The 121,896-nt window shown below is 42.1% G+C and overlaps 1 protein-coding gene across 6 annotated transcripts; it reads left to right on the plus strand.

Moving 5' to 3' along the window:
* Window positions 1–58,717: 58,717 nt before the first annotated feature.
* LOC144499724 (putative ribonuclease ZC3H12C) lies at window positions 58,718–121,491 on the plus strand. Of its 6 annotated transcripts, none has more exons than XM_078222066.1 (7): window positions 58,725–59,079; window positions 60,691–60,788; window positions 88,968–89,722; window positions 100,181–100,320; window positions 105,163–105,397; window positions 105,559–105,665; window positions 108,903–121,491. In XM_078222066.1, the coding sequence occupies exons 2-7, from the start codon at window positions 60,762–60,764 to the stop codon at window positions 110,279–110,281; spliced, it is 2,643 nt and encodes an 880-aa protein (XP_078078192.1). In that variant the 5' UTR covers window positions 58,725–59,079; window positions 60,691–60,761; the 3' UTR covers window positions 110,282–121,491. The 6 variants fall into 6 exon arrangements, with proteins under 6 accessions (XP_078078195.1, XP_078078192.1, XP_078078194.1 ...); XM_078222067.1 differs by having other exon boundaries at window positions 58,843–58,975; XM_078222069.1 differs by lacking the exon at window positions 60,691–60,788 and having other exon boundaries at window positions 58,718–59,079.
* Window positions 121,492–121,896: the final 405 nt, after the last annotated feature.

The following is a 121,896-nucleotide window of genomic DNA, read 5'->3' on the forward strand; positions in this document are numbered from 1 at the left end:
TCAACCATACTGTGATCGCTTCTTCCAAGAGGATCCCTAGCTGTAAGATCATTAATTATTCCTGTCTCATTACCCAGTCCAACGCCGGCATCTCCACGTCATTACACAGGACCAGATCTTGGATAGCTTGCTCCCTCGTATGTTCCATTACATACTGTTCAAGGAAGCTATCGCGGATACATACATTCTATGAACTCCTCCTCAAGGCTGCCTTGATCAACCTGGTTTGACCAATTGATATGTAGATTAAAATCCCCCATGATAATTGCTGTACCATTTTTACATGCATCAGTTATTTCTTTGTTTATTTCTCGCCCCACCGTGATGTTATTATTTGGTGGCCTATAGACTACGCCTATCAGTGACTTTTTCTCCTTACTATTTCTAATTTCCACCCAAATGGATTCAACCTTTTTTTTCCATAGAACCTATATCATCTCTTACTACTGCCTTGATGTCATCCTTAAATATCAGAGCTACACCACCTCCCTTACCTTCCTGTCGGTTCCTCCGAACAGTCTGATACCCCTGGATATTTAACTCCCAGTCGTGGCCATTCTGCAACCATGTCTCTGTAATGGCCACCAAATCATAATCTTCACAATGATTTGTGCCGTCAACTCATTTACCATGTTTCGAATGCTATGAGCATTCAGATAAAGTGCCCTTATGCTAGTTTTTGTACCTTCTTTTTGAATTCTAACACTTCCATTAATAACATCTCCTGAGTTCGCCTTCCTTTTAACTTTTTTCCTGATTTTTGATGTAGTTGGAAACTTCTCTCCACATTTTGCCCTTGCTCCCTCCTTCTCGGACTCCTTACATAGGTTCCCATTCCCCTGGCATATGAGTTTAAACCCTCCCCAACTGGTCTAGCAAACACTCCCCCTTGGACATCAGTCCCAGTCCTTCCCAGGTTAACCCATCCAACTTGTACAGGTCTCACCTCCCTCAGAACCGGTCCCAATGCCCCAGAAATCTGAAACCCTCCCCCTGACACCATCTCTTCAGCCACGTATTTATCCGATATATTCTGTCATTTCTACTCTGACTAGCACATGGCACAGATAGTAATCCTGTGATCACTACCTTAGAGGTCTGATTTCTTAACTTTCCTCCTACTTTCCTCCCTGTATTCTGCTTTTAGGACCTCATCCCTTTTTTTACCTATGTCATTTGTACCAACGTGTACTACGACCACTGGCTGTTCGTCCTCCCCCTTCAGAATGTCCTGCAGCTGCTCCGAGACATCCTTGACCATAGCACCAGAGAGGCAACATACCATCCTGGAATCTCATTTGTGGCCACAGAAATGCCTGTCTATTCCCCTTACAATTGAATCCCCTATAACTATTGCACTGGCACACTTTTTACCCCTGCCCTCTGGGCAGAGCCAACCATGGTGCAACGAGTTTGGCTGCTGCTGCTTTCCCTAGAGAGGTCATTCCCCTCAACAGTATCCAAAGCCAGACATCTGTTTTGCAGGGGAATGGCCACAGGAGATTCCTGCACTACCTGCCTGTCTCTCTTGCTCTATCTGGTGGTCACCCATTCCCTTCCTGCCTGCGGAGTCTGAGCCTGTGGTATGACCACCTCTCTATACGTGCTATCCACGATACTCTCTGACTCGCGGATGCTCCACAATGTCTCCAGCCGCCGCTCCAGCTCTGAAATGCGAGCTTCCAGGAGCTGTAGCTGGAGACACTTCCTGCATACATGCTGACCCAGGGGACTGGAACTGTCCCCAGCCTGCCACATGGAGCAAGAGGAGCAAACCACGGCTTGGAACTCTCCTGTCATGTCTTACTCCTTTAAATTAAACTTTTGAAAGATGTTTTGTTTCAGATTATATCCAATTTTCTTGGGCCCTTCTTTCCTGCTCCTTGTTACTACCGAATATAACCTTTTCAAACTATAAACCACAGAAATTACACAGAAACATTGTTGTAGTGTACAACAACTACAACTACAATGCCAAGAGCAAAAAGAAAAAGAAACACTTACTGACCAATCAGCACTTTCTCTTGTAGCCTCTGCTGCCTGTTTCACCCAACTCTAAAAGCACTCCTCTCAGTCAGGCAGCACTCACCATGCAGTCAGAGCAGCACTCTGAGGCCTCTGTTTTTATAGGCACAACTTACAAAGCCCTGAAATTGGTTTTAACTAGTTGTACAAACAACCAGTCAAGTTCAGTTGAGAGTTGACTCAGCTGATTCCTGTTGCAGGAATGCACTGAAGTGCAACTTTTAACTTCCTAAATAAGAACTAATTTAGCTCACCCTGAAAGCAAGTTTAATGACTACTTACTTCCTTATAACTTACCACTCCCTGTTTTCACCCAACTCCAAAAGCACTCCTCTCAGTCAGGCAGCACTCACCATGCGGACTGCGGACTTTGCAGAGCTTTTTAATGGGTCATATGTTTCTAGTCATTTGGATGTGCATCCTATGTGGTTAGAAGTATACATCATGAGCAACATTACTGCCCTCATTACGATAGAGAAGTTACGCCAAGTTTTTGCTACTCATGGTTTACTGGCTGCTCTTGCTTCTGATAATGTTACAACATTTACAAGTGATTTGTTTCAAGAGTTTATGCAAAGGAATGGAATATGTCATGTGTGGACTGTGTCTTTTCATCCAGCATGAAATAGTTTAGCAGAGTGAGCAGTTCAGATACTGAAAGAAGGATGGAGGAGAATGGCAGGTGATATTTTAGGAACCAAGCTCTCACGGTTTTTGTTCCAGTATTGTATCATGCCACAAACAACAACAGGGCTCTCAGCAGCTGGATTACTGATGGGTAGGATGCCAAAGTCTCACCTGGATCTGCTACATCCAAATGTCAAAGTGAGAGTGGGAAGGAGACAGGCAGTGGCTCCTGTTGTACAAGGATTTTCAGTGGACTCTACTCCAGGAGAGGATGAGAGACATTCATTCACAAATGCTCAGCCTACTCCTGCGCTTACAGGTCCAGCTCAACTGAAACAAGCTTCACCAGTATCTCCTGAGTCACCAGTGATACTGCACAGGTCACAGCATAGTTGCAAAGCTCCTGAAATACTACGTATAGTTGAGACATGAGTTTCATTATGTTTCTTTCCTTCAGGGAGATTGAAATTAAGTGTTATAGAGAGTTATAGTAAGCATCTTCCTATTTGAATGTATGTGCTGATGTCTTTAGTGGGTATGAGCATGCGTGAATGAAGTCATCAGTAGCGCGGGCTTTCACAGATTTAGTCTTACCACGAGAGACTTATGTAACTAGCTGTCTCCAGTTCTGAGACCTTACTGTTCTGTATTTCAATATCCTTATAAGTAAAGAACATTGAATATCACAACGCAGCCGACTACCTTTTGGTGGCCAATTTACCACGTCCAAATTATATGGAACAAGATTAGGCAATATCTGAGTGAAGGAGTTGAAGAATGATTCCCCAGTTGCAATCTTGGAAATTGTGGAAGAGTTATATATGTCATCTAACAACGGATTGATAATGTCGCCTCTTGAGTCTGTGCTGACAGAACTCAATTAATGGAATCCACAGACCTTAATCAGCTGAAAGTATATTGTATGAGATGTTATGCTTTTGTATGAGGACTGTATCTTTAGACAGTGAAGAATGGATAGGGCCTGGAAACTGTTTACAGAGTCTGGTGATCCTTCCATCCATGCAACTGTCTTCTTAATGCTTTTTTCTTTTCCAAACCTCACACCTGCTTGTTCTTCCTCCACATCATCACAAAGTTCCTCAAGTTTCCAAAGACTTTCATCAAGTTGCTTCTTGATACACCCCTATTACCTTGAGGTAACTGCCATTACCTGTCATCTCAGGAAAGCCATGGTCTCAGAGGGACCAGTATCCTGCAGCCTTTCTTTTGCAATGGCAAACTGTGCTGTGGCGATGTCTAGAGATCCCTCATTTGAAGGCGCTGGAGAAGGCCTTAAAGTAGCAAGGCTACTGCTACTCGCCAGAGAAACATCTGTGCACATTTCTTGAAGCAATCTATTACAGGACAGATGCTTAGAGCTCCCACTAATTCATCACAGACCGAGTAATCCCAGTGACACTTTCCTGTTGAAGGAATTCATGGCACAGTAAAGGCTGTAATTGCAGAAGCCACCAATATTCTTAAAAGCTTTCCCCAACTGCTTGATGTTGCAGCAATCCTCCAGGCTATCACAGTCTCTGGGCTGTTCTGTTCTCCCTGCAATACCTCTGTATGTGTTGCAGATATGGGTTTTCATGTATAGTACAGTAAATAATTAATCCCATAATTACCACCAAATGTCCATAGTGCTGTTAAGGAAGGAGTTCCAGGATTTTCATCTAGCAACAGTGAAGGAACAATGATATAGTTCCTAGTTAGGGTGCTGTGTGGCTTGGAGGGGAACTTGCAAGAGGTGGGTTCCCATTCACCTGCTCCCCTTAGCCTTCTAGCTGGTAGAGGTTGCAGGTTTGGAAGATGCTGTCAAAGGAAGTTTGGTGAGTTGCTGCAGTGTATCTACTAGCTGCCACTCACCTGTGATGGAGGAAGGAAATGTTTAAGATAGTGGATGGGGTGTTGATCAAATGCATTTCTTTGCCCTGAATAGTGATGAGCTTCTTGGGTGTTGTTGGAGCTGCACTCATTCAGGAAAACAGAGCGTATTCCCTCACACTCCTGACCTGTGCCTTGTAGATGGTGGACAGGCTTTGGAGAGTCAGGAGGTGAATTACTGTCTGCAGGATTCCCAGCCTCTGACTTGCTCTTTTAGGTCACAGTTTTTTATGGCTAGTCCAGTTCAGTTTCAGGTCAATGGTGTTAATTTCAATGCTGGTAGATGATGGAAGAATAATACAGCAGCTTGTCTTTCACCTTCAGCAAGTTTATTCTACACACAGCTCAGTAGAGATACAAACTCCTTATGATTATCCCACACCAACTGTTCCAGTGTGTCCATTTATACTCTTGAAAGTTGAGCCAATAATCATCACCTGTCTTTAATAAGGCAATTAATCTTAACAATATGATTGCAAAAGCATGCACTTACTGATACATTGACAAATGGTAATCCCCCAGGATGTTGAATATGGGGTATTTAGCGATGGTAAGGCTATTAAATGTCATGAAATATTCCTTCGCTGTTGCTGGGTCAAAATCCTGGAACTCCCTCCCTAACAGCACTGTGGGTGTACCTACACTGCATGCCTTGCAGTGGTTCAAGAAGGCAGCTCACCACTAGCCTTTCAGGGACAATTAGGGATGGGCAATAAATGCTGGCCTAGTCAGTGATGCCTACATCCCAAGAATGAATAACAAAAAAATATTGTGGGCAGCATCACATATAACCAAACTGATGTGCACAGGCAGACCACAGCATTCCAGAGAGCAAATGACAGCAGGAAAGTACTCCAAAACTAAGTTTAAATGTTACAATACAATTGGTATTGCTATCTTGCTTCGTCATAAGAAGCCAGATAAGAATGCTAATGCAGTAATATGTCATTCAAGTAATAAATTAATAATATATGAGTAATTTATAATCTTTTCCAGTGATCTATTATTCAGGATATATTATTAAACTTTTAGTTGTTCAGTATTATTATATTGTTCTTTGATGCCACCATTAAATTCTTACATCATTTTAATCATGGGGAAATAGACTATAACTGACAAAACATTGAAAAAATGTGGCAATTGTCTTTAGTTCTTATCAAGACTGAAGAAGACATTTGGAAATATTACTTTGTTTTATACATTCATGAATTCAGGCAAAAAAATAAATTAATTTGATTTGAGTGACTGCTGAAAGTTGACTGACAGCATTCCCTTCCTGCTCCCAACAAAAAAAAATGAATCTTTTCAACTAAAGACTAAATCTCAATCATTATTGCCCTGGAGGCCATCAATACTTCCTATTAATATTAACTCCAGGAAGTCACTGTACTCAGCAAAAAAATCTATTAATATTATCTTCAAAAAGTTACTGCAGCCAGCAAAATTCCATATCTCAGTTAAATGAGAGCCTCATTTATAATGTCATACATTTTATATTCAGAATAAAAGGTCTCGGATGGCTGGACCAACAATGGGGTTCATCACAATCAGTATCCAAACAGGAACAAATTCATTGTTATTTAGTAATGTGGCATGGTTCAGCACTCTCAGCTTTCAGACTGAACTTAAGCACTAAAATTGTGGCTCAGGCTCCAGTGCACGACTGAGGGAGTGCTGCATTATCAGAGGTGCTATCTTTCGAATGAGATATTAAATTGAGCTCCTATCGGTCCATGCAGGTGAACGAACGCGATACCATGGCACCATTTTCAAGAAGAGCCTGGGAGTTATCCCCAGTGCTCTGGCTATTATTACTATCTGCCCAGTCCAGTTCATGGGAACTTGCTCTGTGTAAATTGGCTGCAATGTTTCCTGGATTATAACATTGACTATATGTCAAAAATGCTTCACTGGCTGTAAAGTGGTTCCTGACATCATGAAAGGTGATATATGTGCTAATCTTTCTTTTTAATAGAAATGACAATGAAGAAAATATGTTATTCAGTAGTATTACTGTTTCAAAGTGTTTAGTACTGTTTTACACTTAGTGGTCTCAAAACAACTCCCAAAAATAGCTCTTGTCCTTTAGGGTCTGGAAGCTTTTACTTGTTCCATAATTTATTAACACAGGGATGAGTACCTAAAAGGCTAACAATTATCTGACTTGCAGTAATCTTACTAGACTGCATATAGTCTTTTCAAAATGGAGATTGCCAAGAATTCAAATGTTTCTGCCTAAATGAATTAATATATTTACAATTAAGCATGAAAATGAACCTCAAAACAATCAGACTAAAGGCATAGGTTTTCTCTAATGTTACATTATTAGACAATCTGTAATGGGTCAATTAACCCTCAGAGAAATACCTTTGGATTAAATTTAACAGGTTTCCATCTATGTAGATTTCCCAGGGCATTGCTCCAGTCTGGTATCTTAAACATAGCTATAAAATGTAGCCTGTAAGGTGACACTTTGTCGCAGATTCTCTGTAAAGCAGAGAGGCTGGCAAAGCTTTCTCGAACACAACATTCTTCAATTTCTCTTGGAAGTAATCTCTCATGATTTTCTGGGATTGGCCCTAGTTAGATAGTCACGGCACAAGCCTGATGCTGTGAGCTCAGAAGCAGGTTGGGATGAAGAATTTCATGCATCACCAGTCTTCATAAAGCTGCACAGCCAATTGAAAAGATACAATCATCTAAAATTAAATTGCTGACATGGAGACAAAAAAATGCTTTTAAAATTATATAAATTATTTCACTATGTATGTCAACCTTTCCAAAAACCCCTCAGAAAACAAAAGTGCTTGGAAAATGCAGGGACTGGCGCATCCATTGAAGAAACAGCATTTAGTTGAGCCCCTTCCACAGAATGCTGAGGGAGGAGGGGTTGGCGAGCAATTGACAATCTTTCTGGATGTTAGGGATGGGTGAGTGCACAAGAACACACCAGGATGGCATTACTGGGCCTGTGCAAGTGAGATGCTGCCTGGTCACCCTACAAACTCTGACAGGTTCAGGGCCCAAAGTTCATCGGGGTCAAAGGTTTTTCAGGGCCAATATTTTTAACGGGGAGAGCTTTTTTGAAACAACCAATGCATCATTGTGTCATTCGGTGTAGAAAGGCTGCCCTCTAGCAACACATTGGTGAATGCTTATATTGAACCAACGACGGATTGTAATTATAGGAAAATGTTCTGGTTAATTAATCATAGCTAATACGTGAAAAATCGATTTCAGCTCTCAGGATTATCAGAAATTCTGGTTTAAATTACTTTAAAGACCCTTTATTGACCTACATAAGTCTGTGAGGAAACAGGCTTACTACAGGGAAGGTTGAGGGAATGGCCTGAGAGAAGTTAGATTATGAGAGTGTTTGATAGGATAGACATAAAGAAAATGTTTCCATTTGCAGGGGAGACCAGAAGCAGAGGACACAAATATAAGATGGTCACTAATAAATCCAATAGAGAATTCAGAAAAAATATGATTACCTAGAGAACGGTTCAAATGCAGAACTATTTATGAAAAGTACTTCAGACAAATAGCATGTAAGAGGAATTTAGACAAACAACGAGGGAGAAAAAGAATGTAAAGTTATCTTGATAGGGTTAAATGAAGAGGGATGGGAGGATGTTTATGTGGTACATGAACACCATCCTGGAGCTATTGGGCTGAATGGCCTGTTTCTGGCCGTAAATGACATGTAATGATATGTAAAAGGTTAGAAAAGACACATTACAGGCAGAGATTTGAGAGTTATTAAGGGGTAATAAGTAAATGGCCGAGAAACGAAACAAATACTTTGGGCGTGATCTTACTGCCCGTTCACGCCACACTCCCGCTGTAGTGAGGATGAAGAATTTGGCAGCTAGCCAGATCTCTGTTCACTGTGGCAGGATGGGAAAATCCCGTCGGCATGAAGAGTGGTAAGATTCTGGCCTTTGTATCTGCCTTCATGGAGGGAGATACAAGAAAATTTGGGGAGCCAAATTGAAGATCTGAAAGAAAATGGACAAAAAAGTAGTGCTGGAGAAATTAATGGGACTGAAAATTTATAAATCCCCTGGACCTGATGATCTATATCCCAAAGTGTTGAAAGAAGTGGTTCTAAAGGCAATAGATGCACAGTATGCATAGATGCACGGTAGCACAGTGGTTAGCACTGCTGCTTCACAGCTCCAGGGACCTGGGTTCGATTCCTGGCTTGGGTCACTGTCTGTGTGGAGTTTGCACATTCTCCTCGTGTCTGCGTGGGTTTCCTCCGGATGCTCCGGTTTCCTCCCACAGTCCAAAGATGTGCAGGTTAGGTTGATTGGCCATGCTAAAATTGCCCCATAGTGTCCTGAGATGTGTAGGTTAGAGGGATTAGCAGGTAAATGTGTAGGGATATGGGGGTAGGGCCTGGGTGGGATTGTGGTCGGTGCAGACTCGATGGGCCGAATGGCCTGTTTCTGCACTGTAGGGTTTCTATGATTTCTATGATTTCTATGAGATGCATTGGCGATAATCTTTCAAAATTCCCTAGGAGTGAATTTTACTGGGGGGTGGGGGGGTGGATTACCCACTCCTCCTCTGACCTAAAAGTCCATTAGCACTGTGCCAACCAGAAACATGGCTGTCTTGCAGTGATAATATGCTGGGGGCAGCCCTAATTAGAACAGAATGAGCTTCCACCTCCATCTCGGAGGAAGTACTGCCCAAGACAACTGCCAACCAATCAGATTGGTTGGCAGCTCTGTAGTCCCAGCAGCGCCAGAATCTAATAGTGGCCATTGCTGGGGCATTGCTACAGGCAGACCACAGAGATGAAGCAGTGACGGATCCAGGACATCAGGTAAGTTAGGGCTTTTAGTTTGGACTGCCAGCAAGGCAGAGACAGGAATGGTGGGATTGGGTTTTAGAAGCCAGAGGGTGAGAGAAAAAGGGAGCGAGGACATCTGATCTGCGAGAGGGATTGCCTCCATGGACAAAGGTGACCCCCTCCCTAGAGGAGATACCTTCTCTTTCTGCACAACAGCAGCTTGCACTGTGAAAGCTGCCAGGCTGATTGCCTTACCACTGCCTTCCCCAGCCACATGTAAAAATGCAGCGGAGTTGGAATGAGGCCTTACATGGCCATTAATTTGCCCAAGAGCAAGCAGGCTGCCTGACGGGTTATCTGACAGGAATGCATTAGGCAGGTCATCCATTTTATGAGCCACCTCACCTCAAATAAGCCAGTAGCAGATCATAAAATTCACTGTTACTGTATGTGAATAATTATGTTTTTGTTTAAACCTGATCATTAGACATTGTTCACCTATTGATAGGTACAACATAGCTGTACAAATCCAGAGGTTCTTTGATAACTAAGTAAGATGGTGGCATAGTGGTAATGTCACTGGGCTAGTAATCCAGAGGCCCAGGCTAATGCTGTGAGGGCATGGGTTCAAATCATACCGTGGTTGCTGGTGGAATTTCAATTCAATTAATAAGAGTCCGAAATGTAAAACTACTCTTAGTAATGGCAACCATGAAGCTGTCATCAATTCACTAATGTTTTCTAATGAGTTAAATCTGCTATCCTTATCTGGTCTTGTTAACTCTTAACTGCCCTCTAAAATAGCCAAGCAAAGGTACTGAAAGATGATCAACAAATGCTGGCCTTGCCTGTGGCGCCCACATCCCATGAAGGAATAAAAAAATACCCACGGCAGAATTTGTTAACAGGCCTTAAGGGCAATTCATATTGGACATTTGGCTATAGATTCATCATAATGCAAAGAAAAATTCCATTGCTATGTAACTTTTAAACAATACAGATATACCAATTAAAAAGAGCATTTTAGAAAAGACAATCATATTACTGATGCTGGCAGTCAGGTGAATGGAAGTTTTGACAATGTGGTCCAAGTGCAGTGGTGCCAGAACTGCTGTGTACATCTGCACTATCATGAACTGACTTAATGCCATGTGAAGACATTTACAGAGTATCTCATCAGTTCAGGCACATAACACATGGCCCACTGGTGAGCATAAGGGTGGAGAGGTGAAAGAATCCAGCAGGCTCATAAGGAGCTGCTACATAGCTGAGGCTATGCGTAGATCTTTCAATGAAGCAATTAAATCTGTTGCTGCAGAGGCTCTAGAAAGAGGAACAGGAACCCTTTCCAGAGAACTTTCTCCTATTTCTGCACGTTGGGGACATTTGCTGTTGCTATTCTCAACCTACCAGCACCTTCATTGGACAATCCTATGGAGTAGTAGTAATAGGAATGGATGAAAAAGAAATGGGTTTGGCTCAGTGTCCCAGCCAGCATTTACGTGTGGCAGGTGTGGAAGGACAGGCCAGTGGTGGTCCCAGCAGGGAAGCAGAGAAACAAATAGAGGGTGAGGTAGGGAGATAGGAGTGGGCACAATTGCTCTATTTTTCCACCATCTCCATCGCTGTACTGTCTGATTTTGGGTGGCACTTGCAGAAGAAAATTTAGCCTATAGTCACAATAATGTCCTAAAACAGAGATTATAAAAACTGTGAACACACCAACTATGCATTGCTAGTGTGAATGAGATTTGAGATAACTGGGATTCTATTAGGACTTCTTTATTTGTTTCATTTAGGATGCAGTAGAAGTTGACAGTTAGGAAAGAATGCACTGACAAGTCCTGATATAGGCTGCAAAAAATAGTATTGGTATCCCTCTAGACAATGAATGATGCACACTTTTGGATGTCTGTTGTGAATTCCATGTTTCAAGCATTTAAGTGAATATGTTATTTATGCACCTTAAGAATCTTGGTTACCTGCATGGTTGCACAGATATGTCTGGATGTGGGTTAGAATGATTTTCTATCAGTGGAACCTGCTGCCTAAATTGGTGACCTTCCTATGGCACATACAGATCGGTACATGAATAGTTCACCAAAGTCTTATTGATTTCATAAGATCCAGATTTACATGGCCTAACAAAGCTTCCAAACAGCTCGCACTTGACATTTGAGACACATTTCAAGATCCCAAACGTGGCAGTTCATGAGAATAGGGTGATAAGAGCATCAATGTTATTTTAATTGCACTACTGTCCTGTTGGCACCGTAAGAAGTCTCACAACACCAGGTTAAAGTCCAACAGGTTTATTTGGTAGCAAATACCATAAGCTTTCAGAGCGCTGCTCCTTCGTCAGATGGAGTGGAAATGTGCTCTCAAACAGTGCACGGAGACACAAAATCAAGTTAGAGAATACTGATTAGAATGCGAATCCCTACAGCCAGCCAGGTCTTAAAGGTACAGACAATGTGGGTGGAGGGAGCATTAAACACAGGTTAAAGAGATGTGTATTGTCTCCAGACAGAACAGCTAGTGAGATTCTGCAAGTCCAGGAGGCAAGCTGTGGGGGTTACTGATAATGTAACATAAATCCAACATCCCGATTTAGGCCGTCCTCATGTGTGCGGAACTTGGCTATCAGTTTCTGCTCAGCGACTCTGCGCTGTCGTGTGTCATGAAGGCCGCCTTGGAGAACGCTTACCTGAAGATCCAAGGCTGAATGCCCATGACTGCTGAAGTGCTCCCCCACAGGAAGAGAACAGTCTTGCCTGGTGATTGTCGAGCGGTGTTCATTCATCCGTTGTCGTACTGACAGAGTAGGTGAAAGTGAGAGGAGGACTGATCCATTTCAGAATTCTGCATTTACATGAAGCATTGCAGCTGATCCAAAGCAAGGAGAGATCTGGAAGTAGATTGTGAACTAAAAGAATCAATTCATTAAATAGAATCATAGGATCCCTACAGTGCAGAAGGAGGCCATTCAGCCCATCAAGCCTGCACCCACAACAATCCCACCCAAGCCTTATCCCTGTAATCCCACATATTTACCCTGCTAGTCCCCCTGACACTAAGGGGCAATTTAGCATGGCTAATTAACCTAACCCGCATATTTATGACTGTAGGATGAATCCAGAGCATCTGGAGGAAACCCACACAGACACAGGGAGAATATGCAAGCTCTACATAGACAGAGGCTGGAATTGAACCCAGTACCCTGGCACTGTGAGGCAGCAGTTGGTTGATTCATACTTTTAATTGGCAACACGTAAACATTTATTGATAATTTGTTGCAGGTAGGATGAAAAATCCCTATCACGGATGTTAGTTGTTTTTGTGTTGCTGTTTCTCTCCCAACTCCTCTTTTACTTTTCACACTGCCTGAAATTCCACTGTGGTTCTTCGGGTTTCTTGATGAAATTATGATGGCTGATTGGTAGAACCACTACAATTGATGTGCCTCCCTGCACCCCCCATGGGAATTACATTTGCCAGGGGCACATAAAATTCAGCCCTATCTTCATTAATGTCCTGAGCTCAGATAAAGGGTCATCCAGACTCAAAACATTGACTCTATTCTGCCTCCACAGATGCTGTCAGAACTGCTGAGATTTTCCAGCATTTTCTGTTTTTGTTTCAGATTCCAGCGTCTGTGGTAATTTGCTTTTATATTATTGGAGAGATGAAATCTGAACATTTACTGTGCAAATATTTTTTTCCAAAATGCATCAGCATCATTTATTCAGCTGAACGGAGATGGATTTTGTGTCCTTTCTTCTCTCTCTCTCTCCCTCTCTCTCTCACACACAAAGATGCACATTCTCTTTTTTGATTAAATGTGCTATGGACTTCATCTGAATAAAGACTTTATTTGCCCTCTAGCTTTTTAAAGCAACTAAAAAGAAGTTGAAGAAAAAGATCCCAATTCAGCTGACTAATGGTTTCAATGAATTCTGGAAAAATTGGGTTTACTGCACATATTCAGCTTGCACAATGAAAATTCAGTTCAGAGTCACAGTCAGAGCACAGTGTGGGCTCAAGCCTTTGGAAGAGGCTGAAGTTTCTGGCCAGAATTTTACCAACATGCCCATCCCAATTCCGGAGGCAGGCATGACTCAGAGGATGGCACTCTCTGTTGGCCTCAGGCAGGATCGTATGAACCTCGGACAGACATGCCGGTAAAATTCCATCCTTCAGTAAAAACTTCAGTGAAGGCATTAAAAGACATCAATACATATGATCCTACTATTGGGAAAAATAACATTTTTATATTTTTAAACATTATTTTGAACTTTTAGACACCCCCCAAAAATTTGAGTCCCTTGATGAAAAATGGTGGACAAGATATTTTTCTGTGAGTGTTTTGAGTGATTTATGGCATGAAAGATAATACAACTCAATTTAGTAGTAATATTGGGTAACTAGAAGTGATAGAGGCATCCATAGCCACCAGCTGGAATGGTCTGGTTGGGCTTGGCTTGGCTATATCAGCTGTGTCTCGGGGCTGGTAGGCACAGTGGTCATCACCCAACCCAACCCAACCCCAGCTCCAGCCTCCAGTTAGAACCGTCTACGTCGGACCACCTATCATGTTGCCAAGGATGCTGGCAACATGATAGTGCTGGCCTGGGTGCCAAGAGACACTGTAAAGAAGCTACTGCTGTTCGCCCAAGAGCAAGCTGGAGCCAGCACTAGCAGCCAGTCTCCTTGGCTGCACTTCCAGAAGCTTAACCTCTTCAGGATTTCCTCATCCAAGAAACACAAAGAAAGAAGCGTATCAGAATTATAGCTTATCAAACATTTGTTTGTCCAATCCTGGAGTTTGCAAGTTGTGTGGGGGATCCTTAAATGGTGAATGACATAAATAAGATTGAAGAGATCCAAAGACATGCTTCACTATTCTGCATAAATCAATGAGAAATAAACCAGTGTCACATCCTTGATCTAAAGATTTGGAATGGGAATCACTACAACAAAGGATGGAGAAAAGTAGACTGACCATGTTCTATAAGATATGGACAGTAAGAAGTCTCACAGCACCAGGCTAAAGTCCAACAGGTTTATTTGGTAGCAAAAGCCACTAGCTTTTGGAGCGCTGCTCCTTCGTCAGGTAAGTGGGAGTTCTGTTCACAAACAGGGCATATAAAGACACAAACTCAATTTACAAAATAATGGTTGGAATGCGAGTCTTTACAGGTAATCAAGTCTTAAAGGTACAGACAATGTGAGTGGAGAGAGCGTTAAGCACAGGTTAAAGAGATGTGTATTGTCTCCCACGACTTGTAACCCCCACGACTTGCCTGGGCTTGCAAAATCTCACTAACTGTCCTGTATGTCCCGAGGCATGGTACATTGGGGAGACCATGCAGATGCTACGACAACGGATGAATGAACACCGCTCGACAATCACCAGGCAAGTGTTTTCTCTTCCTGTTGGGGAGCACTTCAGCGGTCACGGGCATTCGGCCTCTGATCTGCGGGTAAGCATTCTCCAAGGCGGCCTTCACGACACACGACAATGCAGAGTCGCTGAGCAGAGACTGATAGCCAAGTTCTGCACACATGAGGACGGCCTCAACCGGGATCTTGGGTTCATGTCACACTATCTGTAACCCCCACGACTTGCCTGGGCTTGCAAAATCTCACTAAGTGTCCTATCTGGAGACAATACACATCTCTTTAACCTGTGCTTAACACTCTCTCCACTCACATTGTCTGTACCTTTAAGACTTGATTACCTGTAAAGACTCGTAATCCAACCATTATTTTGTAAATTGAGTTTGTGTCTTTATATGCCCTGTTTGGGAACAGAACTCCCACTTACCTGACGAAGGAGCAGTGCTCCGAAAGCTAGTGGCTTTTGCTACCAAATAAACCTGTTGGACTTTAACCTGGTGTTGTGAGACTTCTTACTGTGTTTACCCCAGTTCAACGCCGTTATCTCCACATCATGACTATAAGATATGGGCCAGGATTCTTCCAAAGAAATTCTAAGTGCTGAATTCACGTAAAAACTGGAGTAACTCCCGCTGGTATTTTTAGCGGGATTTTCAAAATGAATCTCCCACACTCTGTGCACTGCAGAGTGCCTCAGAGAGATTCACACTGAAAATCTGGGGGCAGGGCCAATTCCCGCTGGAGGGGCCAGCAGCATAGCACTGAGTGGGCCACTGCGCATGCGCCGATCTGTCATAACGGAGATCAGTGCATGCATAGTGGCCCCGCACTGCCGGCCTCCCGATCACTGGCCCACAGCAACCCCGCATCATTGCCACACAGACCCCTCCATCCCCCGAACACTGGCCTCCTGGACGTTTTTGGGCCAGCCTCGAAACCCCCATCCCCCATCGGCCCGCTGTCTCTATCTCCCCGCCCCCCTCCTGCAGTCCCATCCCTCCCTCCACCCCCCGCAATCCCGATGGGACCCCTCCCCACTGATTTCACTCCCATAGGCCCCGCCCAATGGGTTCTGCCCCCATCTGGCCCCGCCCAATGCCTGGTGGGCAGTGCCAAGGTGCCCCTTGGGAATTGCCACTTTGCCCTTTGGGCAGTGCCAGGAGGCCAGGCTGGCACTGTCAGGTTGGCAATGCCCAGAAGGCAATCCCCCCCATACCACCAACCTCTCGGAGGGTACTCCATGGCCCCCTTCACTCCAGCGGAGTCGGGCCACCAGCTCCCCCTTAGTGGGGAGCTGTTATGAACCCCGCTGGAGTGAACCACTCCTGACGGCTGGGGAGAGGTTAGCGGACCCAGAGACTTCAGTCCTGGGCCCACTAATGATAGGAAAGTTTAAATTTTAATATTTAAATCAGCTCCGCACCAATTTCCGGCACAGAGCTGACGACGCTGGAAATCCAGGCTCCAGAGACGCATGGAGGCCGTGGTGCCCAGTGGCGAACCCACTCAACACCCTCTGCTGGTGTCTCCCGGTTCGCTGCGCTAATCGCCCACCCCCCATGGAATTGAGAGAAACAAGTGCTTGCTTCGCTCTGGCAATGACAAAAAGGAGGTAGCCATCCACACAAACTACAAAGACCACCTGTTTCCTAAACAATGTATTAACAATCTTTCTGCCCAAGAACAATCCCACAATGCAATCAGCTGCCAAAGGAAATAGTCACAGCCTCCATCACTTGAAATCTTCAAGATCCATCTTTAGATTGCTGTCAAACTCTTCCAGGGGATGGTCGGCCCCTCTCCAGTTAGCAACCACCCTCCACCCCCACATCCACCAACCCGGAAAATAAACCATCCTAGGCACTTTTTCCCCCCGAGTCAGGTTTACATAGTCGGGAATTTCCCTGACTCTACACTTCTGACTTGGGAGCAAATATTCAGCTGGAATTTTACCACTGTTCACTGCTGTGGCATTGTCCCATCCCACCCCATGAATGGAGATTTGGCTGGCCATCAAATTCTCTGACCTTGCTGCAGCAGAAATGTGGCATGAACGGCAGGTAAGATAATTTCCTTTGTGTTTCTCTTTTTGGTTGCAAGCTGTCGTGGCGTTATGGTGAGACATGATTTTACATTGCTGGTGTATTTTTTATTTTTCATTGTTGGTTATTTGTTCGTATGTGATTTTTAATGAACAAGAAATATCCCCTCGGCAAATTTCCAAATGGTAAATAAAATTTTAATAGAATTGGATTTAACTAAATTACTACAGATAAGTGCAAACAATTCCCAGCGGAGCATCACCTAGTGGCATGACTGACAATGATCACAGGTAACTAACAGTTCAGTGGGGACATTTTAACACCTGTAATTTCCATGGGAATTATTCACATCTTGTGCTTCAATGAAACTGACTGTAAATAACTTAATTGTCATAGATGTGATCAGTGCTGGCACGTACTTAACAGGGGTCGGTCATCGAAGTGTGCACTTCTGTATGGCGCCTTGCCCACTGATAGTGCATATCAAAAACTTTGGCATGAAGTATCTACAATTTTCCATCTGTTAAAGTGAATGGGGGTAAAATGTATGGCAGCAATATGCCCAATGCTATACCATCAGCCAAAACTGCACCGGCAGAACAAAATTGTAAAATTACTTTCCAGAGAGTGTTCTGAATTACTTTAAATGTAAGTGCCATCTATGTAAAGATGATAAATTGCCTTATGGCTTAGGAATCTAAATTAAGAGGGTGTTATTTATCATTTTCATCTGCTGCTATTCTACCTGTGGTATAATGGATTAAACAATAAGTCATACAATATGAAACCTGAAGTGTATTTCCTGACTACACTACAAAAGAACCAATTAAAAAATCCATTAATTTTATTTTACAGGAGAATTGTATTATTTAGTTAATGTATAATTTATGGTACAGTGATTTTAAAAAATGCACAATTGAAATCCTTTACAAATATTTACAGCTCTGACTCTGGAAATGCCAGCATAACCACATATTTTGTGCTTTTGAAGTATAATTTTTTATATAAATATATTTCTTGTTCCTAGCCAACCAATTAACGTAAGGATGATGTCATGACATGTTATAGTCATGGAGTCATAGAGATTTACAGCATGGAAACAGGCCCTTTGGCCCAACTTGTCCATGCCGTCCCTTTTTTAACCCCTAAGCTAGTCCCATTTACCTGCATTTGGCCCATATCCCTCTATAACCATCTTACCCATGTAGCTGACTAAATGCTTTTTAAAAGATAAAATTATAGAGACAAATATAACCTTTTTACAAGTTTTATTTCAATCAATGTCAACTCGTGAATTGTGCTGAAACCTGTTTACTGTGACAATACAATTTTATGATCTTCAGATCTGAACTTTTATAGCAATTTTAATGATACTTTCATAATGCAAGATTAAATTCTTCTCTTTTCCTCCAGTTTCTAATCCTACTGAGGTGCATCTGAAAAAACATTGGAAGCTTCCCAGAACCATGTCCACGTGACCATTTTTACACGTGAACCTACAGCACGAGTCTCAACTGCTGTTGAACTACAGTCAGGTCTGAGACTGCTCTCATCCAATGCCCATAAACACAACCTCCCAACAGAGTCAATGGACAGCTATCGGGAATTCTGGCTCATATTTTGTTCTCCCTCTTGCCCATGGTACAGACATTTGTTTGTATGGCTACAGCTCCCTAACCACACTAACAAAATATTCACTACTAATTGAAGTATGAATGGAACTAGGAATTAAAGCTGTAGCTCTCCATGTATTTGTAAATCAGTAGCATAGTGGATCATATATCCAAATCATTAAGAAAGTCTTCCCTCTGACCCAAACCTATTCAAGTTAGATGTTTACCAAATGCAAAAGAGGGACATAATTTTGAGACTTGTATTGACAATCTAAAATGTTCAGCTGTTGATACTCAATAACATCATAAAATCTCAAAAAGGTGCCATTTTTATTCAATAATTACAGGATAATGTTTCTGTTAATGGCAGTGTGGCGACATTATTATATATTGTTACTATAGTGATGTTGCACTCCTAGTAGTAATGGAGCCAAACACTGTCAAAAATTTAAAAGTGTAGGTTTAGCTCCTAAAATAAACTTCCTTTAGGAGATATTTGATTATTTTTTTGTCTTGATTCTTTTCCGATCTCAGGCTGAAGAATTCAGTGCACATGAAGGAAAGAAGAATGCTCCTGGTTCTGGGTCCTGGGAAGCATATTAATGGAGATCATGCAAAGAAACCTTACAATTTTTGGCTGTGTGGGTCACTCTCCTCAAAAGCCATCTATGAATGCTGTAATGGCAGAGATTGCAGATTACATCAGTGTCTTCCATTTGCAGATCTACCTCCCAGATAAGGGAGCGTTCCACATCTTAAAGAAGCTTGCCAAGCTTATTGCCTGTTGTTATTGGCCCTGAAAATGTCCATGCATTCAATCCAGACAAGTCTATCGGTATCATGCCTACCAGTGCCCTCTATTGTTGACCTTGCTAGAGTATGTGGGAAGGGGGCATTGAGCCACAATATCAGGTACCACCCACCCTACTATAGGCTTTGGGAAGCTGGCCAATCCTCCTGAAATGACAATTTTGTGCCTCCATTTGCCCTTCTTATAAAGGAAACAATACTATTTTTTAAAATTTCATCTTTTGCAGGAATCCAGGGTGTTTTCGTGACCTCCCTTTGAGGCCCAGTTGTTCACCTCAGAATTCAGGTCGCTTCATCTCCCTAGGTGTACCAGCCTTCAAAAGTACATTGGGCATCTTTGAAACCAAGAAAGCAGGAACACCCAATATACGAGGTCCTCTCCATCAGCAACCTTTCTGCATCTGTAGCCTTGTTTCAGGAAGCTGGAAACTCTGGCTCCAAATATGACCGCTGGAAATCCTCTTGGTCTGGGGTCTGCCGTATATCGTCCCCACCATAGTTTGCAGCTAGACTCCCACTGCAATTAAAGCAAGAATCCACTGGGGGGCAGACAAGTAATTTCAGGACTGTTGGCTCTTTGTGGTGTTCTAGTACACTGAGGACTAACATACACATTTAGCTATGTACTCAGAGGTAATGTTTCTTCATCTTTAGGAGCCCCTTTATCTCTGTAGTGATATTACAAGACAGCCCATTTTCAGGTATGCCACATGGACAGGGTCAGCCTCGTGTGGATTATAAATACTGGCATGGTCCTATTTGGTCAAATAGCGGGTTTCTGTGCTGTAAATAATATGTGATCATTCATATTGTCAGGAACCTTCTCATTGGTTGTATGCAATGACATTAATAACCCCCAACTCCATCCACTTACCTGGTGGATTCGTTTACACCTGTTTCAATGCCACAATAACCAATTACATGACAGCGGACCGGCTCACAAAACTATCATCACTTCTCCCGTCTCCATTTCCAGGAAAAGGAGGTGGAAAATTAAAGTTTAAGGCTGGCACTGGAGCAATCACATCCAATTTCAAGTCCCTATAAAGTCTAGAAGTGCTACGGCCTTTTGGCTAAGGTCAAGTGTAGTATGGAGAGGATGCTGCACTTGGTTGAGGTCATTAGGTTACATTGAAGCTTCATATGTTTCATATGAAGCAATTTTTAAAAGCGGCATCTCGGCCTTTTGGCTAAGATGCAAATGAGCCCAAGTCTTGGAGGAGGAACCTCCCCCTTCTCCAATCAGCTTGGCTCATGTAGATCGGGCCCAGGACAGGGTGGTTTGGTCGTTTGCCCTGTCTTGTCAGCCTGGATCGGAAATGTCTCAACTTGTTGAGACTCTGAATTGGATTTGATTTGATTGAATTGGAAAAGTATAAAAAAAATAATAATAATTACTAGATATAATGAGACATCAGCACATTGGAGAGAGGCATGCAGATTGCCAATGTACATCTGCAGGCTAGTACCCATTTTTTCATAGCCCCTTTTTAGGTATATGTCTACTTTGCACTTTAACCTGGTGACTTTAACCTGAGACTTTAGCCTGGTGTTGTGAGACTTCTTACTGTACTTTGCACATTTGCAGCCATTTTTTTTTTTAAAATCCCATTGCTGATCTATAGTCCTGAGTGCTAAATGTCCTCTTCACTTCACCCCAAAGATAGCTAACTCCTGCTCTTTCTAAAATTTTTCCTATCACAATTTAATGCCCTTGTTTCTGCACTTCTTCATCTCTAGTTGGACTTAAAACTTTATCACGTTACATCAAATTATAAAGAATATATTTGTTTAAATTTTATTCCGGCACGGGCGGCACGGTAGCACAGTGGTTAGCACTGCTGCTTCACAGCTCCAGGGTCCCGGGTTCGATTCCCGGCTCGGGTCACTGTCTGTGTGGAGTTTGCACATTCTCCTCGTGTCTGCGTGGGTTTCCTCCGGGTGCTCCGGTTTCCTCCCACAGTCCAAAGATGTGCGGGTTAGGTTGATTGGCCAGGTTAAAAATTGTCCCTTAGAGTCCTGGGATGCGTAGGTTAGAGGGATTAGCGGGTAAAATATGTGGGGGTAGGGCCTGGGTGGGATTGTGGTCGGTGCAGACTCGATGGGCCGAATGGCCTCCTTCTGCACTGTAGGGTTTCTATGTTTCTATGTTTCCTTTCTCAGAGTTACAAAGCCAGTGTGCAGAGTGGACTGGGCAAGCCCTTAATCCATCTCCTTGCTTGCTTCAAAAACCAATTCAAATTCAAATTGAATCCAATTCATGGTTCCCACAAGAGCGATATCTAAGATCCAAGCTGGCAAGAAAAGGCATTACACCTAATCTCAGGTTTGATCCTATGCTTGATCATAAAGAATATGTCTTTATACTATTCACCTCAACTACTCTCTGTGGTAGCAAGTTTCACTTTCTCACTACTCTCTAGCTAAAGACATTTCTTCTGAAATTCCTACTTGAGAGCAAAGAATGATAACCATTAACCAATCAGAATGCAGAGGAAAATTGACGTCAGTGTTTTCCTATTCGTCCTAAATAAACGCTTCATAATTCTAAAATTCTGTACTAAATCTCCTCTCAGCCTTCTCTGCCTCACTGGGAGTAGTTCTAGTATTTCAGGTCTTACCTCACAAGTATAAGTTCTCAACCTTGGCAGCAAAGTCTTAAGGCTATGGTGTAGGCTTTCAATGGCCTTTCTTCAATGGGATATCTGAAACAACAAATAATGCTCTAACTGTGATCTAACTTAATTCCTTCTCGCTTCTCGGCCTTTTGGCTAAGATCAAGTGTATGATCAAAGCCAAGGGCTCGGATTTCGCAAGGAGCTATCGAGTTTCGATGGGGATTGTGGATTGAAGAAGCAGGCGTCGGACGACCGGTAGACGACCGTCTACAACACTTGAGCTCTGCTGCTACTGGTGGATCTTTATGCTGGTTTCAAGCCTCTGGCTCGGACCTAACGCCGGTACAGTAAGACTCAGTGTTTTCGAGCTATGGCTGCAGCTGCTCCGAAAGCTACAGGCCAAAGGCTGCCCAACACCATCCGGGTGAAGCCTTCGGGAGGAGGCTCACCTGTGGGCCGCGACTACCTCGTGAAGAAGGTATTGTTCGAGTGCTGCGGATTCCAAGCAGCAGACGTCTACGATGTGGCTGAGTACAGCAAGCCGCCGCACGTGGATGTCAGCCTCAGAAGCCTGTCAGGATGCGTCAAGCTCCTGACAGCGGTGAAGGAGAAAGGCAAAGAGGGGCCCCTCTCTATCCTGACGGCGGAGCCCCTGTTCACCATGCCGTCCCAGCGGAACCAGGTTATCACATTCCAAATGTATAACCACTACGTCCATGCGGCTGACGTGCCTCTCCAGGTACGTGGAGGTGAAGGGAGAGAGCGTGGACGTCATGGACCAGTACGGAATATGGACCTGTAAAAGGCAGGTGAGAGTCACCCTGAAGACTGACCCCAAGGGAGGCCTTCTGCACCCACCCTCCAATTTTGCCATTGGAGGGAATCGAGGCTTCCTGTACTACACGGGCCAGCCACGACTGTGCCGCAACTGCGGCAAAACCGGCCATTTTGCCACAAGCTGCAGTGTCACCGTATGCAGAAACTGCCTGAAGGAGGGGCACTTGACCGATGAGTGCAAAGACAGCAAATGTTGCAACCTGTGTGGGGAGACTGGCCATGTTTACAGAGTCTGCCCCAAGCGGAAGGTCACTTACGCCCAGATCACCGGAGGCGGAGCGAGGAAGGCGAGTGCTCCTGCCGCCTCAGGGAACAAGAAGCCCACCGCAAAAGAAGCTGTCACGGAGAAAGCTTCTGAAGCAAAGGTGGCCCCCCCAGTGCAGCAGGATGATGACACATCCACACCACCACCAGCAGAGGGCGCAGAGGACATGGAGCAGGAGAACGGAGATCCCGAGGGCCCCTGGCAGGTGGTAAAGTCAAAGTCAAAGAAAAGCACCCAGAAAAGGAAATCCTGCGCAGCTAGAGTCTCCAGGGGCGACGTCTCCTCAGACGAGGAAAAGAAAGCGGGCAGCCGACAAAGCATCAAACGGCTCAATAGAAAAGCGGCACGGGAACCACAACGGACTCGGACCAACGACCACAAAGCAGCCGGGGACCATCCAGCCGACGGATGCAGCAGTGCGGCCGAGGCCCCCCAAACCCCGGACAACAGGAACGAGGACACCGACGACGCCCAAGGCGGAGATCGGCCTGCAAGCCCGGCACCAACCGAGGGCTACACGACACCGACCATGTCACCCAGTCGTGGTCAGGGACCTGAGGCAGGGTCGGACTGCTACCTCAGCCCTGCAGCCCTGCAGAATTTCGTCAGCGCCACAGGAATGCAGCACCTGGAGGAGGCTGACTGAAGCACACGTAAGAACTGACAAACCTTTTAAACATTAAAATGTCTTTAAAGTTTGCATCTTTAAATGTTCGCAGCGTTAAAGATAGTCTGAGATGTGCGGCCAGCTTGTCCTACCTGGCCAAGGTCAAGGCCGACCTGCTGTTCCTGCAGGAGTGTGGAATACCCCACCTCAGCAACTACAGGCGCTGGTCGAGTGTGTGGTCCCACGGACCGTCCATCTGGTTGGGTGGGAACGACTGCCGTTCATCCGGCCTAGGCATTCTGCTGCGTGGAGGCAACTTCACCGTCTCCGAAGTTAAGGAGGTGGTAGGAGGACACCTCCTCGTAGCAGACATCACGTACAAAAACTGCCCTCTCAGGCTGATTAATGTGTATGCCCCTGCCGTCAAGACCGAGCGGCTGGCACTTTTTGAACAGCTGCCACTGCTACTCACCACCTCCAGGCCTATCATACTGGGTGGGGATTTTAACTGTATCGACGTCTTCAGCAACCAAGCAGACGGAGGGCAGTCTAGATACATGTGGTCGCGGCCAGACGGGTCTGTCCGCTCCAGGATCGACTTCATGTTTGCATCCCGCGTGCTCACGGTCAGGTCCACCGACGTCAAGCCGGTGTTCTTCTCTGACCACTGCCTCCTGCTGGCAGACTGTCAGCTGGAGGAAAACCAGAAAGTGGGCAGGGGGTCCTGGAAGCTTAATGTAGAACTATTGACCCCAGAGAACCTCGAGGAACTCAAAAGGGTTTACCATGGGTGGAGAACCGTGAAACCCTTCTTTGAGTCTCCATCGCTCTGGTGGGAAACCATCAAGGGCAACATCAAGAGATTCCTTATCCGAAAAGGGGTTCAGAAGGCCAGGGAGAGACGGGGGGAAATGTCCCGACTCCAGAAAAGCATGCAGGAGCTACTCCAACTGCAGTCGGTGGGGGTTGATGTCAAGGAGGACCTCCAGGAGGTGAAGAGCCAGCAAGCCTCGCTCTTTGCCTCGGAGGCCTCCAAGGTTATCTTCCGGTCCAGGGTCCGCTCCGTGGAGCAGGACGAAACGTGCTCGCGCTTCTTCTTCCAGAAGGTGCACAGAGAAACCTCTGTGATCACAAGCCTGAAGGAAGAAGAAGGCTCTGTAAGGTCATTGCAGTCTGACATTCTGAGGATTTGCAAATCCTTCTATGCCGGACTGTATGACCTAAAGCCAACAGACAGCACGGCCTCCTAGTCTTTCCTGTCGTCTATCACAGAGGTCTTAGACGACGGCGAGCGGGAGAGCCTGGACAGGCCGGTAGCTCTGGATGAGCTGACAAAGGCCGTCGAGTCCCTTCAGAAGGGTAAAACTCCCGGAAGCGACGGCTTACCGGCTGAGTTTTACTCGGCGTTGTGGGACTTGACGGGCCCGGACCTCCTGGAAGTATACGAGAGTATGCTTCTGGAAGGCAGCATGTCAGAGTCCATGAGGAAAGGCATCATCACCCTCATCTACAAGCAGAAGGGGGAAAGGGAAGAAATTAGAAATTGGAGACCCATTTCACTATTGAATGTGGATTATAAAATTCTGGCCAAGGTCATCGCCAATCGGGTCAAGTCTGCTCTGGGGTCAGTGATCCATCCTGATCAAACCTGTGCTGTACCCGGCAGGAAGATCTCTGATAGCCTCGCGCTACTCAGGGATACGATCGCCTACGTGCAGGACAGGCAGGTGGACACCTGCCTCATCAGTCTAGACCAGGAGAAGGCGTTTGACAGAATATCGCACAGCTACATGATGGATGTGCTCTCCAAAATGGGCTTTGGGAAGGGAATCCACAATTGGATCCAACTGCTCTACACAGACATCAGTAGCGCAGTTTCGATCAAAGGGTGGGAATCAGATATGTTTCAAATTAGGTCTGGAGTCAGGCAGGGCTGCCCTCTCTCCTCCGTCCTTTTTGTGTGTTGCATTGAACCCTTTGCCGAGGCCCTCAGAAGCGACCCAGGCATCAAAGGGGTTGCAATCCCAGGCAGCGGAGGGACCCAAGTCAAAGCCTCCCTCTACATGGATGACGTGGCTGTCTTCTGCTCGGACCCCTCGTCTGTTCGCAGGCTCCTTCGAGTCTGTGAGCAGTTCGAGCTGACATCGGGGGCCAAAGTCAACCAGGGTAAGAGCGAGGCCATGTTCTTTGGGAACTGGCCTGACACATCCTTTGTCTCCTTCGCCGTTAGGGTAGACTACCTCAAGGTGCTGGGGATATGGTTCGGAGCGGCAGGGGCATGCGCCAAAAACTGGGAGGAGCGCATCGCCAAAGCCAGACAAAAATTGGGATTGTGGGAGCAACGCTCCCTCTCCATCACTGGGAAGAACCTTGTGATCCGATGCGAGGTCCTGTCCGTGTTGTTGTACGTGGCGCAGGTGTGGCCTCTCCCCAAGTCCTGCGCAGCAGCAGTGACCCGGGCCATCTTCAAGTTTATCTGGAGATCAAAGATGGATCGTGTCCGGAGGGAGGCGATGCACAAATCTCCAGAGAACGGAGGGAAAAACGTTCCCAACGCCGCCCTCATCCTGATGGCCACCTTTGTGTGCGGCTGCATCAAGCTGCGTGTAGATCCTCGGTACACTAACAACAAGTGCCACTATTTTTTGAGGTTCTACCTGTCCCAAGTGTTGCGGAGGATGGGTCTGGCCACATTGCCGCGGAACGCTCCAAGTAGTTGGACCGCACCGCAGCACCTGTCCTTCGTGGAGAAATTCTTCCGGAAACACACCTTTGACCACATGGCTATCAAGCAGTGGTCAGCACGTAATGTCCTTGAGGCCCTGAGAGAAAAGGAGATGGCGGATCCTGTCGGATGGTTCCCTGAGCAGACTGTCAATGTCATTTGGCAGAATGCCTCATCACCAGAACTCACAAACAAGCACCAAGACCTGGCTTGGCTGGTGGTGAGAAGGGCACTCCCCGTCAGATCCTTTATGCACGCCCGAGGGCTCAACCTCACCGCACGCTGCCCTCGAAGCAGCTGCGGGGCTGATGAGACGGTCGCACATCTCCTTGTGGAATGTGCCTTTGCAAAGAAGGTCTGGAGTGAGATGCAGTGGTATTTGTCGCGGTTCGTCCCGAGCAGCTTGGTGACGCAGGACTCTGTGCTCTACGGGCTGTTTCCAGAGACGCACACCGAGACAAACATCAACTGCTGCTGGAGGGTCATCAACTCGGTGAAGGACGCGCTTTGGTCTGCCCGAAACTTGCTGATCTTCCAGCTGAAAGAATTGTCCTCGACCGAGTGTTGCAGACTGGCACATTCCAAGGTCCAGGACTACGTGCTCAGGGACGCGCTCAAGCTTGGGGCAGCCGCCGCCAAGGCACAATGGGGAAAGGCCACCGTGTAAAGCGTCTCAACCGAGGCAGACCGAGGGCCGGGTAACTGCAGAATACCCTCGGCCTGCGTAACTGTGTGCCAACCTGAAAAATAACGGCACACAGTAAACTCTGACACATGTATATAGTTTTAAGAAATGAAATGTAACGAAATGTAATGTTTTGTAAATAAGCACTGTATTGTACTGTAAAAATGATGCTTTTTTGCACTGTTTATGACTTTTGGATCTGTCATTTTGCAATGTTTTATTGGAGAGTTTTTTTTGTGAATAAAGTATATTTTTGAAATATTAAAAAAAAATTCCTTCTCGCTTCTCGGCCTTTGCATTTGCATGCATTTGCATGCATTTAAATTGCCTGAGTGGGCTGCACACCCAACCTTACCGGCACTTCCCCCTTTACCACTGCGTTCACCCATCCAGAATCGGTGCGAAACAGGCATGCTCCACAAAAGTCCGATTCGGGCGCTCCAGCTAGTGAGGAGGTAAGTGCCAAGCGTCCAATGGCTCTCTGCTTGAGATCGGTGTGGGGGGAGGGGGGGGGGTGTTGCAGAAGGTGGGTCCGACTGCTCTCTGCTTTCTTTTTATTCATTTGTGGGACATGGGCGTCGCTGGCAGGCCAGCATTTATTGCCCACCCCTAGTTGCCCTTGAGAAGGTGATGGTGAGCTGCCTTCTTGCATCGCTGCAGTCCATATTCTGTGGGTTGACCCACAATGCCGTTAGGGAGGGAATTCCAAACTTTTGACCCAGCGATTGTGAAGGAATAGCGATATATTTCCAAGTCAGAATAGTGAGTGGCTTGGAGGGGAACTTGCAGGTGATGGTGTTCCCATTTATCTGCTGCCCTTGTCCTTCTAGATGGGTTTGGAAAGTGCTGAATTGCTGCAGTACATCTTGTAGATAGTACACACTGCTACTACTGAATGTCAGTAGTGGAGGGATTGAATGTTTGTAGATGTGGTGCCAATCAAGCGGGCTGCTTTGTCCTGGATGGTGTCAAGCTTTTTGAGTGTTGTTGGAGCTGCACCCATCCAGGCAAGTGGGGAGTATTCCATCACACTCCTGACTTGTGCCTTGTAGATGGTGGATAGGATTTAGGGAGTCAGGAGATGAGTTACTCGCCACAGTATTTCTAGCCTCTGACTTGCTCTTGCAGCCACAAGGACTGAGATTGGTGGGGGGGGGGGGAGCGCTGCCACTCTGCCTGTGGAAGGGGGGAGTCTGCTGCCACTCTGCCTGTGATCAGTGAGGGGGAAGGGAGAAGTCTGCTGCCACTCTGCCCGTGATCAGTGAGCGGGAAGGGGGGAGTCTGCTGCCACTCTGCCTGTGATCAGTGAGGGGGAAGGGGGGAGTCTGCTGCCACTCTGCCTGTGATCAGTGAGGGGGAAGGGGGGAGTCTGCTGCCACTCTGCCCGTGATCAGTGAGGGGGAAGGGAGAAGACTGCTGCCACTCTGCCCGTGATCAGTGAGCGGGAAGGGGGGGGTCCGCTGCCACTCTGCCTGAAATCAGTGAGAGGGAAAGGGGGGAGTCTGCTGCCACTCTGCCTGTGATCAGTGAGGGGGAAGGGGGGAGTCTGCTGCCACTCTGCCTGTGATCAGTGAGGGGGAAGGGGGGGTCTGCTGTCACTCTGCTTGAAATCAGTGAGAGGGGAAGGGGGTGTCCGCTGCCACTCTGCCCATGATCGGTGGGGGGAAGGGGGGAAGGGGGCCACGATGGCGGGCGGATGGGGGGATAAGGGGGTCAATAATGTTGTGAGGGTGAGGCAATGTCTGTGAGAGCCAAGGGGAGGCATTATCAGGCCCGGGAGCGATGTGGCAGGGGAGCCGCATTCCATCATTTTTTTCTGCGCATGTGCAGTTGGAGGTGCCGATCAGAGTTGCAGGATTTTGGGCGCGTTAAGCCCCGCCCACAGGCTTGTGCAGCACAATTTGGATCGCTGATTCTTTTCTGGCAGAGTGCGTATGGGGCGCCTGAGAACGGGTCTAAAAGTCGGATCTGAAACACTCCCAGTTTCAAGTCTGCCCAGCACTTAGAATCAAAATGGTAAAATAGGGCCCAATGTGTCTCAATAGAGTAAAAGGAAAGACTTGCATTTATATAGTGCCTTTTGTTGTAATGTTGGAAAAGGAGCAACCAATTTGCACTCAGCAAACTCCCACAAGGTAATCAGCACCAGACAATTTATTTTTACGACTTTGAGTGAGGGATAAATATTCTCCAAGACACAAGTCTTCAAAATCATGCAATATTTTACATCCAACTGAGAGAGCAGGCAGGACCTTAGTTTAGCATCTCATCTGAAATGCCAGCACAGCACTCAGTGCTATAGTGATGTGTCAGACTTTTGGCTCCAGACATCTGGATTGGGACTTGAACCACAAACCTCTGACTGAAGAGCATGAATACTACAAATTGCACCACAGCCAACACAACAAAAGGTGACTCATCACAACACAAGGGTTACCTTATATAACTTATTGAAGGCTTTTGACACTCTTCAATACGTACTCAAGATGGGTGATCCACAAATCGCAATGATGGAATTAGGTCAGGTCACTAGATGATATTATACATTAAGTCATCCAGATCAATCATTTCTCATTTGGCAAATAAACTTAGTGTACTACATTCTATTGAAAGGCTTCACACAGATTCACCTGTGATTTTGCTCTGGGTTTATGAATCTGACTATTACTGACAGAGAGAAATAAGAAGGGGTGTTACCCCAACCACTTCTCACTACAGACGGGGAGGGGCGTCACATACAAAGAATATTAATGTAGGACTAATTTTAATAGTGAAAGGTATATGCTGCAATCTCTATCACCTAGAAGGACAAAGACAGCGAATGCATGGGAATATCATCACCTACAAGTTTCCCTCCAAGCCATACACCATTCTTACGAGGAATTATCTCAACGTCCCTTCGCTGTTGTGGGTCAAAATCCTGGAACTCCCTTCCTAAGAGCCCTGTGGGAGTACCAACACCATGTGGACTGTCGCAGTTCAGGAGCACCCTCCGTGCTCTCATCCCACATACTCCCAGCGTTGGAGATCTCTACTGCCTCATGAAGATACACAAGGCAAACACACCCAGCCGTCCCATCGTATCAGGCAATGGGACCCTGTGCGAGAAGCTCTCCGGCTATGTCGAGGGCATCCTGAAACCCATTGTACAAAGAACCCCCAGCTTTTGTCGCGACACTACGGACTTCCTACAGAAACTCGGCACACATGGAGCAGTTGAACCAGGAGCACTCCTCGTCACAATGGATGTCTCGGCACTCTACACCAGCATCCCCCATGATGATGGCATTGCTGCAATGGCCTCAGTGCTCAGCGCCAACAACTGCCAGTTTCCAGATGCAATTTCACAACTCATCCGCTTCATCCTGGACCACAATGTCTTCACCTTCAACAACCAGTTCTTCATCCAGACACACGGAACAGCCATGGGGACCAAATTCGCACCTCAATATGCCAACATCTTCATGCACAAGTTCGAACAAGACTTCTTCACCGCACAGGACCTTCAACCAATGCTATTCACTAGATACATCGATGACATTTTCTTCCTTTGGACTCATGGTGAACAATCACTGAAACAACTATATGATGGCATCAACAAGTTCCATCCCACCATCAGACTCACCATGGACTACTCTCCGGAATCGGTTGCATTCTTGGACACACGCATCTCCATTAAGGACGGTCACCTCAGCACCTCACTATACTGCAAGCCCACGGATAACCTCACGATGCTCCACTTCTCCAGCTTCCACCCTAAACACGTTAAAGAAGCCATTCCCTACAGACAAGCCCTCCGTATACACAGGATCTGCTCGGATGAGGAGGATCGCAACAGACACCTCCAGACGCTGAAAGATGCCCTCATAAGAACAGGATATGGCGCTCAACTCATTGATCGACAGTTCCGATGCGCCACAGCGAAAAACCGCACTGACCTCCTCAGAAGACAAACACAGGACACGGTGGACAGAGTACCCTTCGTCGTCCAGTACTTCCCCGGAGCAGAGAAGCTACGGCATCTCCTCCGGAGCCTTCAACATGTCATTGATGAGGATGAACATCTCGCCAAGGCCATCCCCACACCCCCACTTCTTGCATTCAAACAACCGCACAACCTCAAACAGACCATTGTCCGCAGCAAACTACCCAGCCTTCAGGAGTACAGTGACCACGACACCACACAACCCTGCCACAGCAACCTCTGCAAGACGTGTCGGATCATCGACACGGATGCCATCATCTCACGTGAGAACACCATCCACCAGGTACACGGTACATACGCTTGCAACCCGGCCAACGTTGTCAACCTGATACGCTGCAGGAAAGGATGTCCCGAGGCATGGTACATTGGGGAAACCATGCAGACGCTACGACAACGGATGAATGAACACCGCTCGACAATCACCAGGCAAGACTGTTCTCTTCCTGTTGGGGAGCACTTCAACGGTCACGGGCATTCGGCCTCTGATCTTCGCGTAAGCGTTCTCCAAGGCGGCCTTCACGACACATGACAGCGCAGAGTCGCTGAGCAGAAACTGATAGCCAAGTTCCGCACACATGAGGACGGCCTCAACCGGGATCTTGGGTTCATGTCACACTATGTGTAACCCCCCCAGCTTGTCTGGATTTGCAGAATCTCACTGGCTGTCCTGTCTGGAGACAATACACATCTCTTTAATCTGTGCTTAATGCTCCCTCCATTCACATTGTTTGTACCTTTAAGACTTGATTATCTGTAAAGACTGCATTCCAATCATTATTCTGTAAATTGAGTTTGTGTCTCTGTATGCCCTGTTTGTGAGCATTTCTCTACTCCACCTGACGAAGGGCCAGCCTGTTCCGAAAGCTAGTGGCATTTGCTACCAAATAAACCTGTTGGACTTTAACCTGGTGTTGTTAAACTTCTTACCGCAGTTCAGGAAAGCAGCTCATTACCATCTTTCCAATGGCAATTAGCGAGGAGCAACAACTGCCGTCCTTGACAGTGACATTCACATCGCATCGAGGATCAAAAAAAAGAGGGAATAAAATGTCTTTAAAAATCAGAATGCCATTCACACATACACCAACAAGTACATGAAAATAATAAAGTAACTAGGTAGAGGGCTGAATCAAACTGGTGTAGTTCTCCCTTTTTACCAATAGATGCTACTATTGTTCTTTGATTTACAATTTGCAAGCAGATTTCATTATAATTTTCTGTGTCACAAAATTGTATGTTTGTTATTTTGTGCAGTGATGCTAGTTTCAAATAATGCATCAGATTCTCCATTTTCCCTTCAACAATACAGCTTGATACATATTAAAACACCTTAGAAATCACAACTTAAATTTTCAAAGAGGACAAACCAGCCTTTACCCCAAAACAAACAATATTGCACCTTATGACAAGTCAAAATGTGAAGCAAAATCAGCTATCCCTTAAACAACAGCATCAAGATAGCTGTGTGTGGAGGAAAAATCATACGTGGAGTGGCTAATTGGGAAGAGCAGATTAAGCAAGAACAACAAAAGCAATTAATTATTGTGTGCTCCTTGCACATTTTGCACTTGAGCACAGGGAATAGTATGACTGAGATTAGGCAAGAATGAATAGAACAGCAGCTCCTAAAAGGCTACTTTTAATATTTTAGGTGAGCTATTGCTATCTGAGATCCCTCTACATGTAACGTGCACATGCCGAGGGATCTTATTTTGGGCCATTTGCCTTGCCAGTAGCAGCTGGTGGTCAATTGCTGGATGGAAGGAGAGTAGGAGGAGGAAGAGATTGTGAACTAGCAACTCACTTACCATTTTGGTGCAGCCATTCACTAGGCTAAATCCATGCCAGCAAAACAAGCCTAACACCTCCACCACTCAGAACAGCCCAGTTTCCCAGTGGGATCCTTAAACCTATGTCCTTCATTAATATATGCAACATGCCTAACTCCTATTTCAGGCAGCGACACTGGATCCCTGAAAAACGGCTTGGCTCAATATTGGGTCAGAGCAGGTATTCTTAGGTCCAGGACATTATTCCCTGAAAATAGTTCTCATTGAGCCTGTTTTACATTTGTTCCATTTCTACCACCCCCCCCCCTCCCCCCACCCTACCCCACCCCCCTCCACCAATTATATACAAGGAGATTCAAGACCTCTCAAGAAGCTAACACTATCATCTCAGAGGAAGTTGAGGTGACAATGCTAAATCAGAAAGTCAAAGTCATAAAAGTTCCTGGAATCATTGCTAAAGCTGTGAGTAATAAGATGAGCTTGTTAAACTTTAATAGATTCCATAGATGCTGTCAAATGCTGTCAACATATCAGCTATATGAGGAGTCTAAACATCAACTTCTCTTACCAATTTATGTGTCTCAAGCATTGACTTTTTTTATTCTTTCACAGGATGTGGGCATTGTTGGTTAGACAAGCATTTATTGCCCATCCGTAGTTGCCCTTGAGAAGTTGGTGGTGAGTTGTCTTCTTGAATTATTGCAGTCCATGTGGTGTAGGTACACCCAAAGTGCTGTTAGGAAATGATGTCCAGCAGTTTGACCTAGCGACAGTGAAGGAATGGCGACATAGTTCCAAGTCATGATGATCTGTGGCTTGGAAGGGTACCTGCAGTTGGTGGTAGTGTTCCAATGCATCTGCTGCCCTTGTCCTTCTAGGTGGTGGTGGTCATGGGTTTGGAATGTGCTGTTGAAGGAACTTTAGTGAGTTGATGCAGTGCATCTTGTAGATGTTGCACGCTGCTGCCAATCTGTGCCGATGATAGAGGGAATGAATGTTTAAGGTGGTGGATGGGGTACTGTGGGAGTTTTTCAAAGACCTATGTATTTTGCTGGCCTCATGCAGGAGATTTCTCTTTGTTAATATAGCTCAGCAAATACAAGGAACTAATTGGATACAGTAATTCTGGTTTGAAGACGTAGTTTATTGCCCAGGCCTGGTTTCAACCATGGAGGGAGAGCAATTCTAGACACCTAGAATTACTCTAATTACATTATTAAAATGTTCTGTAATTATACTTTTTCGAAAATCATCTGCCCACCTACTCTGTCTACCTCAATAGGGTGGACCAATCATGTTCATATGGATTATTTACTTTGGCCAATTACATCCTACTCTCTGGCAGCATGAGAATTCATTGGTCTGTAGAATCTGGAAGCTCCCATCTACTTGTCTCTTAGCAACTTCAGTTACTTAGGCAATAGAGTTCAAAGGTACCTTTCCCACTGTCTCTTAATTACGTAGGTCACAGAGTTCAAAAGTTCCCTTCCCACTGACTGCTAAGCATTTTTTTATCAGTAGAAATTGAATTGCCTCATTCATGTTAGTGTCTGGGAAGTATACTGATAAAATCTATGCTCTGTATTGGTCTTAAAGAATGTGGTTCATCTCGCTTAGCTTTCTTCCAATATTATGCCTTGGGGCAGTCTGTATTTGGCCAAGGTGTAAAGAATATTTTCAAAAATACATATTTAAAATCTCTAACAGTGGCTATATGTGTTTCTATGCACCTGTACCTTTGTAATTCCAGGTATGTCATACTTCTGTACTATTAAATTAGTCTATCCTGATTTTATTAGTCTTTTAGTACCATACTATCCTTATTTCCTCTAACAAATCCCCCCTCTTGGCCCTTGGCCAGCCCACGATTAGGCCACTAAATGGATGTTTTTCAATAAATATTCTCAAGTCTCGAAGAGTTATTTGGCATTTGGGATGCTCTTTTATTCACATGGACTGCCATTACTACTGCTGCTCCCTGTGTAGACTTGGCTACTTGTGCGCAGCAGCATTTGAGCAGGTACACAATTACAACAAATGCTAAGATCACAATAAAAAAAGAACACAATCCCTTGCAAGATTGATGTTCCCAGGGAGCCGAGCCAGCCTGAAGCCCAATCCCTGAGAGCAAAGGGTTGGACCTGCTTGAGTTTCTCCACGTCTTTTTTAGTCTGAACAGCTAGATCAGTTATGGATTCTGAATTATCTGTATGTATGTGCAACACTCTGTCCAATTACAGCACATGTTCCACCTCTGGCTGCCAAGCTAAAGTCCAATGCCAATTGATGCTGAAGTATCACGGTGCGCATAGCAATCATCTCATCATTGATTTCAGTAAGGGCATTGGCTGTATCATTGGCAATTTGTTTCAAAATTGAGATTATATTATTGTTTTCTTGCGCCAACCTCCTGATTCCATACCAGGGGAGCATCATGCCATAATAGCATTCTATTAGCATGATAGAACATCGATGTCTCATCAAAGAAGGAAGATGAGGCAAATGATAAATGTATGGGACTACATATCCAAGGTAACGTGACCCCTTCCATCTGATAGTGAACCAAGGGTATGCCCTATCCCCACAAATCCAATATATGCCGTTGAGAGTTGGGTAAGTATTGCTACCCTTGAAGCAATAAGAGACATTACAAGATTGATAATTACTATGTGGACTCATTCATAGTCGGCTGGTCCAGTTTACAGTGTTGTAACCTTCACTTGTGCCTAAGTTACTTCCAGGACTTTCCTTATTCTCAATACAATGTATCCCCTTTGGTTTCAGTATCATTTGTTTCAGGACGAAGCTAGGAGCTGGGTTTGATATGTTAAAGACAGGTATATATATACCTCTTCATGTGACCTAGCCTACCTGCACATGATTTACTGCTATAAAATTTTTCCCTGTCATAAATACTAGAAAATCCTGGTATTTTAAGTGAAAAATATCAGAGCAGGTAGACGGTAGGCATTTTATGTTGAACCATGTGGTATTTTGAATCACTAGTCTTTAGCATAGCTAGAATTTCATTATACAACAGGCTAATTATTTAATTTAATCAGAAAACTTGAACTTACCACTGACTGAGGATAGCATAAAGCGAGAACACTGCTTTTCTTGATTTATATTAAAAACCATGACCTGGGTGAAAAGGACACAATTTCAAAATTTGCAGATGATGCAAGACAGAGAGGATATGGTGGTATAGTGATATTGTCACTGGAATAGTAACCTAGAGATCCAGGATAGCATTCTGGGGACCCAGGTTCGAATCTCATCACAGCATGTGATCGAATTTTAATTCAAATAAAAAAAAGAAAATCTGGAATTAAAATCACCTAATGATGACCATGAAAGCACTGTTGACTGTCATTAAAAACCCAATGGATTCATTAATGCCCTTTGGGGAAGGAAATCTTGCCTGGATGTATCAAATCGCTTTTTAAAAATCTCAAAGGAATGGACAGACCAACCGGCATCGAGCTAGGCACTGGAAATGACAATGGTAAAGTCCTCTTTATTAATATTTGTCCCATACTGTCCTGTACTCACAGCACAATGTCCCAGGCACCACCATCATTCATCCGTGGGAATGTCCTGTCCCAGCGGCAGGACAGCCCAGCCGAGTTGGCGTTACAATTCTATACAGGCAGGAGGGAGTTTCCCTGGACTTCTCATTGACTCTTGATCCCATGAACTCTCATGGCACCAGGTCAAACATGGGCAAGGATATCACGTATGACCCCTCCCCCATATTGAACACCACGTGGAGGAAGCGGCAAGGATGCAGAATGTACACTCGGTGGGGGACTTCAATGTCCATCACCAAGAGCGGTTCAGTAGTACCACCACAGACCGAGCTAGTCGAATTCCAAAGGACATAGCTGCTAGGCTGGGTCTGTGGCAGATGGTGAAGGAATGGACAAGATGGGAAAACATACTTGATCTCATTCTCAACCTACTTGCCACAGATGCATCTGTCCATTACAGTATCAGTAATAGTGACCAGTGTACAGTCCTAGTGGAGACAAAATCCTGTCTTCACATTTCAGATACCGTCCATTGTGTTGTGTGGCACTACCATCATGCGAAGTGAGATAAATTTTAAACAGATCTAGCAACTCAAGACTGGGCAACTATGAGGTGCTGTGGACGATCAGCAACAGCAGAACTGTACTCAACCACAATCTGTAACCTCATGGCTTGGCATATTCCCCACTCCATCATTACCACCAAGCCAGGAGATCCGCCCTGATTCAATGAAGAATGCAGGGGAGCATGCCAAGAGCAACACCAGGCATACCTAAAAGTGAGGTGTCAACCTGATGAAGCTACAACAAGGGACTAATTCCATGTCAAACAGCATAAGCAGCAAGTGATAGACAGAGCTAAGCAATTCCAACAGGTCAGATCTAAGCTCTGCAGTCCTGCCGCATTCACCCATGAATGGTGGTGGACAATTAAACAGCTCACTGGAAGAGGACATTCCACAAAAATCCCCATCCTCAATGATGGAGAAGCCCATAGCATCAGTACAAAAGAAAATGCTGAAGCATTTGATACAATCTTCAGCTGGAAGAGCCAGATGATCCATCTCGGCCTCCTCCAGAGGTCACCAGCATCATAAATGCCAGTCTTTAACCAATTAAATTTACTCCACATCATATCAAGAAATGGCTGAAGACACTGGATATGGGTACTGACAAGATTCTGGAAATAGTACTGAAGACTTCTGCTCCAAAACTTGCCACAGCCCTAGACAAGAAGTTCCAGTATGGATACAACACTGGCATCTAGCTGGCAATATGGCAAATTACCCAGGTATATCCTGTACACAAAAAGCAAAACAAATCCAAGCCAGCCAATTACTGCCCCATCAATATAGTCTCAATCATCAGGAAAGTGTTAGAAAGGATTGTCAACAGTGCTATAAAGCGGCACTTGCTTGGCAATAACTGCTCACTGCTACTCAGTTTGGGTTCTGCCAGGGTCACTCCTCTCCTGAGCTCATTACAGCCTTGGTTCAAACACAGAGTTGAAATTGACTGCCTTTGACATCAAGGCAGCATTTGACCAAGTGTGGCATCAAGGAGCCCTAGCAAAAATGGACTCAATGGAATCAATGGAAAAATGGAATCAGGGAAATCTCTGCTTGTTGGAGCCATACTTATCAAAAAGGAAGATGGTTGTGGTTGTTGGAGGCCAACCATCTCAGTTCCAGAACATCACTGCAGGCAGTCCTCAGGGGAACATGCTAGGCGCAACCCCTTCTGCTGCTTCATCAATGACCTTCCTTCCATCATAAGGTCAGAAGTGGGATTGTTCACTGATGATTGCACAATGTTTATCACCATTCTTGACCCTTCAAGTGCTGAACAAGTCCATGTCCAAATGCAGCAAGACCAGGACAATCTCTAGGCTTGGGCTGACAAGAGGCAAGTAACATTTATGTCACACATGTGCCAGGCAATGATCATCTCCAACAAGAAAGAATCTATCCATCACTCCTTAACATTCAATCGCATTACCATCACTGAATCCCCCACTATCAACATCCTGGGGGTTACCATTGACCACAAACTGTACTAGATTAGCCATAGAAATACTGTGGCTACAAGAGCAGGTCAAAGGTTAGGAATCCTGCAGCGAGTAACTCAGCTCCTGACTTCCCAAAGCACGTCCACCATCTGCAAGGCACAAGTCAGGAGTGTGATGGAATACTCCTCACTTGCCTGAATGAGCGCAGCTCCAACAACACTCAAGAAGCTCAACATCATTACATAACCTCTTGTGTCAGAACATGAAGTGGAAGTGGTTGTCAGATCAAAGCAATAATGCCTTTACACAAGTCAAAGAAACGTTACTTAAGTCTGAAGCTCTCACTCACATTGATTCTACTTTACTCGTACAGTTAGCTTGTGATGCATCCCCTTATGGTATAGGAACAGTGGTCTCCCACATCATGACATCAGGTGAAGAAATACCCATTACCTTTGCATCGCGAACCTTAGACAAAATTGAAAGTAATGATGCCCAAATTGAAACGGGAGCATTAAGCATCATATTTGGAGTAAAATTCCATCAGTTTCTGTACAGGAGAGAATTTACATTGTTGACAGATCATCATCCATTAACAACCATTTTTGGGCCACATACAGGAATTCCATCATTTGCAGCGAGTAGAATGCAAAGATGGGCATTGCTTTTGTCTGCACATACTTACACCATTAAGTACCAACAGTCAAGTCTACATTGTAATGCGGATGGACTTTCAAGATTGCCACTACCAATATGGCAAATTACCGAGTTATATCCTGTACACAAAAAGCAAAACAAATCCAAGCCAGCCAATTATTACCCCATCAGTCTCGTCTCGATCATCAGTAAAGTGTTAAAAGGATTGTCAACAGCGCTATCAAGCGGCACTTGCTCACCTCTCCTCCACCCATTCACCCCCCCCCCCCCGCCCCCCACCACATCTTCATCGTCTCGGCAAGTGGGGGGTGGGGGGGAGGGAAGAAAAATAAAGACAATAAAGAAATAAAAGGTAGCGAACAGTCAAAAATTAAATGAAATGAAAACAAAGGGATTGAGGTGGGGTAGAGCTCATCATCTGAAGTTGTTGAATTTGATGTTGAGACCGGAAGGCTATAATATGCCTAGTCGGAAGATGAGATGCTGTTCCTCCAGTTTGTGTTGAGCTTCATTGGAGCATTGCAGCAGGCCAAGGACAGACATGTGGGGATGGGAGTAGGATGGTGTGTTAAAATGGCAAGCAACCGGAAGGTCAGTGTCCTGATTGCACACAGACCAAAAGTGCTCAGCAAAGCGATCACCCAGTCTACGTTTTGGTCTCTCCGATATAGAGGATACCACATTGGGAGCAGCGAATGCGGTAGACCAAATTGAGAGAGGTGTAAGTGAAATGCTGCTTAATCTGGAATGAGTGTTTTGGATCTTGGATGTAAGCAAGGAAAAAGGTAAAGGGACAGGTGTTACACCTTCTGCAATTGCATGGGAAGGTGCCATGAGTGATGGGAGAGGTGTTGGGTATAGTGGAGGAGGGACTAGGTTATCCTGGAGGGAACGGTCTCTGAGAAATGCTGACAGAGGGAGTGAAAGGAAGATGTGTTTGGTGGTGTCATCATGCGGGAGTTAGTGAAAATGGCGGAAGCTGTTCTCTACCTTTTATTTCTTTATTGTCCTTCTTTATTTTTCTTTCCCCCACTCTTTCCCCCTATTTTATCCCCCCTTTCATTACCTTTTCTCCCCCTTTGCTTCCCTTTTTCTCAATTTTACCTCTCTCCCACCCATCCCCCCCTCTCCCCACATCTTCTTCTGTCACAGTTTACCCTCTGATTTCAGCTTCTTTGCCGTTCGGCCATTCACACCTTTTATTTTCTCTATGGACTGCCATTAGCAGCCTTTCCCCTTGTTTTTGTGGCTATGACTCATCTTTCATTCTCTCGCCCTACAGTATAAATATCTCTCACTTTCTGTGCCTTTTAGCTTTGACAAAGGGTCATCTGGACTCGAAACATCAGCTCTTTTCTCTCCTTACAGATGCTGCCAGACCTGCTGAGATTTTCCAGCATTTTCCCTTTTGAAGAAGCTATTCAGTCAGTTTGGATACCATGAACAGCTGGTAAGCAATAACCAACCTCAATTTGTCTCACAGGAATTTGAAAGTGTTTTGCAAAAGAATGGTATTCAACCAATTACGTCTGCACCATATCATCCTGCTACTCATGGACTACCATGAAACATACCTTGAGAGCAACCAGGTTGGCTGATAAAATATCTTAACATATTCCTACTGGTGTATAGGAATACCGCACATTCCACAACCAACACTTCTCCTGCAATGCAATGATGTGGAGTCAACTACAATCGGCTTTCAATCTGTTGAAACCTCTGTAAACGAAAGAGATCATACGACAGCAACAACAAGGACAACTGGAAGGAAAGGAAAGCAAGGCAAAGCATAAAGTTTTCCACTAAGGACAAGGCGCTTTGGCTACAAATTACTCCACGGGAGAGAAATGGGTTCCTGCCATGATCCTTGCACGGACTGGACCTGTCTCTTATGCTGTCCAGGCCAGAGATTATGTTATCTGGAGACATGCAAACCAGCTGCTGGCTGGGAGAACAGATCTGCCGGAATCTGAACCTGCTAAGAATCTAGATTCAAACATACAAAGTCCTGACTTGAACCTTCCTACAACTCTAACACTGATGGAGACTGTTGAGGAAAGCAAAACCTCATCTACAGATCAGGCACCAAGACAACCGCTAGTGCCTAGGTCAACATGAGAGGTTACCACCAGTATAAAGAAAAGAATGCCAGAGGTTCACCATTAACTGTTCCAAGAGCGACAACCTCCAGGCCGCGTGACTTCTTAACAGTGACTGACTTACTGTTTATTGTTTTGAACTTTTTGAAGATGTTCAATTTAAGTGGGGGAGAAATGTTATGTACTTGTATTAATCCTTATCAGTTAAACTGAAGCTCTGTTGTGTTAATGTATTCATGTATTCACCGGAAGTAACGTCACAAGTTCCTAGCGCAGGAAACAGGCAGAGAAGAAGCAGCCATGCAAGAGAACACACACCTGTAAATAAAGCTCTGTTGATTTCAACCCTGCGTGTTACTTAGTCCAATATACAACAACAAGGAGGAAGCAGTAGTTTTACAGCATTTTTCAAAGAGAAGGCTGTTGAATGTCTGACAGGTTTAGCAGGCCACATTGAGTTGGACAAGCCTGCTTTAAATAGAAGGTAAGAAGTCTCACAACACCAGGTTAAAGTCCAACAGGTTTATTTGGTAGCAAATACCATAAGCTTTCGGAGGTGAAATAGAAGGTGCCAGAGCAGCGTTCAATCCAGCAGCACTATACCCCTGATTTATGCAGATAACATTGATGCATTTAGGGGAAGGCATGTTTAAAGTTACATCATTCAGCATCATTCCATTTTAACGTCACAAATATAATGCACACTTAGTGCCCTATTTTACCATTTTGATTCTAAGTGCTGGGCGGACTTGAAACTGGGAGTGTTTCAGATTCGACTTTTAGACCCATTCTCAGGCGCCCCCCTACACACTCTGCCTGAAAAAATATCAGCAATTCCAAATCGCGCAAGCCTGTGGGCGGTCTTAACGCGCCCGAAATCCTGCTGCTCCTATTGGCATCTCCAACTGCACATGCGCAGAAAAAAAAAAGATTGAATGCTGCTTCCATGCCACATCCCTCTCGGGCCGGATAATGCCTCCCCCTGGCCCCCACAGACATTGCCCCACCCCCACAACATTACTGACCTCCTTATCCCCGCCACCCCCTCCGCCACCCAGACTGATCGCAGGCCCCTCCCCCCTCACTGATCTCAGGCAGAGTGGCAGCGGACCCCCCTTCCTCCTCACTGATCACAGGCAGAGTGGCAGTGGACCCACCTTCCCCCCCACTGATCACAGGCAGAGTGGCAACGGACCCTCTTCCCCCGACTGATCACAGGCAGAGTGGCAACGGACCCCACCCCCCCCCCGCACCACCGATCTCAAACAGAGAGCTGTCGGATGCTCGGCACTTACCTCCTCACTAACTGGAATGCCTGAATCGGACTTCTGTGGAGCATGCCTGTTTTGTGCCGATTCTGGATGGGCGAACGCGGTGGTAAAAGGGGAAGTGCCAGTAAGGTTGGGTGTGTAGCCAATTAAGTCAATTTAAATGCATGCATGTCTAGTTATGTTCTGTTTCGGGCGCAGTCTTGATCGCATCCATTTTCGGGCCTTGGTAAAAGGGGAACCGGCATGGAGGCGGGTACGGATCGCGCTACCCACCTCACGCCCGACTTTACCAAGTTTTCGCACCTGAAACCTGATGATAAAATTGGGCCCTTAGTCTCAGGACTCTCTCTTTAGCCTACATAGCATCACATATGATGAGAAGATACAGTGACTTTTTTCTTAAATCTCTGCAGTAGTTTTATGTGAAGAAAATCTAACTCAGCAATATTCACAATGCGGCCCTCACTTGTCTTTCCTGCAGTCCCCTCGCCACCTCTCCCCTGCTTGCTGCCTCTCCTGATTGTCATTTCTCTCCTGTTTGATAACCTTCTGGTTCGCTGATCCTCCCACTTGCCAAACCTCCTGCTCACCAATCCTCAGAGGGTCGGGGAGAGGGAGGGAAGCAGCAAGTGGGAAGGCCAGAGAGCAGGAGGTTCAGGGAGGGGAGCAGCGACTAGGAAGGTTAGGCAGTGGGAGGGCCAGGGAGGTAAGAGGGAGTGTCTGGGAATGGGAAGATAGGGGAGGGAAATGGCACACAGCAGGGTGGCAAACGGGGCAGGGAACAAGCAGGAGGTAAGAAGAAAGAGTTTGCATATTTTCTTTATATTTTTATTTTTTTTAAGTTATTTCATTTTGGAATTTAAGAATGTACAATATTTCAATTTACAAAGCTTTAATGCTTTTCTTTTAATGAGAAGAGTCCTGCAGAACTTAACTATGACTTTACATTGTTTAAAGTTTATTTATTAGTGTCACAAGTAGACTTACATTAACACTGCAATGAAGTTACTGTGAAAATCCCCAAGTTGCCACACTCCAGCGTCTGTTTGGGTACACTGAGGGAGAATTTTAGCATGGCCAATGTACCTAACCAGCACGTCTTTCAGACTATGGGAGGAAACGGGAGCACCCAGAGGAAACCCATGCAGTCATGGGGAAAACATGCAGACTCCGCACAGACAGTGACCCAAGCCAGGAATCGAACCCGCCACTCTGCCACCCCAAGGGAGTTATCATGTGAAAATCTTATTCGCTTAAAGTTGTTTCACTTAAAGTTGAACTTTTCAGGAACATAACTGGACATAATGCATTATTGCAGAGTGTTATGAAAGTAGGTTGGATATAAGTAATTGCACTGGAAGGAGACTTGCGTGTAGTATACACAGTTGCACAGACCAGTTGGGTCAAATTACCTGTTTCTGTGTTGTATATTCTATGTAATTATCTGCAAATCATAAAAAGCTTATGATCCTCTCCACAGATAAAAGCAAAATACTGCAGATGTTGGAATCTGAAACAAAAATGGAAAATGCTGGAAAATCTCAGCAGGTTTGACAACATCTGTGGAGAGAGAATAGAGCCAACATCTTGGGTCTAAATGACATTTCGTCAGGGAATCCACAACCTTCTAATGTCAGAAGTTGGCAGCATGGCACCAGGACTTCGCCGCATTGACCCATTCACCATTGATGAAAATATTGCGGATGCTTGGGAAAAGTTTCAGAAGGAGTGGCACATTTACTGTGGTGCTGCCTTATCTGATAAGTCAATAAAGGTACCGTCCTATACCCTAGTAAACATCGTGGGCCCTGAGGCGATCGCAAAATTTGAGTCATTTGTTTTCCAGAGGAGGAACAGCTCTACACTCGAAACGTTGGCTCTATTCTCTCTCCACAGATGCTATCAGACCTGTTGAGATTTTCCAGCTTATTCTGTTTGTGTATGATCCTCTCCATCTGTTTTTCTTTTGTGTGCAGCATCAAAACATCCTTTATGCCCTGTGTTCTAAAAAAGTATTATATTTTTTGCCCTGATTTCCCCAAATTTTAGAATCTGCTGTAGCTGCAAATATTATGGACCTCAATTCTTTCCAAAACATAACCAATTTCCAGATTAAAACGTTGACAAAATAATATTGTGCTTCCAATCCTCTTTTACATATTCAAGCACCTTATTTGAGTCACTTGATCCAGCAGCAGTCAGGAAGTCTCAGAGGTGTTGAAATCTTGTTATCCGATTTGTGAAGTTAATTGTCAACTTTCTTTCTGTCTCATTCCAATAGTGTGTCAAGAATTAAAACTCTTCCTTTGAGAAATTGGAGCTGCATATCCACAACCTGTTAGACAACATTTCAAAGGATGGTTATTGTGCAGACTTTATGAATGCAATTATCATTATAGAATTGAATGGCACAGTGTGTTCAGAATACATATCTGCTCTCTAATATTGAAACTATATTTATGTGAATGAAGGAATTTTTAACCTCCCCAAAATGGGTGGGCTTGGATCTGGTGAGTAGTTAAAATGTAAAAAATCTCAAAATCAAGCCAAACCTGACTCAAACCTGCCCATTTTCAATTTTAACAAAAGTGTAATGATGACAGGGAAACCTTTCCCAGTTGGGTTCCATAGATATATTCGCTGTTCCAGCTTTAACACGGCCTGGCTGGGTTTCCTGGCAACTAAAGGGAGAAGAGTGTAAAAGTTCAGTGCATTTACAGCGCTGCTTGTGGGCCAGGAGGAGCAAGGATGCTCCTCCCAGCCCACTAAGAAACCCATTAAACTCCCTGGCAATTTGAAAACTTACACTGCAATCCAATGCCCATCCAATATTCTTAAAGACTACAGCCCCCTCCCTCCCACCCCTGACCACTGATCTAATCCTGGCTTTCATCCCACATCCTCCACAAGCCTTGGTGATCTTTGCCCCTCAACCCCAATCACTCCATTTCCTCCCATTGATCTCCCCTCAAGCCCCCAATCTCTCCAGGCCTTTCATCGATGTCCTTCCTGATACCTGATCTCTCCAAGCCCCCCATCAATGCTCCCTGAGCCCCAATTTTTTCCACCCTCTTCCCCACTCGCCTGCTGCAGTATGGTGACACATGCCAATCCACTTAACTACCAGCCACTCTCTCCATCTAACTGGCTGTAGCCGAGAAAGAGTCCAAAAATGATACTAAGGCTTTGCCATTAAATTCAGCGGGGCTTGAGGAAAATCAATTTTTCTGGATTTCCCTACCCCAAAACAGCCTCTCTGCTCCCTCCCTGCCCTCTTTGTTCATGTCAAAGCAGGTTCCCTGTGCCTGGATACCTGGGTTTCACCACATGCTCCAGAGTTTTAAGTACACTGATTATGATTCCTTTTTCTCGCAAGTTCCTTTCCAAAAGCCAGCCTAATTGACAGGTAAAGAGAATGCTGTGAGGAGGTTGCAAAGCGAGGAACAGGTAGGAGGCCTGCAGCTGTGGGAAGGTGTGTCGACTGAGTGGTGACGTGAGAAGATGATGACGTGGCTACAAAAGAGTTCATATGGTGAGAGTGCAGGGGTTTTCCCTGGGAGTGGGGGCAAAGCATAAGTGTTGTATGTAGCTGTTGAGCTCAGGAATAAACTACCTTTGTTGGAAGTCTTTGTTGTTGATGGTTCAGGGAATCCACAATCTTCTAGTGTCAGAAGTTGGCAGGACTTTGCCGCATTGACCTATTCATCATTGATGAAAATATTGTGGATGTTTGGGAAAAGTTCTGAAGGAATGGCATTATTACTGCAGTGCTGCCTTGTCTGATAAGTCAATAAAGCTACAGGCTTATACCCTATTAAACATCATGGGCCCTGAGGCCATCGAAAAATTTGAGTCATCTGTTTTCCAGAGGAGGAAAAAGAAGTCCCTGAGATAATCCTGGAACAGTTTGAGGACATTTTTCTCCCATTAAAAAATATAATCCTTGATAAACATGTGCTCAGTTCAATGAACCAAAGAACGGATGAGTCAGTACAATCTTACATGGCCACCCTAAAAATATTGGCAAAGAAATGTGCGTTCCGAATTATCATGGAAGACCTAATCAAGGACTGAGTAGTTTGTGGAATATATATTGTTTTAGTCCGCAAGCAGTTGCTATGAGGAAAAGATTTGACCTTTACAAGTAACCATCAATATCTGTAAGTTAAATGAGCAATCAGAGAAATGAAGCAGAGACTTTAGGTGGGAAACTGAGGTATTTGCAGAGGGCACCCTGCTGAAACCGCAGTGGCCAGTGCCAGAACAGCTTGTTTTCCATACGGTAAAAGATGCAACAAATATGGGAAATGAGACCACTTTGCCAAATGTTGCAGATCCAAACCACTACCTGCTCTAAGCTCTACCTGTGCTTAATGCTTCCTCCACTCACATTGTCTGTATCTTTAAGACCTGGTTGGCTGTTGGGATTCGCATTCTAATCAGTATTCCGTAACTTGATTTTGTGTCTCTGTGCCCTGTTTGAGAGTAGATATCCACTCCATCTGACGAAGGAGCAGCGCTCCGAAAGCTAATGGTATTTGCTTTCAAATAAACCTGTTGGACTTTAACCTGGTGTTGTTAAAACTCTTACTGTGTTTACCCCAGTCCAATGCCGGCATCTCCACATCATAGCTGTTCAATCCTCCAGGGATATCAGCATCAGTAAGGTGCATGAATTCAAGTTCAACCAAAACAATGAAGCCGCAGTCACCAACACCCTATAGCGACAGTGTTGACAATATCAGTGGAAAAGGTGAGAACTTCACCACCCTCAATATAATTAACAGTAACACTAGACTTAAAGTCCAGATTGACACTTTAGTGAAGGATAATGTACTGTCCAGTCAAAGGTTACTGGAAATAGACCCATATGCGGCACCAGGTCCCAGCATCCAGACACATCGCAGGGCTTATGGTGAACAAACTATCCACATCAAAGATCCACTACACACAGGGAAATTTTAAGTTCGATATAGTTGACCACTATTTACCACAGGGTTCAATCCTTTCTTGCCCCTCTCCCCAACTCTGTAACTGAGACAAAGCAAATATGGGTAGCCCTTTAAAATGTTGTCCTCTCACTGAATGCACAATAGAAAAACTTGACCCACCTTCGTATATATTAACTTTCAAAAAATAATAAAAACATTCTGAAAGCTTTGACAATTTAGACTGTACATTTATTTTAGGCATAGGATGAAATTTGCACAGAACTCTGTCACCAAAATAATTCTGAAAAAAATCTGTCTGACCATGTTGGTCAAATCCACTTAAATCTCCTCATTTGCATGTTGCAAACCTTTAGGCAGTGACTTACTTTGAATACAAGTTCAGAACATTGCTATTTGAATAAACAACAGAAGGAACTGTGTCACCTTAGTATTTTTTTCAAGCTGCCACATGAAACAAAACATTGCAATAATCAAGAACTCTCTTACAAGCTTCACTTGACATAGTATAATGCAATGGGAATGCTAAATGATAAGTAAAGCATGTATCCACGGAAACATACCTCTTCATTACATTTATTATATTAACTTAAAAGCCAGTGCACAATCTGCTCCCTAGTGTTTCTTTCAGAACTAGAGTACGATATATCATGTTGTGGGGTGGGCCCGCTGCCACTCTACATAGGGATCGCGGGTAGAGAGAGGGAAGGGGAGATTGGGACTGGCCATCGGGGTGGGAGGATTGGGGGGGCCAGGGGGACATCGGTGCTGGCCCAGAGAGGTCCAGGAGGCCAGTGATCAGGGGGGGAGAAGGGGGGGTAGGAAGGGCAGTGATGGGGAGTCGCGGGGCTGGCCAGCACTCAGGCTGGCCAGTGATTGGGAGGCCAGCAGTGCGGGGCCACTGCGCATGAACCGATTTCCATTCTGATAGATTGGCACATGCGCAGTGGCCCACTCAGTGCTATGCTGCCAGCCTCGCCAGTGGGAATAGGCCCCGCCCCCTGATTTTCAATGTGAATCTCGCTAGGGCTCTCTGCAGTGCTCAGAATGTGCTCAGATTCATTTTGAAAATCCCACTAAAAAACCAGTGGGAGTTACTCCAATTTTTATGCCAATTTGGCACTTAGAATTTTTTTGGGATAATTGCCCTCAGTATGTCTAACATCTGCACTTCAAAAAGTACATTCACAGTGACAAACCTGCTACAAACACAACAGTAACCTCCGAACAGGATGAGGATGAATTGCATGTAGCTGTGAGAGTAACCACAGCAATGCACCAAGAAACTTCACCAAAGGCATCAGAGGCATTGGAAGCAACCAGATACAGTGCCAAGGAATCACTGTGCTGGCCCTCCATGCACACCAGCATGGAAATGGAAGTTTCCAAATGTGCACCATGCAATGCAATCAAGCCGCATTAAACTATTGAGAGAGGCAAGGGAGGAAATTGCTGAGGCCTTGAGAGAAATCTTTGTATCCTCACTGGCTACAGGGGAGGTCATGATGTGGAGATGCCGGCGTTGGACTGGGGTGAACACAGTAAGAAGTCTCACAACACCAGATTAAAGTCCAACAGGTTTATTTGGTAGCAAATACCATAAGCTTTCAGAGCGCTGCTCCTTCGTCAGATGGAGTGGAAATGTGCTCTCAAACAGTGCACAGAGACACAAAATCAAGTTACAGAACACTGATTAGAATGCGAATCCCTACAACCAGCCAGGTCTTAAAGGTACAGACAATGTGGGTGGAGGGAGCATTAAACACAGGTTAAAGAGATGTGTATTGTCTCCAGACAGAACAGCTAGGCATGGTACATTGGGGAAACCATGCAGACGCTACGACAACGGATGAATGAACACCGCTCGACAATCACCAGGCAAGACTGTTCTCTTCCTGTGGGGGAGCACTTCAGCAGTCACGGGCATTCAGCCTTGGATCTTCAGGTAAGCGTTCTCCAAGGCGGCCTTCACGACACACGACAGCGCAGAGTCGCTGAGCAGAAACTGATAGCCAAGTTCTGCACACATGAGGACGGCCTAAACCAGGATGTTGGATTTATGTCACATTATCAGTAACCCCCACAGCTTGCCTCCTGGACCTGCAGAATCTCACTAGCTGTTCTGTCTGGAGACAAATTTCCATCTGTCTGAGGCGGCACGGTAGCACAGTGGTTAGCACTGCTGCTTCACAGCTCCAGGGTCCTGGGTTCGATTCCCGGCTCGGGTCACTGTCTGTGTGGAGTTTGCACATTCTCCTCGTGGCTGCGTGAGTTTCCTCCGGGTGCTCTGGTTTCCTCCCACAGTCCAAAGATGTGCGGGTTAGGTTGATTGGCCAGGTTAAAAATTGCCCCTTAGAGTCCTGAGATGCGTAGGTTAGAGGGATTAGTGGGTAAATAAGTGGGGGTAGGGCCTGGGTGGGATTGTGGTTGGTGCAGACTCGATGGGCCGAATGGCCTCCTTCTGCACTGTAGGGTTTCTATGATTTCTATGAATACACATCTCTTTAACCTGTGTTTAATGCTCCCTCCACCCATATTGTCTGTACCTTTAAGACCTGGCTGGCTGTAGGGATTCGCATTCTAATCAGTATTCTGTAACTTGATTTTGTGTCTCTGTGCACTGTTTGAGAGCACATTTCCACTCCATCTGACGAAGGAGCAGCGCTCCGAAAGCTTATGGTATTTGCTACCAAATAAACCTGTTGGACTTTAACCTGGTGTTGTGAGACTTCTTACAGGGGAGGTCTCAGAGGATTGGAGAATAGCCAATGTTGTTCCTTTGTTTAAGAAGGGTAGCAAGAATAATCCAGGTAATTACGTCAGTGGTCGGGAAATTATTGGAGAGGATTATTCGAGGCAGGATTTACTCCCACTTGGAAATAAGTGGACATATTAGCGAGAGGCAACATGGTTTTGTGAAGGGGAGGTCATGGCTCACTAACTTGATCGAGTTTTTTGAGGAAGTGACTAAGATGATTGATGAGTGTAGGGCAGTGGGTGTTGTCTACATGGACTTCAGTGAGGCCTTTGACAGGGTCCCTCATGGCAGACTGGTGCAGAAGGTGAAGTCTCATGGGATCAGAGGTGAGCTGGCAAGGTGGATACAGAATTGGCTCTGTCATAGAAGACAGAGGGTAGCAGTGGAAGAGTGTGTTTCTGAATGGAGGGTTGTGACAAGTGGTGTTCCTCAGGGATCAGTGCTGGGACCTTTGCTGTTTGTAATATATATATAAATGATTTGGAGGAAAATGTAACTGGTTTGATCAGTAAGTTTGCGGATGACACAAAGGTTGGTGGATTTGGAAATAGCGATGAGGACCATCAGAGGATACAGCAAGATATAGATCAGTTGGAGGCTTGGGCGGAGAGATGGCAGATGGAGTTTAATCCGGAAAAATGTGAAGTAATGCATTTTAGAAGATCTAATACAGATAGGAAATATACAATAAATGGCAGAACCCTTAAGAGTATTGACATGCAGAGGGATCTGGGTGTACAGGTACACAGGTCACTGAAAGTGGCAACGCAGGTGGAGAAGGTAGTCAAGAAGGCATACGGCATGCTTGCCTTCATCGGCAGGGGCATTGAGTTTAAAAATTGGCAAATCATGTTGCAGCTTTATAGAACCTTAGTTAGGCCGCACTTGGAATATACACTACCAGAAAGATGTGGAGGCTTTGGAGAGGGTACAGAACGGTTTTACCAGGATGTTGCCTGGTATGGAGGGCATTAGCTATGAGGAAAGATTGTAGAAACTTGGTTTGTTCTCACTGGATTGACAGAGGTTGAGAGACGACCTGATAGAAGTCTACAAAATTATGCGGGACATGGACAGAGTGGATAGTCAGAAGCTTTTTCCCAGAGTGGAAGAGTCAATTACTAGGGGGCATAGGTTTAAGGTGCGAGGGGCAAGGTTTAAAGGAGATGCAGGAGGCAAGTTTTCTACACAGAGGGTGGTGGGTGCCTGGAACTCACTGCCGGGGAAGGTGATGGAAGCAGATATGCTAGTGAGTTTTAAGGGATGTCTGGACAAATACATGAATAGGAAGGGAATAGAGGGATATGGTCCCCGGAAGGGTAGGGGGTTTTAGTTCAGTCAGGCAGCACGGTCAGTGCAGGCTTGGAGGGCCAAAGGGCCTGTTCTTGTGCTGTAATTTTCTTTGTTCTTTGTTCAAACAAAAGAGGTCCCGGAACTCCCATGATCATTTACAGCAGCCTAAGTCTTCAAATGGAACAGTTAACAATATTTAGTCTTAGTTGATTCATATTCCGGGTGGTATGAACTTGACAATCTGCCAAACATAATGAACGCCACAGTCATCATCAAATTCAAGACTTTTTTTCATATACAGAATCCCACAGAGACTCATGACAGACAACGCTTGCCAATTCAACTCCACGGAATTTCGGAACTTTGCACACACATAAGATTATCACGAGTCAAATGTCTGGTGGAACAGGCAATTTGCTTATCCAAACATCTTCTTGAGAAATGTGCACGAGATCGTACAGACTACCAAGCTGCACTCTTCAGCCTGCGAAGCTAACCACGACAGTGCCTGCCCTAGTCAGCACAACAACTCTTTTCCAGGTGTACCAGGACCACAATTCCCATTGCTATGACTCTGCTGCAGCCCAAACATGAAACCAATGTGAATGATGCCTTCGTGCAATGCAGATTGAGAAGCAAAATGCACTACAATCGATGCCCACAGACTTGATCTTTTAACAACAGGTCAAACAGTCAGGATCAAGACTACATTAGCAGTTGGCAGTGGTACACAGCCATGCCTGCAACTGAGCAGTCACGTGGTAGCCTCAGATGGTGCTCATTATGGACCCATTTGCCATCATCTTCTAAAGGTAATCGAACCAGCACCAATAGATGACATAGCACTTCAGTCATCAGGCCTATCGCACAGGCCGCCTACACCAATGGACTTGCAGACTACTCCAGAGCCAATGCAGTGAACCTTGCACACACAGAACACAGTGACAGAACATTCTGGGTCGCACACTAAGGACATCGGCCAGAAAAAGATAAGAACACCACAAACCGGCATAACCATACGCTCAGGCACCCAAGCAAACCGAACACAAGATTCCAAAACTTTATTAACACTTAGCCTAGACCTGGCTTTCAAATTTCAACTTTCTGCAACACAAAGTTGGGGAGGGGGAAGGAAATGCAAGGGGCTATGTATCAAATGCAACAGCTTAATCTGTGTTTCACTGTACCTAAATAGTTATGCGTTGTTGGCTTATTTAACTGATGTAGGCCGAATGGTCAGGTGAAAACATGATGATGCAGCTACAAAAGAGGTCATATGGTGGGAGCATGGGAGTTATTCCTGGGAGTGCAGGCAAAGCACAAATGTTGAAGTAGCTGCTAAACTAATGACTAAACTACTCTGTTGAAAGTTCTTGCTGTAATTTATTCGTGAACCCAACATATTTATCACAACCATCAACCTTTAAGCTAGGTATGACTCTGACCAGCAGAGAATATTTGCCAATTCCCACTGACTCTGGTTTTGTTGGGTCCCCTTGATGCCACACTTGGTCAAATGTTGTCTTGATGTCAAGGGCAGTCACTCTCACCTCACCTCTTGAGTTCAAGCTTTTTTTATCCATGTTTGAATTAAGGTTCTAATAAAGTCAGGAGCTGAGTGGTCCTGGCAGAACCTAAAATGAGCAACAGTGAGCAGGTTATTGCTAAGAAAGTGCCATTTGATAGCTCTGTTTATGATCCCTTCCATCACTTTATTGATAATCGAGAGTAGACTAGTGGGGCAGTAATTATTCAAGTTGGATTTGTCCTGCTTTTTGTGGACAGGACTTACCTAGACAATTTTCCACTTGCTGGGTAGATGCCAGTGTTGTAGCTGTGCTGGAACAGCTTAGCTAGGGGATGGCAAGTTCTGAAGCACAGCTCATCAGTACTGTTGCCGGAATATTGTCAGGCAATATCCAGTGCCTTTAACTGTTTCTTGATATAACATCAAGGGAATCAAATTAGCTGAAGACTGGCATCTGATAAGACCGAGATGGATCATCCGCTTGGCACTTCTAGCTTCAAGTTGTTGCAAATGCTTCAGCGTTATTTTTTTCCACTGACATGCTGGGCTTCCCCCTTCATTGTGGATTGGAATATTTCTAAAGCCTCCTCCTCCTGTGAATTACTTTAATTGTCCATCCATTTATGGATGTGGCATGAGTTTAGATCTGATCCACTGGTTGTGATATTGCTTAGTCTATCACACGATACTTATGCTGTTTGCCACGGAATAACCCTGATTTGTAACTTCACCAAGTTGCCACCTCATTTTTAAGTATGTCTGGTGTTTCTCCCGGCATGTCCTCCTGCACTCTTCATCTCTTCATTGCACTAGAGTTGATCCCCTGGCTTGGTAGGAATGGCAGAGTGGGGGCCGGGCCATGGGGCATTATACTTGAATACAATTCTGCTACTGCTGATGGCCTGCAGTGTCCCATAGTTGCCAAGTCTTAAGATGCTGGATTTGTTTGAAGTATACCACATTTATCACACTACACAATGGAGGGTATCCGCAGTGTGACAATGGGGCTTTGTCTCCACAAGGACTGCGGGGTGGTAACACCAACCGATACTGTCATGGACAGATGAATCTTCAGCAGGCAGTTTGGTGAGGATGAGGTCAAGTATGTTTTTTCCCTCTTGTTGTTCGTTACTAATTTAAACTCTTTTCAAGCATTTAGTATAACGTGACAAGCCAAAGACAGGAGTCGACTCAAATTCTCTTAAACGTCAGTTTATTTAACACTTTAGGTACCAAACTCAAACTTACAACAGTTGCAGCACTTTAGCTATTTAAACTTAACTCTTAACTGAACATTAACTCTAATTCTTTAACTGAAAACAGATACAATCCAGTTCAGAACAAAATGGCCAGGTTCATTCCCAATGTAGATTCTGTCCTCATGGTCCTTCTCTGAAGGTGTTCTTCAGAGCACTCTTGCGACAGTTGATCTCAGAGTTATCGCTGGAACATGTGCCTTTATCCTCAACTGTCCTAACCTTCCAGAAAATTCTGTGGCACTCAGCCAATGGTGTAACAAGAAATCAATCACATTGTCTGACCAGGCCAATGGAATTACTCACAGAAAACTCCATAATGCTTAGTTCAAATGTCACGTAGGTCACATTGCCTTAATCCATATATGGGTATGGCAGGAAATCTCAGCACCACAGAATCTAGTGTTATCCAACCATTCTCCCTTGTGTGGTCAACACAGGAAGTATCAGGTCACAGCTCTCAGTCCAGACCACAGCAACAGCAACTTTACAGCCTGCATCTGCTTTTAATTATAAGTTGACTAAAAATCCCAGCATGCTTAACTCTCAGTCAGCATTGCTCTATAAAGCCAATATTGCCATTATTGTTGTTAAAATCATTGTTGCAGTCATTCTTTCTCTGTCCACACTCTTGTTGGTTCCCTCACCACCTGCCACAGTCCTAGTCGAACAGCCTTTAGGACTCAGTCAGCTCGATCAATAGTGGTGCTATCGAGCCACTCTTGGTGATGGACATTGAAATCCCCCACCCAGAGTACATTCTGAACCTTTGCCACCGTGAGTGCTTCCTCCAAGTGATTTCAACATGGAGAAGTAGTGATTCATCAACTGAGGAAGGATGGTGCATGGTAATCGGCAGGTGGCTTCCTTGCCCATGTTTGATCTGATACCATGAAACTTCATGGTGTCTGGAGTCGATGTTGAGGACTCCCAGGGTATTCCCTCGACTGTATACCACTGTGCTGCCACCTCTGCTGGGTCTATCCTGCTGGTGGGACAGGACATACCCAGGAGTGGTGATGGTGGTGTCTGGGACATTATCTGTAAGGTATAATTCAGTGAGTATGACTGTCAGGCTTTTGTCTGTGGGACAGCTCTCCCAATTTTGGCGCCAGCCCACAATATTAGTAAAGAAAACTTTGCCGGGTCAACAGGGCTGAGTTTGCCATTGGTGTTTCTGGTGCCTGAGTCAATATTGAGAAACATTGGAGCAAGTCAATCACTGATGTTGACCGATGATACAATTTGTCTTCCAGGCAAGTTAATGAAGGGAAAATATTAATTGGAGGTACCAATGGAAGTTGTAAGCTGGCTCCATTATATAGAGTTAGATAAAGAATGATTAAGTGCAGAGTTTAAGTTGGAGTAGTGCATAAAATACCTAAAGCAGGAATTAATTTATCTTGAGGATTGACCTTGCTGGTTTGAAAATATTAGCCTTATTGAGGGTGTTGGAATAATCAATGGAAGTAAAAGAAACTGAGATGCTACAAGAGGAACATCCTAGATTGTCTCCTGACTGTGTGGTGACAAGATCTCAATTCCATAAAATCAGACAGGAAGAGGAAGAATCTTTGAGAAAAGGAGAGGAAGTGGAAATTCAGTTACCTAGTACTATTTTCAAAAACCTAAACAACAAGGAGGAAGGTTAAGAAAATGAAGCTGATATGTTTAGCCCATTTTCGTTAGTAGAAATGCAACAGGCTGATCCTGAGTTAAGAGAGCTGTATCAAACTATCTACTCATAGAACGAATCAGAATCAATACCTGAGTGTTGTCATTTAAACAACACTGTTAATGAGGAACTGGAGACCACCTCAGCAGATGAGGAATGGGCAGTAAGTAGTTCATCAGGTGGTAGTTCCATCTGAGTATGGTAACAAACGTTTATGAATGGCTCATGAAATTCCAAGGCAGGTCACTTAGTTATTAGGAAAACGCTAAAATAATGAAACATTTTTATTGGCTAGGGTTGCATAAAGATGTAGTGGGAAACCCCAATTAACAATTAAAACTTTCAATTCGATACCAGCTTTTGAAGCACCGTTTCACATGATTTCCTGAGGTGGTGCCTTAAGGGCAAATTATGGCAAAAGTGGTAGAATCAGATCAAGGCTCAAATTTTATATCACAAATATTCAAAGACATAATGAATACTTTGTGAATCAAACAATTTATCATCCATCGTCACAGGGAACATTAGAAAGATGGCATCAAAAGCTAAAGACCATGATTAAAACCTATTGTCAGAAATGTCCTTATGATTGGGATAAAGGGATTCCATTTTTACTGTTTGCAATCAGAGATGCCCCTAATGAATCAACAGGATCCAGTCCTTTTGAACTGATGAATGGGCATGAGGTGAGGGGGCCCCTTAAATTAATTAAGGAAAAATTTATAACACAAAGCTTTATCAAATTTATGAAGAAAGACACAGAGAAAAACAAGTGAGAGTTCAGCATGTGTCAGAGTGAAGACAGGGATTGTCAGCTTTCTGAGTTAAGAAGTAGAACAAGACTACTGGGAGACCGAGTTTAAGGAACTCGTGTTTACACTGCAGTTGAAGCAACGGTGAGTTTAAAGTGCAGTTTTGTGTGTCTTGGGGAGAGATATGAGTTGGGTGAGAAACATCAAGTAAATGATCTGAATGAAAATCATTTGCATATGTGATAGTCCTTTGTGTCAAGCTTGTGGTAACACTTTACTGGTTTATGTGCCTGTAAAGATATTCCCGGGTAAAGGAATATTGGGAATTTCATTCCTCTTTTTGTGTTCGTATTGAGATTTTTCAACCTTTTTGACTGGTGTAATATGATTCACTTTTCTTCATTAATACATATTTTATTATTTGTGCTACAAGTTCTTTAGCAGACTCCTGTGAATTTGTTCAGTAACTTTTCTCCTTGGTTTCTAAAAACATTAGAATCTATCAAGTCAGGTTTTACTCTGGAATCTGATTTGTCCAGTATTAATATCAGCAGTGGTCATAACAGTACGGTATTAGTACCTCACCCATGTCCTCAACCTCTGTACATGAATTCACTTTTCAGTTCCTAATTGGCCCAATAACCTATATCGTAACCAATATAGACCATGACCTCCAGCTCTTCAACGAACCCTCTCAGATTGTTCTGCAGCAATCATTTTGTAGCCTCATTATGTCCTCTTCACAACTTACTTTCCTACCTATCTTTGTGTCAATGGAAAATTTGGCAATCATCCCATCCATCCCTTCATCCAATTTAAAAATAAAAGGGATCACCCATTTAAGACAGAGATGAGGAAAATAAATTCTCTAAGAGGGTTAATAGAACATAGAACATAGAAAGCCACAGCACAAACAGGCCCTTCGGCCCACAAGTTGCGCCGATCACATCCCCACCTCTAGGCCTATCTATAGCCCTCAATCCCATTAAATCCCATGTACTCATCCAGAAGTCTCTTAAAAGACCCCAACGAGTTTGCCTCCACCACCACCGACGTCAGCCGATTCCACTCACCCACCACCCTCTGAGTGAAAAACTTACCCCTGACATCTCCTCTGTACCTACCCCCCAGCACCTTAAACCTGTGTCCTCTCGTTGTGAGTCTTTGGAACTCTTCCCCAAAAGGCAGTAGAGACAGAGTCTTTAATTATTTTTTAAGGCAAATTAAGATAGATTCTTGATAAGCAAGGGGATGAAAGGTTATCAGGGCAGGCAGGAATATGGAGTTGAGCATAAAAATCAGATCAGCCATGATGTTATTGAATGACGGAGCAGGTCAAAGGACTGAGTGGGCCTACTCATGCTGCTAATCAGTCAGCCATTAAGAAAAAAGGTCAGATTGATGTTTGGGATCTAACCCATCATCAGAACTGAAAACTCACTCCAATCATAATAGTTGCTGTGCATTTTCAGCATGTTTTTGTCTAAATTGTCTGGCAATTAGATAGCATCATAGAGGTTTACAGCATGGAAACAGGCCCTTCGGCCCAACTTGTCCATGCCGCCCAGTTTTTACCACTAAGCTAGTCCCAATTGCCTGCATTTGGCCTATATCCTTCTATACCCATCTTACCCATGTAACTGTCTAAATGCTTTTTAAAAGACAACATTATACCCGCCTCCACTACTGCCTCTGGCACAAAAGGAGAAATGGTGGCAATGATTTTAGCATTACAGTCGCCATAATAATTTGAATGTCGCATGTTTTCAATAGTTACTGACAAAAATTGAGCTTTACAATTTTCTAATTTTGGTTAAATTCACGAATGAAGGGGAGGGGGGTTGTATGGAGTAGATATTAAGAATACTGTGGTGTCTGTTGGCTTAGTTGGGTAAATGGCACCAATAGCGTGGTGTGGAAAATGCCAACAACACCGGTTCAATCTCCATACCTGCTGTGATAGTTCATTGAGGCCTGCCTTCTTACCTTACTCCATGCTTAATGTGAAATGGTACCCTTCAAGCTATAAACCATTGTATATCCCCGTTTCTAAATGGAGAGCCTATAAACCTTCATGGATTATTGCCACCGTTGAGCTTAAAGGTTAACAATTAGTGTCACAGGAGTTTGTTTTGCTAAAGATAACAAAATAAAACAATAAATGTAGCATTAAAAAACCACAATATTGAGTAACGGGGTGAAAGGAGTGAACACTGCTGCTGTCGGGGCTGCAGATGGCAGCAGCCGCGGGACAGCGCGAGACCGGGAGACCAGTCTTCAAATAAAGAACCGTTTAAGCGCGAGCTCCGGATCTGACCGGCCCGGACCGGACCAGACCAGGCCAGGCGCCGGCGGGTGCAGTACACACCGGGGCGGCTGCGGGCAAAGAGATGGAGGAAGAGGAAGCTGCTTCGGAATCCGTCCGCTGGAAACTCCATCAGTGCCCGCACTCGGCCTCCAGCTCGGGGCCGTCAGCGTGAGTCAGCGGCCGGAGCGGGGAGGGGGGGGGAGAAGAAATCCAGGCCCGACCCGGGAGCGGACTGAGAGAGTGAGGCCGGTGTGGGCAACTGGGCCGCTCCTGTGAGTATGGAGTGTCCGCCGTGTGTTTCTCCGTCCCCCGCGGGACCGTTACAGTGAGCAATGGGGCTGATATTCCGCTTACTCCGACACTAGGCCTCTGGTGGGGAGCAGGAGGCTCGCTGGCCGCTGGTTACCAAGCTGTGGATATTCATTAAGAACAACAGCCAAACTTCATCTATCCCGAGGCGGTTAGCTGGCGCTTTATTCTTTTTGTATAATAATTATAACCCCCCATCCACTCATCCAAGTTTATATTTTAGTAAGAATTATAATTACAAACCCCACCATTTACTCATCACAAGTTGATATTTTAGCATTTTCACATTCTGGTAAATTTTTGACTCGAATCTGTTGGAGTTTTGGACAAGATCCACTTTTATTTGAAGGTTGACCATTTTCGGATGTTTTGCCACAGCGAATATTGTTATTGCTTTAGAAGTTTCTTTCCTGTTCTAGCAAATGCTCGTGTAACAGAAAGGGTGTGCTTTGCTGATGCAGGATGTCCTGCACTCATCTTTTAAAAAGCTGTGGAATGTTACACTTCTCCCTGAAAGTTAACAATGTTTCTTATCGAATTTGAAAATATATTTAATTGTATATAAGTCTCCTGCATTATCGTGAATTGGAATCTACATTTTATTTCATAACATGGGAATTCACCAAGCTGAAACATTTCCATCTCTACTCCTGATTTAGCCAGAGATGTTTGTGCTCTGTCATCTTTTTGCGGCAGCTTTTCTACATCCATGAAATAGTGTGTATCTGCTCCCAAGTATAGCACGATTTTCTTAAGTTTTGTCACCAGTTTGAAATTTGCTGTCTGCCCTAGTATTTTTCCCCAATCAAACTCTACTGCTTTTCTAATTTTCCAAATCTGGCTACTGATCGATACATTCTGCTTTTTGAATATTCCTAGCTGGCTGCAGAACTGGACCTTGCTACTTACTGCCTACCGCTCTAACTGTTCTGGCACTGATTCCACAATGAACCTTTACGCCGCTGTAATAGCCCTGAACCAGTCCATATTCTAACAATACCTCCTGCCTAAGGCTTCTGATCTCAAAAAAGGCACTTGGGTGCTTTTCCTTTCTTGTATCAATCCCCAGATGCTTCTCAGTAATCATTTCCTATCTCCATTCATGTACTCATTTGGCTGCTCCTTGAGCTTCCTTTTGTCTTTCCATCTATTATTGGGACCTGTTCTGATACATCCTTGGATTCTAAAAAGCGTAATGCACTGGTTATGATTTCCAAAATTCCATAGATTCTAGATAGGTCCCAGCAGATTAAAAGTCAGCAAACATAACCTCGATTCGAGAAAGGATGAAGAGAGAAAACAAGAAACACGCAGGTCAGTTAATCTGACATTAGTCATCAGGAAAGTGCTGGAATCTATTATTTAGAAAGTCTTAACAATGCACTTAGAAAAGCATAGTATGATCAGACAAACTCAACGTGGGAAATCACGCTTGACAAATTTATTAGAATTTTTGAGGATGTAACTAGTAGGAGCTAATAAACATAGTATAATTGCATTCCCAAAAGTCATTTTGTAATCACACAAGTCAAGGGCTCATAGAGTTCTTGGGTAATCTTCTTTCTCCTTCTTAGGCAGTACCTCCGGAGTCGAGAATGATTTGCTTCCACACTAAAAATGAGTTCTCGGGTGACTGAGGAGTCCAATGCGCAACCAACAGTCTCGGTCACAGGTAGGGCAGACGGTTGGAGGAGTGGGTGGGTGGGGTGTCCAGTTGCCATGCGCTCCTTTAGCTGTCAGGCTTGGCTTCAGCTTGCTTTCGGTGATGAAATCCAAGGTTCAGATCCTTCCCAAATGCTTTTCCTTTATGTGAGGCAGTATTGGGCCAGGGATTCCCAGGTGTGGTGGGCTGTTGCACTTTTTCAAGGAGGTTTTGAGGGCATTCTTGAAATGCTTCCTCTTGCCCTCCTGGGATTTGCTTCCCGTGTCAAAGCTTTGAGTAGAGGACTTGTTTTGGGAATCTTGTATCAGGCATGCACATGATGTGGCCCACTTAGCGAGTTGATTGAGTATGATCATTGCTCCGATGCTAGGGATGTTGGCCTTGGTGCACCTGCCAATGAATTTGCAGGATCTTGTGGAGGCAGCACTGGTGGTACTTCTCCAAGGTTTTGAGATGCCAGTTGTGCATAGTCCACTTCTGAGATATAGGAGTGGATATCACTACTATTCTGTAGACCATAATCTTGGTGCTCGGTCTGAGGTCCTGGCAATATATTAGCATGGATGGATGATTGACAAACAGGAAGCAAAAAGTAGGGATAAATTTAGATATTTTCACATTGGCAGGCTCTAATGCTGCAAAGATCAATGCTGGGGCCTCAACTATTTACTATCTATATTAATGACTTCAATGAAGAGACTAGAGTAATTTATCCAAGTTTGCTGATGATGCAAAACTGAGTTGCAAGCAAGCAGTGAGGAGGATGCAAAGAGATATAGACAAGACTATATGAGTCTGCAACAAGTAGATTGCCAGATGGAGTGTATTGGTGTGAAAGTGTGAAGCTATTCATTGTACCTGCATGCTAATTGTGTGTTCCTTTAATGAGTAAATCCAAGTGTCTCTGAAAATCAACATTTAAAATTTACACGTCTTTTAAATAATGTCCTCTTTTTAGGTCAAACCAAACCAAGTAAACAAACTCAGATTAAATCAGGACAAAGTAAAAGGGGCAGCTCCCCAAAAAGGAGGGGGAACAGCCCGAACAGAAATCAAAGTACAAAGGAAACTTAAAAACATCAAATTAAAATGTGATTATTAGGGTCAATAATGCACCCCAACCCCTGCGGTGCCCAGCGGGCGCGGAAAGCATCAACCTCGCCCGTGGACACCGCATGCTCCCTCTCCAGGGACACCTGGCCGTGAACGTAGCCGCGGTAGAGGGGAAGCATAATGTCCAGGAGGTAAAATGAGGAATCTGCATTGGAAACTCTTCTGTTCAGAGTGAATTGGACAGCAGGGATTTCCAAGAGACAGCTTAAGTTGTGAAGTGCTAACTCTCAAGAGGGCTTTGCAGTCTGCCTCATCGAGAAATTCTGTCCAAATAAAGGTCAGTTCAGATATAATCACTCCACATACTTCAGCCTCATCGATATGCCTTGTGGATTTAGGACCAAGTGTTTCTTGTAGCATCATGGTGGCCTTGACTGTAAGCCAGATAGCGCAACAAGATGTGCACTGTGCCAGCTGCTCTGGTGACATCCAGCCACTTTTCCACCATCTAGTACATCCCTGATTCTGGTGACCATGTCAGCAGGGCCCTTTCCTCCACCAGTCACCTGAAATTGTGCTTGAGGGGATTTAAGGGGATGCAAACACGAGGGAAAGAGGAATAGGGGGATAAGGGGGTAGCATGAGCGGAGGTAATTTGTACTAAAGGATCTTCGTCTTCTGCAGTCCCTCAGGACTGAGGATGACTTTCTTCCACTCGGGGGTTGTAGGTACTGAGGTTTCTAATAGTCCAATGCTGGATCACACTGCCACAAGTAGGGCAGGTAATGTTTGATGAGGTGAATAGGTGGGATGCTTTGATTTTGGAATGCTCCTTCCGAGGTCAAGCTGTTTGTGCTTGACCTCTACCTGGGCCTACTGGAAACATTTGTAATGTTTGGTACCTTTGTGGTTGCTTCTTCTCCAGCATAGGCAAGAGATTCCCAAGTATAGGTGGGGATATGGAATTTTTTTTCAGGGAGACTTTGAGGATGTCCCTGAAATGTTTCCTCTGCCTTCCTGGTAACCACTTGTCATGATGAACCTCAGAATAGAGAGTTTGTTTTCGGAGTATTGTGTCAGGCATGCGTGATCCTTATCAACGGATCTGCTATACTCCCAATACAAGTGCAAACTGGGATCAAGCAAGGTTGTGTCATCACCAATGTTCTTTTCCATCTTCCTTGCTGCAACACTCCACCCATCTCCTTGAAACTCCCCACCAGAGTGAAACTACAGGACCAACGAGAAACTAATCAACCTGTGTTGCTTCTAGTCCAGAGCAAAGAGCACCTCAGCCTCTGTCAGCCTGCTCTGTTGCACAACACTGCCCCACTCACCCCCGAGAAGAATATTTGTTGACAAAGACTTGAAACTCAGCACCAAGCTCATGGTTTGCAGGTCTGAAGTGCTATCTGCCCCCTGTATGCATCAGAGACATGGACAACACACAGCCAACATCTTAAATCCCTGGAGAAATACCACCAATGGTGCCTCTGCAAAATCCTGCAAATTCAATGGTAGATAGACATTCGAGTATCAGTGTCCTTTCTCAGGCCAACATCCTAGCCAACTAAGTTGAGCGAGCCCCATTGTCTGTATGGATACAAGTCTCCCAAGCTAAAATATAACTGTTTGACGTAACTACATATTTCTGCTTAATCTCTTTTAGTAAGGTATTTCAATTAACTGAATCAAATGCTTTGATCAGTAGATGGAAACAGTGAAGAGTTCCTGATATTCTCAACATTTTGGGGATTTTTTGTCTGACAGCAGAGACTATGTCAGAGGTTCCTCTGGAAGGTCTAAAACCACACTCTTTTTGAGGGCTTTGTCAGCCACAGCAAGTAGGCAATTCAAGACAAGGCATGTCAGGATTTTCCCTACTGTGGGCAAGAGAGAAATACCTTGGTGGTTTCCACAGCATGATTTATGCAGCAAAAGCAAGTACAACGATATGATTATTGGGTCTGGTTGGCAAAAAACCATCAGTCCTACCAGATCCTGTTTTCTCAATTCTTGAGTCCAGCATTCCAGGGAAGGACAAAGGAAATGCTTTAAAGACATTCTTAATCCCTCCTTGAAGGGCAGTGACATTGACCTTAGTGACTGACTGGGAAGAGCTTGCTGTCAGTCATTCAGAATGGTGACTAGTCCATTGTGTTGCATCTTGCTTTGAGGCTCAACACCTTAATAAAGCAGCAGATCTGTAATAGAGACGGAAAGAAAAGGAAGTAGATGCTGCACTCAGGGCATCCTGACCCATGTGCCCAAAGATCTATGGTTCAGGAATCTGCCTGCTCAGTCTCATGAAGGCCTATGACAATTCACGACCCTGAATAGACATCATTCACTATTTCATGGGGAGTTTCTGTCATTAATTTTATTTAGTAATACTGATTGTAGATTTATAGTGGTTCTACCATCATCAAGGAACTATTACTACAGAATTGTTTGGCTGGCGCAACTAGATTGTAGGTGCCAGGAGCAAAATCAAATGGAACACTTCCTTGACATGTAAAAGCAAGTATGATATTGCCTTGTCTGGTTGAAGAATGGGTCTTTGAAATTAAGACTTTTCAATTGGTGTTGTATTTCCCAAATGGACAATTAAAAGTGCAACAGGAAGTAGTTAAGTGAAGTAGTTAAGTGAAGTATCAACTTTCACAAAAAATATCTAGAATGCAGTAAATTAGAAATAAGATAAAATGAAATTTAAGATCCTAACGAGCAAGAAAACATGTTGGAGAATAGGCCCAGCAGACTTAGTGTTGGTTTCATATTACACCACAAGCGTAAATATTCCTGATATGAGTAATATTGTTGGTTTCAATGTGCATACCTGAGCCGAAAGTTATCAATGGCTAGACTAGCCTTAAGCATTCAAAAGCAATCTAAAGCTTTAGGTGCAAGCGTTATTTTTCTTCTCCCCCCCCCCCCCCTCAACTTTTGTACACACCTTTTGAATATTGTCTTTCAAACAACAGGGTGAGGAATCTATTGGGTTTATTATAATATTTGACAGTAATTAGTGTTAATTCGGTTTCTTTATTTTCTGTGAAATTCCTAACATTGGATGAATTGCTCCTTAATTTTTTATTTTAAGCTCACAATATAAATTAATGCTAGTGATTAGTTCTTTACAGCTCTTTACTTTCAGATCAGTGACAAAGTTCAACATTTAAAAAATATATACATATTTTCTCTATAAACCAATTTTGAAGATTTCATCTTATGCTGAAAAGAGAGTTCTTTTCTACCACTAAAAATCCAGTATTTTGAAAGTTGCTCATCGTGTATTAAATGAAGAAGACCAGGTGGAAGAAGAGGATAAGCATTACAAATTAAACTTGTTATTGAAAAATTGACAAGTTCAGAGTGGAAAAGGCAGTTATTTTTAAAAAGGGAGTCAAATATTGAGGACAAAAGGGACAATGTTTGATTAAGAAATTTTACACTTGATTTATAAAGAAAAATCAAGGTTTACAATGTAGTTCTCCCTCACTTTTGAGTAACTGAAAATTTACACAAATTGTCAGGATTAGTTAAGGCGCATAATCTGCCTTGTAATCTTAATGCTTTGAGGTGGTCTGTGCACGATTTTCTCTTGATTTTAATGGGCCATAACTTCTGAACTCCCCAGTGTCACATTGGGGAGATACCCCAAAGATGTGCTGGGGAATCCCTCTCAGAAGTTCACACTGAGAGTTTGCACAGCAATTGCCCTGGCCCTCCTCGGACCTTCGATTTCTTCCGTAAATTGGTCTCTTCACTCCCACTCTTCTGCACATTGACTCTGGGCCTCAAGAATACACTGCAGTGCCTGGATCTCGCCTAGTCTGAATCGGAAGGTTGGGTGAAACAGGCTGGAAAAAAATAATGCAAGTAATCCAATGCTGATTTCCACTCTGAGGAAATTGCGGCCCAATGAAACTGAGCAGACTTGAATTTAGACTTGCGGACTTCGATTACCTGTTCACCATAATATAGTCAGGAAGGTGGGGGAAGATCAACCAAAAATGGGCAAACCTGTTTGCTGTTAATTTTTAAATGTCTCTGTTACCCCTTTGTTCTGAACCCCTTTGTTCACCAGTCTTGAGATGCCTAGCTGTTCGCTACTTAGTTGGGGTAATATTTACAGTAGCTAGTAGGCCAACCTATGGTTATATATTGTATTTGAATTCTTTCCAAATTATCTGCATATGTTTAGTCCAATTTCGGATTAGTAAATGTTAGTAACTATTAAGTTAATTTCTTGTCTGACACATTGAATGACTAGTTGATTATTATAAATTCTAGTCATACTTTAAACCTTTAGGAAATTGACTGTACCCTTGAAATTTGAATAGCTTTGTTGCTTGAATTCTGGGAATATTGAATTTTTTTCAGTGAAGTGTCTTTAACCCGTTCATTACTGTTCTCTCTGAATACAACATGTTTTCAGATTGGATGTGATAATTACTTTAAAAACTGAATCTGTTCCCATCTCTAGTCCTGTGGATTCAAGTTTCAAGAGCAGCCTACACAAGGACATTTATTTTTAATTTGGCAGTTTTTTGATACTGATAGGTTTTTGTAGAAGTTGTATAAAGACAGCAATAAAGTAAAACCTGCATATTTAAATATAAAGCAGATATTGTCTTTCAATGTGTCTTGTCTTACTACAATAGTAACAGGGTTTTGGTGAGGTCCACAACTAGCCAGGTGTTTTTGCTGACAGCCTGCTGCCTAATGACTCATGCCCTCATTCAGCAGCTGCCTGCTAGTTCCTTTTGTTGTTGGCATTGTTGCTGCACACCCCTTGTTAATACACATGATGCCCAGGGCAGACCTTGGTTGACATCAGTGTACTTGTCTTAAGAGGCCCCAAGACCTGACGTGGGATAGAAGTTGGTTTGCATCTGCCTCAGAAACTAATTGTGAACTGGATGATCTCTTATTGGCTAGAAACATGCTTTGGTAATAAGGGAAAGCATAGACATTGTTGGTCCATCTGTTCAGCTATTCATTGTTCTCACTGACTGCCTGGATGCCTGCAGCTCAAAGTGTATACGGATTTTTTTGTTAACTGCAACATAGAATCAAATGTCTGTCTGCTTTTCAACTAATGTAAGTGATAGAAATAACATTTTTAAAAAATGATAGTTGTACTTTCTTGTGCCAGGACAGTTTATATTGGTAAATATAAGCAGAGTTTATGTAGTAAAATAAGTACAGAATTTAAGAGCATCATGATGATGTAGATGACTTCCTCTTACTAATTTTGAATTGCAGCCTATCTAATATTTGGAAACTTTGGTGTCAGAATGGTTCTATAGTTGCAATATAATCCACCATTTTAAGCAGTTAGTTAAACTTGAATTTTAGAAAAGCTGCAAACTATTCTGTTGGAACAAAATTATTGAGAAGAAACAACTAGAAAGCATTTTTATTGTCTCTGACTTTTGTATCAATAAAATGTGTTACAGAAAATCTACAGTTTAGTAACCTTAGTGAAAGATTTAGGCAAAAATATATGAAGCTTTATTTTCTTTTTGTGCAGGCATTTAATTGATAAATAATTGTTTTATGTTTCAAAAGTAAATAAAACCAAAAATGGCTAGCTAGTCAACTTCTGGAAAGAGAAAGAAAAGTTTTTTGCAAATGCCCTTTTTTTTATGGATACTAACTGATTGATTCTATATTTACAGCATTTGCTGCTTTTTTCCAGTTTTTGTACTGCTTCATTTAATTTGTACAAAACAAAGGGGTGCTAAGTTATCTATTACCCTTTTTGGTTATATTGACCTATATTTGTTGCAGCAAAATGCATTTTTTTGTTATGTTCTTTTGTGCAATGCAGCATACTTTGTAAATACAATATAGGTTGTGGCTAGGAAGGGGTTAAAATACATTGCTATTGTGTCCATACGTGCAGCAATTAATGCAAACTTTTCAGTGAGCAGACCACCAGTTGCTTGCCTTCAGCAGCCTTCATGGACATCTGGTGGTCCTTTTGCATTAACCAGTTCATTTTATGCAAGACCTTTATTCTTTTTCAGATTCTGATTGCACAAATTATTGTTAGTTTTTAATTTTAAAATTAGCAAGGGATTTGTAATGTTATCGACTTAATACAGTAATTTGATGGCTGCTACAACACTGCGTATGGTATGTACAACTTACTATCTGGAGTGTATTCTTCTGTTATACAAAATCTGCTTCAGTAGACAAAGAAGTGCAGAAGAAAACTTGGAACTGAGCAGCCATCGTGGTAGCATTGCTAATAGTGTAACAAATAATTTCTTAATTGTTACTAACATTTACATGAATTCCTATGTTCACCATTTAATAGGTATGATTAGTCACTTGGCCAGATATCCTGCTCTGTAAAAATTTTTTTCTATTTCTAATCTGAATGTACCCTTTAAAGTTACACTCCAACTATGGGATGACATGTTAAAAGGCTGTGGAAAACGGTGTAGAATTCTTGATGCAATAGACCAGCCGAAATTTAACTTGTTTTAATAACATTTTTGTGCCTTTCTGATTTTCTGAGCAGGATAGGAAAATATTAGCCAAAGAAACCCACAATATAGTATTGAACAGTTCGGCATTTGAATAATAACCCTTTAAACTGTGGTTCATATATATATTTCCACTTTTTTGAGCTATTGAATGAGTTAACACTGGATGTCTTTTTAAAGATAAATCTAGTGTTGGTATGCAGTTTTTGTTCATTTGTCTATACAATGTTAGCATCCAGTAACATTCATGGTATCTAGTTATTTACTCATGTTGCTTTGATCTAAACAGCAGTATCTACGTGGTAAAAGGAACTCACTCATGTCAAGGGCTATACATCTGTAGTATATTTTGCACAAATACATTGTAAATGAGTGAATGTTGTATTACAACAATATTTGAAGATGAACAAGATGTGATACAAGATAAACTGTGATGATTTTTCTTTTCCTGACACCTAGCAGGCCCATTTGTTCCTTGTATAACTGTGGTACATATGCTGTGTGCAAATTGAGCACCTATTGCGCCATATATCGATGCGTGTCACTGTTATTTCAATGATTGGTGTGTATATATCTTGGTTGACTTCCAAATGAAATGTTTCAACTTCTATATAATGTCGCTAACAGCAACTTGTTCCATTGTGAAATGTTGGAATACCCCAAAAGATTTAGCAGCTGTTCATTATGGGGATAGTCCTGCAGTCTAAAGTAGTATTGAACATATTACTTAAATTTGATTATCAAGTACTTTCTTGGGGGTGTGGGGAGAATATTCAAAATCTTTATATTTTACTCTGTTTCTTATGCTATTTTCTTTATGATCAATCTGAGAAGACAAATTCTTAACAAAAATAGATCTCAAACGACTTTCTAACCATGAGTTGGTACAGTGTATATAACATCCCCAATAAAAAGATGAATATCACCTATTGAATAACTTCTCCATTTGTGATAGAATGCAATCTATAAGACAATGATGTCGGTGTTCCATGATTTGTTTGGCAGTTGTATTGTTCCAAAAGGGCAAGCCAGACACACTCAAGCCCCTGCACTCTTTGGCCTTTGTTCATTCAAAATTGTCCATTCAGTATTAGTGCATTCATGATGGTATGCTGAAGCATTGCATCCTAGCAACTAAGTGTAGTTGCTTAGCATCACATTTTTGAAATAGATTCATCCTTTTACTACATAGAGAAAATAATTGTTTTTACAGTTGGATGATTTCTCTCTGTTAAATGTTATATTATAGAAACAATACAATCCTTGATTAGATAATCTAGTGCACCCATTTTGTGTGTTTTTGCTTGTTGTTGTAAAAAATGAGTATCCAGATTATTCGTCATTCATTCAGTCTCCACGTATGAATGTGGTTTTCTGTTTTCCATGGAACTAAAAACACACCTTGTGGGCACCAACAGTTTTACAAGAGCCTGTTCTAACGGGGCACTTAGGAAATCATATTATGATCAAAGGAAAAGGAGATCGTGTTTGGCAAATGTATTGGCATGTTTTAAGAATCTAACTGGGAGGATAAATAAAGAGGAGCCAGTAGATGTAGCATACTTAGATTTCCAAAAGGGATTTGATAAGGTCTCCAATTAAAAGGTTAATATGCATGATAAGGCCTTAGAGTTGGAGTAATAGCCTTGTGGTGGATTGCTTAATGAACAGGAAATAGAGAGTAGGATAAATGCGGCATTTTCATGTTAGCAGACTATAATTAGTGAAACGCCACAAAGATCAGTGCTGGGGCTTCAGTTTTACAATTTATGTTAATGACTAAGACTGAAAGTTATGCATCTGAGTTTGATGATGATACAAAGTTAGGTGGGAATGTAAGCTGTAAGGAGGAGACAGAGAGGCTGTAAAGATGTATATAGGTTAAGTGAGTGAGCAACAAGGTGACAGATGGAATATAATATGGGGAAGTGTGAGGCTATTCATTTTGGGAGTAAGAATTGATGGGCAAAATATTTTTTGAAAGGCATGAGAGAGACTTTAGTGAATACAAGTTAACATGCAAGTAAAGCAAACAATAATCAACATGCTGTGGGTTGCCACTGACCAGAAACTGAACTGGGCTTGCCGATCCTGGCCACAAACTCGATTCCTCATCCTAGAGTCATGGCCTACAGTTGAGAACTGCTGTGTTGGGCTGTCATTTCCCTGAATAGTATACTGATTGTCTCTTGGTGAATAGTTCAGCAATCTGAACTTGTTCGTTAGAATATCATATAGCAGGGAGTCTTCGTATATTGCTTGTATGACTTGAATCCTTTTTATACTGTTAACTACATGTCATAAGTAAATTATCAAGTCAATTTATTTGCAAGCTCTAAAATTGCTAGCAGATTGCGATTTTAAGTTTGACACATTGAGAATGATATTTGTAGATTTGTGTCTTGACACACTTGGGTGATATAAAAGGACACGGTATCTTAATGTTCCAGCTTTAAATTTAATGTAAATTCATTTGTTTAAGTGAGAGGTTCAGTGACGTACTTGTTGACAGGGGTTTTCTCTCGAGGCTATGTATTGCTACTACTCAAGCTCATGAAACGCAGTGTACTGATTTTAAGACATGATTTTATTTAACCGAACGATTGAATGGGAGAATGATATAAAGTAGCACAGCACTCCAGATAGAGGTTGCGGCCCACCCGATATCACTCAGACATGTCAACAGACCCAGACTGTTAGCAGAATGGGGACACAGTATAACATTGAAAAGCAATCAGGTCAGAAGGAATACAGCGGTAGTTAAGTTTCAAGGGAGTAAGACAAGGCTGGAAGGTCTCTACTTTAATGCCAGGAGTATTAAAGGCAAAATGGATGAGTTAAGGGCGAGGATTGACACGTGTAATTATGATATAATAGCCATTACAGAAACGTGGTTGAATGAGAGGCAGGATTGGCAGCTCAACGTCCCGGGATATAGAATCTTCAGGCGAGACAGAAGAGGGGGTATAAAGAGGAGCAGGCATTGCATTATTAGTTAAGGAGACAGTTACTGCAGTAAGGAGAGATGATATCTTGGAGGGGACATCAAATGAAGCTTTGTGGATCGAGTTTAGGAATAAAAAAGGGACAGCTATGTTGCTAGGTGTTTATTATAAACTCCCCCAGATAGTCAGTGGGAAATTGAAGAGCAAAGATGCACAATTCGCAGAGGGGTGTAAAAATAATAAGAGGGTAATTATATTAGGTGATTTCAACTTTTCCAACATTAATTGGGATAGCCATCATGTCAAGGGCTTAGATGGAGTAGAGTTCTTAAAATGTATACAGGAAATCTTCTTGGGTCAATATGTGGAGGATCCAACAAGGGAAAGAGCTCTGCTGGACCTAATTCTGGGGAATTAAGCTGGACAGGTGGTTGATGTGTTGGTGGGGGAGCATTTTGGTGATAGCGACCACAACATGGTCCAGTTCAAATTTGTTATGGACAAAGAAATTGACAAGTTGCAGAAAAAGGTTTTGGATTGGGGGAGAGTAGATTTTAACAAAATTAGGCAGGATCTGGCCAAAGTAGACTGGAATGAGTTACTTGTGGGGAAATCTACGGAAGAGCAGTGGGGGGTAGATTTTCAAAGATGAAATGGAGAGGCTACAGGCCCAACATGTTCCCTCTGGGTAATAGGAAGGTGTAACAAACCCAGAGAACGATGGATGACCAGAGACATTCAGGATACAATGAGAAGGAAAAGAAAGGCTTTTAACAAGTATTAAGGGGAGTACGTCTGTGGAGGCATTACTGGAGTACAGAAAGTGCAGGATGGAGCTTAAGAAATCAATTAGGAGAGCAAAGAGGGGATATGAAAAAATGGCTGGTAAAAGTAGTGAAAATCCTAAGATATTCTATAGGTATATCAATGGGAAGAGGATAACCAGGGAAAGAGTAGGGCCCATTAGGGACCAAGGGGAAAATCTGTGGGTGGAGGCAGAGGACATTGGTAGGGTGTTAAACGAATATTTCACATGTCTTCACCCATGAGAATGAGGAGGTAGTTATGGAACTTGGGAAGAGAGACTGTGAGGCTCTAGAGAAAATTATCAGAGGGAGTGACAAGGTATTGGCAGGCTTAAAAGTGGACAAATCTCCAGGTCCGAATGAATTGTGTCCCAGGCTGCTGTGGAAGGCTAGAGAGGAGATTGCAGGGGCTCTGACCCAAATTTTTAATTCCTCCCTGGCCACCGGGGAGGTGCCAGAGGAATGGAGAACAGCTAATGTGGTCCCACTATTTAAGAAAAGTTGTAGAGACAAACCAGGGAACTACAGACCAGTGAGTCTCTCACCTGTGGTTGGGAAACTACTGGAGAAGATTCTGAAGGAGAGAATCTATCTCCATTTGGAGAGGCAAGGTTTAATCAGGGATAGTCAGCATGGTTTTGTCAGAGGGAGGTCATGCCTAACAAATTTGATTGAATTTTTTGGGCATGTAACCAAGTGTGTGGATGAGGGTAGTGCGGTTGATGTAGTTTACGTGGATTTCAGCAAAGCCTTTGACAAAGTCCCAAATGGGAGGCTTATTAAGAAGACTAATGCACATGGGATACAGGGTGATCTGACAAGGCGGATTCATAATTGGCTTAGCAGTGGGAAACAGAGGGTGGTGACAAATGGCTGGTTTAATGACTGGAGGCCAGTGATCAGTGGCATACCACAGGGATCCATGCTGGGCCCCCTATTGTTCATCATTTATATAAATGACATAGATGACTATGTGGAGGGTAGGATCAGTAAGATTGCTGATGACACAAAGATTGGCCGGGTGGCTAACAGTGAGGTTGAGTGTCTTGGGTTACAGGAAGATATAGATGAGATGGACAAATGTGCAGAGAAGTGGCAGATGGAATTTAACCCTGAAAAGTGTGAGGTGATGCACTGTGGAAGGAGTAATTTGACCAGGAAGTATGTTATGAGAGGTCTGACACTGGGAAGTTCCAAAGAACAAAGGGACCTTGGCATGTTAGTTCATAGGTCTCTGAAGGCGGAAAGGCAGGTTAATGGGGTGGTGAAAAAGGCACATGGTACACGCACCTTTATCAATCAGGGTATAGATTACAAAAGCAGAGAGGTCATGATGGAGTTGTATAGAACTTTGGTGAGGCCACAGCTGGAGTAGTGTGTGCAGTTCTGGTCGCCACATTCTAGGAAGGACGTGAACGCACTGGAGGGGGTGCAGAGGAGATTTACCAAGATGCTGCCTGGGATGGAACATTTAAGTGATGAAGAGAGGTTGGATAGGCTTGGGTTGATTTCTCTGGAACAGAGAAGACTGAGGGGCGACCTGATTGAGGTGTTCAGGATTGAGGGGCATGGACAGGGTGGATAGGGAGCAGCTGTTCCCCTCAGTTGAAGGGTCAGTTACAAAGGGACACAAGTTAAAAGTGAGGGGTGGGAGGTTTAGGGGGGATTTGAGGAAAAACTTGTTTACCCAGAGGGTGGTGACATTCTGGAATGCGCTGCCTGGGAGGGTGGTGGAGGCAGAATGCCTCGCATCCTTTAAAAAGTACCTGGATGAGTACTTGGCACGCCATAACATTCAAGGCTATGGGCCAAGTGCTGGCAAGTGGGATTAGATGGGCAGGTCAGGGCGTTTCATGCGTCGGTGCAGACTCGATGGGCCGAAGGGCTTCTTCTGCACTTGAGTATTCTGTGATTCTGACAAAGCCCTCGCAAGGGCAATTATACAGTTACAAAATAATTTCTCCCACCTTTCTGGTAGGCATATTCCAGTAAACATTAATACAAATCAGTCAATAATAATCCTGTCATTAACTCCAACCAATAACAATACACATCTTGACCTCATGGGATTTCATTTATTAGTAATTCTGGACGTTACCTTCCTTTTGTTGCCCAGCGACACAGGACACTGGACAGTGCGATGGGAGAATGATTCCCACTGAATTGAATCCATGTGACACTTGTCCAACCCTGAGAAATCCTTTGTCTGTCTTGCACCTGTGTTATCAGCTTGGAGCTGTACAGTTCTATTCATCAAATTGGCATTGGTAGCCATCTTGTTCCTGACCACTGCTGATAACATAACTGCATTCAGTGGAACCATTGTCCTCTGGAATGCAGGCACTGTCTAAACCTACCCCCATCTAGCCCTGCAGTACCTTGTCATTAACTGAAACTTCACAAAATCCTAAAATCAAACTACATTAATTTCATAAATTCAAAATACATGTTTTTTAAATGAAAAATACTTGTAAGTTAAATAGAGCTGTCTTCTATAGCAGCAGCCCTTGTCAGCATTCCCCTAGTCCAAGATCATTCACTCTTAAGTCAATATTGCGTTAGTGTTCTAAAACCTATAGTCATGTGTTTTATTAGCCTATTCTAGCCCCCTACATCAGTACTATATTATACAGCAGCATTTTAAGCAAGTGTAGGTGTGTGCCAAAGCTAAAGAAGGATTTTATGCTTCAAATTTACCTCAAGGTTTACGTTATTGGAATATCAGTTGAAACTAATGTCTTAACATGAGACACCTTGGTAAGCATTGCTAATGGCAGCTACAGTAGTGTGGTGGCTATGTGATTTATCACAATGACATTGATGTATGGGATCAGACCAAATGATGAGCATTTCAGATATGCAGTGCAGTGCATCTTGAGCCTTTATATATAGTTTGAAAGAACTAATTTAATTCAACTTTATCAGAAAAATGTTCTATGTTAAATGATGTGTTGTAGCCTCTGACAAAACTGACTTGCTCATTGCTCGTAAGTGTGAACTAGATGCTGAACTGAAAGTTTGTCTGGTAGTAAACAGGAAGGATTGCAAGCCATTTGTGGGTTTTTTAGTTGCTCTAAGTGGGTCAATGAATTGAGTCTTTAAATATCGACTTGTTTTTTAGAAATAATGTATATACTGTATGTGCAGCGTTTCTTTTTAAAGTTATCTGGGAGGGTTTCCTTATAGAACTTGGCTGTTTTTATGGCAAGAATTTCTCATCCAAGAGTTTTTAGAGGCCTGCGTTGGGACATTTTGCTAGTGTGGTTGCAAGTTAAATTTATTGCATAATCATACATATTTACGTACAGCAGGAAGTTGAAAATCAGCAAATTATTTTCTTCTCTTGCCCTTGCAGTTCAAGCATTCTACTGTTACATGCAACTATGTTAACAACAGCTATTTAAGTTTTTATTAACATAAGAAAGGTTACTTGAATTGTCATTGCAAATAAAAGAATGGTGAATATGTTGAATAATTACTTTGCAGTTTTACAGTATTTACAATGCGGAAGAGGTCAGAATGGTTCGACATCTCACAGAAAACTATATTGAATCAGGGAAAGGGACTTGTCAAAATTAATATAAGTAAAGCAACAGTAATTTTTTAAAAAAGGCATTGAATATTGATGGCTTGCTTTTGTGGAATAGTGACTTATTATTCCATCATTCAGCGCTTTGAAGGAATAAGGTGAGACCATTGCAGATGCCCTAACTATAATCTTCCAAAGTTGCCTCTCAAATACTTCAACTTGGAAAAATTGTGCATGCCACTCTGCTGTTTAAGAAAGGTGAGAGGGGGAAGCCAGAGATTGGTAAGCAATGTGGATGGAAGCATAATCTATTAATATTTCTCTTTGTAATGTTACGTGAATGGGTAAAACTGTAGCAAATAGATTTCAATTTAGTTAAACATGAGGTTATCTACTTTGGACCTAAAATGGATATTTTCTAAATAGTGAAGAGCTAGAAACAATGGAGATTGAAAGAGACTTGGGGTCCTGGCATGTTGATCATTAAAATTTCATGAGCAGATACAGAAAATAGTCAAAAAGGGTCATTGAATTCTGGCCTATATATCTAATGGACTAGAATACAATGGAGGTAGAAGTAACACATTCTATTTTTAATATTTTCAGCGCCCTCATTGATCGGAGGATGCAGTTAGTGTGACAAAATTACTCTTGACAGTTTCCATTATTAATGTTGACAGAGTCGTTTGCACATGTGTAAAATTTAATTTATTATTGATATAGAATGTAAATACAAATTATTCCCATTAAGGACCTTTTTTTTTAAAAAAAGTGGTAAATTAACTTAGATGGCTATGAGCAATCCCATGGAACTGTGTGGAAGTAATTCTGGTGGCCTGGTAAACTTTTTATCCCTTGACCAATACTATCAAAACAGAAATTGAATGAATGCTGAGTTGGTAACCTTGTGACATTTTTTTACCAATTGTTTGGGAGGTGGGGGATGGAGTAGAGATGTGACGAGCAGTGTTACAAGTTGAGTGTAATGGAACAAAGCAAGGTGATGGCGGTAATCCAGAGACCTAGGGCAATGCTCTGGAGGCCAGAGTTCGAAGCCCATCACGGGAAATCAAATTCCACATAGAACTTGAATTCTGTAAAAGGAGGCTAGGAGGCTATTTCAGTCAGTTCAAGGGTAATTAGAATGGGAAGTAAATGTTGGCAGTAAATTATATATCACTTTTCATGACCTTGTGTTATCCCAAAGTACTTCAAGCCAATGTACGTTTTTTGAAGTGCTGTAATACTGTACAGAAATATTTACACAAGATGAAATAGATTTAATTGAGTGGATACAGCTTCCCTCCGGTGGAAGAATCCTAAATAAGAGGGTAAAGGATATCTAGCCAGATGGAATCTTTTTCAAAAAATATATACAATTTAGGGGCATAACAGTGCAAGAATAAAAAAGTAATGCATTTGGACACTTAAGTATATTTTCTGCAGTTTGAGCATCATGTTGTGGCAGGACATTTAATTCATTGACAACCTGCAGCATAGATTTGTTAGGATGGTACCAGGATTGGAATCTAATTACAAAAAGGGTTTTGAGAAACTGGAGCTATTTCCATTTGACACAAGAAATCTTAAGCATTCCAGTGATATTTAAAATTCTGAAAAGTTTGATAAATAAAGACTAATTCTGACTCTGAGGGTGATAAATGGACCATCAATTTGAAACTGAAAATGAGTAAAGAGAGAGGTTAGAAGCGATTATTGAATCCATGTTCGAACATGGATTGCATTGTAGCAGGGAGTGGCACAGACGATTGCATCTATTATGGAAGGAAAAAGTAGGAAAACATTTGAAACGGGAAAATGCTAGGTTGTGTTGGATTATTTTGATTGCTCTATCAGATTTAATGGCAAGTCAACTGTTTGAATTGTCTTTTACTCTAATACCATTATTCTGCCATCTTCTCTATTCTTAAATGAATGTTCTGATAACATTTGACCCAGAAGTAGTACAGTAAGGAAAATTTGCAATTTGTAATTATTTTTAAGAATGTTTGAAAAGGACTTTATGATTCTTGGTCAGGCTCCAGGACATGGAGGGGATCCAGTTAGGGACCAATAATGTTTATAAAGTTGGTAAACGTTGAGATTCAAGGCATCTGCTTTTGGAATAAAGCCACAAGATTCCATGAATTTTGAACAAACGAAAACTTAACTATTGTTCAGAAAGGTCAAACAATTTTCAATGTCTATCATATCCTCTAACATTCAGGATAAGTCTGAGGCACTTATGAATTAATAGACGAACTGTGGTCAGACACATCTCGCAACAAAATAAATGACATGCAGCCGAGTCCGTGGATTTCTCAAAACCCTATTCAGACCTCGGTAAACACCCCCAAGTCAATCCAACCTATTAAAACTCTGTCTATGAGGAATTTCCAGCTGCAGCTTCAAAGATCTCTCTTTGGAATTCTCTCTGACTTGATGACTTTAACAATTGTCCACCGCACAGTGTTTCAATCTCACTTTGAGATTCCTTCTGCCTGGATTTCCAAGTATATTCAACACAAGCTCACAAGCACACTTTCAGAAGATGGCTGTGCCAGGCAGAACCCCACTGCTCCAAAGGGGTACCTTTGTCCCAATGGCCTTCTGCACTTGCTTGCAGCTCTTTTTTTAAAACCTAACTGGATCCTGTTTCTGTCCTTTTTTGTCTTTGTGACACTTATTGGTTGGCAGACTACCTCCAGAAGAGTTGTTCACTGGCCCTTGAACTATTCTGGTGATTTATTAAAACACTCCTAGACGATTTAGCCAGGAATCAAGGTAACGAGCATTGGAACATCCTGTACCTTAAATGTTACAATCTCCACAAATAATTTAGCACCCAGGGATAAACAGATCAATGGATTTCATGATGACTTTTAAGAGTGTTCATCAGTTATAAAAGTATCAGTTGTAATTTTCTTGGATAATAGCTGGCAATCCTTGACATGGAAGCAGTGCCAACAGGAAGTAAGTTAAGACCTGAAGTCATGTGGCTGGCAGACACGAAGGAGAGCTAGAGGCAGAAGGTGTTCGTGGGGTGTTTAGGTGCAAGCTGAGTTCTCTACAAAAAAAGTCAGTTTTATATTTGGCAGTGAAAAAGAAAAATAGAGTCCCAGAAGCTCTTGGAGAAGCGATGCATGATCAAGCTGAAAGGGATTGAATCTTAAAAGCAATGTGAACAACTCAGTTATGTGAAAGAGCTGAAAATTTGTATTGAAGGACCAGATTGTCAACCAGATATTGTTGGTTGGTTGGTGGAAAAGGGACTCTGATATGACCTGAATGAGAAAGGGTTCATAGTTGTGTGTCTTGTCGGTGTTAATTGTATTTGGGGACCTCGGATGGAATACAGCCGTCAGTGACCATGACTCAAAGACCAAATCAATTGAATGGGAAAAGGAGAGATTCACCTTACCAAAGGCTGAGATAGCTAGCATGTGGTGTCACATTTGTGTGGGGAATAATGTGGGTGCTAGTGGTTGTGTATGATTTATCTTTGTTGTATTGACTATTAATTTGAAATTTAACTTTTTATTTAAAGTATTATTTGCCTGTTAATTCTTGTCTAATTTACATTGATTCTGATTCATGTCAGTAAAAGCTACAAAAAGTGGAATGTTGTTGGTAATTTCTTTGTTTAGGTGTTATTCGGTAAATTTGGCTATTTGAGTTTATGCTTCTCCTATGGGGATCATAACAGTATCACATTCCCTTTAACTGTTACAATCATTGTTTCAATAGATACTTGTGATAAACCATTTCATGTTGTACTTCTCTGAAAAACATCTCTTCAAATAATTTCTTCATTCTAACTGGGGCGGCACGGTAGCACAGTGATTAGCATTGCTGCTTCACAGCTCCAGGGACCTGGGTTCGATTCCCGGCTTGGGTCACTGTCTGTGTGGAGTTTGCACATTCTCCTCGTGTCTGCGTGGGTTTCCTCTGGGTGCTCCGGTTTCCTCCCACAGTCCAAAGATGTGCAGGTTAGGTTGATTGGCCATGCTAAAATTGCCCCTTAGTGTCCTGGGCTGCGTAGATTAGAGGGATTAGCAGGTAAAATATGTAAGAATATGGGGGTAGGGCCTGGGTGGGATTGTGGTCGGTGCAGACTCGATGGGCCGAAAGGCCTCTTTCTGTACTGTATGATTTCTATGAACTGCAATCCAAAGTTTGCCCACCTGTTACTGGTGGAAACAGCCTGTGGAAATGGGCACTGATAATTTGATAACTTGTATCAGATTCACAACTGTAACCTTCTCTTGTTCCAGTCAGTAAAACTCCAGTCAATCCCAGTGTTCAAGTCTTCAGCGCTGTAACTGCTGATTCTTAGTAGCATTTCATTTGAGCCTTGCTTCAGTCCTTTGTCTATCAGCTATATAATGCCAACCAAGCCATGGCTGACACTTTTTGTAGCAGTCTTGCTAATGACTCAGAAGTTTATGGGTTCAAGTCCCACACCTGGACCCGAGTACAATAATCTAGTCTGACTCCCAGTGCAATACTGAGGAAGTAATGCACTGTCGCTGTCTTCTGGAAGGGATGTTAAACCAATGCCAAGCGTCTGCCAACTCCGGTTGATGTAATATATTTTGTGGCCCTATTTTAAAGAAGAGTAGGGGAGTTATCCCGGTATCCCGACATATGTATCCCTTAATCAACATCTCAAAAACATATTATCTGGCCATTATTACATTATTGTTTGTGGGAGTTTGCCGTGTGCAAATTGGCTGCCATGTTTCCTACGTTACAACAGTGACTACACTTCAAACGTACTTCAATGACAGTGCTTTCAAATGCCCAGTGGTTATGAAAGGTGCTATGTAAATACAAGCCTTTTCCCCTTTAATATTCTTTCTATAATGGAACACACACAATACTTTGCTATCTCCCAGTGGAAAATCACTGAAGAATACTGCTAAAAAGATTTTGCTATTGATCCAGTACGTTTTAATCTTATCTAGAATGGATGATTGTATTAAATTACTCAAAGCTACTTTCAGCTCATTGTCAACTTCTCAGCTGATTTTAGGTTAAAGTTGGAGGTGCCAACATGTCTTACCTGAATAAGTTTTTCAATTTTAATTCTTTTTTTCAAGTTACCATGAAGTTCAGGCATAATTATTTAAAATTTGGGATATATTATAGCCTGTTAAATAAGGCTCATTAAAGTTTCCCATAGTCAATTTGCAATGTCATCAATAATTCATTATCAAATTATTTGGGAAAGGCTGTAGAATGGTGGGGTCTCCTGCAGACACACTGTAGCTGGCATGGCACATGTAATTCATGTAGACTTAATTCATTTGATCTCTTCCCTGTCTTAAACTTTAAGAAGCTTTTAGCAGTTAGACTATATACTGTGGAACAGTTTCTTCCATTCAACGCAATGTTCTGAACTCTGGAAATGGGATGTGAACGTCCTTGGAACTGCCTTTGATGGCCTCTGAAACTTTGGACTTGGGAAGGAAAGGAGACTAGCGAATAGGAGTTGAAACGCGGCTCAGATGACGTAGATGGGAAAATGGAGGTCAGGAAAGAGAGTGTGAGTGAGGGAAGAGTACTGGAGAGTGGGATGGGGACCAGTATTTCTTGCACAGCCAGGAACAGCAAGAAGCACCCAATAGGAGCAGTCAGTAACAGGGTGAGTGAAAAATTTGGAGCTTGCTATGGAGAAGATTGTTTCCATTGGGAACAAGAGTACAAAGACTGAAAATTCTCATCTGCGTGCAGGGAGCTGGATACTATGATTTAACATTAGAGAGACAGGTACATGGAGGAGTGAGATGCAGAAGGCCAAGTACAGCTGAAAGCATCCCACCGTACTGCTAGAGTTGGAGGGAGTGCTCTAGCCCCTCCATGCTCAACAAACAAGGAAGTAAAAATCCTCCCTTACCATGTCTTCAGTGGTATTTAGGGTATGTAGAACCAGGAAACCTTATTAGATGTTGCAGTATGCATGCTACATTTAGATTTTCGAGAATGGCCATGAAAGGCACATCGCTTTAAGAGATTAAGCGGCAAACCAAACATTTTAGTTCCCAAACTGGTGCTAATGTGAATTAAGCAGAATAATTGTGGCAAAAGTGAAGTGCATCACTAAACATTTCCTTTTTGCAGGTTTAATTCAAAGACTAATCTCAATGGTAGATCCATGGTATGTATTTGAACATTGATTGTACCTACAATACAACATGCTCACATACAATTAAGTGAACTTTATGCAAGATTAGTTAGTACTTCATAAAATATAAATATGAATTTATCTACATCCTTTAAGATGTCTTATTTACATATTTAATTGATTTTAATAGCTAGAGATATAAATTATTGCTCGATGAATTTTGATGATTATGTAGGAGTAACCCTGGGAATGATATGTGAAGAATGTATTGGACTGTAACTTCCCCTGTTCTCCATAGCTGAGGTGAAAAGTCTGCTGGCCTCTGTCTAGGTTCAGACATAAAGAATGATTGTTTGCGTGAATTACCAAGAACCAGATCCAAAATTCAGTGTCTGTTGCCTTTTAAGAAGAAAGGAAAATAGCAATGAACAGAATACTCTTTCAGACTTAATATTAAAAAAGAACATTTTTAAAGGAGGAGTTTAAAACTTGTGAAGGATTTTCAGCCTTGTATTTAAAACCCTTCATGGCCTTACTCTTCCATATCCCTAACCTACTCAGCTTTTATGCATAGATGGAAGGGTGCCAACAACTCAGCCATGAAACTCTGCATCTAGGAATCTCCTTGCTGCAGCATGGCGTCCATGGTTTCCATTGTTTAGCCCAACTGCTTTGGAGTGACCTTGTTTAAACCCCTTTTGTTGTCCACCACTTTTTCCTCCTTTAAATGTTCTAAAAACATATAATAAGCCATGGTCTGGAGTTTGTGTTTGCTTGCAATTAAAATTGCTCTCAAAATTAAGCTTTTTTTCCTAAGAGACAAAGCCACGAGTAAACACATTTGAAAAGTTTTCAGATTTTTTTTTTCATATTGACTAGTACACACCAGTGGAACTAATAAATGGTTCAGTATGCCGTATGTATCTGAATAATAGTCAACCCCTGACCTTTGGCCAGAAGATCCTAACTTTTCTGCGTACCATCCTCTCATTGTCTCTCTCTTTAGCTGTTCCCCTGCTCAACCCTCACCACTCCTTGTTCTCTCTCCTAAACCCACACTGTGAACAAGGGCTCAGGAGAAGAGCAGCGAGAGAGGAAGAAATCGAGAGGAGCTGCAGTGTCTGGGAGGGAAAGTCGGTGTGAGAGAGTCGAGGAGGGGAGCAGCAAGAGTCTCTGGCAGTGGGAGGGGCAGCTGCAAAATGGTGCCAGTCAGGTCATGCACACTGTCAGCCTTGGCGTGAAACAATTTGGTCTCAAAAACCCACCTTTAAAATATTTTGTGTGTAGTCATGTAAAAGTCATTTACAGTTATTTTAAAATTGGGTACTTAGTATAAAAAAGCTTATTTGTGAGAAACCAATTTTCAACTATATTAATAAAATGAAATAGAATTAATGAATAACCTGATAGTGAAGTCACCCCTAGGTAGCAGTGATCATAATATGATTAAAGTTTGCATTGTTTGAGGGAGAGAAGAGTGGGTCTAAGACTAATATTTTAATCTCAATTAAGGACAATTATGAGGGTATGAAAGCAAAACTAGCGAAAGTGAACTGGCAAATTAGGTTTAGGGATAGCTCTTTGGAGATATAGGCTGGGATTCTCCCAAAACATTCTAAGTTCCCAACATATGGGAAAATGGAAGTTAATCCCACTGGGGTTTTTTTTGCGTGGTATTCAGAATGAATCTCCAACACTCTGTGCATCACAGAGTGCCCTAGCAAGTGAGCTGGGGGCGGGGCCGATTCCCGCCCGAGAAGCTAGCAGATTAGCGCTGAGAAGACCACGGCACATGCGCCAATCTGAGCGGAGATTGGCGTATGATATGTTGAGTACTACTGGTATTTTCTGTTCTGATTTCAGATTACCAGCATTTTGGGGGAACCTATTTTAACTATTAAAATTGTTGTAAAGAAAACAACAGAGGGTATCTGGGATTTTAAAGATTCCGTCACAAAGGTTGCTCTGACTGTAAATGACACACTTTTCACCATACTGGCTGACCTACATCCCTAATGGAAAACTGAAGTTTTGGCAAGTATTTCATGGTATCTGACCTCTGCTAACCCTAGCCACGTGTACAAGTATTTTAAAGGGTATTAAAAGGATTCCCTATTGCAACAAGCAACATTTCAATTGCAACTTAGCTAAACTTAATTGAAATATTTGATCAAGTCTATAGTAAAGTTCCATACCAAAAAGGAAAACATGCAATACTGAGTGGCACATAATCAGGAATCTCTATGCTGTCCACACACAAGCCATTTAAATTATGATATTGTGGCTGAAGGGTGCACATTTTCTACCATCACTATTGCAAATGGGATTTTCAAAGTGGCAAAACATTCTGGAGGAGAAGAAAAAACAATTCACAAAAAAGGGTATTATTAAAGGATACTTTGCTGTTAGGATAAGCCTATCTAGAGTAAAATTGGAATAACAAACATTTTGTTAAGTCATTTTTTATGCCAAAGTATTATACTTGATAGCAAGTTGCATACGGTACTTATCCTATATTATTAAAGAAGATTGGACAGAATATTTTAAAAAAACAAACGATGACAAGATTGATAAGGAAGGAAAGATTAGAATACAAGAGAAAGCTAGCTAGAAATATAAAGGCAATAAGAGTTTCCTTTGTCATGAAATCCATTGATCTGTGTGTCCCTGAATAGAGCAACAAGACTCCACGGTTTTGAACAAAAACAAACTACTATACAAGTTCAGAAAGATAAAACAATTTACAATATGCATCATATACTCTAACATTCAGGATACATATGAGGTACATGTCAATTAACAGACAAGCTGTGGTCAGACACACCACATGACAGAATAAATGACAGATGCTACCAAGACCGAGTCTTTGGATATTTCAACAAATTACCCAAACGTTTCGTCCCACTGCGAGTCAACCAATCACGCTGAAAGTTTGTTAAGTTGGCAGTCTGTGAAGATTATAACATTTAAGGCACAGGATGTTCCAATGCTTGTCACTTTGGTTTCTGCCCAGTAACAGGGCAAGGACCCCTCTGGGAGTGTTTTGATAGGCCACCAGGTTGGTTCAAGGGTCAGTGAACAGCTCTTCTTGAGGCAATCTGCCAGCCAACAAGGGCCACAGGAACAGCCGGAGGTGCCAGTTAAATTGTAAAGGGGGCAGTTGGGACAAAGATACCTCTTTGGCGCAGTGGTGTACTGCTTGGCATAGCCATTGATCTGAAAGTGTTGTAAGCAAGTGTTGCATGTACTCAGGAATCCAGGAAGAAGGAATTTCAGACAGTGTCGGCCATTGTTAAAGTCATCCAAGGGGGAGAGACTTCCATGGCAGAATCTTCAAAGGTGGAGATTGGAAACCCTTGTGAGAGAGACAAACTACCAGCTTTGGTTAGGCTGGTTGGCTCTTTATTGGCTGGCACAGACCGATGGCTCATGCTGTAAATCTTTGTTTCATCACTTTGGAAAAGCAGCACAGTTTTGCACCCAGATTGTTGATTGCACCCACAGTGGAGGCAACACTTTGATCAAGCTTTAATTTACCACTCCTAATTACAATTCATGTTACTTCTCAAATACTCAATGAAATCCTAAGCAGAAGTGCTACAAGATTGTTGGTTTGCAAATTGCATGTACAGATTAAAATCTGTGATGATGATTAGACAAAGATTTCCAGTCTCTGTTGTGGATTTTTCATTTACATTAAATTACAATGGCTAAATAAGCATTAGATTCAACAATGTGCACGAATATAGATTCTTTAAAGTAGCTTCAACACCAAGATGACTTATATATTCATGCATTTTGTTGAATCTAATGCTTATTTAGCCATTGTAATTTCATGTAAATGAAAAATCCACAAGAGGCTGGAAATCTTTGTCTAATCATCATCACAGATTTTAAATTGTACATTTTGTACATTGTACAACCTGCAATCGTGTAGCACTTCTGCTAAGGATTTCACTGAGTATTTGAGAAGTAGCATGAATTGTAATTTGTGTGCACCCAAAATGTAGTGTGAAAACTGCAGTCATTCTGGGTCAGTCCAATTAAAAGAACAGGTGAGCATGGACATTTGGAATTCCTCTAGGAGAGGAACTAACGCTGCCATTGGATATGTATGTTAATCGCGCAGGAGAAATGTTATTAAATCCACCTGATCATTGCTAAGAGCAAGAAACTAGGCCTGCATGGGAACTGTGCAAAATAAATATTTTTTCTTTGAAACAATTCTGCTGAGTACACTGGCTCTGTGTGTAGTATGTTTTAATTGCCTTTTTCTTGGCCCTGCTCTTTTTAAATATTTGGAGGATCAGCAATACAATCAGCTCAGTACCTTGCAAGTTTCGGTGCTTTTGTTTAGGGGTTTTGAGAGCCTTCTATTGTAAATTGGTAAAATCTGTAATTTTGGTTTTAAGATACTGAAAATAGTACCTGTTTGCATTCCAATGGGTTCCAGTAAGAGAGAGCTATTTATCAAAAGAAAAAAAGGTCAATCATTCTACACCAGCAGCTTACATTTTTATTGTACCACGCCTAATTTGTATATTTGCACGTAATATAAATGTTCCACTGTGCTTCACAAGGATCCTGAACTTCCTAACCCACAGACTGCAATCAGTAAGGATAGGCAACAACACCACCTCCATGATCATTCTCAACACTGGTGCCCCACAAGGCAGTGTCCTCAGCCCTTTACTATACTCCTTATACACCAATGACAGTGTGGCCAAATTCCCCTCCAATTCAATTTTCAAGTTTGCTGATGACACCACCGTAGTGGGTCGGATCTCAAACAGTGACAAGACGGAGAACAGGAAAGAGATAGAGAATCTGGTGAACTCATGCGACAACAATAATCTCTCCCTCAATGTCAACAAAATTAAGGAGATAGTCATCAACTTCAGGAAGCATAGTGGAGGACATGCCCCTGTCTACATCAATGGGGACGAAGTAGAAATGGCCAAGAGCGTCACATTTTTAGGTGTTCAGATCGCCAACAACCTGTCCTGGTCTCCCCATGCTGACACTATAGTTAAATAAGCAACCAACACCTCTACTTTCTCAGAAGACTGAGGAAATTTGGCATGTCCGCTACGACTCTCCAACTTTTATAGATGCACCATAGAAAGCAGGCTTTCTAGTTGTATCACAGCTTAGTATGGCTCCTGCTCTGTCCAAGACCGCAAGAAACTACAAAAGGCTGTGAACAAAGCCCAGTCCATCACTCAAACCAGCCTCCCACCCCTTGACACTGTCTACACTTCCTGCTGCCTTGGAAAAGCAGCCAGCATAATTTAGGACTCCACGCACCCCTGACATAGTCTCTTCCACCTTCCATCGGGAAAAAGATACAGAAGTCTGAGGTCATGTACCAACCGACTCAAGAACAGCTTCTTCCCTGCTGCCATCAGACTTTTGAATGGACCTACCTCGCATTAAGTTGATCTTTCTCTACACCCCAACTATGACTAACACTACATTCTGCACACTCTCCTTTCCTTCTCTATGAATGGTATGCTTTGTCTGTATAGTGTGCAAGAAACAATACTTTTCACTGTACACTAATGCACGTGACAATAAATCAAACAAGCATATTCTAACTTTATAATTTGGTGCCAAAGTTACTACTGAGTTACTTGGTTAGATTTTACTTGTGTACACACTGTTTGTTTAGTTGTTATGTGGTAAGATATACCTTTGCATTTCAGATATAATCTCTTATTGCAAAGCTTGTCTTAAGTACTGTGAAATGTATAACCACTGCACATAATTGATATCCTTAACACTGGAGTACTAGTGACTTCAGTCTCAAACTGATTTTGTGGTCTTTTAGAAACTCGCTTGTGAATTGATTTGAAATGTCACATTCTTTGCAAAGTGAAGATTTAATGATGACGTTTTCTGTTAAAGTTGTAATCTGTATTACTTTTACCACTAAAGGAGATTGAGGGTGCATAGTACTGCAGTTACTGGTCTGAGAATAGTAGCTGTGGTACTGGTCCACTTGGGCAGTATAATACCTGCTTTTGAGCTAGTTTTTCTTAGAAAATAATTCTACAACTGTGGTTATGGTCAAATTCAAACTGTCCTAAAGCCTGTTTTAAAATGTCAATGTTCTGACACCATAGGAAGGAACTTTTGAGTCATTTTTTAACAAACTGTTAAGGAGATCCAAAGAAAACCTCTTCACGGCGATGTTGAAGCTGCAGTATAAATGTACCCTAAACATTATTTTTTCACTGTAAATATACAAGAATACTTTCTGACAGAAGATCATGATTTAAGTTACTGATGGTTTTCATGGGCCAAACCTTGAAAGAACTGTCTTCAGAATATTAGTTGAGGTGGCTTGAAGTTGCAATACACTGATTGGTTTAATTGTGAGAGCTTCACTAACATGTAAACATAAAACTCCACGGTTTTCCCTAATCTATAAAAACATATCCTTTATCCTTGGATCTGAAATGTTGCTGTGGGTGCATTTGCAGTGCTAGTGTAATTGCCCTGGCATTTTTTGTTATGCTGGCATAGAAGCAATTTCTCTGGATTTTTTGCCTCATATTTACATTGGGAGCGCAGAGATCAGGGTTTTCTGGACAGGGCCAGGAATAAACAAGTATTTCTTAATGCAATACAGTACCTGAATGTACTATTGATGACAGACAAAGTTTGAAATTCGACATGTTCAGTTGCATAGTGCTGAGACGAAGTTAAGAGACTTTGTAAACAAAAAATGGTGGGTGCAATCAAAATGAACATTAGTGCTGAGATAAAATCAAAAACAGTAACAAAATGCCAAGACATCAAGTTTTTAAAGTTAAATCCTATTGCTGTACTTCTTTAAGCCTGTGATTTCCTCCAGCTTTTAAGGATGCACAACAGTGTTTTCCACCAAAGGGAAAATGCATCTGAATTCCCAGGGTGGGAAGGTAGTGCACCTAAGATAGGGTATACGCTATGATGCAGCACAAGCTTCCTGCCAGCCTGCTGCTGATCATTTAAGTGCATTGAAAATCCCAGGGCTGATACAAAGATCCTGATTTTCTACTCTGCCCGCCTTCTGGTCCATAGGAGTGGCATTACACTCCCTACATTCGGTACTCTGATGCAGGAAATGGAAAAAGTGAATTAGCTTGTTCTTAATTTGTCTTGAATGATTTGATTAGCTCTACTTTTTTTGAGGTAACAAACAACCATTTTGAAATTCTTTTTGCTTTCCACCATCTAGAAACACAGCCTGTTGTGTATCCAAACACACACAACTCCAGGATTGACTCCACATACATGCAACAAATTAATGGGCTTGAATGATCACTCTGTGCATGAGAACAGCATTGTTCTGGGACTGCTACATCTCAATGTGGAAAGCACTGACAGACCGCTAAACGTGATAACTTCTTGGCCAATGGTGGAAAAAACAGCAATGGATAAAGGGTACTCTAGTACAGAGAATGTTGGGGAGTGGTTAGTGCAAGACACAGACAACTCGGATTCAGACAGTGAATTGGAGCATTTGGGAATTGCCATGTTAGAGACCGGTCCTTTAAAGAAAACTCACCGACAGCTTTGTAGGTCACCTGGTTTGGAATCAAATCTACTGAAATGCAATGAAGTTCTACAGGATTTTAAAATAGATGCTGAAACAAAACCAAAGGAAGATTTAAGACCCACTGATGAAGACAAAGAGTATCAAACCAAAATGGAGTTTGCACTGAAATTAGGATATTCAGAAGAACAGGTACAACTTGTCCTGACTAAATTAGGAACAGATGCCCTTCCTAATGATATACTAGGTGAACTTGTTAAGCTGGGGAACAAACTTGATTCTGATGCTTCCTGTGGCACAAATAACCCTGGAACTATGACTCCACGTGATACAGCTTCAACAGATTCTCAAAGATCCGATTCTCCTGTAGAAGAATTGGTGGATGATGGTGATAATCTAAAGCCTGTGGTCATTGATGGTAGTAATGTGGCAATGAGGTAAGTGGGAAAATTGCATGTTTCCCTATCCCTCTCTACTTTTATAACTCAAGCTATAGGACATTGAACTGCCAACCAGAACTTTGCGTTTTCTGCCCACATTGGTTACTAAATATAGTTTATTGTGAGAGGTGACGGTGAGGCGGTAGAGGGAAGTAGAGCATCCAGTTACCAACAGAAGCCTGTTTCAAGCCATTCCACAAGTGACTCATATGAATAATGATGACTGAAGTCCCTTTAACCAAGAAATGCTTCTAATTGTTAAATTATACATCAACAGCCCTGTCTGTGTTTAAAATATCATTATAGATTTAACTGGTTTCATTTGTGAGGTGACCAGGATGTATGAATGGTACTTATTTTAGCTTTATAGATGTTTCCATTTATCTAAGCTCTTCCAACTCTTCCCAAAGTTACTTACCAAATGGACAGTGGGAGCTAGAGAAAGAAGATAATTCAACAATTTTAAATTAATTCTGATATATAAACATGGCATGAACTAGAAAAGATTTAGGTTGGCATTTTTTTTAAAGACCACAGAGTTAATCATTTTAGCAGAATTAATGTTTTAAAATTATTTTCTTGTCTTAGTAATGCGCTTCTTGACTTGAGATTTTATTATTGTAATAGATTTTTGGCTATATGACTGAATTTTCTAGATGTTGGTAAATATTTTTTCAGGACTGCAAGGATTTCTTTTTCTGATTTAACATTGTGAAGGTTGGAAAACATTTCAATAAAGGTTTAAATGTTTTATTTGACTTTGCTGTGAAAAATAGTGATTGACTGCAACAACGGAAACTGAAATTCATCAAACAAGCTTCTTTCTACAGTTGTTGCAAAATTGCATGTTCTTTGAAAAGTTTGATATACAGTTGTGATATTGTTTAAATGCAAAGAGCTGGCTTTTAATTGAAGCTACAGCAAATAATTTAGCATTTTGCATGCATGCATATCTATATAACTACACCTGACTAATCATTTCCAAAAAAGCCTGACACAACTTCACAAATCAGACATGTATGTACCCCGAAGTCTATTTTTTAAGCTTATGACATGATAAAATAACTAGTTATATGAGCTTAATAACAAATTCCAGATATGCTATGAAATTGTTTTGTTTTTTAGGGAATAAAGGCATATGTACATGATAACCCAAAGGGCTATGAATACCGAAATGACAAAATTAGAAACATAGAATCCCTACAGTGTAGAAGGAGGCCATTCAGCCCATCAAGTCTGCACCAACACTCTGAGAGCATCTTACTCAGGCACGCCCCCCTGCGCTATCCCTGTACCCATGTATTTGCTCCGCTAATGCCCCAACCACATCTTGGGACACTTGAGGGACAATTTAGCATGGCCAATTCACCTGACCTGCACATCTTTGGACTTATTGATGTATTTATTGGGGAAGCCTAGGGGTAATGTCATCTGGGAAATTTCAAATTTTACTTTTGAAATGAGCAGTTGTTAGCACTTTCTTTTATTCCTCAGCTTGTGATTTCGACCCCACTTTTCTGTGTCTGGCTCTCATAACCCTTGACTCCAGCGTCTGTCAAAAATTTGTCTAACTCTGCCTTGAATAAATTCAATGCCCCATCCTCCACTATTCTCTGGGAAAGAGAATTCCATATAGTAATGACCCTTTGAGAGAAAAATAATTCTTCTCATCGTAGCTTTAAAAGGGAGACCCTGAGGGGAGAATTTTCCCATCCTGCCCACCATGGGAATTGTAGGCGATGTGGGGGGGGGAGGCAGGGCAAACATGCAAAGGTCCATTGACCTCAGACAGGATTTTCCAGTTTTAGGGCGAGCGCAGCCGGGAAATCCTGCCCTTCATCTTAAACTGTGTTTCCTAGTTCTAGTCGTCTTATGAGTGGAAACGTCCTCACGGTATTTACCGTGTCAAGTCCCCTGAGGACTTGTATATTTCAATAAAATCACCTCTCATTCTTAAGCTCCAGTACCTGTTTGACCTCTTCATAGGATAAGCCCTTCATCCTTGGAATGAATTGAATGAGCCTTCTCTGTACTCCTTCTAATACAATTACCATCCTTTTTCTAAGAAGGAGACCAAAACTTTAGAAGTATTTCCTGGTATGGTTTCACTAATGTCCTGTATAGCTGAAGTAAAACTACCTTACTTTTATAATTCCATTCCATTTGCAATAAACACCAATTTTGCATTTACCTTCCTAATCACTTGCTGAACCTGGATAATGACTTTTGTGATTCATGTCCCAGATCACCCAGTTCTGCAGTGTCTCAATTTAAATTGCATATCGCTTTTCCATTTTTCCTGTCAAAATGGACAAGTTCACATTTTTCCATCTGCCATTTATTTTTGCCCACTCCCTTAACCTATCGATATCAGCTCTCTATCTCCTCTTGAAAACTTATTTCCATCCTATTTTGGTGTCATTGGCTAACTGGCCTGTAGTTTCCTGCTTTGCCTCCCTCCTTACTTGAATAAAGGTGTTACATTTGTTATTTTCCAATCCACTTAGACCATTCCAGAATCTAAGGAATTTTGGAAGATTATAACCAATGTAACTACTATCTCTGCAGCCACTTCTTTTAAGACCCTAGCATGCAGGCCATCTGGTCCTAGGAACCTGTCAGCCTTAGGACTAATAGTTTTCTCAGCACCTTTGTCCTAGTGATGGTGATTGTTTTAAGTTCCTCCCACCTGTTCACCTTTGACTTTCAAGTATCTTTAATTTTCCAAGTTTTCTGTAGCGATGACCCACACAAAATACCTACTCAAAGCCTCTGCCATTTCGTTGTTTCCATCAATTCCCGAGACTTGCTCTGTAGAGCACTAACACACTCACTCTTTTCCTATTTAAGTATTTATATAAACTTAGTGTTTTTGTATTACTAACTAGCTTTCTCTCATACTCAACTTTCTCCCTCATTTTTAGTCATTCTTGCAAGATTCTTAAAATCTAACCAATGTTCTGACTTACCACAAATCTTTGCGGATTTGTACAGTACTTCTTTCAGTTAACAAGCCTTAACTTTATTTAGCCACAGATGATGCATCCTTCTTGAGGATAAGTCTTTGTTGAGAGTTATTACATATTTGTTTACAGGTCTGCCACTGCACTTCTTCTGTTCTACCTTGCAAACTAGTTTCCCAGTTCACTTTAGCTAGATCTACTTTCATACCCCTTTAATTACCTTTTATTCACATTTAAAGCACTAGCCTTAGACCTACACTTCACCCCTTCAAACTGAACATGAAATGCTATCATGTTATGATCACTGACACCTAGAGGCTCCTTTGCAATGAAGTTATTGATGAATCCTATCTCATAACTTATTGCCAGGTCTAGAATAATCTGATCCCTGGTTGATTCTTTGGTTGGTTACTTTGCCAATTTACATCTTCCAATCTACATGTAGATTAAAGTCACCCATGATTATTGCAGTTCTTTCTTGAACACCCCTTTTACTTCTCCCTGCATATTCTATCCTACAGTGTAACTACTGTTAAGGGGGGCTTATAAACTACTCCCACAAGTGCCATGATGGGTACAGGGATGTGGAGTGTTTCCCACTGCAGCAGCTGGGGGGAAAACATGCCAAATCATCTGGCCCCAACCTTGTTAATTATGCACACAGGCATTTCACGTCATATTCAGTGACAGGGCAGGCCTTGGACACACATTCCACCGTCGTGTCCAAGTGCCATATTGAAAAGGCGCCCAAAATCACTAACTCACTTGAAGAAAGAAGGTAGACCTCCTGAAAATGAAGATAGATATCCGAGAGCACTCTGAGACCAGAATGTGGTCCTCCTGAGAACAGAGCTGGATCTCATGGAACATCCTGAGACTGGAAGATGGGGACCTTGTCCAGAACACCAAATCTGGAAGGTCCACGTACAGATGCACTCCCGACCCACTGCTGTGGTGTTCCAGGGTTATGGGCAGCCTCCATCCTGAAATCTGGAGGCTGGCCGAGGCGTTGTTTGGATGAGTCCCAACATCTGCATGCCATGTTGTTCTGAATGTGTTTACACCGGTGTATTTCCCACCAGCATCATGGAGAGCCTGGTGTGAGGGTTTGGATCTTCAACTGCTTCTCATTAAGGGGATACAAATGAGGTTCACGCCAGCCTTTGGTGGGCACCAGTGGAAGATTGGTTGTAAACTCACATTGGAGTGGAACCGATTTCTGGGCCTCCAGCCATATTCTCCCACCATGCCTGCCATCGAACCTGTTGCCAGGGGCTTGGGAAAAATTCTGCCCTACATGTTTTTCTTTTGATCTAAGGTCATCTCTCACTACAGTACTAATGACATTCTTAATTAACAGAGCTAATCCACTACCTTTTCCTAGCTTCCTATCTTTTCAAAATGTCAGATACCCTTCAATATTCACCCTTGGTCACTGTGCAGCCATTTCTCTGTGATGGCTATCAGGTCATACATATTTATTTCTATCTGCTAACAGTCCATCCTTTTTGTTACAAATGATGTGCACAATTTGATACAGAGTCTTAACTTTGTCTTTTTACCATATGCAATATGTGGCCGTATCTACAATCTCTGGCCTTATCTATTGGTGCTGTCTTACTTTTGTACTCTGTTCCTTCCTGTTGCACTGTTCTTGTCTTTACCCAAATCACTACCCCGTTCTAGTACCTCTCATATGAATCCACTCCCCTGCCCCATTATTTAGTTTAAAGCCCTCTCTACTACCCTAGTTATATGACTCGCAAGAACACTGGTCCCAGCAGAGTTCAGGTGAAGTCCATTCCAACAGTACTGCTCCTATTTTCCCCAGTACTGGTACAAATGCCCCCTTGATTCAAAACCTATTTTTCCCACACCAGCCTTTGAGCCGTGCATTAGCTAATCATATTTACCCTTTACAATTTGCTTGTGTCTCAGGTCATACTCCAGAGATTATTGCCTTTCAGGTTTTCCTTTTTATTTGGCCCCTGGCTGCTCATAATCCCTAAGCAGAACCTCTCCCAATCCTACCAGTTTGGACAAGGACAGCTGGATTCTGCTCCAGCCCTGAGCAGATGTTCCAAACCCTGGCACTGGGCAGGGAAACTCTCTCCACTCACGTTGTTTTGTTTCTTAAAGACTTGATTAGTTGTAAGTATACGCATTCCAACCATTATTCATGTAAATTGAGTTTGTGTCTTTATATGCTCTGTTTGTGAACAGAATTCCCACTCACCTGAAGAAGGGGCTTGGAGCTCCAAAAGCTTGTGTGGCTTTTGCTACCAAATAAACCTGTTGGACTTTAACCTGGTGTTGTTAAACTTCTTACTGGGCAGAGAACACAGCTATCTGGACACACACTCAACTGTAGAGAACTATGTAATGCCCCTGACTCTACTGTACTACTACTGCATTCCTATTAACTCTTGCCACTTGAATGACTTCCTGTACCATTGTGCCATGGTCAGTTTGCTCATCCAGCCTGCAGCCCTGCTTTTATCCCCAGAAGCTGCAAGAACTTCAAACCTCTCTGCTGATCACACCTCCCCAGAGGTCTGTGTGCTTTTCAATTCTGGTGGCAAAGTCGTCAAAGAGGTTCACCTTGCTGTCTGTTGGGATCGGGTGAAGATTGTTTGGTGCTAATGTAAAATTCCTCTTTGGGCTCTTTTTGTAGCTTCCAGTGTTGGGGTGAATGCGCTGAGCATTGTAGCACAATTATTCTGGGCTAGAGTGAGCCGAAGGGTCATGAGACATTCTTTTATCCCGCAAGGGGCTCCACTGTATGGGCCTAGGACATTCTAACGCAATTTAACATTCAAAGATAAAATTTGACGCATGCATCAAAGCGGTAAGTTTAAGGAGCATCTCAATGGAGGAGAAAGGTGACGATGTTTATTGAGGGAATTTAAATGCTTAGGCCAAAACAACTGAAGACACAGCTCTGATGCTGAAGTGATGAAAATCAAGATGTGCAAGAGGCAAAATTGGAATGCAGAAATGTGAAGGGATGCAGAACTGGAGAGGCATGAAGGATGGGGGTGGAAATTTGAAAACTAGGATGAGAATTTTTAAAATTGAGTTAGGTCAATGAGCACAGGGGCGTTGGTGAATGGGATGTGCAATGAGTTGTGGGTAAGGCAGTTGAGGTAAGGATTATACATCTGCTCCAGACCAAAGTCCACTCGTGAAGAGAATTCATTGTGTGCTGGAAGTGGTTGCTTTACTTCCTGTATGATTTGCATTTTCTTTGTAAAATTAAGGATAGACTGATTCTTTCAGTCACACTTGAGAAGTGAGAGTGATTATCTAGAAGGAAGACAGAAGGCAAACAGATGCCCTTTTCTACAGTTGTGGTCATTTATGAACTGTTGTTTTCCAGTTGCAAGTTTAAAGTGCATACCTGGATGGAGAAAATGCTGGAAAGGAATAGTTGAAACCAGAGATATAAAGAGCCTTGCAAAGGGAGTTTGAGGAATTGAATGGATTTAAAAGCAGTAATTATATGTGGCGATTTCAGAAATATTTCCAATGGCTTGTGCTAGTTAGGCCACTTGGGGAGAAGCAGATCAAATGCCTAAAGCATAGTATAAAAGAAAGTGTGAAGGGGAAGATTTTAAATTATTATGGCTACAGGATGGAATCAGGGATAGCTCAACAATTTTATATCATAACCTCTGTCCCTATTTTGATTTTTGTGTTTTTTTGCTGCTTTGGTTTTTATTTTGTTTCTTTCTTAATGCCTTTACTTTGCATTCAAATGGTTGCTAACCAGCTGTTCACACCTCATCCAGACACATCTTTTGTTTCTTTTCTTTACCCATTACCACTCCCTTTGGCTTTTGAACCATGCAACCCTTTGCCATTTAATTTCTCCTGCCTTCCACCCTATCAAGACCTTCTCTTTTGTTCCCCTCTACCCAACGCGTCTCGTTCTCCTTCACTTGTTCAACATCAATTACATTTTCTAACTTTCCTCAGTTCTGATAAAAGGCCACAGACTTGAAACATTAACTTTGTTTTTCTCTGTCAGATGTTGTCTGACCTGTTGAGATTTTTCAGCATTTTTTGCTTTTATTTCAGGAACGAGAAAACCCTACATACAGTTTGGCTTTCTGAACCAATGAAACAATGCGATCACCACAGAGGGATTGAATAGAGTAGGAATAAGAGATTGAGTATTTGGAAAAATGAGATGAAACGTCTGGGGTGGGGGATGCCTACAATTATAGGGCAAATAGGAAAGCTTATGAATAGGAAAAGGGTTATAATAGAAATAAAAAGAAATTGGGATTGCAGTGTTTAATAAGATTGTGAAAGTATTATAAATAGGGAGTTATGGTACAAATTTAGAGACACATGAGGTAACTCTGGAAATTAAACATAAAAAATGGTAGCAGGAGTAGGCCACTCAGTTCTTCAAGCATGCTCTGGCATTCAATATGATCGTGGCTAATCCTATATCTCAATGCTATATTCCCACGTTCTCTCCATACCCCTTGATGCCATTAAAATCTTTTTTTAAAATTTCTCTTTCATGAATACATTCAATGACTTGGCCTCTACAGCCTTCTGTGGCAGAGAATTCCACAAGTTTATCACCCTTTTGAGTGAAGAAACTTTTCTTTATCTCAGTCCTAAATGGTCTACCCCATAAACTGAGACTGTGTCCCCTAGTTCTAGATTCCCTAACCAGGGAAAACATCTTCCCTGCATCTGGTCAGTCCAGCCCTGTTAGAATTTTATACATTTCAATCAGGTCTCCTCTCTTTCCAAACTCTAGGCCCATCGAACCAATTTCTCCTCCGAGGACAGTCCCGCCGATCCCAGTATCTGCCTAGTGAGCCTCCTCTGCACTCCCTCTATGGCAAATATCCTTTTATTAGGTAGGGAGAACAAAACTGCATGTAATACTCCAGGTGTGGTCTTATCAAGGCCCTGTATAACTTGCAATGAAGACAAATACACCCTTTGCCCTCCTAATTTCTTGCTACATCTGCCTCTCCACTTTCATTAGCTGGTACATGGAGACCCAGATCCCTTTGTCCACACTTCCCAATATATCACCTTTAAATAATACTCTCCCTTTCTGCTTTTCACACTGAAGTGTATAATTTTCCATATAAAGGCAAAATACTGCGGATGCTGGAATCTGAAACAAAATTGGAAAATCTCACCAGGTCTGACAGCATCTCTGGAGAGAGAATAGAGCCAATGTCTCAAGTCAGGATGACCCCAAAGGTTCATATGTTGTGGGACACTGACGGTGCTTTTCTGGCCAGGATTTTGACCCAGTGACAGTGAAGGAATGGCAATATAGTTCCAAGTTAGGATGCTGTGTGACTTGGAAGGGAACTTGTAGGTGATGGTGTTCCCATGCATCGGCTGCCCTTGTCCTTCTAGGTGGTAGAGGTCACAGGCTTGGAAAGTGCTGACAGACTGATTCAGTATCTGAGGAGTGGCAAATAGTGCTGTACACTTGTGCAATCATCCCTACTTCTGACCTTATGATGGAGGAAAGGTCATTGATGAAACAGTTGAACATGGTTGGGACTAGAACAATACCCTGAGGAACTCCTGAAATGATGTCCTAAGACTGCAATGATTGACTTCTAACAACCCCAACCCATCTTCCTTTGTGCTCAAAATGACTCCAACCAGTGGAGAGTTTTCCCCCCAATTCCCACTGAGTTCACTTTTGCCGCACTCAGTAAAATGCTTCCTTGATGTCAAAGGCAGTCACTCTCCCCTTTTTTTCTTGTGTTTGGTTCTTTTGTCCATGTTTCAACCAAGGCTGTAATGAGGTCAGGAGTTGAATGGCAGAACCCAAACTGAGCATTGGTAGGCAGGTTTTTGCTGTGCAAGTGCTGCTTGATAACACTGTCAACAACACTTTCCATCACTTTTCTCATGATTTGAAAATGGACCAATGGGGCAGTAATTGGCAGGGTTAGCTTTGTCCTGCTTTTTGTAAACAGGACAGACCTATAGCAACTTTCTACATTGCCAGGTAAATGCCAGTGTTGTACTGGAGTAGCTTGGCTAAGGGTGCAGCATGTCCTAGAGCCCAAGTCTTCAGTACTATTAGTTATAATTTAATTGGTTGGCAGAAATGACAGATGAAACAGCTGACTACCCCTGTGATGGGTATTTGAATATCGGATGAATGCAGGTTAAATATATTGCTATTAGGGGGAAAATAATAGAATTCCATGACTAAAGTTGAGTTTAAAAAGAAGCAAATGATAGCGAAGTATTCAGTATATAGATACAAGTCTGCATCAGTGTTTATCGCTGAGAGCAAATAGTTCTTATCACATTTGCCCATCTCTTAACATGTTCCTTCATCCATCAAATCTAATGTTGAATGTTGATAAGTCTGTCTAAACCATAAACACTAGAAGTGAATTCCACAGCCTGAGTTTTGCATAAAGATGTTTCCTTTGTTCTAAATCTTCATTTCTTATTGAATTGTCCTCTTCTATCAACCCAGTTCCATCCTTTCATAATTTTAGTGCTTCTATCATATTGGCCCATAATCTACATTATTCTTTTTGAAGTTTTCATATTTTTATTTAATTGCAGACAACATCTGAGTGAATCTGTGCTATACCATCATAGAATCCCTACAATGCAGAAGGAGGCCATTCAGCCCATCAAGTCTGCACTGACTACACTCCCAGTCAGCCTCTATCCTCACAACCCTGTGTATTTCCCCTGCTGGACCCCCTGACACTAAGGGACAATTTACCATGGCTAATCAACCTGACCCACCATCACATGCTTCAATCTTTCACAGAGTCCTAACTGAAGCCTAATAAGTTATTATTACCACTTGACTTTTATAATCTACATCACTTATGATAAAACCTAGATTTCACCCATCTCTTTTTACAACCTCATCAAGCTGTGATACTGCCTTTTAATGTTCAAAGGAATACTTAAACAAATTGGGTATTTTCTCACTGGAACTCAAAGATTGAGCGGCAAAATTATGAAAAGTCTTCAGGATAACTAGTGAATGATTGTTTGGCTTTTTGTTCGATCAGTAACTCGGGATATGGACTGAACTATCATTCGGAAAATGATGGGAAATATTAGAAATGGTTTTGGAACATGCTTTGCAATGCTTATTGAGACAGATACTAAGATAATTGGGAGATGAGAATAAAAGGGTCGAGAAATGGGATTAGGCTAGTTGATTTGAAGAACAAGCACCGACACAAGTGTAATGAATCAAATAGCAACCTTCTATGCTGTATTTTTTTTTCACTTTTGTCCTTGGGTCTTAGTATCTTAAATTTGAATTCCATAATGAAACCTGTTCGTTTACCTGTCTTTATTTCTCTTCTGCACTAAAATTTGAGGATACATTGGTGCTTTTTGACTAATATTTTAACAATTCATTTTTTCTGGTATTGCCCCAATTGTTGCTTTTTAGTGTTTACTAGAAAAAGATGAATATATGGGTTTAAAATGCATTATTTTTTTGCAGTCATGGCAATAAGGAAGTATTCTCCTGTCGAGGGATAAAGTTAGCAGTGGACTGGTTTTTGGAAAGAAGCCATAAAGATATTACTGTGTTTGTGCCTGCCTGGAGGAAGGAACAATCAAGACCTGATGCCCTCATCACGGGTAACCTGTAGCAATTACTCAGTTGGTTTGAATTGGTAAATAAATTAAGTATTGCCAGTGATGTTGCTGTTGATGGACTGGCATAGACCCCAGTTTCATTTTTTAGACTTGAAGTTTAAATAATTCTCTTGTATAAATTTAATTTTTGGGACTTTAGTATTGTAATGTGGTGAGACAAAATCTTGAAAATAAATTTAGATTAATAGAACAAAGAACAGTACAGCACAGGAAACAGGCCCTTCGGCCCTCCAAGCCTGTGCCGCTCCTTGGTCCAACTAGACCAATCGTTTGTATCCCTCCATTCCCAGGCTGCTCATGTGACTATCCAGGTAAGTCTTAAACGATGTCAGCGTGCCTGCCTCCAGCACCCTACTTGGCAGCGCATTCCAGGCCCCCACCACCCTCTGTGTAAAAAACATCCCTCTAATATCTGAGTTATACTTCGCCCCTCTCACCTTGAGCCCGTGACCCCTCGTGAACGTCACTTCTGATCTGGGAAAAAGCTTCCCACCGTTCACCCTATCTATCCCCTTCATAATCTTGTACACCGCTATTAGATCTCCCCTCATTTTCCGTCTTTCCAGGGAGAACAACCCCAGTTTACCCAATCTCTCCTCATAGCTAAGACCCTCCATACCAGGCAACATCCTGGTAAACTCTCTCTAACGCCTCCACGTCCTTCTGGTAGTGTGGCGACCAGAACTGGATGCAGTACTCCAAATGTGGCCTAACCAGCGTTCTATACAGCTGCATCATCAGACTCCAGCTTTTATACTCTATACCCCGTCCTATAAAGGCAAGCATACCATATGCCTTCTTCACCACCTTCTCCACCTGTGTTGCCACCTTCAAGGATTTGTGGACTTGCACACCTAGGTCCCTCTGTGTTTCTATACTCCTGATGACTCTGCCATTTATTGTATAACTCCTCCCTACATTATTTCTTCCAAAATGCATCACTTCGCATTTATCCGGATTAAACTCCATCTGCCACCTCTCCTGCTCTGTTATAAACACATTAGTGATCTTGCTATAAAATATAATGCACTTGATCTATTAAACGAATTGTGAATATTACACAGGATAAATAATACTGTTGATACAATCTACAAAGCAGATTTCCAGAAGATAGCAAAGTAGTTTAAGCTTCTAAAAACTCTACCCATAAAGTAACTCTTCTATTCTGATATAAATTGGGTTGGTTGGGCTGCAAATTGTTTTTCATACATCTTCTGAATCAGCATTACTGCAGCACCAGGTTTATATACACTTTTATGTTGACTAGTGATGTTTAAGGCATATAAATTAACACTTCAGTATGTCTGAGGAAAGCATTGAGGCTCTGAGGGATGATGAGAGTGGATCTTGAACCTGGGCTTTGGATTTTTAAATTTAACTTGAGTGCCAAGGTTAGCATATTCCCAGATAATGGGGACGAGTCTCTAGTCCCGCACGCTCATGCGCAGATCCCGTTGAGGCCGGAGAATTGCAGGAGAGAGGCCATAGCACCTTCAGCACATAAATAGCTGAGGCTCAAACATTTATCCGTACAATATTGCATTAATTAAAAGCTGCCAATCCCAAAGTGACATTGTTTTCTGGCACTTAACAAACCTTCAATCTATGCTAATATAGTATGCCAATCCCATGAGTCCTAATTTTGTATAACAATTCTTGTGTGCTTCAATCAATGCTTTTTGAAAATCCAAATACACTGTATCCAACTGTTTTTCCCCTTATCCACCCTACAAGTTATAGCCACAAAGATCTCTAAGAGATTTGCACTCACCTTTTTGTCCATGGGAGGTCGTGTCTCACAAACTTGATTGATTCTTTGAGGAAGTGACAAAAAAATTGACCAGGGCAGGGCAGTGGATGTTGTATACATGGACTTTAGAAAAGCCTTCAATAAGGTTCCTCATGGCAAGTTGATGCAGAAGGTGAAGTCATATGGGATCCGAGGTGAGCTAGTAAGGTGGATACAAAACTGGCTTTGGCATAGAAAGCAGAAAGTAGCAGTGGAAGGATACTTTTCTAACTGGAGGTCTGTGACAAGCTGTGTTCCACAAGGATCAGTGCTGGGACCTTTGTTTGTAATATATATAAATGATTTGGAGGAAAATGTAAGTGTTCTGATTAGTAAATTTGCAGATGATACAAAAATTGGGGGAGTAGCAGATAGTGAGGAGGATTGTCAGAGCATATAGCAGGATATAAATAAAAAATGTATATATTAGTCACAAATAGGCTTACATTAACACTGCAATGAAGTTACTGTGAAAATCCCCTAGTTGCCACACGCCAGCACCTGTTCAGTTACACTGAGGGAGAATTTAGCATGGCCAATGCGCCTAACTAGCATGTCTTTCGGACTGAGGGGAAATCGGAGCACCTGGAGGAAATCCAGACAGACACGGGGAGAACGTGCAGACTCCACACAGACAGTGACCCAAGCCGGGAATCGAACCCGGCTCCCTGGCGCTGTGAGGTAGCAGTGCTAACCATTGTGCCACCATGCCGCCCCAAAATCAGCTGGAGACCTGGGCCAAAAGATGGCAGATGGAATTTAACCCGGACAAATGTGAGGTGATGCGATTTGGAAGGCCTACTGCAGAAGGAAAGTATACAGTAAATGGTAGAGCCCTTAGAAATATCAGCATACAGAGGGATTTATGCGTGCAGATCCATAGTTCCCTGAAGGTGGCAACTCCAGTGGACAAGGTGGTCAAGAAGGCATATGGCATGCTGGCCTTCGTCACGCGGGCGTTGAGTATAGGAATTGGAAAATCGTGTTGCCACTGTATAAGACTTTGATTAGGCCGCATTTGGAGTATTGTGTACAATTCTGGTCACCACACTACCGGAAGGATGTTGATGCATTGGAAATATGCACCTAGGCTGACATTGAAGTGAATTTAATAACTCAGAGGAATATTGGTTTAAGTCTTCTACAATAAACCTGGGAAACTAAATAATAGAGTGGATAGTCAAGAGTCTTTTTCCTAGGGTCGAAGGGACAATTACTTGGGGGCATAGGTTGAAAATGAGAGGGGAAAAGTTTAAAAAGAGATGTAAGGGGCAGGTTTTTCACAGAGGGTGGTGAATGCCTGGAACGTGCTGCCGGAGGAGGTGGTGGGAGCAGATTCTATAACACCATTCAAGAGGCATCTGGATAGATACATGAATAAGCAGGGAACAGAAGGATATGGACCATGTAGAGGCAAGAAAATATTAGATTAGAGAGGCATCTGTGTCGGCACAGACTTGGTGGGCTGAAGGACCTGTTCCTGTGCTGTACTGGGTTCTTTGTTCTTATCCACATTGCCCCTTACATCTCTTTTAAAATTTTTCCCCCCTCACTTTCAACCTATGCCCCATCCATGTCGACGGCACCTAATTTTTCCGGTGTCTGGTTGCCATGAAATAGATTCTAACATTTTCCCCGCTACTGAATCTAAGCCAAATCGGCCTATGATTCTGTTTTCTCTCTCCCTTCTTTCTTGAATAGCACGATTACCACCAGCTTTGCAAGAGCAATTAGAGATGGGCAACAAAATTACTGGTTTAGTCAGTGATGCCCATGTCCTGTGAAAGAAATTTTAAAAATTAAGTTTACTACCTTTCAAATGCTAGGGAATTTTGGAAGATCAAAACCACTGCATCCATTATTTCTGTAGCCTCTCTCTCTATAATATTATCTAGTAACTTCCTTTTTTAAAAAATCATGGTTGGAACACTTGTCCCATTGCATATTCATCAGGGGGAAGTCCTTTTGACCTAACTTCCCATCTCTTTTCCTTCCTCCCCCACAAATAACTTGCACCTAGGCTGACATTGAAGTGAATTTAATAACTCAGAAGAATATTGGTTTAAGTCTTCTACAATAAACCTGGGAAACTAAATAATGATGTGGAGATGCCGGTGTTGGACTGGGGTAAACACAGTAAGAAGTCTCACAACACCAGGTTAAAGTCCAACAGATTTATTTGGTAGCAAAAGCCACTAGCTTTCGGAGCGCTGCTCCTTCGTCAGGTAAGTGGAAGTTCTGTTCACAAACAGGGCATATAAAGACACAAACTCAATTTACAAAATAATGGTTGGAATGCGAGTCTTTACAGGTAATCAAGTCTTAAAGGTACAGACAATGTGAGTGGAGAGAGCTTTAAGCACAGGTTAAAGAGATGTGTATTGTCTCCAGCCAGGACAGTTAGTGAGATTTTGCAAGCCCAGGCAAGTCGTGGGGGTTACAGATAGTGTGACATGAACCCAAGATCCTGGTTGAGGCAGTCCTCATGTGGAGGCGGCCTTCACGACACACGACAACGCAGAGTCGCTGAGCAGAGACTGATGGCCAAGTTCCGCACACATGAGGACGGCCTCAACCGGGATCTTGGGTTCATGTCACACTATCTGTAACCTCCAGGACTTGCCTGGGTTTGCAAAATCTCACTAACTGTCCCGTCTGGAGACAATACACATCTCTTTAACCTGTGCTTAACGCTCTTCACTCACATTGATGTACCTTTAAGACTTGATTACCTGTAAAGACTCTCATTCCAACCATTATTTTGCAAATTGAGTTGATGTCTTTATATGCCCTCTTTGTGAACAGAACTTCCACTTACCTGATGAAGGAGCAGCGCTCCGAAAGCTAGTGGCTTTTGCTACCAAATAAACCTGTTGGACTTTAACCTGGTGTTGTGAGACTTTAAACTAAATGATGCCAAAAGTTCATGACTATCAAAATCATAAATTATGCTCTGAAGCTAGAAATTGTATTTCCGAAATCTAAATCGCAATATAGCAATTTATTAAATGCAAAACAATTTTTTATTTTCGCAGATCAAGAAATCCTGCGCAAGTTGGAAAAGGATAAAATCCTCGTGTTCACACCATCCCGGCGTGTGCAAGGGAGAAGAGTGGTTTGCTATGACGATCGTTTCATAGTGAAATTGGCTTACGAATCAGATGGCATTATTGTGTCAAATGATAACTATAGGGATTTGCAGAATGAAAAGCCAGAATGGAAAAAATTCATAGATGAAAGATTACTTATGTATTCTTTTGTTAATGACAAGTAAGTAATCAGATTTTGCCACATTGTGTTTTGCCGTTAAATTCAATCTAGAAGCTATTTTGTTGGTGGTCATCCAAATCATTACTGAGTGCCTGGTAATAATGCATATCAATTAATTGTGTTGTGTATATAGTATTCATGTACTTTCTGTTTAATTTCAGATTCATGCCACCTGATGATCCTCTGGGTCGCCATGGGCCTAGCTTGGATAACTTTCTGAGGAAGCGGCCTGTCATGCCAGAACATAAGAAGCAGCCATGTCCATATGGTAAATTGATTTTCAAATACAATAACTATTTATGCTACTTTCAAAATTCAGCTGCACCAAGGCATTTGTGTAGCATTCTCCAAAGTAGAAACTAATTGTGCACTTTGATGTGAAGAGCCTTGGCTGTAAGGAAAACGACAAGTCTTTTATACATTAGGGTGTATAAATACTGTCACTAATCACAGGATATTTATCAGTTCGATCTTGTTTTTCAAATGAGCATGAAGACAACAGATGTATAGAATATGTACGTGCTGTCATAACATTTCAGTTAGCCAACATGGCAAAAAAAAAATTGCAGCTACCTTGGGGGTTTGGATTTCTGTATATTCTACAAATGGGGTGGAATGTAATTCAAGAGACAGGGATCTTGCCTGCCAGATGGAGTTCAGGCAAGTGCCCCATATCACCTCCAATGGGGAAGGCCTGCTGCTGGGCAGTTAACTGCCTGATGAGCAGTTAACCTTGTGGGCCTTCCCCAGGATTTAGGACCCCAGGGTTGTTTTTTCATGGGATGTGAGTGTCATTGGTAAGACCAGCATTTGTTGCCCATCCTGAATTGCTTCTGAACTGAGTGGTTTGCTTTACCATCTCAGAGGACAGTTCAGAGTCAACCACATGGCTATGGGTTCCGAGTCACATGTAGGTCAGACCAGGTAATGTTGGCAGATTTCCTTCCTTAATGGATATTAGTGAACCAGACGAGTTTTTTTTAATGACAATCGGTGATTGTTTCATGGCTTTCATTACTGAAACTAGCTTTCCATTCCAGATTTGTTATTAACCGAATTCCAATTCCACCAGCTGCTGTGGTGGGATTTGAACCCCGAACCTCCGAGGATTAGCCTGGGCTTCTGGGTTACTATTCCAGTGATGTTAACACTATGCCACCATCTCCCCTAAGTCCTGCAGAGAACTTCCAGCCAATCACAGGCCAGCAGCTCTCCATTGCTGCCAGTCCCATCAGGAGCATTGGCAGCTGCTGGCAATGCACAAGGCCACAAATGAGTGAGCTAAGGATGAGTGTTGTGGTAGGGGGGTCTATGACTTGGGGGATGTTGGATAAAAGGCTATGGTGGCTGACTCTTAACAGCAACCCCCCCCCCCCCCCCCCCCCCAATCCCATTGCTGGGTCCTGCAATCCGAAGAGTGCCTTTGAAGTAGACTATTCTCATGGTAGGTTTGCTTTTCAGGTTTCCCATGCAGCACCTTCTCCCACTTATGAATACCAGTGGCAGCGGGATGAGGCCCTTAAGTGGGCATTAATTGCTCTGGAGGGTCACTGTACAGTGATCAGGATTGAACATCCAAGCCAGCATCTCCAATGATAATTCTTCCGTGAGGGATGCTGATACCAGTTACATCAGCCACACCACTTCCAGTTAACTTAACACAAACATCAGGATGATATTTTCCGGCTTTTCTCACTGGTGAGATCTTCTGGTCCCGCCAATAGCAAACCTCTACCATGGGTTTCCTGGGAAACCCCTTAGACAGCGGCAGGATCAGAGGATCCTGCCACCAACCAATAGCAGGCTGCCTCTGCTGCTGTGAAACATGTCATGTGCTGCACAAAAATTGATCACTGTTAATTTATATTGATCAGGAGAAATGACTTAATGTACACTGAGCAACAAGTTTTCCCAGTACTGAACTGTAGAATACTTTATACCTGCAGTAATAATGCATGTTTCTGTGCATATGTCCTTCTACATCCATGACTTGGATTGCATTGCTAATTAGATCTGCCCTGATGAATGCTATCAAAAAATGGATAAAACCAAAATAGGCAATAAATTGAAGCCCTGTAGAGGAGCAATTGACCAGGTATTAATCTAATTATCAGTCAAATAATATGCAAACTGATGTTTCATTGTCATCATGTCACATGATTCAGTTTTTGTTTTTTTACATTTTGATTTGATATTGTCACATGTATTAACATATAGTGAAAAGTATTGTTTCTTGCGCGCTATACAGACAAAGCATACCATTCATAGAGAAAGAAACAAGAGAGTGCAGAATGTAGTGTTACAATCATAGCTAGGGTGTAGATGAGGATCAGCTTAATGCAAGGTAAGTCCATTCAAAAATCTGACAGCAGCAGGGAAGAAGCTGTTCTTGAGTCGGTTGGTACGTGGCCTCAGACTTCTGTATCTTTTTCCCAACGAAAGAAGGTGGAAGAGAGAATGTCCGGGGTGCATGGGGTCCTTAGTTATGCTGGCTGCTTTGCTGAGGCAGCGGCAAGTGTAGACAGCGTCAATGGATGGGAGGCTGGTTTGCGTGATGGATTGGGCTTCATTCAAGACCTTTTGTAGTTCCTTATGGGCAGAGCAGGAGCCATACCAAGCTATGATACAATCAGAAAGAATGCTTTTTATGGTGTATCTGTAAAAGTTGATGAGAGTCGTAGCTGACATGCCAAATTTCCTTAGTCTTCTGAGGAGGTAGAGGCGTTGGTGGGCTTTCTTAACTGTAGTGTCGGCATGGGGGACTAGAACAGGTTGTTGGCGCTCTGGACACCTAAAAATTTGAAGCTCTCGACCCTTTCTACTTCGTCCCCATTGATGTAGACAGGGGCGTGTTCTCCTTTATGCTTCCTGAAGTCGATGACAATCTCCTTTGTTTTGTTGACATTGAGGGAGAGATTATTGTTGCCGCACCAGTTCAGCAGATTTTCTATCTCATTCCTGTACTCTGTCTCATTGTTTGAGATGCGACCTACTACAGTGGTGTCGTCAGCAAACTTGAAAATCGAATTGGAGGAGAATTTGGCCACACAGTCATAGATGTATAAGGAGTATAGTAGGGGCTGAGAACACAGCTTTGTGGGGCACCAGTGTTGAGGATGATCGTGGAGGAGGTGTTGTTGCCTATCCTTACTGATTGTGGTCTATGAGTTAGGAAGTTCGGGATCCAATCACAGAGGGAGGTACCGAGGCCCAGGCCACGGAGTTTGGAGATGAGTTTCATGGGAATAATAGTGTTGAAGGCTGAGCTATAGTCAATAAATAGAGTCTGACATAGGTGTCCTTGTTACCTAGGTGTTCCAAGGTTGAGTGCAGGGCCAGGGAGATAGCTTCTGCGGTAGGCAAACTGGAGTGGATCCAGGTAGTCCGGGAGGCGGGAATTGATTCGTTCAATGACTAGCCTTTCGAAGCACATCTGGATTTGAATAGCCATATGGCACATTTGTTCACCAATATTCATTTAAAATCACTTTTGTATTTTCAACAGGAAAAAAGTGCACTTATGGGCATAAATGTAAGTACTACCATCCAGAACGAGGTACTCAGCCGCAACGTTCTGTGGCTGATGAACTCCGTGCTAGTGCAAAAAATTCAATAATGAAAACCGCTAATGAAGGAGGCTTGGTGAAAAGCAACAGTGTTCCAACTAATATCAAAATTGAGGGTATGTTTGATGTCAAATGTACTGCTCCTAAAAGACCATCAGATCCAAGTATACAATCACCTCTTTATAACGAGGTTGAAGAGAAACTCAGCAACAAAACCAGATTGGAAGCTAGGTCTGTACCGTCGCTTATTGGTGCATCAAATTCTTCAGCTGCAAAAGTCCAAGGTAGTGCAGTATCAGGTTCTGGGATGCACCTTTTGACACGAGAACAAGGAGTGCCAGTACAGTACTCGCCAATTCTGGTGAATAATAGCCGTGGAACACACAAATCCTATAACCAGCATCCAAAATGTGACTCTCCTGTTGATGGAGGATATTATTCCATGATGAATCCGTATCATAACCTTGGTGTATCTGGCACACACAGCCCTGACCAGTTTTCAGTTGATAAAGAATACGGACTAAACCATGTAGGTTCTGATTGTAGCAGTGAAAGTAGTATCAGCTGTGGTAGCAGTGATTCATATATTGGTTATAATGAACGAGCCTACCTAAGTTCTCCAGTTACAGTGCTTGAGGAAAACCTTAAATGTCACCAATATCACAGTCGACATCAGCCCTTTCTTCATGGTTATCATGATACTTTAACAAGAGTACAAAGTTATGGTCAAGAAGATCAAACTTCACTGCATAAAACTTCAGTCTCTCATATGGCATCACATTTACAGCACCCAGTAATTGGAGCTCGCTCTAGTTGTCCTGGTGAATATCGCCCTGTACCTCACAATGCTCAGCATCCACAGAACATGCACATGGGAAGAGCTTTAGGAACAACAAGGATAGAAAGCTTTTCAGATTCACGTTTGTATGAAAACCCACCGGTGAGGCAAAGAAAACCTTACATAAGTCAGGAAGCATTTGCCAATTGGAACAGACTCGGCTATGGTATGGATAGTTATGGTTATGCACAAGGATTTTCATTACCAAATAATCCAACTCAGCCTTGTTATGATCAGTTTACATTCCAAAGCCTACCTGAAAAAAGGGAGCAGACCTGGAGGATGCCATGGAGTGGGCTCCCTCCTGAGCCTCCAAATCCACAAAGATTACAGGATGCCCGTGACAAGATCTTCGTAAATCTGTGCAACATATTTCCTGCTGACCTTGTGCAGATGGTGATGAAAAGGAATCCTCATATGATTGATGCCCAGCAACTTGCTGCAGCTATTCTAGCAGAAAAATCAAAACTGGGTTATTGAATTGAAAAGCATCATTTTGGTGTTCTTATTTCTTAGCCCAAATGCTGAGGTAGCTTGCATTTGAGTTTCTTCAAACAAGGAGATAACATAAGAGTATACAGTGTAAAGAATTACCCTCTACAAAGGTATATTTTTGTGTATTTCTATCAACTTTTAGAATTGTGTTATTTAAGGCTGCAGTTTGCTATAGGAAACATGAAATGTATATGCTAACGCACCTTTTTAAAATTTTAATACTGGCAAGATATGATCTATTGTCTCCATAATATATTGCAGCTTTAACCTGAAGATATAAGTAGGAAGTTTGATGTTTTTCTCAAAACAATACATTTAGTGACTTATGTCACTTTTTCTTTAGCATTTTGAGAACATATTGGTGGTAAAGGTGTGCAAATACAGATTTCAGCCTTCCCACTAATTGAATAGTATGATTCAAAGTGCAGCTGCCCTTTAACTAATGGCCATTACTAGCTGAGCAGAAGTAACAGTTATTATTTGAGGATATATATTGGTACTGTGCTAAGTTTTGAGGTTGCAATAAAAAAAACCTTTAATTTAGTTTAAGCATTTCAAAATATATTGTATACTGATTTTTAATAATGCACTCAGGCTATGATATTATGAACAGGCCTGATTTATCTTGCCACATTTTTTTTAAAAGGTAGAAACAAACATTGTTTAGTTTCAATGAGTTTTTTCTGGTATTTTTAATGGACTTTGCCAGCTTCAGTGTCATATTTGTCCTACAAGGAATCTTCTTAGCTACTCATTCTGTTTAGCTGTTGAGTGCATTGCAACTTTAAGCAAAGTCCTAAATGGCCAGAAATGACCATTCGTTGTTGATACAAATTGTATCTTTAAAATAAAATCTACAGTACAGTTTTAAATTTATATTTAGTAATACTGTAAATACACAAACTTGTGTAAATGTGATTAGGGACCATTTGGGCAACATTTTACCAGATCCTTGAAATTAAGCTTCAGTTTGCAGAATTTTTGTATTATTGCTTTTCATTGGTTGGAAAACATTCAAGTTTGGACACAATGCCTCCTGGGTAGCAAAAATGCTTCACTTCTGTAACGAGAAGCAGAAGCAGAATCAGTAAAGAAATGGGATCAGTGCCTTTTTAAAATATATATATTTATATATAATATATATATCTTGGGTATAACAATTGTAAAAGTAATTCATTTTTTCTTTCCACTGGTTTTGGGTAACTCTGTAGTTACAGCTTCAAGTTTTAGCACTGACTAACTGATCCATCAGCTGAACTTGTAATGTGCCTTTTCTCTTCATGGCTTGGCTGCAAGATGGGATGTCGTCCTGTGGAGGATTGCTTGGTATAGCTGCTATCATGTTACTCTTTACAAAACATGGATTACCTGTTAGCTAAAGATATGCTTGTGAACGATGGAGAATAACATAAATTGAACAATGATTTCAACTGAAGGTGATAGGATGAGCTTGATTTTAGGAAAATGAATGGTAAGCCAAAGTACTGGAAAGGAAATAAAATTGAAAACCTAACAAAACTCTACCATGATAGTGGTCCTTCTTTCAAGAGATTCACATACAGTTGAAAATGAAATGTAAGAAAGAGTAGCAGGCCATTCATTCCTTTGGGCCTACTCCACCATTCATTAAAATCATAGCTGATCATTTATCTCAGTTCCATCTGGCTGCACCATACCCATATCCATATTTCTTGATTTCCTGAACCAAAAATTAGCCGATCTGTCTGCGGTGGTACAGTGGTTATCACTGCTGCCTCACAGTGATTCCCGGCTTGGGTCACTCTGTGTGGAGATTGCACATTCTCCCTGTGTCTGCGTGGTTTCCTCCAGGTACTCCGGTTTCCTCCCACAGTCCAAAGATGTGCAGGTTAGGTGCATTGGCCATGTTAAATTCTTCCTCGGTGACCCGAACAGGCGCTGGAGTGTGGCGACCAGGGGATTTTCACAGTAACTTCATTACAGTGTGAAGGTAAGCCTACTTGTGACTAATAAATAAACTTTATTTTATACTCCAATGTCCACAGCTCTCATAGAATCATAGAACCCTACAGTGCAGAAAGAGGCCATTCGGCCCATCGAGTCTGCACTGACCACAATCCCATCCAGGCCCTACCCCCATATCCCTACATATTTTACCTGGGACACTCTCTGGGACAGAGGATTCTAAAAGTCCAGCTGAATGAAGAAATGTTGTATCCTCTGAGTCCTAAATGGCCAACCCTTCATTTTGAGTCTATGGCCCCTAGTTCTAGACTTTTCAGCCAGGTGAGAATATTCTCCCAGCATCTACCCTGTTCAGTCAAGTCTTATGAATTTTAAACATTTCAATGAGATCACCTCATTCTCTAAGGAATGTCGGCCTAGACTATTCGATCTCTCCTTTTAGGACAATTCCCTCATTCTGTTAGTGAACCTTTGTTGTGTTCCCTCCAAGACAAAACCAAAACTGTGCAGTATTCCAGGTATGATCTCACCAAAGCCCTGTACAATTGCATAAGTCTTCTTCACTATTACACTTCAATTTCTTTGTAATAAGGGCTGATTAACATACCATTTGCTTTCCCAGTTTCTTACAGTACTCGCTTGTTAACTTATAATTTGAGTTCAAAAATGATTAGTATTCAGAGGGACGTTCAGGGCCCTCTGAATACCAATATTTTCCCAATAATAAAGCAAGATAATGCAAATGTTGGAATGTATGAAAAAAACAGAATATCTGAAATGTCAACCCTGTTTCTCTTTCCAGAGATGCTACCTGGCCTGCTGAGTACTTCTGGTGCTTCTCTGCTTTTATACCAACATTTTGCAGTCTCTTATCATTTTCCTTTCAACATGGAAAACTTCAGACATCCCATGTATTTCACCTGCCAAACTTGAATGTTCTTGCCCACTCAACTTTTGCAATGTCTGTCTTACTCACAGCTTACGTTCTCACCTAACTTTGAATCATCAGCACGCCTTAAAAAGCTAGCTGGATATGTTGCACTATATCCAACCGCTATCTCCTTCTTGAAGCCATACAATTAGAAACTCCAGATTTTAGTCCATACTTTAGACTTGTCAATGCTGAACAGTACTAAACTCTGTCCATTTTTCCTTTCATCCCTCCGAAGGTCGAATGTATGGATTCCACGTGGCATGCCAGCTTGCAGCCTGAGAAAAAGCCAATGAAACTTGCATATTTGAATGGATATTTCCATGTTTTGTATGTATATCATAACTAAATCAAGCAGGGAAAAAGTAACAAATTTCAAGGAACATGGTAAAATGGTTCCTAAAACCATGTCCAAACACACCTAATAGAATAACCTTTTCACTACTTGTGTGACACTATGTGTCACACTAAGTAGACTTTGGGTATGAATGCTTTTTTAACAGGGCATTGTGCTTATAGCCATAAACTGATACTCTGAACCATGTTCAGCACATATCCATAACAAATTGTTGTATACAATAATAGTAATTGTTAGTGTTTCCTTCCTCATTTATAGTACAGTGTTGATTTTTGAATTGCACACATTCTACAGTACCATTATAAAGCTCTCTTTATATTGGTACTATAAAACCTAATAAGTCTGTTGAAAATTTACTGATCGTTTTCATACGTTCGGGTCAAGATTGGAATTTTGAAATGATATTCATGAATAATTAACTCTTTCCCCCCCCCCCACACTTCGGTGCCATATCTACTGGTGCCAAATGATTAATTTATCGAATTGTTTTAGATGCAACTGTACTTTAATTGTATCATTTTATATTCTCCAATTTAAACATTATTAATCAATATTTTGAAACTTAATGATTTTTTCAACAGTAAAAGATGAAAATATATTTTCAAACATCTGTGATATCTGCTTTTTAGAATTAAGCACTTGGGGGTTATGAAGACCTTCAAGAAATGCAGTTGACATTAATGCACATGGCTTTTGGTACAAACAGCTAAAATACATTATTTTCATGCACAGCCAGTATTGTACTTCATCTTTAACTCTACAATAATTGATCTGCTCATGGTAAATTATAGTATTGATCTGATTTGTGTGCATATCTTGCCTCACAAAACTACTTTTATGATTACCTCAAGATATTTTAATGTAAAGCACAATATTTTAATGCAAGGCAACATTGAGGTTTGTTATTTCATGAAATTTTTAATCTTTAGTCAGCATTTCTCTTGCATTTCAAAATATTACCCATAATTGCTTGACATTGGGTTTTGAAGATGATAAAAATTTCCTGCTCTAATTAAAATTTTTGTTCTTATTGCTTATAAACAGAAACATGAAATTCGTATCAAACCTGAAAGCATGCTTTGTGATGATTGTTAAAATTCATGTGACAATTTATTGTACCTAAATCTACCAAAACTAACGTAATATTTACTTTGTTACTTTATGATGACTCACTGTGTCAACACTTTTTAAGGGGGAGGGAGGTGTTCATATTAAAATTCCTAATACAAATTGACATTTTCCTTGGCACTTGCACTGGTGGTATCTTACAAACATATTTATAACTTCTAATAATAATGTGTATACATGTTAAATAGCATGATAGATTTTTGCACAATATTGGTAAAATGGGGTTGGATTAAAACAGTCATGTAAATCTTTATCTGCCGCAACTCAAAATTTTGCGGTAAATTGATAGTGTAACTTTAAAAGGGTTCTTTTGAAGATCTATGGTGGTTTATGCAATAATGAAATTGGTCTAAATTTGTAAACCCTCATTTTATCTTAATTGTTTAAGTAATACTAAATGATTGCAATTTTCAATGTAATGTTTGAAAGTGTGATGTACTCTATTGCTCACACACTTATTAATCTTGCTTCTCCAGCATCTGCTTTAAATATTTATCATACCCAAATTGTGTAGGATTGGGTTAAAAGCATGTCAGTTGTAATTTTATGGGCACTTTCAAAATTTTGGCTTGAGCTATCTTTTGTCTGTCCTAAGTTATTGTGATATCCTGATCAAGTTTTGTGTATGTTGTACTGTATCAGTTTTAAATGTCTGCATATACAGTATTTTTTGTTTTAATGGCTGAACTTCTGAGCATGACATAAAGAAGAACTTTGAAGAAACAGTTTACTTCTACATTAGAAAGCTATAAGCAAGTTTCTGGGAAATAAAACACCCATTTTATTAATACTTTGATTTCTGCGACTTTTGAAATCTTACAAATGTTTGCTCCCAAGGGGATCTTATCGTTACCTTACCCTTTTTTCCATACTATATGTTACAATCACTCACTGCTCTGAGTAGAACTCCTGTTTGAATTGCCATATCATTTCTCCATCTTCTGCCACATTTCTCCTTCAGTTTGGGAATATACTAAGAGTAATTTTATGACTCTGCTGCTGGTAAAGAGTCTTATCAAAATTTCAGCTGTGGACTGGGCATAATACTGCTTGATTGGATGTGCATTGTCCATAATTATTGAAAAATTGATTAATGTTTCCAGTATCTGTAGCTGGTGGATGGGGCTCCCTATCAGTAGCTCAAAAGGTTGAATAATCTCTGCTGTACATAACTGACGTTATTATTTCTCCCATTGTACAAAACAATAATGGGGGAATATACTGACCAGATAAGAGTATTAGATTCTTTGGCTTTATTTGCTGCTGATTCACCATTCCTTTTGTCTTCTCTCAACTTCATTCACTAAAATTTGAGGCTTTTTTTGAAGCACAGGCTGGCATCAAATTACACATCACTGAAAGTCTTCAGCAACAAGTACTTTGTTAATGCTAGTGCCTAGATTCAAGGTTGAATGCACTAGATCAGTACCAGTGATACCTGTGTGATATATGCCTTATTCTGATGCAAAATGAGAGCTAAAGACTTAGCAAAGTATTTGGTGGAAGCTCTTTAATGCACAATAGGTCAGAAGCTATGAGAAAGCAACTATTGCATACGAGAAGAGTCCATGAAAGATGCAGCAACTTTATCCCTCCAATATAAAAGATATACAATAATATAAAGTACTGAGATATACCAGAATCTAACTTGCCAATACAAGAATGGACATGAGCAATTTCTCCTCATCTTTACAGCCTTTACTAAATCGCTTGAATTATTGGGAGTCCAAATTGGGCTGCTGGAACTAGATTACACAAGGTTCTTGTAGCGACACAGTACATCCATTTTATTAAAATAGTTTATTCAGATGAAAAGTTGCATGCAGGCCAGAAGTGGTAAATGAGTATAGACTTTGCTCTCAACCTAATTTCTCTTCACCGATCACATCCTGTTTTTTTCACTGTGAAGTCCCTTTACATGGTTACATGTTAAACGGATCATTGGTAATGCCCCTCGTGTTTTGTTCCCCATGCAGTAAGTTCAAGATGCTTGCAATGGTCAGTTTAACAGTTCCCCAAACAGGATATTGAAATTTCTTTTTCCACTGTTCAATTTTTTTTTCATTATCAAAAAAGCATCCTCCAGTATGGATGCTATGACAGTGAAATTCAGTAGGTCCAAATTTGAATACTTGAAAAGGAGCTAAAAGTATAGGCCTGCACAGTGTTGGCTCGAGATTTCACACATATATTGCAAAAGTTGGAATTGACCTCTGGGGAAAATGTAAATCTGCACCATCACCAAAGTTAAAACTCTGACCTTGAGTAGGCATGTTTCATCTGTACTTGTTCTGGTCTACTGGTGACAGTATAGTCACTACAAGACCTTGCACTTGCATACAGTCAAATGGAAAAATGTCACTTGAACACAAGGTTTGGTTTTCACAGGGAATTCCCTCCCTCTATGTTAATACAATTGATCATAATGAAGTTGAGTAACTTCATCAGGCACCTTTGGGAAAAAATGAGCTTGAGAAGAAACCACAAACTGGAAGTAGAGTAGGTTTCCATGTTAATACAATTGCAGATTGTAATCAGCACTCAGGTAAGATTGTGAGCAGTTAGTTGTAAGTGTGCCACAATTTGACTCAAAGTTTATGCTCTGTTCACGAGGCTTACAAAACCTTTAAAATCAATGACTTAATGGATAGTGTACAGCACATACCATTAGTAGTTTTAAAACTTTTCATAGGAAAATATAATTTATATGCATGAGAGAACAAAGGTATATGGTCAAGTATGTGGCCCCATACACCTTGGGTGAACTTTCCTAATTGTAGAAATGTATAGTGAAGCACCTGTTTGCCTGTAGTGGTCTATGAAACTTTCAAAATACTATAATAAATTGAAAACCATTTGGATTAGTTCACAAGTCTTAATAAAATCCTGTTTGTCAGATCAGGAGCAACTTGTAGTTTGCAACCTAGTCTGCATTTAATTAGTTTCTATATTGATGCATAGCAGTAAATGGTTCCTAAATGAGGATGACATTTCAGTTCTCATTTCTGCACTCACTAGTATGGAATGAGTTCTACAATCTACGTCTGGATTTGTTTTTCAATGCAATGGGGGCAGCTTTTAATGGGGCACAGTAACTTTCACATTTCCTCTTCACTGGATAATGTAAGATGATCTCCCCTTACCCTCCATTCTTTAGTCTGATCAGGTACCCTTAAACCACAGAATAAATACATACACCAGCCTGTATCCTCTCCATTTTTCACTCATCTAGTATTCAAACGAGCAGAGAGGTTTCCTACCTACTTTTAGCTTTCTGATTCAAAGCAGTGTTCAGTACAACTAAGATTAAGAACTCTGGCAGGGAAAGAGCTGAAACAGCATAGACTTTAAGTAGTTTGCTTATCTCCTTGATTGAAATTTGCAACTTGGAAATGTTCATTCTTGCAGGTCTGTAAATCCTGACTTTGAACATCCCAATAATGTAAACTGTTCAGATATGTATGAATTTTTATAGATTACAATATCCAATACCAGAAAAGACCTTCAGTCAGTAAGCATCTTTTAGTTTGTATATAAATACTTCAGTATTTATATATTGGTACTAATTTTAAAATCACTATGCTTAGTTAAAAGGAGTTGCCCATCAAATTGCAAATGTGGTCATTATGGTTTTTTGCCCAATGAGACAAAGGGTTTAGAGTAAAATGTGAGTTTCTGTCCGGTATCATTTCAACATTACTGCTAGCCTGAATTTCTTGAAGTGACATTTCTTTTTAGTTTTGATTCCTAAAACCTTTAAAATCTGCTTGTTGTAATGGTATTTTCTTCTGAAAATACAAATCAGCTTCCTACACCAGCTGAGAATGAAGAAAGGAATTGATTTCTATGTACTCAATGGGGAAAAGCTGACTGGCTGAATAATTTATGGTGCAGGGTCGAATTCAATACCCTGATCCCACTCTCTCTCCTCCTCCCCCCCATATCCCTTTAGCCCTGAGAGCTATATTTAATTACTTCTTGAAATCACAATTTCCAGAGAAAAATTAATGGTTGTGAAATTTATAAATTGCACAATGTTTTAAAAAAATTTTTTGCACATTTTGATTTTAATCTCCTCCAATTGCACCTGTACCTTCAGGCCCCAAGATCTGGAAGTTCCTGCCTAAACCTCCACCTCCCTCCTTAAAAACCTACCTCTGACCAAGTTTTTGAAGCCTGTCCTAGCATCTCATGGCTTGGTGTCAAGTACATAATTTTGTAAAATGTCCCAAGATAATGAATGAAAGTTATAATTTGTGGAGGTTTCTAGACATAGCTTTGGAAATAATCCCCAGTCAACTTTCCCACATCATCTAGAGCACCTTAGAGGAAATTCACCCATGTGTTCTCTATTACTGATCTTGTACATTCAATAAATACTATTTTGCCCCAAATAACTTGACAATGTTTTTTCATTTGAAGTCTAGATACTTCAAACATGTAAAGTTAATTGGCCAAGAACAATATCATTTGGTGTTGATCAAACATGAAATTGAGTTGTGGAATTTGTCTTGAATGTCAATTTGAGGTATACTGCAACATTAAGAGCTGCCCTCCAAAATAGAAGCTGTTACTAGAGTGAGCCAAAAGACTTTAATTTCTTGAAGGTGGATGAGGGGCAGAGAACAGAAAGGAGAAATTGAACATCAGCAAGTCTTTAATAAAATAGGTATTAGTGAAAATTGAATGATGAAGCAGGTAAGTGTGTAACCTTGAGGCTTTTTATTAACTTCAAAATCATACAATCAAATGCCCTTGAGCTTAATAAGGCTGCAATCACAATAGTTTAAACAGCTTACAGTTTGATCTGAATTTAATATGGTGTGAATGATCAAGCTAGTTAATTGCTATATTTGTTTCTATTTTGGACAAAAACTTTCATACAGAACTGTTTTGGGTCTCTGGATCGTGAATTTTATATACAAGACAGTAGACCAACTTGTGCACCATTAGCTTTGAATTCAGATTAACCATAAGCACATTGTAGAGTTGAAAGTATACTATAGGTGCGCAACTGTTTGATGTCCTATGTATTTAAACTGTAACAACTATCAAATACCTTTGTAACATAGAGCAAAGTAACTTGTATGCAAAAACTTGGGCGAATTTTGAAATTTATATTGGTATTTAGTTTTGGAATCCAATAAACTTAAGTTTAATTAAATCTCTTGTCACACAATTAGTTGCAGTTGTGTATTATCCATTTACTATGTAAAGCATCAGCTTGACTCATTCTGCAAATTTACAATTTCAAAATCCACATGTTTCAACATGCACTCAAGACTACCATTACACATCAGTATTGAGCAAGTGCAGTATTATTGGAAGTGGATTTTTCCATGGGGAAGTTAAGATTGCCTGCTATAGTGATTTTCTGATGTCATGCTAGTAATCCTTCCTCATCCAGTGCCACAAAAAAAGTCATTAATACTTGTTGCTGGTTGTGAAATGTTGCTCCCACTGTTTTATCCTTGCAAGTGTCACTGCACTCAGTCACAATAATGTACTGAAACATGTTGATGTAATAGGATGTTACATAAGCACAAACTACAGACCCATTGATTTTTTTTTAAACAACATGGAGAGCTAACCTATGTAATCTTGACTCTACCAATTATTGTGCAAAACAAATGGAAGATTAAATCTGACTCACCCCTTTAGCTTTGAGGAAGTGACAACCGAAGTGGTCTATAATATGAAATGCATAGACTTCCAGAACAACAGCTGCTAACTCAACCTTTATGAAATTAAGTTCAAAGCTGTGGCAATTCAGGATGCATTTTGGGAATGGATATGGAATTGACTCAAAGGTTTTTTTTAAAAAAAACAGGATGGCTACTTAATATTGGGTTGGCAGAAGTATTTAATGAGCCTGAGGCATCAATCCCACCCAATTTTCTTCTAAATAAACACATTGAAATTTGGAAGTTTGTATAATTGATTTGAAGGCATTCTATCCATGATCTCGTTATTATTAACTCAGGTTTTCATTTTTCAAAGACCAAGGCACCAGGCTTAGTTTTTGTTGTTGGCAGCTATAGTGTCTTGAGATTGAAGAGCAAGGCTGGGTACATTAGAAATCATAGAAACCCTACAGTACAGAAAGAGGCAATTCGGCCCATCGAGTCTGTACCGACCACAATCCCACCCAGGCCCTACCCCCATATCCCTACATATTTACCCACTAATCCCTCTAACTACGCAGCAGTGCTGACCACTGTGCTACCGTGCCGTAACATTGTTGATGGATTTCAGCTAACACCACTGGAACAATATCACAAGATAACAAATAGGAAGATAAATTGTAAAATTCTGTTGGAGATCTGCAACTTAGGGTAGCTATTGGGCAATATTGTTTGATTTGAACTTTTCCCAATTTAATTTGGACTTTATAGCTGCTCAGTGAAGAACAGTTTAACTTAGGAGACACTCTTAGCATTTTGGTTGACAGGTCAAGAAGGTTGTTGGCAAGGTGGGGCTGAGCATCTACAGCATACTTGTGAAACCTGAAATGTTTTTGGATGATGGGAAGGGTAATGGTGCCGAATGGGAAAATTAGCTGTGCAACCTATTGCAATGGCTTATCTATTTAGGCAAGAATGGAAACAGCTAAAAGGAGTAAGGGCCAAACTGTGGATGCTGGAAATAACAATGTCAAATGCTCCACAGGGCAGGTTGCATATTAATGGGGCATGGTAACTTGCATGTTTCCTCTTCACTGGATAATGTATTATCCCATCTCCTTAAAACCATCCATAATTTGATACAGATTTGTACCGATTAGTCCAGTGCCCAGTCTCTTAGCAGAATATGTAAAATCAGAGCACTTGGAAAATAGTGGCAGAATCAGACAGTCAGCATGGATTTATGAAAAGTATATTCCTTCCTTTTATCCTTCCATTTCTCACTCAGGTTACACCTGGGCAGGACCAGGACTAATTTCTAAGGAGGGTATTTTAGAGTGGTTGGGAAGGGTTTGAACTAAACTGACAGGGGTATGGGAACTTATGCAAGGAGTCAAAGGAGGGAGGGAAGTCAAGGACCAGAGCAAAAGATGAGAATAAAAGCAGAGAAATCGAGGGCCAGGATTAAACAGTGCCAGTGAAAAATAGTGGAAACAGGACAAGTAATAAAAAGACGAGCCTCAAGGCTGTCTTAATGCTTGGAGCATTCACAATAAAGTGGATGACTTAATCATGCAAATAGATGTAAATAGGTATCATGGAATTGGGATAAAGG

Source organism: Mustelus asterias, chromosome 10, assembly GCF_964213995.1.
Source record: "Mustelus asterias chromosome 10, sMusAst1.hap1.1, whole genome shotgun sequence".
Lineage (NCBI taxonomy): Eukaryota > Metazoa > Chordata > Chondrichthyes > Carcharhiniformes > Triakidae > Mustelus > Mustelus asterias.

What these genes read in the sequence shown, in the direction of transcription:
- LOC144499724 (XM_078222066.1), top strand. Translation starts at nt 60,762, where the DNA reads ATGCGCAACCAACAGTCTCGGTCACAG. An exon ending in ACCAACAGTCTCGGTCACAG is followed by an intron (nt 60,789 to 88,967) that starts GTAGGGCAGACG and finishes TCCACCATCTAG; the next exon opens with AAACACAGCCTGTTGTGTAT. An exon ending in ACCTGATGCCCTCATCACGG is followed by an intron (nt 100,321 to 105,162) that starts GTAACCTGTAGC and finishes TTATTTTCGCAG; the next exon opens with ATCAAGAAATCCTGCGCAAG.